Source organism: Zingiber officinale, chromosome 2A (assembly GCF_018446385.1).
Source record: "Zingiber officinale cultivar Zhangliang chromosome 2A, Zo_v1.1, whole genome shotgun sequence".
Taxonomy (NCBI): Eukaryota; Viridiplantae; Streptophyta; class Magnoliopsida; order Zingiberales; family Zingiberaceae; genus Zingiber; species Zingiber officinale.
In genome coordinates, this window is record NC_055988.1 from 169,210,393 (window position 1) to 169,353,908 (window position 143,516).

Genomic DNA, 143,516 nt, shown 5'->3' on the forward strand with positions numbered 1-143,516 from the left:
TAATTAAGGATATCTTACTTAATTAACCTGTGTAAATGTGTGTAATAAATATACTGAAAATTATATTACTCTTATTCTCTCTAAGTTTTTATCGGTCAAAAAAAGTTGTCCCATAGCGAGCAATGTTATTTATCGAAACTTTGGCACAATATATGACATTCCCATGTTGGAACGCTCGTTCCGACCATTCCAACTAATCCTAAATATAATTGAATGATTTATTTTCATTTTATCAAAAGCTCAAGTTGATTAAGGATGAAATCAATACGTTTATATTTATAATACAGTTCAATTAGTTGGACAAACATCAATCAGCTGAATTCAACTAACCCAAACTCAACTATTGACCTATGAGATATCCTATTGAATAAAAATAAGGCATTCTATCCCAAACTCTTGAGTTATTTTGTTATTATCAAGGCCTCTTCAACTCGTTTGTATGAGTTAATAATCTGTATTTTTTCATGAGTTCTCATCTTTCCATTCCCTGACTTTTGGTTGAAACAACAACAATAAAATAGAAACTGAAGGAAATTAAAGGAAGGAAAAAAAAGCGGAGGAAATCAATTCCTAATACAATCTTTGTATTCATAGGTTTTTCCTCTTCTTTTGAGGTAGGTAAACGGCAAAGTGGAGCAATGTAAGCTTGGAGATTATGCTCTCTTGTTGCTTTAAAAATCCATCCAAGTAAATACAACATTAGTGGCAAATCTACATGATGGTATAAAATATCTCAGTCAAACATTGCATATATTATAATGTCCATCAAAATTAATCAAACTAATTTGATATTATTATTATTCTTAGTCGAGAAGAAAATTGCACACCATACCCTTCTGCTATTGATTTATCTTAGGACTTAATACTCTGTTATTTTATTATTATAAAGATCTATAACCTTTTATTTCTATTCAGTGTTTACACACACAACTAAATCTATGATTTATAATTTTCAAAATGGATTAATACTTTTAAATTTCATTTTTTTTTGTCATGAGGCATAATAATGAATCAGCTATTGATATCTAGAGGGTTAATCTTAGATCAAATTGTACTTTAGTTATAGATGTTTGTTCATGGGTACGAGATGTGCTACTTAGCCGTTTGTGGTTTGTTGATTAAGGAGATAAACTCTATTGATGCAAATAGGACATAAACCTTTCAAAAATTAATTGGCCAAATGAAAAAAATCTGATTCATGGTCAAAATTTTAATTTTAATTTTTTTTGCTTTTAGGATGGAGCACTTGTTATTTTTATTTATTTTACTGTTTAATTATACTGAGTCTATTTGCTTGCCATGCACAAAAATGGAATTGTCATAGAACCTGTAAAAAAGGCCCCTTTAATATCAATGGTCAACTAAGGCACACAAATAGACTAAGTTCGGTTAAGAAGATCACTACTCACCATGCATATCTGGAAGCAACTTCTATTATATCATGTATAAATCAATGCAACGAGACCTAGACAGTAGAATACGCAACATGTTGCACTCAGTGCTCATGTTTACTCCGTAGATAATTTGAAGCTAATTCATTTGTTATTCAGAAAAAGAGCGTCTCTACAACATATCGTCGAGTAAGTCATTTGCGCAATCTATTTAATGGCCTCAACGTGACAAAGCTTAGCCAGAAGGCCATGCGAATCTCCACTCGGAAACCACATCAACAAGAAAGTAATAGGCCTTAAATGAATCACACACTTGCAAGGCAACCATTGATCCCTCTCTCCATATGAACTCAGCAACGAAAGGTGGAATTTGCTGATTCGTGAAGTAAGCGTTGCTGCGGCTGAACCACCGTGAAACAGCAGTGACAATGATGATCAATACAACCAAAAAGAAATGCAGGGTTGTCGATGGGAACTCCATGATGCTTTGGTTCGCAATTGACTTGAGAGCTCTGTTGTCCGTTTCAAGTAAACGAAGGCATCCTCCTCAAAATCATGGAGATAAAAGAAGGGTAGGGGGAATACATGTAGGCTAGGGAAGTGAGCACATTGCTGCATTCGAACAGCCATGAAACAACCGCGATGATGATCAAAATTGTGAGAAGGAAGGCAGAGTTGAAAGTCGAAGTTCGATTCTGCTATGTTTCGCAACCGCGACCCAGAGGGAGTTCTGTTGTCGATTCTGCTTCAAAGGAGGAGGGAGGGATTAATCACGTCCACGGGTTTTAGTCCCACATCTTGGAGTGGAATAGGGAGAGAGAAGACAGATGGCTATAAGATTGGAGCTGTGTGCTACGTTGAATCATACTTACCTGGACGGGGTCGACGGGCGATCAAGAAAGCTCGTGGCCTAGATCAACGGTTTCCATTGCACATCGGAAGGGCGTTGGTTTACCATCTCCCCAAGTGGGAGAGTGGACGTCATAATTTGTGACAGAGGGGGTACGCGCGTGCGCGGCCCCTGCCAATAAAAATAAACATTTAGCTTAATTAATATTATCTAATTACAGTATGGTTGAATTTTGCCTCTTGGGCGAACTGCTCGTTGATTAAACGCAGAATTTAAAAGCAGAGAGATGCAATTATCTCTAGTGTTAAAACTGTCATGAATCAGTTATGGTTTGGCTGGTGGATTGTGTATAGTTGTCTGTAGATATTTAAATTAAATATTTAATAAGCGAATCAATTAAATGATTGTGGTCGTAAATATAATGAATGATTTAATAAATAAATCAATTGAATGAATGAATAAATTAAATATTTAATAAATGAATTAATTGAATGAGTGTGGTCTCAAATGTGGATGGAGGATTGTGTTGGGTTGTTAATAAACATTTGATGAAGGGTGGTAATATCTCATGCGTTAGTCATTAGATTATCTAGAGGAGGTTCAGTAAACATTTGATGAATGAATCAATTAAAGGAGGATTGGGGCGTAGCTCTATGACAAGGATAACTTTAAGCGGTTCTATGTGAAATTAGATTTAATAAGATGAAATGAGAGATAAGGTAGCCACGTGGATAATGACGTACTGGCAAAGGATAAAACAGAACTACAACATACTAGTGATTATCATATTATTCCAGGTAGGTGACTTAGTTTGGAAAAAAATCAAGTCGATCGACAACGTCAGCAAACTGGAGGTCCCGTGAGGAGGACCCTATAAAGTGATTCATAAGCTCAGCTCAGGGTCTTTTTATCAATGAGATGAAAAGGAAAGGAACTTAGAATTGCTCTAGAGCACGAACCATCTACAACCCTATCGGGCTGGGTAGTAAGTCCCTGAACAAACTTATGTAACTTGTAAAATGTCCATTCTATGAATGTAGGAAGTTTTGAATGAAAGTAATTCAAGTGCCAAACTTAGCTCTCATACCAAGTGTCAAAAACTCATATGTTGAGCAGTCATATTATAAGTGAGCATAGCCATCACGTTAAGTATCAAAGACTCACGCGCCGAGTGGTCGTGTTATAAGTGAGTTTTGCCCTTACACTAAGTGTCAAAGACTCTTTGACTCGAGCGGGCAAGTTATAAGCCAGCGTTATTCTCGTGCCTAAAGATAAACAGCCACGGGATCCAGACCGGATGCGTCAAAGACTCTCAACCTGATTAGGTGAGTTATAAGCGAGAGTTGCTCTCGTGCCTAAAGATTAACAACTACAGGGTCTAGACTAGGCGCGTCAAAGACTCTCGACCCGATCAAGCAAGTTATGAACTGTTGGATCGAAAAGCGCGAGAGGGAGGTGGATAGCGCTCGTGGTTTTCACTTATCGTTTCGAAAAATCAACGAGTAAATGCAGCGGAAATATAAAACAAACACAGAAAGACACCAAGTGTTTTTACTTGGTTCAGAGCCTTGAGTGACTCCTATTCCAAGGCCCACGCTCGTTGAGTGTTTACTTTGAGCAACAACTATAATCTCGCAAAAGGTTATAAATGAATATTACAATTAATCTGTATTTAAAATTATACCGACACAAGCAAATCGTAAAACTGAAGTTTCTGGTCATCGGTGTCTTATTGTAACTCAGCCGAATTGTCTCGTTAGTAGTGCGCTGAAGAAAGATTGTTTAGAAGGTGTTGTCTCAAGCTGCTGGTCGAGACTGGCTGATATAAGTCGTTAAGGGCGCCTCCGAAGGCCCGGATCCACAACGTGGATAAGATCCGCAACTCCCGCAGCTTATCCTCTTGAGGGCATCTCCAATGCCCTTGAGGGTGCCTCCAAGGCCGTCTGAGGTGCTTCCAGCTCCTTTGGTGGGCGCCTCCAGCTCCGCTGCGTAGACTCCTCAGCCTTTACACCCGAGGCGCCTCCAAGCTCCATGGAGGGTGCCTCGGGTATTGTTCATCTAAGGTAAAACTTGCGCTTTTGTCCCTGCAAGATATGTTAGTTCCCGTAAGATATGTTAGTCCCCAAAATACCAAGCATACCCTGCAACACAAAGTTAACATATAATAATAACATAAACATAAATGTCTGATAGTCGCCGGACTATCCGGTTCTGACTTCGGATTTTCGTCCGAAAATCCTAGGTCGAACTGACGCCTACTATTCCCTCAGCGGGGAACGTGTCCTCACTTACTCCACTCAGGAAAGTAAACCTGTTGTTAGTTCGATCCTCCAGATCGACTGGGCTTTTGCTCAGCGTCCGAGTCTTCAAGTCTTTCCGTTGGACGTCCACTCCACGACCCGCCCAGACTTTACACCCGATCCGCGACACCATGATTTTCACCTAGAATTTCTGACTCTAGGACTTTTGCCCAAAGACATCGACCCGCCAAGGGTTTCCACCTAGGGTTACCATCCCCTAGGACCTGGGGTTACCACCTCCTAGGACCTAGGGTTTTCCCTTTGCCTAACCACAATTAGGACTTTTCTTCACCTAGAGTTGCCACCCCTTAGGACATAGGGTTATCACCCCCTAGGATTTTCCACCCGCCTAACCGCAGCTAGGACTTTTTGCCTAAGGACACTTAGGACTTTCCTGCAATCTCATTCAAACACATTAGATCACAAGACAACCTAACTTTGAACCCTTTGACATAATCAAAACACAAGTTTGATCGTCGGATGGATCTCGCACCAACAATCTCTCCCTTTTTGATTATGACAACACGGTTCAAAGTTAAGTAAAAATATAACAAACAATAAATAAAGAAATTTAAACATGAGCATCAATGTAACGAAACTTATGCTATGCTCCTTTTATTTTGTTTAAATTCTTAATTTCTTAACTTTGACTATTCTCTCCCCCTTTGATATAAATCAAAAAGAATACTAAGAAGAGTGAACAAAAAAAATTATTCTATTTAACTTTAAGCTCCCCTTGAAGAGTAATTTTTAGCGAAATTTGGCTTTGAAAATACTTAACTTTTTCAATAAAATTTAGATGAACTTAAGTTTTGAAATTTTCATAGCGTTAAAATAATTTTTGAAGAGATGCTTAGCTAAATTGAAAATACTTTAATTTTTTCAACAAAATTTAATCTCTTTTTTTTTTTAAAAAAATAACTTAGTTAAATTTTTAGCTTTGAAAACACTTGGATTTTATCAAAGACTTAGCTAATTGTTTTGAAAATAATTGTTTTGTCAAGTATTTAGCCTTTTAAATTTTTTTTTGAAAAAAAACTTAGCTTTAAAAAGACTTTGAGAACTTTAAAACTTAGTTTGAAGAAAATTTTAAAAAAAACTTAAAATATTTTATCAAATACTTAGTTTAAAAAATTTTATATATTAAAAACAACTTTAACCCCTAAAAAAAATTTAACTTGACTCCTTTCACTCCCCTTTGATTAATGCCTTAAATATTTTGAGGATCCTAGAGTCCAAGTATGTAAATAAAAATAAAAAGAATAAAAGCTATTACTTTCCTAATTTTCCATCTCACCTATTCTAGGTTATTAAGCATGTTCAGCTTATGAGTGTGTGTGAGACGGAGTTAACTTTATTTAATTTTATTAATATTTGAAATTGAGATAAGTTTGAATTTTCAGTGAGTTTGAATTTCAAATGAATAAATATTTAAAATTTTGAAAATTAATTCAGTTTGAAGTTATAACTTGAAAATATGATTTAAAAATTAATTATCATTAAGATTTTGAATCAAATATAATTTGAAAATTAATTATCACATGATTTAAAAATTAATTAAGATTTTAAGAATTTAATAATTAATAATTTGAAATTTAATTATGATTTGAAAATTATAATTTTGTAAATAATGATTTTAAAAAAAATTAATACTTTGATTGAAATTAATTAGCCTTTTGAAATTAATTATGATTTGAACCTTAATAATAATTAACTTTTTGAAAATAATTTTAAAACATAATTTCATTATGATTTAAACATTTTGAAATTAATTTTTCAAAGTTAATTTAATTGAATTAATTTGGAACTACTTTAAACGTAGGTCCATCTCACCATTTTCTAAGTTATCAATTAGGGAACCTTAATAATTTTGTGAGATGGTTAACTTTAATTTTTAATTAAATTCTATCTAAGGATTGATTTACATTTGGGTTAGGCTCAAATTTTAAAATAAACTAATTAAATATTTATTCCAAAGGTCGGCTTCCAGGCTGTGGCAAGGCACTAGGCCTTCTTAGATATGGAATCATCCACCACTTCTAGACAAAGCCTTTCAAAGAAATTGAATATTTAATTTCCTTATTTTAACTCCTAGGTCTAACTAGTCAAGTGTAAATCATGCCTAGGTCCTTAACTAGCCTAATTTAAGCATGTATCATGTAAACGGTAAAGCAATCACCAAACAAATCTATCTATTGATAAAAATAGTTTTTTTATTGGCTCCCCCTGGATCATGTTGGTGAAGCAGGGTCGACAAGAAGGGAGGGGTGAATTGCCTGTAAAATAAGAATTACCCTCCTCGTACTTTCAATACTAAAATAGCAACAATAAAATACATTGCAGAAGCTTCTACTGTCAAGTTAGGGATTTGCACGCCCTGTTAAGGATGGTTTCAGAGATACTTTCCTGACATATCTTTTCATAGGACAGTTAGAAAAATATGTCTGTGCCTTAAGAAGCGTGCACGTCGCCTACTAGAGCACTATATAAAGGGGGGTCTATGCGCCGGTGGAGATATGTGATAGATGTTATTTGTGCTTGTGCTCTCATCGCTACTACATTGCTCTGCCATCTTTCTACTATTCTAGTGACTAACTTGAGCATCAGATGGCCAACACCGGGGACCTCTTCCCTCGTCCGGCACTGACGTTATTTGTGTTACAGAGCGAAACAGAGTCTCTATGCGGTCAATCAAGAAATCACATCCCAGCGAGCCGTTTTCACCGTTTTCAGATAGGATCGACTATGATTGAAATTTGAGATCCCGGCCAACCATAAACTAGTTATCCCGAGTGCCATCAACCAACCAAATAACCAAAGGGGAGGATGCTAGAAGTTTCCTGAATCAACTGACATATCAATTTGTGTCAAATGAAAAGATTGAGACTACCACACTTCTTTTAAAGTTGGTGTCCATATGGTATAATTGCAAATGAAATATAAAGGAGTACATTATGGAGATCTCTAATGTTGTCGTAAATCTAAAATCACTAAAACTTGAAATGCCCGAGAGTATATTAGCGCATTTTATCATGATGTCTCTACATGCACGGTTCATTCCTTTTAAGATTTCTTAAAATATCCAAAAGGAAAAGTAGGTGTTAAATGAATTTATTGCTCAATCTGTACAAGAGGAAGAGAGACTAAGGTAAGAGACATTTAAAAGTGCTCACCTGATATCCACCTAGCAGAGTTTGATGTGGCAAAATACAATTCGCTCGCCCCCAGCGCCTCGGCCAACCCGTTCCTAAGCTAACACGTAGGAAGTAAATCACGGATGACTATTAGCCATTAGTGCAATGGCCAAGGCATTGGGTAAAGCATACTCAGACGCACCGAGTTTTGACCCCAGGACGTAATGTGACAACACCTCATGCCTTAATCATCGCACTGCCCTGAGGGGACCACCTATTAGAGTTTGAGTAATAATAGAAAGAGGACCAATAACAAGACTAAGAGTAAATGAACTACAGATTTGGGGCTCATGGGAATAAAGAGCAAAAGAAGCAAGATAAGGAATCTTTTTGTTTCTTCTGCAAGAAGAAGGGATACATGAATAAGGATTATCCCAAATACATAAACTAATATGATAAGGAAAGTAAACTTTTTAACTTTATTAGTTCAAAAGTCAACTTAGTGATTGTGTCTTTTGATACTTGATAGATAAATATCGGTGCTACTACTCACATAAGTATCTCTATGTAGGATTATTTTAGAAACTCACTACCACTTGATGGTGAAAGATACATCTATATAGAAAATGACAGGAAAGTTAAAATAGAGTTCATATGTATTTTTAGGTTTTATTTAGGAACTAATATATGTCTAGATTTGGATAATACATTCTATGTATCATCTTGTATATGAAACTTAATTTCTACTTCCTATTTGGACAAATCTGGTTATTCTTATTTATTTGAAAATGAAATTTTTTACTATTCTTCTTAATTCAGTGTTGGTTGACAATCGTTCCTTGATTGATAAGCTATATAAATCAAACACCTTAACTCCTACTATTGATAACAAAATTATGCATAGCATAGGTACAAAATGCAATTTGACCGACGAGAATTCTCTATATTGTAACATAGGCATTTAGAACATATATCTAAACAACGCCTAGAAAGATTAATGTCACATGAAATTCTCGAATCCCTTGACATGTCAGACTTTGACATTTGCATAGAATGTGTTAAAGGGAAAACGACTTAAAAGAGGAATAAGGGTGCAAGCTGATATAGTGACGTCTTACAATTGATACATACGAACATGTGGATCATTCCCTTAAACATCTTGGAATGGACACACTTATTTCATTAGTTTCATAGACGACTATTCATGATACGACTATTTATATATTATTCATGAGAAGTCATAATCTTTGGACATGTTCAAGATTTTCAAAGTCAAAGTTGAAAATCAACTAGGCAAGAAAAATTAAGATCGTTAGATCTTATCGTGGTGGAGAATACTATGGTCGGTATGACGAATTAGGTGAATAACGTCCAAGACCATTTGCGAACTACCTAAAAGAGTGTGGGATCATCCCTCATTATATCATACCTGGTACTTCCAGTCATGATGATGTAGCTAAGAGGAAATCGTACCCTAAAGATATGGTGAGAAGTATGATGACTCACTTTTCTACCAGAGTCTTTATAGGGTGAGACACTTAAGACTGTAGTTTATTTACTTAACAGAGTACTCAGTAAAGCAGTGACTAAAACCTCATACGTGATGTGAATGAGTGGGAAGCCTAACATTAAACATTTACACGTCTGAGGTTCTTCAGTTGAGGCTAGATGTTATAGGCCTAATGAAAAGAAATTTGACCCAAGAATAGTGAACTACCATTTAGTGGGATACCTTGATAAGTCTAAGGAATATAAATTTTATGACCCAAGTATAGGTCCTTTTTCAAGATAAAAAATATCAAGTTTATTGAGGATAATGGGAACCCTAAGGTTAGATACATATCTTTTGAGGAAAGTATTGTCGATCCTCCAATGGTCACTACAAGTGCAATGAGTAGTGGTGTGACATTCATACCCCATATTATAGATATTGCACATTTTATGGGAGTAGTGAACTAAGATATACCTGTATTATCTCTAATGAAATTGGAGGAATCTTCCACTCAGGTAGAGTTTTTGCCTTATATTGACAAACAAGTAATTCAACCACCTCAACAACAAGTGCCTTTAAGGTGATTCATGAGAGAACAGAGATCCACGATTATCCGTGATTTTATTTATCTCCAAGAACATGATTTTGATATAGAATTAGAAAGTGATCTTACATCTTTCCAAGAAGTCAAACAATACTCTAATCCTAAGATATGGATCGAAGCCATGAAGAATGAGTTGAAGTCTATAACAGATAATGATGATTGAAAACTTATCGAATTATCTAAAGGTATGAAATTTGTTGGTTGCAAATGGATATCTAAAATTAAACAGAATTTGAAGAGAAATGTTGAGAAGTATAAGACTCCCCTTGAATACTCAAAGTACATAGTATGTAAATTAAAAAGTTTATTTATAGTTTAAATTAAGTGTCCCATCAATGTTATCAAAAATTTAATCAGGCGGCCACTTCATTTGATTTTAAGGAGAACCATGTGGATCAATGCATATATGTCAAATTCAGTGAGAGTAAATTTGTTATACTTGTCCTATATGCACATTACATATTGCAGGCAAGCAATAATCAAGGTATATTGTAAGAAACCAAGTCATTTCAATCAGGTAATTTTGAAATAAAAGATCTTGATGAAACATCATTCGTCTTAGGTATATAGATATGTTATGATCGTTCAAAAGATATTCTTAGACGTTAACAAAAGTTCTACATTGAAAAGATGCTCATACAGAATAACATGTAAAATTGTGCACCTGGAGACACACTTGTGTTTAAAGGTGACAAATTCAGTTTGCAGTAGCGTCCACAATTTAAACTTGATATAAAGGAGATATAATAATTCTTTTATGTGTCATCTGTGAGAAGTCTCATGTATGCATAGGTTTGTACGCGTCCGAAGATTGTGTACCTAGTGGGGATCTTAGGCAGATACTTAAATAACTTAGGATCGGTGCATTAGAGAGTGATAAAAAAGAGTGATGAAGTATTTACAAAAAATAAAAGGATATATGCTTATGCATCAGAGGTCTGATCACTTAGAAGTAATTGGATATTCAAACTCTGACTTTATTGGATGCTTGGACAGCAGGAGGTCCACTTCAAGATATATTTTCATATTTGCTGGAGGGGCTATATCAAGAAAAAGTGTTAAACAAATGTTTATAGTCGCTTCTACGATGGAGACAGAGTTGATAGTTTGTTATAAAGCATCTAATCACGTGATTTGGCTGTGAAATTTCATCACAACGTTAGAGATTGTTAACAGTATCGACAGGCCATTGAAGATCAACTGTGATAATAAAATCGTAGAACTTTATACCAAGAACAATCACATTTCATCGAAGTTAAAAACATCGGCATCAAGTTTTTGACGGTTAATGAAAGAGTTCAAAGTTGTCAAGTGATGATAGAGCATGTTAGCATAGATTCTATGTTGACAAATCCACTCACCAAGGGCTTGGTGTCTAAGATGTTTTATATGCATATTATGGATATGAGAGTCCTTCTTATGGAAGAAATATTCATCTAATGAGATTATGTATTTATTATAGTATTCTATATTTGTTAATAAACACATGTGTTTTGTTTTATTTTAGGGTACACATTTAAGTTCAAAACATTCATGTGTATTTTACTTAACAATTTAAAATAAAGTCATCATGATTTACTAATGTTGCTCGACATATAGTGCTTGTAAATATGATATAGTCCCTATAGAGGTGCTCAGTTAGCTAGAGGGTGACAGATTGCTACAATGAGACAAAGATCAATTCCTGACGGGCTCATGTCCTAGGGAAAAACTCCTCCCACCCCTTAGTCACTTGACAATTGACTATAAGTTGATCCCATAATTTACCTCCCTTCACACAACCTGAGGACGAACTATGAGGAGTGTCTGAGATAAATGTAATCACCTTTTACCTTTTTTGCTACAATTATAAATATGATATAGATTTCTGTTGGAATCATAAAATTTAGATCATGATTTACTACTACAGTTTAGCATAAAATGTTTACAAATATGATCAGGACCCTTTAGATCATTAATTGGAGCAATTAAAAATTGACATGTATAGATCATATTACATGTAATTTTCATACTACACATTTACATCTTGATCTATGTAATTAATAACATTGGTATTATAATTATATAGGGCTAGTTACAGTCATATTCTAGTAACTATAAACTTTTAAATCATATACTAACGAAATAAATGGACCAGATTATTTTACAAAGGTTTTCTATACCCATAAAATTTGAAATGTTGTTGATGTCAACTAAGGTTTACTTGTATGTTGTATACAAATCACATATAACTCAAGTGAGATTGTTTGATTTAATATATATTTGTGGGGCTTACACGTTATTTGTAAACATTCAGATTTGTGTCATTAATAAAATCAAAAATGTTAAGTGCTCTAACTAATATGGAGGATTTGAGTTATTAAATGTAGAGGTTTATACGTGTAGAACCTGCTAATCTGAACCGTTATCATTAATGGGATGATAACCGATTAGGTCATATATATAGGGTAGGTTTCCGTTGGATTAAGTATTCTGACAGATCTCTTCGTTCATTAGTGAACAAATTACGACGTTGTCAACCTAACTCCTCCAGAAGACTAACCCCTTGCTCTCCCTCTTCTTTTGCGGGATTCTCGGATTCGTGGACGACACAAAAAGACGATGGCTTTTCCACTGCAATCAGGTCCACCGTCTTAGCTTTGCATTTATTTTTTTCTGCTATAGAACTTGATGTAACTAGTTCCTTGTTATTTTGTTTTCCTTTATAAGAGTCCATACATGGTCTAGAATTCATGTGGTCTAGGAAAATTTAATCCCAACATCACTACATTAGGTAACCAAGTGGAAAATTGGATTTCCTTAACATGTACACTTCCACCAATTTCTTAACCTCCTCTATAATAATTTGATCTTTTTGTGTGTCAACATATCACTTCTTTTGTTTGACTAGACTAACTCCTGGAGCTATGTTGAGGCGATGCTTGATTAAAGTCAGGGCAATTCCCGCAAGATCATGGATATCTCCAGCAAACACGTCTACTTTTTTCTTTAAGCAAGCTACTAGATCTTCTTTTAACTCATGCTCCAGTCCTTAGGTCATCAGAGTGACCTTATCCCCCTCCAATTGCGCTTGTTCCAATTTTTCTTTTGCGTCTTCCAAGGATCTTGCCTCATGTAGAAAATGAACCCTAAGATCTTCTATTTACTGCCCAGCCTCCTTTTGGGCTTAAACACTTTTCATTACTTGGGCTTGCTTTTGACTAGCTCGGACCATCTCCATATAGCATCCTCGTGCCGCTTGTTGATCCCCCCATACCTCACTAATCTCATATTCGAGAGACTATTGTCATTAAAGTAACCAAGGTCGAAATAACATTGTGCGAGGATGAGGCATCAACCACTATGAACTGAGGCATGTGGGTTCTCCTTGTTGTTTCTTCACCGAGGGACAAAAGTAATATTATATGTTCCATTGGTTGAACAATATGCTCTGCAAACTTGAATAGCATAGTAGCTTCTCCCGATACATTAGCTTGAAAGTTGTTGGAGTAACACATTAACTGAAGTTCTCGAATCCACAAGGACTCAGGCCACTTCATAGTTAGCGATTTTCACTTGGATAACTAGGCGCCATTGTGAGGAAACAACACACCCTCTAAATTGTCAACGCCAAATATAATGGAGGGTAAAAACTGAGACACTGCATTATTCCCAATCATCATACTCTCCACCCGACAATGGGTCTTCCATACCGATCGAACTTCCCATTAGTGGCCCCTCCGACAATCACATTGATGACTCCCTATGTAGGGGGTGGCTTGAGGACACTCCATGTTACTCTGATCCATCTGCCATAAAGTCGACAATGACTGAGAGCCCCGCCCACGCCCACGCCCATAAGTTTATCTTGTCGAGGTATATTAGACAGGTTGATGGGGCCCGACTGGGCCACTCACCTGAAGCTTCATGATTCCAAGAGTGATCGGAGTTAGGATACTTCACTTGAATTCTTTCTATCTCCCACTCTAGGCCTTGATAGCTGTGGGTGGTATGGCCATACTCCATGTGATGAGAAAAGCTACACTCTGATGCTGGGTTTTAAGGTTCGTCGTCGTATCCAAATGCATGCTTCAACACTTGATGGTCTTCATAAATTTGTAATACCCTTAGATAACATGGACCTTAGGGCTCCTCCTATAGTCATGGTACCCGGATAGCGTAGTCAGGTCAAGTCCAACTGCATCATTTAGAATGTGGCCACTCAGGGATTCACTACTCAAGACGTACCTTCCCCATGGTGGGATCCGATCCCCGCAACCTTCTACTCCTGCCTCAATTGTTGCACCTCTTCCACATGAATATACTTCTCGGCTCGCCACAACGACTCATCATTCTCCGCTTTTTTACTAGGGATTGGAAGAATTTCCCTTTCTTCGAGCCTTGTGAAAAGGCGTTGATCAATATCTTCGGGGTAGTGGAGGGTACCTCTAGGGCTACTTTAGTGAACCATTGAATATATGCCCGCAAAGCCACCACTGGATGCTGCTTCAAATTAAATAGACTGAGGGACCTTTATTGATATGTTTTGCATATGACAAAATGGTGGGAGAAAATAGAACATAACTCAAATGAACCCAAAGAACGAGGCCTAAGGATATTAAACAACTAATGTGCTTGGCCTTCTAGGGTGGTCACAAAAACTTGATACTTGATGGTGTCTGAATACAGAAGTAGAAAGGTGGCATTCTAAAACTAACAGAGATGCTCCTTATGGGTCTATGGAGACATCATATTCGTCAATTTATAGAGAATGAAAAGTGAAGGGGGTAGCTTCTCTACTAAAATATTTTCCGTAATGGAGTGAGTTTCCTCCTTGATCTAATCGAGAAGACCTTTCCTCCTCATGCCTATTTGGGAGTAACTAGGCATTGATAGGGAAGAGCTGCTCAGAGGATTATGCCTTGCATCATTTCCAAACCCCGATGGCAGTCTCCGGTCCTTTGCAACGACAAGATGATCTCCTGGGCAGCTTTAGTGTTGGAGCACAAATTATTTGTCCTAGTTGATTATTGTCCAAAGGGGGTCCCTCCTCGCCTCTGGAGTAGAGGCATGGAGTAATCTAATGTTTGTTTTCATTCAAGGCCGACTCAAGTATATTTAGGGCCCTAGGCGAAAAAATTAGGCCTTTAATGTTGTTTTAAAAAAAAAATTCCTCATCTTTTTTCATTTAAACATGGGACTCATATTGGTGTGTTTAAATTTTTTAAAACAAATTAAAATATTAGTTTTAAAAAAAATAAAATTTTATATATAATTTAATTTTCTGACTTTTTGATATGTAAAATTATTAATTAAAATTTTATATTCAAGTTTTGATAATAATTTTTTCAAGAGGATAATAAATGTACAATTCACTTACTCGAAATAATCATATTTAGAATTATTTAAAAATAAAGAAAGATAGAAGTACGTCTAATTACTAAAATAAAAGACGGAGAAACAACCCTTACAAAAAGGAAGAAAATTGAGAAAATAAGAACAATGAAATTGGATAACAATAAAAAAAAAATTCATGCTCCGTGAAGCGCAAAAAGTAAATAAATAAATAAAAACACATACAAAATGACAACTCAATATAATCCCTAGAAAATGAATATTATAGCTCTCAGGGCGTAGGGCAGACGATGGGCGCATGGTATCTCTGGCGTAATGGCCAGGGGTCGATTCTCAGGAACTGACGACCTGGGGTTTACCCCGCCATGCGCCTATGACCTGTATACCTGCATGAACCTCCCTCCATATCCGTGGGACCGGCACTAGGGGGCCGCTAAGGTAGCGGATCTACCTTTTTAGAAAATGAATATTATAGTAAGACCAAACCAACTAAATGAGCCTTTTTAGGCACCGAACAAAAGAAAAATAATCATTTTTTTTTTAGATAAACTAGAGCAATTATAAATGATAGAATGGAGACAAAAGGAAAATTAAAAATTTTATGACTATAAATATATCTAAATAAAAACTAAATTTAATGCCTATTAAGGAAGCGAAAGGGTAGATATATCTAACTCGCTATTACTAAAAAATAATAAAATTCTCCATTTCGATCAAACACAATATGGACAAATACATCAACATTTAACCTTAATCAAGGAAGGAGCATAGTAACAACAACCATATCAACGTGACAGCGTTAGGTGTTATTTCTCTTCCCCAATCTAAATGAGTGAGAAAAATATAGAGAGGGAGAGTTGGAAAAGGGAAGAGGGGGAGCTAAAAAAAAAATTTGCATTTTTATTTTACATTGTATTGATCAAAATTTCTAATTCATGTTCCCGATGCGTCAACAACAAAGGAGAAATGTGACAAGAGAAAGATAGGATTAGATCTTATAAAATAATATACATAATTAAAAATAAATTCAAATTGTACCCATGCATAAAATAAAGTCTCTCCTCATATATTTATTCACATCCTCAATGTATATAAATTAATATAAATCAACCATCATAGCTTGAAATTCTCAATATGAAACTAAAGTCTCATTCACAATGAAATCTCTTTTCTCTTCCACTTCTTCTCCATGTACTTCTATTCAACAAATTTATTGTTTTTAAATACTTTGATTAATTTATTTTTTCAACTTTGTTTTTTTCATTAAACACTTTGATTAATTTATTTTAGATTCATAAGGAAGCAATAAATTTGCGCATTGCTGAAATCATTTTTGTATCATAGACTAGAGTCTAGAGTGGAGTAAGTAAAGATTTTCTTTCGATTAATAAAAAGAATTTGAATAATTTATTTCTTTTTAAAAAAATGCATTTTATTATATTTTTTTAAAAATGTGCACATTGATATTTATTTTTTGAATTTAGCAAACGTGAACTTTAATTTGGTAAAATATAAATTTTTAAAAGTAAATTTCTTATAAAAAAAAGTTCTATAAATATTAAAAAATTAAAACCTGAAATTACTAATATAAAGCATGTATCGAAGGTTTCGAGAATCCAAAGTTTCATCCCAATTAATCTCTTTTCATTTTTAGATAAAAAAAAATTTGAAGGTTTTAAAAATCGCTGTCTTTTGGAGATAAGTACCCGCTCATGAGTTATTCGAAGCTCGATTCGATAAAAACTCATTTAAGCTCGTTTAATAAAGCTCGTTAAGATTAACAAATCAAGCTCAAGCTTCATAATATTCGACTCGTTAACTCATGAACATATTCGTTAAACTCATAAATCAACTTTTAAATAAAAATAATAATAATTTTGATATTGAATTTATAGATTTTACATTCTACTTATAAAAAACATAAACAAATATTCGACTCGTTAACTCATGAACATATTCGTTAAACTCATAAATCAACTTTTAAATAAAAATAATAATAATTTTGATATTGAATTTATAGATTTTATATTTTACTTATGAAAAACATAAACAAATATATTAAATTTATTTATTAGAATAAAATTATAAATTTTAACAAAAATATTATAATTTTTTTTAAATATATAATTAAATTTTTAATGAATATTTAAATTTATAATTTATATTTATTAAACTCGTTTAGACTCGATAAAAAACTCATGAGCCATAAATATATTCATTAAATAAAACTCGAACTTGATTATAAATGAGTCAAACTCAAATATCAAAAAATTCTACTCGACTCGATTACATCCCTAAATGCAAAAATTGAGTTGCGTCAGCCGTTTTTTTTTTTAGTAAAACCGTACTGTTTTAGTTAAACAAAATTTTAAAAAAACTTTAATGGAACAATATCGATCCACTAAAGAATACAAAAATGATTACTCCACTCTAGTTTAGATAAAAAATGATTTTAACACTGCACAAACTTATTACTTCCTTGAATCTAAAATAAATTGATCAAAGTGTTTACATCTTGCAGTTGTAAAATTTTGGCTATTGAATTCCACATAACCTTTTGACTCTTTGAAAAAAAACTAAGATTCTAACATAAAAGATAATGATAAAAAACGAATACGCTCGCCCCCAACATCCCTGTCAATTCATTCCAGGGCCAACACGAAAGAGGTAAATCACAGACGACTACTAGCCTTTAGAATAATGACTAGCATATAAGAAAGATATTTATCTCAACTTTGTCAAGATTTAAACCCCAGACCTCATGATGATAACATCTCATGCGCTAATCATTAGACTCATCCGAGAAAACAAGATTCTAACATAAAAGATGGCTAATCATTAGACTCATCCGAGAAGACAATATTCTAACATAAAAGATGCACTTGAGACTTGATGTTCAAATGTCTATAATAATGAACTGATTGTTAGGTTGATATTCGTATTTAAAACAATAAATTGACAAAAGAATATTTAATGAAAACAACTAGGTTGAAATTATTTATTGATTAATTTTTAAAGAAACCTTAATAACCATTACTCAACACAGTATGAATCGCTAGTTCTATGATAGTATGAAAACAAATAACACACCCTAATTATAACAAGATCACATGTAGAACATACAAATCAGCAGCGCTATAATACTAGAAAAGGAAAAAAAAAAGATTGGAAACTGCAAGCTACTACAAAATCCAACTGAAAGGAGGAAAGATGAGTGATACTAATACAAGATTAAGTATAATAATTACTAGTGCTAATAACAAGATGGCAAACCCTATGCAACTGCAAAACCCGATTACACAAGCAAAAAAACAATGATCCAGTGACTGATACTAACATAAACATGTCAACCAAACTTCATGTGGATGATGCCACAGCAAGGATGGATATGTGCAAGCTACAAGATCAAAACAGAATCTTCAATGCCTCTACAGCAGTGATGAACACTGATACTTATGTTCCTCGGAAGCTTACTGCACCAGTGAAAAGTTTAGTTTCATGGCCTCTGCTACAATTTTTTTTGCACCCTTTCACCAATTCCTAGCATCTGTGGATTGTCTAACATTGGAATTTATCTCCTTCTGTAACATTATAACGGATCTTTTACAAAACTATTTGATGCATTGAACAAGTGTTTACAACCAATGAACAGCTATTATTAGGAGCTCTAATTTGGTAGGAGGCATTAATAAAATAATGGAAGCACACATCAAAATATTCAATTTTATGGACATCAATTTGAGCACATGAATCCTCCAGTTAATGACTGAAAACAGACATTAGAGAACTCACCTTACAAGATTTCAAAAGTGCTGAAAGAAATGATCTGAAAATTTCAATTGACTTGCGAAGTGAAGTTCTTTCCCAATCTGTTATATAAAAGAGAGGGAAAAAAAGAGGATTTAGACATAAATGCAATTACAATCACGCCTTGTGATTTTGTCAGGAATAGCAGCTTTCAAGCACAAAAAAGGCAATAGAGAAGTCATGAATAAATGCATTTGATTATTAGTAGACACGAACCTTCTTCAGACTCAGATCTCTTATTACTCATGTTAAGCTCTTCAATAAGCTGCAATGTCACAACAATTTAATATATTGTATTAGAGAATGAAAAACTCATTTTAAGAGCTATAAACCAAAACACATTCGCACATACAAAGGGTGGCAGATCATGCCAGCAGGACTACTCAATTTTTTATTATCTTTTTTACAAAAAAACATGAAAAAAATACAATAGTGGAAGGACCACCTCTGTGGAGATCAGCTGTACGAGAAAAAGTCAAGTGAAATTTTGAATAAGGTAAACTTGAGCGCCAACAGTGTGATCATGAGCCCTAAATGCAAGAGTTGATAGCAGCATTGGTATTTGATTAAAAGCTAAGTCAAATGTGGCTTGACTCCTCAGCATTTTTAGTTATGTAAGAATAATAAAAATCATGTTTGATTGTCCTACTGATATATTTAACTCTCTGGCTAAAGATAATCATAGACAAAACTAAAGTGGATGTGTTCATCATAGACAAAACTAAAAAGATGATGGCAGTATTTGCCGTCTTGTACAAAGATTATTAATTTTGCACAAAACCCCCATGAAATGCCATTGAATTCATTAGTCAAAAGAAATTGTATGCAAATGCATATAGAAGCTACCTGAGAAAGTGTTGGCACGGTGGTAGGATCAAAATCATCACAATCATTAGGATCAATAGGCACACATATACGCCCTATGAAAACACAAATATTAAACATACAACGTGCATGTAATGTCCACAATAAATACCACTGGTACAAAGAAAATAAAATTAGAAAAAGAATTAAAAAATGCCTCTGGAAGTATGGAAAAGAAGTTCCATCCAAACCTGTCTTAGGATGCACACAGAAGGGTGCTTTTAGCAGATGGTTCATGTGTTTTGATACCTGACAAGTGACAACCATAAATATATATTAAAAAAAGGCAAAGATAAATGTGAAACACAAAATATAGAGTTCGAACAAACATACCTCCATGTCAAGCCTAGGAAATGTGTATGTAAAAATAATCTCCTCCACACACCGTCGTAGCCCCTGAACCTGAAGCACATAGATGGATCACATCCAAACAGCTGAAGTTAATTTTGAGCCCTAAAAAGAAGTTACAAAGGCCTTATAATATTTTCTAGACAAATGGCATTCTTGGTGAACTAGGTTCCCTTTGGAAACAAGATATGAGAAGAATTAATAAACAGAAACTTACGGTACCTTGAACTTTATAAGAAAATACAATTTTTCCTAAATAGAATGGTGATAAGAAAAGAACAATCAACCATTGATTTATCTTCAAAGAATTGAAACTCACATACCCATATTCCTTCCATATGTATATATATATATATATATATATATATATATATGTGTGTGTGTGTGTGTGTGTGTGTGTGTGTGTGTATTTCTAAAGTTCCTTTTAAATACTCATCCGCCCTTAGTTTCACATGTAGATACTCATATAGGAAGCATTGGCTTCTGTCTGAAAGACTTCAGTCCACCCACTTGGGATTATTATTTAAACATGAATGACTCATTTGCCTATATATAGTCGGTGTTATATGAACCTTGAATTTTCTTCTCCTGTATTATCAACATGAGTTTAAAAAAGTGTCCCTTTTTTGTATTATTGTTTTCATATTTGACTTTTGAAAAGAACAAAAAAAAATGCATTAATAACCAAACTGACAGTTATTTGGTTGGTTTTGCCATAAACTTTATAATGCTAAATCGAAAGTTAAAATAGATCAAGTAACCAATTTATGATACACTTAACAAAAAATAAGGAAAACTTTGACCTTGTGCTTCCCAGATTGTAGCACATGCTTTAACTGTTCCCAACGAGAAACATTAACATCTTCCTTTGAAATGGAAGATCTTCTATTTCCTTGCCATTTGTCAAGAAGCTCAGAAGCAATAGCTGGGAAGAAAAACAATATCAGAACAAAAATAAATAAATACAGTTCATATATAATTGTGCAATATCCCGACTCCTAGACAAGGGGCATGCCCATTTGTTACTCACAATCATCAGGTATGATTTGGAGAATCTTCTGAAATCGGTCTTCAGACGCAAATAATTTCTGGCTAAGAAGCATCTTCTTTTCAAAAGAATCCTTCAAAACCTCTGTATAAGATCGTCTAAACAAAGAACATTCTCGCAAATAAATTTAAGAGGAACCAATCACAGACATAAATGTACAGTTATCCAAATCAACATACGCAAGAAAAGGATGAAGAACTGCTCCAGTTAAATTCACTTTCTTAGCATTATTTTCACCACCCTGAACCAGTGAATTATCATAAATACGGAATTGCATATTACAAAATAAATGCATACCATAAATGTAACATCATACAACAGATGACCTTATTAACATGGAAGTATTCAGCAATTGATGCTCGTTGCTCATCTCTAAGCCTTGAAAGTTTTGTTTGAAAAAAAAGTAATTAGCAACTAAATTGAATTTAAAGAAAATTTTTAACAGATGCATACAGTAAAATTTCCCTTACCTTCTTGCTCTTCCATCACAAACCCAACAATGGACACCACGGCGACCACTATATACCCATAGGATGTGATTGAAACCAAAATCCTCTGCAAAAATTTGGCATAAATCATCATAGAAGATTCAATAGCAAGATATTTAGCAGCTTGTGACTGACGAGCAATCTTGTGATCCAATAATTCAGACCTCTAAGACTCATGTCTAAAACCTTGATAGCAACATTCATTAAAGGCCAGCAATCCAAGCATACATCAGCTCCTGAGCAACAGTACCGGACATCATCATAATCTGACATGTCCTGTTGGGATAGGCAATCATGCACATTAGGTAGTTGATTTAGCAAAGCAGTATATGTACATAAAATAGAATATGCACATTGCCTGAATCTTATGGGCTTACAATGTCAAAAACAAGCTCCCTTTCAATTGGCGAAAATACATTATTCCCACCTTGTGCATATGCACGTCTTTTTGCAGGCTACAGAAAACAATATACAACAGTAAGTGAACTATAAATTACTAATATACCAAGCTTATATTTATTTCTAGGAGTTTGGTTTATACATCAACAGTATACACAGGTCCAATATCAATCTTAAAAGGACACTTCTTTCTAATTGAACTCTCCATCTCGACAACATTATTAAATGACAGGAATCGAAGATATATATCATTCTCCAAAGTAAATGAAAATTCTCTCCGGCCAAAGTAGGACTGATCACAAGCCGGATGTTTTCCATCTGCAAAGAGAACATGAAACATGTTTAGACAAGAATGAACTACCTGGATTTATGTTCATAATTAGGGTCACATACCATTTCCATAAGATAGCCATCTATATATATCAACACAAGGAAAAAGCTTTCCTGACACCAAATGAAAGATGCACGTTATCACTTGAATAAATGTATATGATGAAATTTATAAGGGAAATGAATCAAGTTTGTATAAAGAGTTAAGGCAGAATGTACAGCAATTGAGCGATAGGAAACAACTGTATTAGATACATTGAAAAAAACATTTTGTCCAGTTATCAAATTATAAGTGTTTAATATAATAACGAATCATAATGATTATATATGTTGAAAGAGTAAATGTATACCATGAAATTTATAAGGAAAATGAATCAAGTTTGTATAAAGAGTCAAGGCAGAATGTACACCAATTGAAGGATAGGAAACAACTGTATTAGATACATTGAAAAAACATTTTGTCCAGTTATCAAATTATAAGAGTTTAATATAACAATGAATCATAATAATTATATATGTTGAAAGAGAAATCTATAGAAACATAATTACACCCAAAAAAATGACAGTGCAAAACAAATATAAAATTTTGATTGTCAATGAAATCATACTATGTTATATCAACTGCATTAATTCACAACCAAGGTTGGGAGAAATTGAGGTCACAATATCAAGCCAATGCCACTTTCAAGTTTTCCTAAAATTTGTGTCACCACACAAATGTCGGTGGAACTGAAAAGATGGCAAGTTCTTTGAGTCACCCTACGACTAAATCCTTTGAAAACAAATAATATTATATCACATAAATTTTTTCACTTTGGCCACCTTAAATATCTAATATACTGATACTCACAATATGCATTCCTCTTTAGCAACACCCAACTCGCCTTGTCTCCACTGCCATCACACACAAAACCATGTTATCCATAAAGTGTTCTATGGGTATTGAATTTACTTCCATTCCAACTAAACAAAGAAATGAACACTTCAAAATAATTTTCTATTCTTATAAGTAAACAATATATTAGAATGGAAGCCTTGGCACAATGGTTAAGTTGCTTCCATGTGACCTTGTGATCATAAGTTTGAGTCTTGCAATGTAAGGTAAGACTACATACAATAGATCCGATGCGATCTGATCCTTCCCCAACTCTCCGCATTGGGAGAGTTTCGTACACTAGATTGCTCTTTATAAGGTAAACAATATATTAGAAATATTAACACTTCTCCAACCATATACTTTTCATATTTTTTATACCTTATGTTATACACACGAAGTGCAAGTATCTAGGCAACACAACTATGGAGCCAAATATCAAATACAATTGTTTCTAAGTGAGGACACACAAAAAAGGGTCCAAAATCAAGACTTGATTTCAGGAATACACAAATCTACTATACCACATAAATCTAAAATATAGCTGAAATTAATCTATTAGCTTAAATAACATGGCTTAAGTTAATATTTTTCTAGTAAAATATATTTCAAGTCATAAATTGTAAGATATTAAGATGTGTGAGCTATAATATCAAGAATATGATCAATAAATTACTTATCAATTAATTAGGTATTAATTAATCAATTAGGTATCAATTTATCAATTAACAGTATATTGAATATGTTACTAGCAATATATCCTAATTCTACTATAAACTTATCTCCATCCCTTGCATAGTGGCATTAGACCTTTTTCCTCTCCCTCTTGCCTAGGGCCACACCATTTTGATGCTAGCCTTCCCAAATGATGCAAGCTACAGGCAAAGCTTGGCAAGATGTGAGTTTCCTCCTATGCCTCTTCTTTCCCTTGTTAGATTTTTAACTCTTGTCTTGCCAACCAATTATCAACCTTCTCCATGCAATATAAGTAGCATGCAAAGCCCAAGGGGAGGCAGGCTTTCTCATCTGCTTCTTCTGCTTAGATGATTGCAGGCCTTTTAACTCATTTTTCTTATACTCGTATCATTGTCATGTGATGTCATGCACATATGGGTTCAGGAAGGAGAAAAGACAAATCAAAGTAAGGGATTCTACAACTTCTACCCAAACCACTTTCTCTCCTCACATGTGAAAAAAAAAGAACCTCAATGCTACAACTATGATGGAGAACTAAGGTGGCATTTGATTTAGGGATTTGGGAATGAGGAAATGGATTCATTCCCAAACCTTGTGTTTGACTAATAGGAATGGAATCAAGATTGTGAAATGAAACCCAAAAACTTAAGTATTGATAAAACTCACCTCTTCCCTTGGGTTTTGATAGGAATGGGAATGAAAATTAAATTGTGGACAAAAATATTCTTAAAATGCTTGTTCAATTTTTCTTTCATTTCACTTTCTCTCCCATTACATACTCTCTCCTCATTTTTTCATCACACTTTCTCTCTCTCCTCAATCTCTCCTACTATACTCTCTCTCCTCATTTTCTCTCATCACACTTTCCCTCTCTTCATTCTCTCCCATGACATTCTCCTCATTTTCTCTCATCACACTTTCCCTCTCTTCATTTTTTCCATCACACTTTCCCTCTCTTCATTTTTTCCATCACACTTTCTCTCTCAGCATACTTTCACTCTCATCATACTCTCTCTCTCCTCATTTTCTCTCATCACACTTTCCCTCTCTTCATTTTTTCCCATTACACTTTCTCTCTCAGCATACTTTTTCTCTCCTCAATCTCTCCTATCACGCTCTCTCTTCTCATTTTTCTATCACTACACTTTCTCTCTTTTCATTTTTTCCCATCAAACTTTCTCTCTTATCACGCTTTCTCTCTAATCATATTTTTCTCTTACATCTAATTTTTTCTCTTATTTTCCACTAAGCGCAAAAAAGAAAATTTAAATTTATTTCGATTGAAAATATTCAACTAACCAAACATCATTTTTAAGAATGATACTCAAGCTCATACCCATTCTCATTCCATAATACTATGATACTCATTCCCATTCCGATTTCTAGGAGTGAACCAAACACTACCTAAGATGCCACAGACATCTCTATTAAAGACTAACTTTAAAACCTGAAAAATTAAAACAAGCATGTTGCCACATAAAAAAATTACATTGAGGCAAAGAAAGAAAGAGAAAAAGACATTGAATAGCCTGAAATTTATTTCCATATAAACTTTTGTGCAGAATATGAAACCATAAGTATAAATACAAATAGAGCAAATAAGAGAGGTATCTTTCTAAGTTAGAAGGACAACAGTCGAGATAACTTACCATAATAGACTTTTAGATAGTCCTCAGAAAATCCATCTGGAACATTTTTTTGCAGCCGATCTGAATCATGCTGATCAATTTGCATCTTATCTTCTACCAAATTTTCATCTTTACTCATGGTAACAAGCAAGCTGCTGAGAGTAATATAGACAGTTAATAATTAAGCAATGCAACAAATTTTAAATACAACAAATGGAAAATGTTAAATATTTGCTTCAATGTATTGGGAGGCTCAATTGAAATAGTAAGTAGTAAAGTCATCATTCTCATTCTCCAATAATCAAGGACCATGAAGGCATGCTCTATATAGAAATATCCACTATCAAGTTCTTACATGACTGAAAGCGTTTGTGAACATGAGTACAAAAATATCACTCAAACTACATGAGTACAATATGAAAAAAAACAAATAAACTGAGGAAATCTTTGAATTGGTAAACGGACACAATGTCCTTAGGGCAATCCTCCCCGCAAAATCCAATTCCAAACACACTAGAGATCTAAACACCCTCTTCTCCAGGCCTTAAAGTGGCAAGAGAAAGGAAGTCAAGTAGAAAATTTTTGGTAAGGAAAGTAACATAATACTGCAATACATATGATGAATGATAACTGCAATGGCATCTGACTAGCTGACTAGTAACTAATAATACTACAATAAAATGAGCAAGGTTGAACTCATTCATAAGTGGTGTCCATGCACTCTCTTATACTGTAATAATGAGTAGCACAACGTGCATACTCCACATGAGTGTGACTACAAACAGTATCTCGAGTCCTCCCTCACCAAACAATGAATGCATGATTCAGGAGAGAAAAATATTAAAACCAGCATACCAAAGTGCACCGGCACCAAAGGAAAAAAATAAATAAAGAAAGAAAACGAACCAGTACAGATGAAAAAGAAATTATACAAAAAAAAAAAAAAGAAGAAGAAGAGAGGAGAGGAAGAGGTTACTGGTACGATCACGCTGGCTGCTACGGGCGACGAGTGGTCTCTGGTCACGGGTTATGGTCGGCGTGTAAGTTTTGTGGCCCACGTGCCACAATATAGTTAGATATTAATTATATTGTTTAATATCTAATTTATGGTTTAAATATATCATGTCTATATGATAAGGCTTCTCCATTAAAAAGGTCTCTATTTGAAAAGGTGCCTATACACACGTTGATAGAACGTGTAGTTATCTAAAGATCAGTTATTAGAAACGGTCCTCTCTCTCCATATAAGGGAAAAACACAGAGATCATTATCTATCGCAAAAAGAAAACTCTGTGAATCAAGATAAAGGAAAGAGAGAGAAATCGCTTCTATTTGTTCTTCTACTCTTCTACGAATAGAAATCTATGACTACTCAAGGTTAGTAATTCAATTTTATCAGATTTAAATAGGAGTGTGATTATCATGAAGTTTCAAGATCCATGATTAAATCCATCAAGTTTTGTTATGAATTTTAATAAGAGTTTACATGTGGTATCAGAGCATGGTTTAAGAACTCATGATTTTCCATTCTTTGTGTTATAATTCATGAACCCTAAATTTCAATTAAGTATACGTTCTGTTGCCATAACTTTTTTTGTCTTCATATTTATATATGTCGTATATATGTATTGACCAAAGTTGCTCACAATTTCTGTTAACTCAAGTAGTAGTAATGGTGCATGATGATGTTCGTTCTGTACAACTATTATATTCTAAATTGTGACTTTATGAAACTGATGATGATGACATAATATATTCTGTTGCTATATAATTTGAATTTATTTTATGTTGGTTTGTTAATCATATATATTCAAACTTTAATTACCTGTAAGTACGTGATGCTTGGAAATGACTTATAGTCATAGGTAATTGAAAATTCATAACTACAAGACATTTAAAGGTCACCCAAAGGTGGATCATTCTGCTCTTATAGTTTATGAATATAAAATGTGGTAATTAACATATTATGTTTGATTTTTGTATGTCTTCTTAAATATTTTGATTATCAAATTATAGTGAACCATTAAGCATCATGATGTTTATATACTGTTGGATCATCCAAAGGTGACCATCAGTACACATTAATATTTATTAGTGCTGTTGGATCATCCAAAGGTGAACATCAGTACACATTAACATTTATTAGTGTTGTTGGATCATCCAAAGGTGAACATCAGTACACATTAACATTTATTAGTGCTGAATCTGTAATTAACAAGTGATTATTATATTATTCTTGCAGTACCTATTCCTGTTTCACTTCAATCGCATGCTTCGTCTATTTCAATGTTTAATGGTCTCAACTTCTCTGATTGGTGTGAACAAATTCAATTTCACCTTGGTGTTATGGGTCTTGATTTGTCACTTCGAGTTGAGAAACCTGCTGCTATTACTGATACTAGCAGCGATGATGAAAAGAACATTAATGATGCTTGGGAAAAATCGAATAGACTAAGCCTAATGTTTATGCGAATGAGTGTGGCAAACAATATTAAGTCTGCTCTTCCTCATACTGAAAGTGCTAAGGAATTTATGAAATTTGTGGGAGAGCGTTCCCAGACTACTGATAAGTCTCTTGCTGGGACTTTAATGGCTACTTTAACCACCATGAAGTTTGATGGTTCTCGTAGCATGCATGAGCATGTTATTGAAATGACGAACATTGCAGCAAGACTTAAATCCTTGGGGATGAATGTCGATGAGAATTTCCTTGTTCAATTTGTCATCAACTCATTACCGACGGAATATGGTCCATTCCAAATGAACTATAATACCATGAAAGACAAATGGAATGTGAATGAACTTCACAGTATATTAGTTCAGGAGGAAATAAGACTGAAGAATCAAGGAACTCATTCTATTCATCTCGTAACCAACCAAGGAGCTGGAAGGAAAGCTGGAAGAAAGAATGTAAAGGGCAAACAAAGGCTACATAAAGTGAATGAGTTATCTGCCCGAGTCAAAGAAAAGGAACACAACAATCTTAAGTGTCGTTTTTGTGGAAAACAAGGGCACTTTCAGAAAGATTGCCTGAAACGTACGGCATGGTTCGAAAAGAAAGGTGCGTCTCATACCTTCGTATGTTTTGAATCAAATTTAGTTGAAGTTCCTAATAACACATGGTGACTTGATTCTGGCTGTACCACTCATATTTCAAATTTGATGCAGGGATTCCTTACGACCCGAATCACAAAACCAAATGAAAAATATGTCTATATGGGAAATCGAGTCAAAGCTCCAGTTGAAGCCATTGGAACTTACCATTTAATTCTAGATACTGGACATCATTTATATTTGTTTGAAACTCTTTATGTACCTTCTGTTTCTCGTAATTTAGTTTCCTTATCAAGACTAGATTCTGTTGGATATTGTTTTAAATTTGGAAATGGTTGTTTCAGTTTGTTCAAACAAAATCTTCTCATTGGTTCTGGTATTATTAATGATGGTTTATATAGATTTAGGCTTGATAACCTTTTTGCTGAGACTCTTTTAACCTTGCATCATAATGTTGGAACTAAACGTGGTTTAGTAAATGAAAGGTCTGCTAACTTGTGGCATAAACGTTTGGGGCATATCTCCAAAGAAAGATTAGAAAGATTGATAAAGAATGAAATCCTACCATAATTGGATTTTACAGATCTCAACATTTGTGTGGATTGTATTAAAGGAAAACAAACAAAACACACAAAGAAAGGAGCCACAAGAAGCACACAACTCCTTGAGATAATACACGCCGATATTTGTGGACCTTTTGATATTTTATCTATAGGAAAGGATAAATATTTCATTACCTTCATTGATGACTTTTCACGTTATGGTTATGTCTATCTAATACATGAAAAATCTCAGTCAGTAAATGCCTTAGAGGTATTTGTCAATGAGGTTGAAAGACAATTAGATAGAAAAGTGAAAATTATTCGATCTGATAGAGGTGGTGAATATTATGGAAGATATGATGATTCAAGACAATGCCCAGGACCGTTTGCTAAATTCCTTGAGAAACGTGGCATTTGTGCTCAGTACACTATGCCAGGTACACCACAACAAAATGGTGTAGCGGAAAGATGTAATCGTACTCTATTAGATATGGTTAGGAGTATGATGAGTAACTCATCATTACCAATATCTTTGTGGATGTATGCACTAAAAACGGCTGCATATTTATTGAATAGGGTTCCTAGTAAAGCAGTTCCTAAAACTCCTTTTGAACTATGGACTGGTAGGAAACCTAGTTTAAGGCACCTGCATGTTTGGGGTTGCCCGGCAGAAATAAGAGTTTACAATCCACATGAAAAGAAACTAGATTCAAGAACAATCAGCGGTTTCTTCATTGGTTATCCAGAAAAATCTAAAGGGTATCAATTTTACTGTCCTAACCATAGTACAAGAATTGTTGAAGCTGGAAATGCTAGGTTTATTGAAAATGGTGACATTAGTGGGAGTAAAGAGCCACGTAAAGTGGATATTGAAGAATTAAGGATGGAATTTCCTTTACCTAGAACCTTTTCTCATATTGTTGTTCCTACAATTGTTGAACCATTAAACAACTCACAAGAACAACATATAAATGACCAAACTCCTATAAATGAACATATCATCAATGAACCTAATATGGAAGATACAGATTTAAATAGGAGTGTGATTATCATGAAGTTTCAAGATCCATGATTAAATCCATCAAGTTTTGTTATGAATTTTAATAAGAGTTTACATGTGGTATCAGAGCTTTCTTTTTGCGATAGATAATGATCTCTGTGTTTTTCCCTTATATGGAGAGAGAGGACCGTTTCTAATAACTGATCTTTAGATAACTACACGTTCTATCAACGTGTGTATAGGCACCTTTTCAAATAGAGACCTTTTCAAATGGAGAAGCCTTATCATATAGACATGATATATTTAAACCATAAATTAGATATTAAACAATATAATTAATATCTAACTATATTGTGGCACGTGGGCCACAAAACTTACATTCTCCCACTTGGCCCATGTGAAGAAAACTATGGTTTAAACAATAGCTTAATGATCAGAGCATAAAGATAAACGTATCCAATCATTGGTCACATCACAGTCATAGTTATGTATGTACACTAATATGAGTCATGGCGGTTCTACATCATCAATTCGACATAGTTCCTTCCATGTACCACAATATTATTGTTCTACTTAATATAACTCATAAACGAAAAACAATGATGATTCACATTAGTGTCTGTGTTTAGTCAACTTCATGTATATACTTATAACAAGCATCATGTTATTTGATATCAGAAACAATACATTAATGAGTTCACATTAAAATGTCAAATATAAAATATTCATTTACATTCTTTTAATAATGTTCATTCGTTCGACATGTTGAATAAATGTCTTTGGGGGCAACCCTTTTGTCAATGGATCTGTAATCATGAGATTTGTACTAATATGCTCAATTAACATCTTTTGTTTCCGAACTTCTTCTTTAACAGCAAGATACTTTAATTCCATGTGTTTTGCACCTTTAGAATACTTGTCGTTTCTTGAAAAGAAGACTGCTGCTGAATTATCACAATAAATTTTCAACGGCTTGGCAATACTGTCGACTATTCCAAGTCCTGAAATAAAGTTTCGCAGCCAATTTCCTTGAATTGTGGCTTCAAAACATGCCACAAATTCAGCTTTCATAGTGGATGTAGCAATTATAGACTGTTTTGCACTTTTCCACGAGATTGCTCCTCCAGCTAAAAGGAATAAATAGCCAGATGTGGACTTTCTTGTATCAATGCATCCAGCGAAATCTGAATCTGAATATCCAATCACTTCTAGATGATTCGATTTCTGATAAGTAAGCATATGATCTTTGGTTCCTTGCAAGTACCTTAGTACTTTCTTTGCTGCTTTCCAATGTTCTAATCCTGGATTACTCTGATATCGACCAAGCATTCCAACAGCAAAACTAATGTCTGGCCTTGTGCAAGTTTGTGCATACATCAAGCTCCCAACAATTGATGCATAAGGAATATCATTCATTTGTTTGCGTTCCAATTCATTCTTTGGACATTGCATAAGACGAAATTTATCACCTTTCTAAATTGGAACTATACTTGATGAGCATTTTTCCATCTTAAATCTCTCAAGAACTTTGTTAATGTATGTTTTCTGAGACAACCCCAGCATTTCTTGTGATCTATCCCGAAATATTTCTATTCCAGTCACATAGGTTGCTTCACCCATATCTTTCATTTCAAAATTATTGAAAAGAAATTTCTTAGTTTCATATAATAAACCAAGATTATTTGTTGCAAGCAAGATATCATCAACATACAGAATTAGAAAAATGAACTTGCTCCCACTGACTTTTAGATATATACACTGATCAACAGTACTTTCCTTAAATCCAAAAGAAGTGATGGTATCATTGAACTTAAAATACTATTGGCGAGAAGCTTGTTTAAGTCCGTATATTGACTTCTTCAGTTTACACACCATGTGTTCTTTTCCTTCTATGGAAGAACCTTCAGGTTGATCCATATATATTTCTTCTTCTAAATTCCCATTCAGAAAAGCAGTTTTCACATCCATTTGGTGAAGCTCTAAGTTATAATGAGCCACCAAGGCCATTATAATTCTAAAGGAATCCTTCTTAGAGACAGGTGAAAATGTCTCTTTGTAATCAATGCCATTTTTTTGAGTAAATCCTTTGGCAACAAGTCTGGCCTTGTACCTTTCGATATTTCCATTAGAGTCATATTTGGTCTTAAAGACCCATTTACATCCAACCTTTTTACGACCTTTTGGTAATTCAACAAGATCCCAAACTTCATTATGAGCCATTGATTCCAATTCTTCTTTCATGGATTAGTGCCTTTTATGGCTTGTGAAAAAGAAACCGGATCTTCATGGATTCCTATATCGAATTCATGTTCTTGAAGATAAACCACATAATCATTAGAAATAGCAGGCCTCCTTTGTCTTTCAGACCTTCTTAACACTATTTCATGTGTTTCATCCATATTAGGTTCATTGATGATATGTTCATTTATAGGAGTTTGGTCATTTATATGTTGTTCTTGTGAGTTGTTTAATGGTTCAACAATTGTAGGAACAACAATATGAGAAAAGGTTCTAGGTAAAGGAAATTCCATCCTTAATTCTTCAATATCCACTTTACGTGGCTCTTTACTCTCACTAATGTCACCATTTTCAATAAACCTAACATTTCCAGCTTTCCGGGATAAAAACGGGGCTCCGGGAAAGCTGTTTAGGCTACCCTGTTGTAATGAGGAAAAGATTTATTTTCTTTTCCTTTTTCTTTTCTTCTTCTCTTATTCTTTCCCCGCGAGCCGTGCGTGCCCTATTTCCCCGACCCCGAGCGGTTCCCCTTTCTTCCTCTCTTCTCACTCGGCGACATCTTCTTCTCATTTCTTCGTTCCTCTTCTCGGCCCCGTTTACTTCCTCTCCTCTCTGCGCCTTCTCCACCCGACAGCACCGCCGGGTGCTCTTTCTCCTCGCCGCGTGGTAGCCGGAAATACAGTAGGAGTGGATACTGTCGGTGCAGCTGAGGTAGGTACCTCTAAGGGAGCCATCAGGGTCTGAGAGCCCGAAGCGCCCGCAGCCTGCTGAGTCTGTCCCTGGCTGACATGCTCATCAACAGAAGGCATCTCTGGCGTATCCAGAGATCCCGCGGTCCTCGTACGTGGTCGTCCAGCACCACGTCTCGCAGCAATACGCGTAGATCGCCTCATATCTGTTAAATTATATTACAGATATTACTACTAGTATAACCAATTTCCAAAATAACATCATACCGAATGGCTGTCTGGAGATGTTCCGTCGCTGTCCAGTCCCCAAATTGACCCCGGAATTCCGTACACGAAAATCACCGGAAATCCATAATAAAATCCGAAACGGAAGTCCAAACATATACGTAATAGAAAATTCGTGCAACCAAAATAACTACCCAGTTTGACTCGCAAACTAGGGCTAGCACAATATATCCAGAATACTAAAAGCATGTATCAAACCCTGCTCTGATACCAATAAATTGATATCAGATAAATCTCGAAAATCCAACACACGGAAACCAAACAAGTATCGCCAAACTTTGGCGCTCTGATACCAAATAAATTAGTATCAAGTTATCCCAAATATCCAAAATACGAAAACAACGATCGTAAAACTTAAGCTCTGATACCAAATAAATTGTCACGCCCCGGAGGAGTCCCTGTCCGAAGAAATTTCGACAGTACCTCCACTGTACGGCGGACAATCTGAAACTTTCTACAATCACTATATACCTCAGCCACATGCGGCTGGAATAATAACATGTAAATAAATCATCACCGCGCAGTTTATATAAATATAAGCAAACCAAAGCAGTAATACCATGACTCAAAATCAACTCTACTCAACTACACTCATAAAGCTCAAATCCGATGAACTCACCTCTTCTGCCGTCCAGGCAGGTATGTAGTAGAACAAATCCAAATCATACCAAAAATCCATCAAACGATAAGAATCCATACAATATCCATAAGTAAAACAATACAAGACTAAAAACAAAGTCTGATAGAGAAACTAAGATAAAATAACAACTCAAGACCAGCAGAGGACTAGCACTACGTGCTGATGGGGACTAGCGACTGGAACTGCTCCGGACAGCCTCAACCTAAAAATATAACAACAATAGAGGCGGGGTGAGTCCAACACTCAGCATGTACAACTGATATGCAAAATAAAGTAAATAACAGACAACACTAATCATGCGTACAGTCTCCTGAATACGAGAAAGATAAATGCAACTAAAACAAAAATAGGAGAAAACTGTACTAACCAGGATCAAGGTAAAAAGATAACTAGGTCGTCAGACCGAGAGTGTCATAACCCTGTATGCATGTCAATCATATGCATCCAAATAAATGCAGCAAGTAAATGCAGCAAACACAAACAATAAATGCATCATGCATATGATGCCAATGACATGGTCACCCCTGACACCAGTTAGTCATCTCACACACAATGGTGAGTCCGAGTGAGTAGGGCTGTGACAACCGTGCACTCTAACATCACTGCCCCTGATGAGTGACCAAGTGGACGGGATGCTGTCGGAGTACACACATACTCCTACCCCGAAATAATAAATGGGGGAGCGCAATGCTCTCATCTCCCGGTACACGATGACGGGGAGGACTCTCTGCCGACTACCACGCTGAGTCACACTACCCATGAGCGGACCAACGGAGCCAAACAAAGTCCAACTGTCTGCCGGCTACAACGCTGCTACACTAAACCAACGGAGCCAAACAGAGCGGAACTGTCTGCCGGCTACCACGCTGAGTCACCAAACCAACGAAGCCAAACAGCAGAACTGCCACACACCTGTCTGATATACCACTAACCCATGAGTGGTGGTGTGTACAGATACATGTAACTGGCGATGTGCTCACAATAATGGAGCAGACAATCGCACAGCATGCAATCATGCAAGATGATGCATGACACTAAACATGGCAATATCACGAATAGCATAGCATGCTCTATACATAAGTATAAGATGTGTACTACAAGATAACGAATCAAATAGAAGGTACACAAACAGATAGGGTATCAAATAAACCCTAGATTCTGAACATAATATATCATATGGTTGGGTCACTACCTAAAGCATGTATGATCAGGTAAATAATAACATGCAGTGCATAATAAGTAAACAAGCAAACATGTAACAGATCATGTAGTGACCAACCGAAACAAATGGAAAACACAATCATGCTATATGTTAAACACATTATTATGCATATCAAAAGACATAAGTCAAAGTACCCGCCTCCAATAGAAAAAGTCCAATCGGTCCAAATCCGACATCGAGATACTCGTCTCGCGTCAAAGTCCTATGTATTAAACATAAGGTCTAGTCTAACTAATTCTATCATACCAAAATTAGCCAAATTAAATTCTAATCCAATTTTAAGAAGTTATAAATTGGATCCAACTAATCCACCCAACACAATTAACAAACCTTAATTAAATAAAAATCAATTGGTCAACTAGGGTTAGTTCCTTAACCCTAATCATTTCTTATCGCCCCAATAACCCTATCCTTTTTATAGCTAGAATTAAATCTAGTTCGTATTCAAAATTACCTCCTCCACTTACCTAATTCTGAAGCCTCAACCGGTAACGTTGCTGCCGGAACAGAGGTAGTTGCTGGAACCCAAGCAATAACCTGCGGTTCACTGTCTATATCAAAATAGAACTTAAGAAATCATCACACTAATGATAACATAATTCTAGATCAATCTGTGCACCTCACCTTCAATCACAGCGCCTGGAAATCAGGTACTCCACAGCACAAAATCCTGGTAGAACAAACCCTCAGTGCTGGAATCAAAGGAATCAAAAAGAAGATCAAGACTAGGGCTCGGCAGAACCTGGTGGCCGGTGAAGGTGGGTCGGCGTCGGCAGAGAGGCTCAGTAGTGGTGAATCAGCAGAGGCGATACCTAGGGCACGCGGTGGCCGGCGCTAGTGCTGTGCCCGCACGTTGCCGGCGCTTGGACAGGGAGGAGGAAGGAGTGTCGGCACTGGAAAGGCGGCCGGCTGTCGACTGTGGTGGCGGCGGCGCGTCGCTTGGCGAGGAAAAAGAGCACCCGGCGGTGCTGTCGGTTGGAGAAGGCGCAGAGAGGAGAGGAAGTAAACGGGGCCGAGAAGAGGAACGAAGAAATGAGAAGAAGATGTCGCCGAGTGAGAAGAGAGGAAGAAAGGGAACCGCTCGGGGTCGGGGAAATAGGGCACGCACGGCTCGCGGGGAAAGAATAAGAGAAGAAGAACAGTACAAGGAAAGGAAAATAAATCTTTTCCTCATTAAAATAGGGTAGCTTAAACAGATTTTCCTGGAGTCTCGTTTTTATCCCCATGAACTTGTCCATACGGTCTCCGAAAAATTCCCTAAAAATTTCTAAAAATTCCAAAAAATTCCCTTATTAATATTCGCCCATTTTCGGTATTTTACATTCTCCCCCACTAATAAAAATTTGACCCCCAAATTTCGTTATCTACCATCAGCAAGTACTAACAATAGACAGGAAGTATAAATGTTGAACGGTAAACTGAATCACATACCTCAAGTAAAAAGATGGGGATAACGAGTTCGGATCGTATCCTCAAGCTCCCAAGTAGCCTCTTCGTCTGAATGATGTTGTCATCCGACCTTAACCAGCCGGATAGTCTTGTTCCGCAACTGACGCTCTTTCTGGTCCAGAATCCGTACCGGAACCTCCTCATATGTAATGTCAGGTTGAACTGGAACTGGAATATCTGCCAGCACATGTGTTGGGTCGGGCACGTATCTCCGCAGCATAGATACGTGGAATACATCGTGGACGTCTGCCAGGGACGGTGGTAGTGCTAACCGGTAAGCTACCGCTCCGATCCTCTCCAAGATCTCGAAAGGGCCAATATACCGCGAAGCTAGCTTACCTCTGAGGCCAAATCTCTTCACCCCTTTCGTGGGTGAAACTCGCAGAAATACATGGTCGCCAACAGAGAACTCTAGTGGTCTGCGTCTCCGATCAGCATAACTCTTCTGGCGGTTCTGCGCCTCTGACATCCTCCGTCTGATAGTACGGACCAACTCTGCATCCTGCTGAACTCTATGAGATCCCAACAACTGGGCCTCTCCAACCTCATCCCAGAGGACGGGTGTCCGACAAGGTCTACCATACAACGCCTCAAACGGTGCCATCTAGATAGCCGAATGAAAACTGTTGTTGTAAGCAAACTCTACTAACGGCAGATGGTCCTCCCAACTGCCTCCAAAATCCATAACACATGACCTCAGCAGGTCCTCTAAAATCTGAATGGTCCACTCTGACTGTCAATCTGTCTGTGGATGAAAGGCTGTACTGAACCGGAGCTGTGTGCCCAAGGCCTGCTGCAGACTCTGCCAGAAACGTAACGTAAACCATGGATCTCTATCCGAAATGATACTCAACGGAACACCATGTAATCTGATGATCTCTCCTGCCGGAGAGGATTAGCGCCCGGAAATCAAGTACTCCATAGCACAAAATCCTGGTAGAACAAACCCTCAGTACTGGAATCAAAGGAATCAAGAAGAAGATCAATACTAGGGCTCGGCAGAACCTGGTGGCCGGTGAAGGTGGGTCGGCGTCGGCAGAGAGGCTCAGTAGTGGTGAATCAGCAGAGGCGATACCTAGGGCACGCGGTGGCCGGCGCTAGGGCTGTGCCCGCACGTTGCCGGCGCTTGGACAGGGAGGAGGAAGGAGTGTCCACACTGGAAAGGCGGTCGGCTGTCGACTGTGGTGGTGGCGGCACGTCGCTCGGCGAGGAGAAAGAGCACCCGACGGTGCTATCGGGTGGAGAAGGCACAGAGAGGAGAGGAAGTAAATGGGGCCAAGAAGAGGAACGAAGAAATGAGAAGAAGATGTCGTCGAGTGAGAAGAGAGGAAGAAAGGGGAACCGCTCGGGGTCGGGGAAATAGGGCACGCACGCCTCGTGGGGAAAGAATAAGAGAAGAAGAAAAGAAAAAAGAAAAGAAAATAAATCTTTTTCTCATTAAAACAGGGTAGCCTAAACAGGCTTTCCCGGAGCCCCGCTTTTATCCCCGTGAACTCGTTCATACGGTCTCCGAAAAATTCCCGAAAAATTTCTAAAAATTCTAAAAAATTCCCTTATTTTAATAAGGGAATTTTGATGATGTAGAACTGCCATGACTCGTATTAGTGTACATACATAATTATGACTGTGATGTAACCAATGATTGGATACGTTTATCTTTATGCTCTGATCATTAAGCTATCGTTTAAACCATAGTTTTCTTCACATGGGCCAAGTGGGAGAATGTAAGTTTTGTGGCCCACGTGCCACAATATAGTTAGATATTAATTATATTGTTTAATATCTAATTTATGGTTTAAATATATCATGTCTATATGATAAGACTTCTCAATTTGAAAAGGTCTCTATTTGAAAAGGTGTCTATACACACGTTGATAGAATGTGTAGTTATCTAAAAATCAATTATTAGAAATGGTCCTCTCTCTCCATATAAGGGAAAAACACAAAGATCATTATCTATCGCAAAAAGAAAACTCTGTGAATCAAGATAAAGGAAAGAGAGAGAAATCGCTTCTATTTGTTCTTCTACTCTTCTACGAATAGAAATCTATGACTACTCAAGGTTAGTAATTCAATTTTATCAGATTTAAATAGGAGTGTGATTATCATGAAGTTTCAAGATCCATGATTAAATCCATCAAGTTTTGTTATGAATTTTAATAAGAGTTTACACGGCGGCGGTGAGCGGTCGCGGTGGGCACAGATGGCCGGTGGCCGCGGGCGACGATTGCGGGCGTGAAAACTTCGGCCAAAACAAAAACCTAGTCCAAATGTAGAAAGAATATAAAAGGATGGCTTCACAGCCATAGAAAGAGAGGATAATTCCATCCAACTGGCAATACTAAAACCTAATCCAAATCTACAGCCAATGTACATCTTCATACTAAACAAAACAAAAGCAAACCAGTCAAGGAAACCTGGAGGTTGCGGCTCGGTCACTGCCGTCTGCGCGAAAGGGAGAGACGAGATGCGAGAGAAACCCGATATCACTTACGCTAAGAGAAGAAGGAACTCGGTGGCCTGCTCCTGTAACACATCAGAAGAGGAAGGATCGGAAGACGGTTCTGTCAAAGGTAGAGGGGCGGCGAAGGGCCGGCACGGCGGCGGTGCTGAGGCGAAATCGCGAAAGAGCGGGGCAAATGCTTTCACGCGCGGGAAGAGAAACGAGGGAAGATTGTCAAGCGGAAGAGCGGGAGAAAAAGGTTTCACGCGCGGGAAGAGAAACGAGGGAGGATTGTGCGAGAAGCTTCCAGGGTTTGAAGTGACCGACAACCTAAAAACAATCAGCTGAACCAAATAAATTGAACCGGTTCAAATTGATTCAGTTAAAATTCCTCTAAATTGAATCCTAATTTAATCCGATCCGAATTGAAAAGCAATACATTTACTAAACATGTATACGTGAAAGTATCACATAATTAACAAAATGTCATTTCAAAATAAAATATAATATAAATGATGAATAGAGTCAGTATACGAATATGAAAATAAATTTAGATAGTAGAGGATGTATGATGGAATAAATTGTAAATCATAAATTTTTATGAGATTCGACCCCTAATTGTAATATTAAAAATATTATACGTTTATTATCTGTGCTACGTTCTACAGGTGAGTAAAGCTTACCAAAAAATTCAATAAGTACAGAGATAGACTAATGATAGATTAAAAAAATAAAATTAATAAATATAAATAAAAAATATGCATTGACACTGTAATTAGCTATTAAATACATAACCAATTTTAATTAAAGAAATAAAATTTTAAAATGTAATTTATAGTAATTAAATTTTATTAATAATTTATCGTTTGTTTGCCTCCCTCAAATCCAGCCCAGATCCGAGAAAGCCACCTACATATACATATATATATATGTATGGAAAGTAATAATTACATATGTAAAATATATAGGATCATTACTCCAATAGGACGTATTATTTATTTATTAGCCAATGTAATTTCCGGTTCAAAAATTTTTGATATTGCATGATAATTAAATGTAACAACATTAATAAATAACATGATATTTAATAATTTAAAGTGGTTGAATTTAAAAAACAAAAAAAGTTAGAGGGCGTTTGATTAACATTTTTCATGTTATTTTCTATTTTCATTTTATGAGAAAATGAAAAATATGTTTACTTGACATTTTTGACGTTTATTTTTAAAAAAAAAAATTCTAAGAAAATAAAGAAACACAGAAAAATCATTTTTTGAAAAATGAGAAAATATGATTTTCTAAAAAATGAAATGAAAATATAAATAAATCAAACGTACCCTTAATTATTTAGTACATGAAATGCCACCTGTATATGTCGTAATCTAACTAATAGTTTAACAAATTATCCTGGATGAATTACAAAACTTATACATAAATTAAAAGAGGAAAGTATATAAAATGTGTATAATGTTAGCACTCAACTCAAGAGATGAATGCTCTGGCAGCATTGAGAACATACTCAACCAATTCAATTTCCTTTTGGTACTTGATGCATTCATCCAAACCCTGTTCAATATTATCAGGAGAAATAAGGTTAGTTAAGAGGGAGTAAAGATACTCCAACCTGTTTGAAATAATTACTCTGGAAAAGAATTCCGTAAAATTGTTTTGAAAATATATTTCTTTTGTACCTTAGAATGTGGTTGCCAAGGCTTTAGGTTGAAGACCTACATTCGTTAAAGGTTTTGGGGATTGATGCTGAAGGTCTTTATATATATCTTTCTAAAGGTCCTTATTTTCGTTCCAGACATCTTTTATAATCTGTCCCAAATTATATGAAAAGAGATAAACTACGGAGTTAATAGATTGCCAAGCGACTAGGAGGTGGGAAGAGTTTTTCCCCGAGGACATGTGCCCACCGAGATTTGATTCATGGCCCATTATAATAAATATGTCACCCTCTCACCAACTAGACATCCCCGTGGGGACTATATATATATATATATATACATAAAAAGAACATTCTTCTCTTCTCATAATTTTATCTATTTACACCTTTATCTTCTCTTCAACTTAAAATTTCTGATTTCCTCCACTGTAAACTGACTTCTGCTAAAATGTTTAATTTTATCATTTTACCGATTTGTTATCTTCTCAAAATGGATCTTATCTACTATCTTCCCCTATCTTTTCTATCTATTTAATGGTGATAGTATACACGACACCTATGATTTTTTTTTTTTTTAACTTCGATACCCATTTGGTACATCCAAATTGATATCTCTGAATTCTTGCTACTTTGCCCACAATCTTCCCATTGCTAGCCATACTTCAATATTATAAGTAATAACAAATTAAACTTTTAAAAATAGATAAGTGAAACTTCAATAATGATATGCACAATAAAATTAAAATATATATAAAAAATTAAGTTAAATATGTATATGCAATCCAAACCCATCCCTGGCATTTAACCGAGCATCTTACTAAATCCCATCAAATACACATTCAATGTATCTTAACCAAAATACACAGGTGGGATAGTCACGGATACCCAAAAAAATCCTAATTTTCTATCTTCTCTAGTAAACAGGATTCAAGAATTTGCAAATATCATACTTTAGAAAAGGTATTCTTACATACCTTCTGGATCTCAAGAGGAATTGGTGAAGTCTGGCTCCACAGCTTCCAGCGGGCGAGGCTGCCACCCACTCTGCTATTGGTATCTTGAGCCTTGCTGCTGCCTGTGAGTTCCAAAGAGGATATGCGCTCTTCAAGGCTCTGCCTTGCAGACCCAAACCAGTTGAGAGCATCGAAGGAGCTTTCTTGTGCCGACACCTGAAAAGATACAACATCAGCATTGAGTTAATGAGTAATCATACTAGTAACAATGAAGCAAACTAAGGTGGACTGGAGACTATGATTTGGTATACCATTTGCAAGAATTGAACTGCAGAGAAACAGGAGAAAAATAAGATGGAAAAAAAGACACTGCATTACTTTGTACAAGCATTGAAATATCATTCCAAGCCATGATTTTGATCACTGATATGATGCTGGTGCTATACCTAGAGTGCGAACACAATGCCAGAGGCACCAAGGAGAAGGAAGAGGAGATGAGAAAAGAAATCTGGAGGAGGACAAAGGGAGAAGAGGAAGTAATCACACATGCAAAACAAGATCCTCATCTTGGAACTCTTGTTTGGAAGCCTCCGTAGCCTCATCACAGATGATCACGAAAGCTCATTGTAGAAGCCAAACCTTGTGATTCCTGACAAAGGCTCCATCACGCTGGCTCGTGGAAGCTTGGTTGTGGAAGCTTAGCCTTCTTTCATGTGCCGTTCAATGGGCGGAATTATAAATTTTACCCATGCCAACGATGGAATGATTTTCAAAACCATGCTTGTAAAAACAAGACATTTCCAGAACCCTGCTCCATGATTTGTATATGTATATATAAAAGTAACATACCTTGAGAGCAAAAGCAACCCCCATGAAGAGGCTATCATGCATGTACAGAGTATTTTCAGAATCATGGTCCGACAGCAGGTTGTCCTTGTAACGCACTTGGGCGCTCACCAAATTTACTATGATCGAAGGAACTATCTGAGACAAATCTTTGGCATGATCTTCTGTGCCAAACGGATGTTCCTACACATTAAAAATTCACAGAAATCAGATGTATAATCTGAAGTCACATTGAAAATAGACTCAAAGTAATGAAGCAAGTAATTAGATTTAGAGGACATTTGATCAAAGAAAGAGATGAAATGCAAAGAAACAAGAAGAATGCACAACAGCACTTTGTGCAGAAATATTAATTACCTTGACAAATCTGTTTATGAAATCAGAAAAAGATTCCATTCTTGCGACAGGTTCATATTTCTCTGCAATTGCCTTATCCATCACTCTTCCAGCTTCAAGAATTTCATCAGCTAAACCAAGTTTCTGGTAACTCTCCTCAAAGCTCATATCAAGTGTGGGTCTACAGTTGAAAATCACTGACTGAAGTTGAAAATATATAAAAACAAAAAAAGGAAATAGACACTCGTTCAAAGTCCAAGTGCAAACCGAGAAATGTTGCAAATATGACGAGAACTGCCCGCTAGAAGAATTCTCACTAGTCCCAAAGCATTTCCAATCTGACTCATGATAACATTGAGAGGTTCAAGGAAGCTTGCCTCATGATCTTGCTTTAAAAAGGGAAGTCTGCTTACTATTTCCTTGTTGTTCTACAAGATAATTTCAACAACAACAACAAAAAAGAATAAGGAGAAAATAATGCACAGGAATATCAAGTTCCATGCAAAGCTTAGACTGGGTTTTTACTGGGGAGACTTAGGAAGAAATTGAGGCAAAGCTTAGACCATGTAACCCAGCATGAAGATGGCCAAAATCAAGAGAACCCAACAGTAGATAATATGGCACAAATACAACAATTGAAATAACTAGAACAGTATACTCATATGAGAACAAACTCAATATAGTATGCATCTGGCCTGCTGAGATAGGAAGTGCTAGCTCCAGAGTGTTAAATCCAGAATGAAATTTCATTTTGTACTCGAAAATTCCCAAATTGTTCCAGAACAGCTAAAAGGATATTTTTTAACCAGAAAGAATTCACTTCAGATTTATATGAGTATTTTTATTAAACTAGTAAACGATCAATGTCATATAGGCCAGGGTCAGAACTCTTGTTTGTCTCTGCACACGTACCTCCTCTCTCTCCGATTACTAGATGTGCATGATATTTTCGATTTTGAACTTTCCAAAGGAGGTAAAGGCAACAAGTGGTTTTAGTATGGGACAGCTAAAAGCTCTGCTTCTCTTTGTTCTTGCGAGATGAATATGATTTGCATATCCTACAACTATTGGGAGAATGTATAACTGGATTTCAACAAATTTTGAGCGGTTTGTCAAAATCGCTCCAAAATAACAAAATAGAAAATTTCATCTATGATGGATTCTTCACTGGGACGAAGAGGTATTTTTCTTGCTGGATAACTGTCAAACAGTTAAGATACTAGAACAATATTTTCTTTCTTGATTCTTGAAATAACATAGTATAGTCCCCTAGCAAGGAGAAATAACCTGATCAGTCTATTTATACAGACTTCTAAAGTTGGAATTATGACAATGAAGCAAATCCTCACCTTTGGAGAACAACCCAATATCTATAATGTGCTAACTTAGAGTAGTTTGATTAAAAATCTTTTACACAAAATTCTAGAATGAGGAAAAATTCCTCTTTGTAGTAGGCCTTTGAATACTTTTAAATTCAAATAACTTTACTTGATCATAGCTGAGTAAACAACTCTTCAGTTCTTGGTAAGCAAGATGGAGAGCATATGTTGTGATTGGCATAGAAAACATGTTGAGATAAAAAATCATATTGTAGTTCGATGCCATTAAAATTTGTTAAAATCTGCAGTTTTTCCTCTCTGGTCTACTTGTGGAATATCCTTATTGAAATTACAGGATTTACACAATATTCACCTGAGAAAATTCATGCATATAGCCAGGCATCTGACAATTAAATATTAAAGAAAAAGATCTCTGGTAACAACTACTTAAATAATTAATGAAATGTAGGGAATAAACTGATTATTATCACTGCATCTCAAACACATAGGAAGTATCAGACAAATAAAGTATTGCAGGAGATTAAGTACTAATGAGATAAAGGGAAAAGCAATAAATCTATGATACAGTCTTAAAAGGAATACCTTCAAGATGTAGTCATTTGACGAGTCTGTCCTACATTTATTTTTAAGCAACGGAGACAAATTTGTAAACATTTGTTCCAAAAATTTCTGTATTGAATCTGAAGCCTTGTATATTACTTGTAGACCATGAATAGAAACTGAATGTGTAATGTCCTCCACACCAATCAGTCGCAAGTTCTTCCTGTTTTTACCTTTTGGAATTTTATCAATGAAAACCTGTATGATACAGAAATGGACTATAGATAGACTTATCTAGAATGTTGCCCATAAAGATAACAAAGGTAGTCACATATCAAGATTTAATCCGGATATGAATTTTTATTTGGGAGAAAACAAAAAATAATGAACCCATAGTTCCTTTTACACATCTTATCTCTTTCTAACAAAAAAAAGGATTACAAGTGATAAAAGCATCAAGCAAAAAAGTAATAGTTATGCAAAAAAAAAAGGAATCTTGACAGATTAAGGCTACTTTTTCGTGAAATTATTTTCTAGACTTTCATATGTTTAGTGCAATAGAAAATCACAGTCAATAGAAAATGTTCTTCTAGTTAGCTAAAAATTTTGTTTTACTGACCGACATTATCAACATTGTTTTAGTAAAATGGCTTCCTCTGTGAAAGAGTGGAAGTCATGTTCTCCACTTATCTACGAGCCTTTCACTCTAGCAATAAACAATTTTTCTTCCTCCACGCTCCGCCTTTGTTCGTCAATGTTGATGGGGCCACTAGCTAGTTGGTCAGACGAGCAATTGGCCCGGGCTCAATTGAGACAAAACTCTATCAAGTCGAGCTCAACGATCTGGGCGTGTTGGTGCAATATCCCCTGGTCAGGTTGACCAGGTTGACTAAGCTTGAGTTGGCTCAAGCTTGAGTCTTGATTTGGGTTTCGATGTTTGACAATATATGGAAATTGCAGGTGCAATCGTCTAGTTGGAGAGATTGTTGGTGCAATTCCCCACTAGTCAAATTGACCAAGTTGACAAAAAGAAGAGTCAAGTAGATCAAGGTTGACCGGGTACTTGACTGGGAAAGTCCTAACTGGAGGTTAGGTAGTTGGGAAAATAAGTCAGGTGAAAGTCTGATGAGTGAAGCCAGGCAGTTGAAAATCCTAGTGAGTGAAACTAGGTGAAAGTCCTTGTGAGTGAAGCCAGGCAGATGAAAGTCCTAATAAATGAAGTCAGACAGTGGGAAAGTCCTAGTGAGTGAAGCTAGGTGAAAGTCCTGGTGAGGCAGTAGGAAAATCCTAGTGAGTGAAGCTAGGTGAAAATCCTAGTGAGTGAAGTCAGGTGAAAGCCCTAGTGAGTGAAGCTAGGCAGAAGAAAATCCTAGTGAGTGAAGTCAGGTGAAAGTCCTAGTGAGTGAAGCTAAGCAGAAGGAAAGACCTGATGAGTAAAGTCAAGCATGAGGAAATCCAGGGAGGTCAAGGTTGACCGGACACCTGGTGTTGAGAAGTCCAAGTAGGTCAAAGGATTGACCGGATACTTGCAACAAGGAAATCTAAATGGGTCAAAGATGACCGGACATCTAGTGGAAGGAAGTCCAAGTGGATCATGGAGGACCGAACACTTGGCATGAGACGGTGAGTCCAAGTGGGTCAAGGTTGACCAGACACTTGGCACGAGGAGAAAAGTCTAAGTGGGTCAAAGGATTGATCAGACACTTGGTGAAAAAGTCCCAACAGGTCAAAGTTCTCCGGATGCTAGGCATGAGGAATTCCAACAGGTCACGGTTGACCGGATGTTGGATTTAGGGACCCTAGACTTGAGTTAGGCAAGTTAGGGTTGGTCAATTTAATCAGATGATCAAATTGGACCAAGCCCAATTGATCAGCCGATTGGGAGAGTGCTGCGATAAACAGCAGCCCAATCAATCGTCCGATCGATTGAGAAACATTATCACGAGCACAGAAGGGGCCCCAATCGATCAGTCGATAGATTGGGCACCATCAATCGATCAGTCGATCAATTAGGGTTGGATTTCTCGCACGGACGCGAGAAAGCTGAATCGATCGGTCGATCGATTCAGGCTTTTCCAGCGAGAGCACAGAGCCGCTCTGAATCAATCGATTCAAGCCTCCCCAATCGATTGGTCAATCGATTGGGATATGACTATTGCGCGGGTAGCGAGCGATAGACGGCCAAGATGGAGCGGATCTGACTTGGCAATCGATTGGAAGTAAGCTCAATCGATTGGGAGCCTTAGAAGTGTAGAGTATAAAGCCATGGCGAGCTTTCTTCTCCGCAGTGCTTACACGATTCTTCTCTACTACTCACTGTCGGAGTGAGGGCTTGGAAGAGAAGTATTGTTGCACTTTCCAAAGGGTCCAGAGGCGTCTTCATCAATAAGAGATCAAGCAAGAAGAGATTTTTCATTTGTATTCTGGTATTTTCTTTTTGCATGTGTTGTATCTTGTTGTGTGAGTGTTGTACGAGGTTTCTCCACCTCCAGTAGTTACCAAGAAAGAGTATTTTCTTAGTGGAGTGTCTGTCGTGTGTGGATCCTTGGATTAATTACTTCTTCTTGAGGTGGATACCAAGTAAATCCTTTATGTTAACATTGGAGAGGTTGCTTCGAGTTTTATTCCGCTGCAAATCATCACGAAGCAAGCCCACGAAGCACGACAAGCTATTCACCCCCCGCCTTAGCTACAATCGACCCTAACTGGGTGAATCCATTGGGTCGAGCTAGTTAACCTGAGTGGACCTATTGATCAGCTGGGTGGACCAAGAGGTCGATTGGTTGGCTGGCCACTGTGATAGGTCGGGTGCGTCAAATGCTCCGATCAAAACAATAAAGCCAATCAGCTAGATTGGTTACACATGATGGGAGGTATGGTTTGGATGATTAGGCCTATTGGAGCAACATCTTAGGCAAATTAACAGAGACGATCAAGATGATTACAACGATCGAGTTGGTCAAGACGATTAAACTATTTGAGATGATCAAGACAATTGGGTCAATCGAGTCAAGATGATAAGCCCAAGCAAATCGATCAACCTAACCGCATTGAATTGGTCATTTCATATAGCAAGCTCAAACTAAGCTGATCCACTTAGTCAGGCCAAAGTGACTAGTCCATCAAGTCTAGCCAACCTGAGAAAACGAAAATATTTTCATATGTGCGCACCGAATACCAGAATATTTTCCAAATATTTTAGTAACTCATCCAAACAACAAAAATTAATCTATTTTCCCTAAAAATATTTTTCCTAGAAAATATTTTTCACAAAAAAATTGCTTTCTAATAAGCATACGGAGCCCAAGGTTCTGCAATTGTTATAGTTCTAGCAATACAAGGGCATAAACAAATTAAAGTTCGGCCTACAAAATTTTGGACTCTCTTCCATGTTCTTCCTAAAGGGAGTAATAAATTTGCTAGAAGATTCATAACCAAAGAATAAATTAGATACTAAAGTAATTAAAGAGTATAGTATAGTTGTTTGCCTAACCACTTATCCCAAGCTTTATGCTGTGCCGAAAGTGGACAATCTTTATATTTATATTCTTAATACTTCTCCATATAGTTGTGTGGGTGGGCAACGTGAAAGGTTTTGCCTAAACCAACTATATAAACTAAAGAGAATTTTTTTTTTGACAAACACAACATTTGAACTCAAGATCTCTTGCTCTAACCACACAGTTACAAAAGTAACCAATCTTCATAGTTACATTCTTAATAAGGTATAAGTCCTTTATAGATGCTAATCCATCTAATTCCTTATCAAAGGCTTCCTGTCGCATCACATCATGATCTAACACAAATGTTGCCAATCAGCATTGTCTAATATTAACTACAAACCCAAGACCAAAAAAATCAACTTAATCAATAGTCATGCAAAGGATCAGGTGGAAACACTTCATCACGAATATTCATCACAAGACCCTGTAGTTGATATAGTATCTACTGCCAAAAAAAAAAAATTCAGTTACAAGAGAACAATACCAATTTGTTACCTGCTTAATTATGTTATAAGTGTAGTTCTTGGTGAAGGCACAGAGATCTTGGACTGTCTCATTGATACCAATGTCGTGAACCATAGAATTTCCAACAAAATAGACATCATCCAACATCAAACCATACTTTAGCTCAGCTAGAAGCTGCATTTCTAGGTATATCTGTGGCAACAGAAGATATAAATCATAAGCAAGAACTACCAGATACACAAAAAGCATTCTTGAATTGGCTATTAGATGGAATCAAATGTGATTTAAGCCCAACCTTTCTGTCATATGTTGGCATAGTTGAGTGATTGTAGAAGGCAGAATTCAAATAGTTCTCAACATGTGAACTTATATCAATGAACTTGAAAGAAAGATGCAATGGTTTGATTGCCAAGTACCATGCAAGATTGCGCACACCAGTCTGATGAAAAAAAATGCCATGGAATTACTATCAGGAAGATAATTAAAGATAATAAACCCTGAAACAATGCATGCTACCTTGGTTGGGTTTACAACCACAGATCCCTTAAAATAAGTTGAATGAACATGAAGACGGAGATCATTTTCAATATCTCTACAAAGAGGGATAATTATTTCCTGTTTCAGAAAAACGTCTTAGGAACAGAGTATCACTGAGAAAGAAAATGCAAAGAGCAAAAAATGGCCAAATTAAATAGTTACAGAAGTGAAGATGCATTATTTTCCCACAAAAATGTTATCAGGCCCACATTTTTCACACCATATTCAATTTCATTCTGATATGCTTCCAGAGTGTGCTTTCCAACTTGCCCAAGCTTAAGAAGCTTCAGTCCATCTGAAAATGCATCAATAAGGTACCTGCTAAGGAGAATTGTCATCACAAAACTTGGCATAAAATTATCTCTCATATGCCAAATTGAATGTCGTGTAAAGACTATCGAGAAGCCTTACTGTAACCATGAAAACCTTCCTACTTCCACATAAACCATTGAAAACAAACTTCCCATCATCTCCCTTCTCCAATACAAGAAGCTAGAATCAACAACAGCAGAACTGATAGCCTGGAAGCCTACCAGTGTCCATAACTTTGAAGTCAACTTTCTAACCCTTGTAAAGTCAATATTCAAGTAGCCCTGCAATGTTAAATTTAGTTTCTTACATAAAAAATAAAATGAGAAAATCACTGGAAACTAAATATATGATGGAAAGAAAATGAAATACTGAGTAACGATAGACAGTCTAAATATTAATTAATACCCAAAGTATTCTCCTCCTTTAAACCTTGAAAATTTAGAAGACTATGGGAAGACAATGCTCAAGATTAAGGAGATAAAACTCTCCAAAGATCAAAAAATAACTGAAAACAGAATTACTCAACTACAGAAAGAATAAAAAAAACAGTAAGTGCATTAGTGAATTTGCTAACAGTTTAATTGGAAATCAGGAGAAGGGTGTCTGTTCTAAACGTCAAAGAACACGACTATATGGCGGAACTTGAATTTTAAGTTGTAACTATATAGTAAACACTCACAATGCTTTGAAGAACATCCAAGATGTTCAAGAAAATTAGCTGTCTCTTGTGGCTACCTCCTCCTTGAAGCATTTGCAACAGCATATGCACCTGTGACATATTATTAGCTAAGATCTACAATAAGCTATTTGAGAAATTAATTCATAAACAAAAAGAAACCAGTAAAACTTCAGAGAGAGAGAGAGAGAGAGTCAACAATTGTTCAATTAGCTAGGATCAAATCCAAAGAGAGAGAATGGATACATATTTGAAACTATATCTCATAGATGATACTAACCAAAGATAGAGAATCTGTAAGCCGGGTATCTGTCTCTTTTCTACCTGAATAAAAGAACCAGACAAACCAGAAAATCTGTCACAAACGGTCAATGCACAAGCATTGAAGCAGCAAATTCATCACTGAAACAAAATCATAATCCATAAAAAGCATTCGAACATTGGAGTCCATTGACAATAGAATTGGTAAAAAGAGCACAAAACACACTAATATTGTCGCTGTTTTAATAATAATGAAGCAGCATAAATGTAAAATGTCCTACGTGTTAATGAACTAAAAATGCCCAACTGGTTTATTTGGCTCCTTTTATCCACTTCAATTTGTAGCATATCCTGTCAATTTAGATTTAGAGACAATCAGGTGTTACTGCTATTAAACTTCTACCACAAAGCATCTTGGAAAAGCATTGATATACCTTAGAAGGCAATATAATCTGCTCAAGATCTGCTTGAATAATATTTATGGTATGTGGGAGACTTTTAATCATATCAGACCCTTTGGTCTGGAAGGTTTGCTCCAAAACCTATTGTGTGTATATTAGTTGTAAATGCACCAAAATAGTGGCATATTATATAAATTCACACCTTCAATGAAATGATCATATGACAAAGAGACTTGAGCTTCTCCCTCTTGATTGGAACCTACATTAACAATATCTCAAGGATATTAGCAATATTATTGCTAGATGAAAAAATAAATATGACAAGTTAAGACAGTACTCAGTTGATTATGAACAAGGATTTGATGTAGTTACCTCAAGTAATGCATGCAAGTCGAGTATTGACTGAATAAGCAACTGTAGTCTATATGCCACAACTAATCCCTACATCAAATGAACAAACCAATGAAGACACTGCTAATAAGAACAACAAACAGTAGCACTTGCATCAATAAAGAATCAAAATGACCAAGGTATATGGTTGAGATTTGGCTCTAAATTCTAATGGCAAAAAGTAACTGCAACCTCTTCAGGTGACTATGTCATAGAATTGAAAATAGTTACTCCATAAAGAGCATCATGCAGAACGCAGTTCTATTAATTGGGGATGCTACCATCAGAAAATAAAATAGAATCATAATTAGATGTGCAATGCCTAGATCTAGAAACTGTGTAGAACTTTGAAATTGAGTCTGTAAAGAACCCAACTCCAATGAGTTAGCTCGGATATCCATCTATGTAACAATTGAATTTAGGAGAACTGCTATTCATCTTCATATTTTGACATTGCTGCCAATGGACACAAATCACAAGATGCTTCAAGAAAAACGAATCAACTGCCCTATTCTAATGGATGGAGAAGATGTGACATAATTTAATTAGGTGAAAGTGACTCATACAGCATTGCATATTAGTTGAAATTTTGCCTTCAGGAAAACAATCGTACAAAAATGTGTTGAAATCTGGAGAAACATGGATCATATTGATGAAATGGTAGAGGAGTCATGGTTGGATTATCTCATATGATATTTTAGCATGATCATTCTTTCTAAATGTTTTTTCTAGGAAAAAAATGTGTTAATTTTTTTTTCCTCCATGTAACTGTTTAATCTTATATACCATTTTATCTTAGAATGGACTTGCATCCATAATATACAGGGAGAAAAGAGATGTCCAAAAGATTAACAGCAAGTCTAGTGGGAATACTGCATAGTATAGCTGAATAACCTATTAACAGGTTAAGGAATATCAAAAGTTTCTGGAACCTGAATAGTCTTTTTCTGATGTATCCTTAACCATCCTTCACTCAACAATTCCGCCTATCAAAAAAAAGGAAAAGAAAATTAAAAAGAGATGAGAACAAGAACTTCCAAATTGACGTGGAATTAAAAAAATCAAAGAAAAAAAGAGAAATTTAGGTACCACTGGATGAACAGTTGAATGAAAAGATGCTACCCAACAAGAAAGTGTGTCTTTGATAGTTTGCCAGTCCCTGTTTGACTAGAGGGAATTCTTATCAGACAGAATAGTAAATAGGCAGATTTTAAGATGAGATAATTTTTCAAAATGTGAAGATAAACAGGACAGGCCAATTCATCAAATATACAGAACCATAATAAATACCATATATGAATAAAAAAATTGGAGATTAATAGATTGCTGATTGTTATTCTGGAAAGTCCACTTTAAAATTTCTGTTGATAGGAAGAATTTGTGGAAAGGAAAATTTTTTTGCTAAGTCTTGAGTACTCCAAATCATGATGCAAGTTGCGACTATATTTTTGTCCAACGAGAATACAGTCTCGACTAGATGTAAATCCATGTCAATGCCTCCTTAAGGATGATTGTTTTTTTGTCATAATGTTGCTATAGGACTCATCGTGTTTTTTGTCATAATGTTGCTATAGGGCCCAACTTCTCCAATTCCATACTTCCAATGTATGAAATACTTTTTCCCTCTTTTGATGACAGAAACAAACTCATAACCCTGATCCATTCTGCATTTCAGAAAACAAAGCTTAAATAATAATCACCATACAGAAATCAAAATGATGAAAAAGAAAATGGTATCTAAGGGTGCCAATCTGATATTTGTAAAGATAAAAAGTTTCTATTCTTGGAATTAGAATTTTAAGTCATAAATGAATCATTTATGTGAACGACCTTTCGCAATTTAACTGCCCTTTGAAATGGAAGTTTATTATTTGTGGGTTCCAAAACTTTTTAGAGGGTGCAAACCCTGCTGGAATCACATTATTGGTCACTCAAACTCAGTGGAACTGCCCCAAAGCTTTAAATTTGCCTTTTCTAAATCAATGGATATAGGACTCAAGCACTCAAACCAGCTTCAAAAGGAAAGTATACAGATAGACAAACTTCATTACATCTATGTATATATAGCAGAATTATAGTTCACAACATCTTTCAGCATATAATAATTTTCTCATGTGTACTAACACAAAAGTGAATGGAGACAGACTTTAAAACATACCTTGAATGGATATCATTTAAGCGCTTAAGGTAATTGTTAATCATTAGATTACGGTCCCTTATGGCTTCTCTCAAAAACAGCCAAGAGGATAATGATGAAGGAGATTGTTCTTTCAGAACATCAACTAGCATAATTCTCTTGCCTCTAATATACAAAAGCGGGGACAGATGAAGCATATCCAGCAGCATCTTAACTAGTTTCTTCTCAGGAATAACATCTGACATAACAAGTTAGGATAATTACTATAACAGACTACAGAAAAATTGCCTTGACTACTGAACAAATGAGGATCACATCTTTCGTTCAGAAAAGAAGAATGTCCTTCTCATATAAATTTTAAAGGAGCTACAAAATTTACCATAAGATTGTATATCAGTGATGACACTAACTAATATGGAGAATAATCAGGAAAAAACAAAGCGCCTAGAAGGTGAACTTTATACACTACAAGAAAAAATGTCCATTCAGGAATTGTTGACAATAACCATTGCAGGTTAAGAAATAAAATTAAGGGAACATAAAAATGCCACAGGTTAAGAATTTGTTAACATTGAAGCACGTACTTAAACTGTTAATCTATGATATCAGAAAATAATTTGTTCCTGAGTCCAAAATGAATTGGGAAATGACGAGGGTACTAGGATTAGTCATAAACAGTAGAAATGACCAAGAAGCATCTAGGCACTGTTTATTATAGTTAGGCCTTCCTAACAACAGAAATTCTGAACTTTACATAGAGAGTATGATACCAAACCTTGCTGACATGAAATGAAATCAATCACAACGTGAAACTAACTAGACAAATGGATATAACACTCTAATGGTCAACTGAAGATTTATTTGCCCCTGGCTGTGGTGTAGCTCCAGGACGCCCATCCAGTCTCCCAAGCACCCATGGTTTGATTCCCAGCTATGGCAACATTTTCCTCTAATGGGATGACAAATCTGGGATGTTAGGTTGTTGGGCCGGTCACTATGAGCGCTTCCGGATTTATCCTAATGGCCAGTGGGAAACTTCCGTGGGCCAGGCGGCCCGAAGGGTTGAATACCTATTACCTAGTGCTAGTGCTAGCTAAAAAAACTGAAGATATTGTAAACAGCAATGAGAAATTTCATGATATATTCATAAAGCAGAACCAAATATTTAGGACATGAAATTCGCTAAAAGTTTATGATGGCGAAATGCAATATTTTATTTAGATCATTTGTTAATCATTGAAACAGATTTCTGTTCTATGTGACAAATAATCCAGGATAAGTTATGTGAAAACCACTCAGACACATTATAAGAAATAACTAAAGGATGTTCAGTTGTACCAGAGACATGTGTGGAAAATATAAACAGAGCCATATGCTGCAATATCTTCAATCGATCAACTGGGAGTTCCTTCCAAGTATCTAACATAGTTATGACAGGAAAAGGTGAAAAAGGAAAAATGATAAGTGACTCAAAGCTCCTTGACTAGAAAACGGAAATCAGGTTGATTACCAAGTCTTAGAAGGATATCTACTAAACCATCATGGATGCAAGAAAAACATCCGTCGATGAATTTCTTATTGCCCTTTACCTGTTGCATTATTCCCAGCCAAGATGATTCCTTGTACACTAACCACTTGAGAAGAAATCTTATTAGGCCCATGCCAAAGTTTAGAATAGAAAAATTTACAATAAACTATTAGGCCCATGCTAGATAGGTCCTCAATCAAAGGTGCAGCAATAAGTACAAGAACCTTGATCATTAATTGGTAAAACAAAACATATTGCACTTACCTTGAAGAAATTAACTTCTAGAAGCTTCTCAAAATGGACAACAACTTGGTCTAATAAGTCTATGTCCTCAACAGTTATATCAAAAGTGTCAATCTCTAGTTTCACCTTACTAAGCATCCTACAAAACCAAAGGAGAAAACATGAGAAAGAAGACACTAGAGATATTCTGGAACATATTTTACAGGAGACATTAGTTGTGCTAAGATGACATATGTAGGTCAACACCATAACACCACCACTCCACTAGCATATCACCATCAAAACCAGTATTTCAAACCTTGCACAATAAAGCCTAATTGTTAAGTGAGAGGGTGAGGCAAATGAAACACTTTTATGTCCCTAAGATAGCAAGTCATTCCAAATCACCTTTCATACCCCATTGATCATCTTTGTGAACCCTCGTCATCATCCTCTGGGTTAAGATCTTCCCATATGTGCAACGTTTAGTAGCTGCTAACATTTGAAAATCCTCCCTTACTTCTATCAGAAAAAATTCTATCCCATCATGTTGACAGTCAGATTCTAACTATAATAGGAATTATACATGGTAAGTTGAGAGGATTCTTCAAAGGCAAACCCATACTGAAGAAGGGTAAGTGAAAGGGTCTGAATGTCAATAAGACTTCCTCTTGAAAATTCTTTTCTGTTCTCATTGTCTTATATCATAAACAAATCTAAACATTCAACAATAGCAGTAGCAAGTCATTGTATCCCAACTAAATATTAACTCTCTAGGAGATAACAACAGATAGAGAAAATCCAAATGCAAAGTTCTAAAAATTACTATAATGCGGTTGCATTTCTCCATATGCAGGAAAAGACATCATTATTTGTGATTATGTTAACTGTAGCTAGCATCTAAATTTAATGTTTGGCACCCAATTAAGTCTTACATTGAGAGTTGTGGGTTAACAAAAAAGTTTTATAAGGATCTACTATTATTGTAGGCTTAAGAATTTGAGGTAGTCTTACAAGTTGGGTAAATTCCCTTGACTAGGGAGATTGCGACAATCAATATTAAAGCAGACCTAATCCTAAAAATGGTGAGATGTTAAAGAGAACTACTAGCATGGTGGTGTAGCCACCATTAGGCCTCACATGCCATCAATTAAAATCAATTTTGGGCTATGAGTTGGGCTTTAAGTTTTGACAAGGATATCAAATCTTACATGGAGGAGATTAAGACACACCAGTTTAGTCGCGCATAGCAAGTTGTGAAAAGTTATATATGGTATGAATGAGCTACTATCGCTTAAACATCTTATTCCAGAAGTTGAACCTGACAAGTTAATAGGTCAGTTGTTGCATTTAAGTGGGTTGCAACATAGTGGGTCAACTAAGGATTTGAGCATCACCAACCGCATACAGCACAATGCTTAAATAAGAGGAAAAGCATGGAAAGACTACTCAGTTTTGCATATTTTCAAATTTAAGAGGCTCATTTTTATTCATTGTGATTGTCGATGTCTAATGGAACCACAAATCTCCAGATAGTACTACTATCTTCATCGTTATCAAGTTGTGTTTCTATGGTTGGCTTCATAAACTAACCTTCTTCTGAGCACTTTGCAAATTCATGTCACAAATAATACTTGAATCAACCAGCTACTACTGTTACAGTAGAAGAAATTGCCTAACCTTGAGAAAGAAGACAAGTAGTTCTTTATGTGTTCATTCTGCTTTATGATCTCGTCCAAGACAAGAAACACTGCCAGGCCTTCCCCAAGCGCTTCAAAAGCTGTCCTCAACATCAGATTTTTAATCGAATTTAATGGCCGGACGTTCTTGTCTCCAATAGAGTAAACTGAATTGAGCTGCTGTAGTAAGTTTCCCAAAAGCTCCGCCATCCTGATCGTGGTCTCGTACAATTCGATGAACAGCGACAGCGATTCTCCAAACGCCTTCTGAGGCTCACCTTCGAGAAGCACCTCCTGCGGGCTTGATCGATGACCGAACAACTGCAACTGCCTGAACAATCGTTTCGATGCCTAATCGAGAAATTGGAGTGTCAAATCACGCGTTCAAAGAGGACAAGAGAAATCTAATCGCCTTCCTCACCAAATTGCTGAGATTGGAGATTTCGATGCAGTCGTACGAGAAGACGCTGATGAACTTGGAGAGGGAAACGTTGTCGGATCGGAGGATCGTGGAGAGCTGGGAGTGCTCTATGGGACAGACGAAGAGGCGTATCGGATCGGTGGTGGTCGGTGCGAAGGAAGGGATGGAAAAGGGGTCTCCAGCGAGGTCTCTGAGCAAGTCGTGACTCCGGGTGCGCCATTCGTCGACTGCTCGGCGTAGCTTCTCCTGCTGCTCTAAGAGCCCTGGAGGAAACAGAAACAAGCCGTGTAAATAGCAGAAAGTTATCTAAAGAAGAAGAACGATAGATCAAGTAGCGAGCGAGGAGGAGGGAGGAAGAGGAAGCAGCTCACGCGACGCCATGCCCGACGGGGAGCGACGCACGGAGGCGGCGGGGCCGATCCTGATAGAAACAGTGTGCGTTGCTCTTCCGAATTTAGCAATTTCACAAAATGATATTCGAATAATTTCAACAATATTTAATAAGCATATCATTTTATATTTATTTATATATTATTATTATTTAAAATGGTATAAATCAAATCAACGTCCATAATTTACAAAATAGTACATCCGTTTTCAATTTAAATCAAATGGCATCCCCTTTACTAATTTTATCCTAAGATATTATTTGACCCAACATTATTATTGCAACTACCTATCACTATTATACTATATCGAAGCTACCACGTAATTATTACAATATATAAAAGCTATCAACTAGCTACTATAATATATTTAAGGTAAATTTAAGAATTTAAAGTTTACACTATATAGAACTTACTAGGTAACTACTATAATATATAGAAATTTTTCAATAGCTACTATAACATATAGAAATTATTCAATTATTGTTATAACATATTTAGAGTGAGTTTAGAATTTAGGATTTACATCGAACTGCTATAATATATATGATGTGGTGATGATGAAAGAGCTCACCTCGTTATCACGGTGGAGGTCAAAGTCAAGACGGTCAACACGTAGATAGTATAAGTCGATCGGACGAAACACGCCTCGACGGGGGAGAAGGCTCTGATCTGTCGTCGCCTTCGACATGGTGAGCAATCAAACAACTGACACTCAAGGGAGAACGGCGTACAGAAGCCGAGCCGAGTGGCTACCCCCGCTCGACCAGACATCAGAGCTTAACATCGATAGAGTTCAACTTCGGCCGAGCGACTACCCCGCTCGGCCTGACAGAAGGTCTCGACAATGGCAGAGTGGAACTTCGGTCAAGTAGACAAGAGTATCAATGCCAACCGGACGGGGCACCAGAGCGGTGAATAGCCAGCCGAGCGGCCAACCCGTTCGGCCTAGCGGTACAGTACATTGATATCCATCAACATCCTTTTGGAAGTTGATGCCGCCGACACCGGGCATGGACTGCCAGAAGATCGTACAGCGGAAGCTTCCACTGTCACTTCAAAGATATGCTCGACCCGTTAAAGTATTGTGTCAGTGACACTTTATTGACAAGTCTTTTTAGGGAAAACTCTGAAAAGCGTGTTCGCCTTAGGAAGTGTGCACACGTGCTACCGGAGCTCTATAAAGGGGGTTCAAGCATCAATAGAGGTATGCGATATTCACTATTTGCGCTACAGTCTTCTTGTTGCTCCGCTTTCCACTTCATCGTCGATGGCTAATTTGAACGTCGGAAGACCAACGTCGAGGACCCCTTCCCTGGTTCAACACTGACGTAGTTTGTGTTGCAGGTCCGAACGGAGTTCACGAGAGGTTAGCGTGAGCGCCACATCCCCAGCCTTCTGTCTCTTCGACTTTCGGACGGGATTATATTTGGCATCGTCTGTGGGAACGTCACCTGATTCCGAGCCTAGAAGATGAACGACGCTGGACGACTCACCACCGTGACACTCACTCAGAAGGAGCTTGAGATGCTCGTTCAAGCCCGAGCGGCAAAAATGATCGAGCAATAACAACAGGCGCTAACCGATCAGCCAATGCCACAGCCTGCAACATCGGCATCCGGTAGGCGAGCGGGGCAGGAAGATCGAGCGGAGCAAATCTCTGTATGGGGGCAAAACAGAAGGCCAACCGATACACAGGGGGAGGCGTCGCCCGCGCCGATTCCCTTTTATCGCACCCTGTTCCAAACCCCCTCAGAAATAACCCAAGCGCATCAAGAGCGGGGATCATCTTCGGATGATGCTCCCTTTTGAGATGCACGAAAGGGTAAGGCGCCCCGGAGCAACACGTCGCCCGAACGGATCAACCAGTAGTTCTCAGAGGAGATCTTACAAGACCCTCTGCCCCGACACTATACCTTGCTGGCGATCGAGATGTACAACGGATTGACCGATCCAGATGATCATTTGGATCAGCTCGACAATGAGGCCACGCTGCACCAGTATACTGACGGAGTAAAGTGCAGAGTCTTTCTCACTACGCTCTCCGGATCGACGTAGCGTTGGTTTCGAAGACTACCGGACGGCTTAATACGAAGCTTCAAAGACTTCCGAACCGCGTTCTAACATTATTTCGCCAGCAATCGACGCTACCAGAAGACGAGCGTCAGCCTCTTTGCCATAAAGCAAGGGCCCAGGGAAGCGCTCCGAGCGTACATCCAGCGTTTCAACCAAGTAGCCACGGACATCCCCTCGGTCTCATCCGAGATAATGATGAACGCCTTCACCCAAGGACTCGTCGAGGGAGATTGTTTTCGATCGTTCATCAGGAAGTCACCCAAGGACTTCGACCACATGTTCAAGAAGGCCAACGAGTATATAAACGTGGAAGAAGCCCAAGTGGCCAGAAGAAAAGAGGCGTCGGCCGAATCCTTGGCACCCACCGAGCGCCGACCATCGAGCAGCCATCAGCCACCCAAAGGGCCGAGGGCCGAAGGAACGAGGCCACACCGGGAGATCAAGACACATGCCATGCAGCATATGGCTTCTGATTGGCCGAAGACAACAAAAGGCAAGTTGTTGACGCCAATGTTCTGTTCTTTCCATCACTCGGCGACCCACAACATGCACGACTGTCGTGGCCTGAAATCAATCAGTCGACCGCCCCCCGAGAGAATACCGCCGCCGATCTCCTTCTCCCGAACGATGACAGAGGCATCGATCGACCAGGTAGCGAGAGGAAGAAAGAAGGGAACCCAAGCGGCATCACTAACATCAGCGTAGGGATGACACTGATCCCTACCGAGCCCCGGCCGAGTGAAATAGACCATCCGCTTGGGAAGAAGAAAACAGGAATAATGTTTTCCAAGGAGAGATAGGTATGATCGCCAGAGGACCAACCAGCGGCGACTCCAACAGAGCCAGGAAGTCGTACGCTCAGCGGTTGGAGATCCACGCCTTGAGATGCAACAAAGAGAAGGCCGAAGGCCCCAAATCAGTTTCGGCCCCAGCAACTTGGAGTGAGCGGAGATCCCTCATAACGATGCGCTAATCATCCGGGTGATAATCGCTAACTACACTATTCAACGGACTTTTATTGACACAGGGAGTTCGATGAACATCATCTTCAAGAAGACGTTCGATCAGTTACAAATTGATCAAAGCGAGTTGCTGCCCATGACGACCCCTCTCTACAGGTTCACGGGCAATGAAGTGTTGTCGCTCGGACAAGCTCGACTGGCCATCTCGCTCGGAGAGAAGCCACTGAGGAGAACCATGACCAACAACTTCATCGTGGTGGATGCGTCGTCGACCTATAACGTCATTTTAAGCCGACTGACCCTCAACGAGTTCCGAGCGGTAGTATCTACTTACTGCCAGAAAATCAAGTTCCCGGTAGACGACCGGATGGGCAAAGTCAAGGGTGATCAGCTGGTCGCTCGGCGATGCTACGTTGAGATACTCAAGTCTGAGGCTAGGAGCGCTCGGAAGGCTCCGCGACTGGAGGTAAACACGATCATTGAAAAAACCCCTACCTTGGTATATAAAGAAAAAGAGGAGGTTCAGATCCACTCAAGCTGAGTGGAAGCAACAACCTTCATCATCGCCGACCTAGAGGAGGAGAAGAAGGCAGAGCTGGTCGCCTGCCTTAAACAAAATCATGACGTGTTCGTCTGGTCGACCCATGAACTTCCTGATATGTCCTTGAGCGTGACTCAGCATGAGCTTCATGTCCGACCGGACGCTCGGCCAGTGAAGTAGAGAAAAAGGGACTTCAGCGCGGAGCAAATTGTGATCATTTGGGCGAAGATAGAGAAACTGCTGGAGGCTGACCATATTAGGGAAGTTCAATTCCCGAGCTGGCTAGCAAATGTTGTGTTAGTCTCTAAGTCGGGCAATAAATGACATGTCTGCATCGACTTCCGTGATTTGGACAAGGCCTGCCCAAAGGACTTCTATCTGCTACCCACGATAGACCAAATGGTGGACTTGATGGCAGACTGTGAGCTGTTCTGCATGCCCGACGCGTATCAAGGGTACCACCAAGTGCCACTCACCCGGGAGACTAAGAAAAGGTCAGCTTCATTACAGTAGATGGAACATACTACTACAACGTCATGCCGTTCGGACTTAAGAATATTAGAGCCACCTATTAGAGGCTGATGAACAAGGTGTTTCGACGGCAGATTGGTCGTAATATGGAGGTATACGTCGACAACATACTGATTAAATCCCTTCGAGCTATTGGCCTATGTGCAGATATCAACAAGACTTGCCGGACGCTGAGGACTTATGGGATAAAACTAAACCCTGGCAAGTGTCTGTTCAGCGCGAAGAGTAGCCACTTCCCGGGCTATATAGTCACCGAGTGAGGCATTGAAGTCAATCCGAACAAGGTCAAAGCTTTACAAGACACGCTTCCGCCTCGAAACTTGAAGGAAGATCAAAGGCTGACCGATCGAATCACGGCGCTATCCAGGTTCATATCCAAGTCATCCGATCGGAGCTTGTCGTTCTTCAGAGTGCTTCGCTGAGCGATAAAATTCCAATGGGACGCCGAGTTCGACCGAGCGCTAGAAGAGTTGAAGGAATATCTAAACTCTTTATCTGTACTAGCCAAGCCAGTTGTTGGTGAGCCACTTTGAATTTATCTATCGTCCAATGAACATGTCGTTGGATCGGCTTTGGTTAAGCAGAACGGTCAAGAGCAGCAGCCTGTATATTTTTTTAGCCATATATTGAAGGATGTCGAATCTCGCTACACCGGTCTCGAAAAACTAGCATATGCTTTGATTCTCGCCGCTCGGAGGCTTTGTTTGTACTTCTTAGCGTATACAATCATCGTGCTAACCAACAGTGCCCTGGGATGAGTCCTTCTCAACTCGGAAGCATCAGGAAGGCTAATCAAATGGACGACCGAACTAAGCGAGTTTGACATTCAATATTAACTCTGAGCGGCAATCAAGGCTCAGGCCTTGGAAAATTTTATCATAAAGGTCCAGAGTGTCGAGCTGGAGGCAACACGAAAGATATATGTTGACGGCTCATCCACTCGGCAAGGCAGCGAAGTCGGCATACTGCTTATCTCACAACGGGAAGACCAGATGCAGCTCTCCGTTCGGCTGGACTACCGAACCACTAATAATGAAGCCAGATATGAAGCATTGATAGTCGACCTGCAGGCAGCTTGGCATGTGGGAGCAATTAAAGTCCTCATCCACTCGGACTCCTAGCTTGCCACCCAGTAGCTATCCGGGGTATTCAAGATAAGCAACACTCGGCTAAGGCTTTATGCAGAGGCTTTCGAGAAGCTAAAGGCCAACTTCCAAGATGTCATTATATAGAAGATCCCCCGATCGGAGAACCAGGCGGCGGATGAGTTAGTGAAACTAGCTAGTTCGTTGACGTCGATCGTCATAGGGCAACCGATCGAACAAATCTCGCTTGTGATGCATATTGACCGAATGGAAGGAATAACCTTTCTGAACGCCGACATAGTTTTTGTGTTCGAGAGCTACACCGACCGATCCGGAAGGAGCTTGCTTGTTGAAGAAGAGAGTCGGACGGTTCACCTTGGTAGGGGACTAGCTTTACAAGAGAGTCTTCTCCATGTCCCTCCTCAAGTGCGTCGGATCAGAAGACATTGAGTACATTCTGCGGGAGGTGCATCAAGGCTCTTGAGGAGGGCATCCGGGCGACCGTGCATTAGCCTGAAAGAAACTCCTAGTCGGATATTTTTGGCCGACCCTCCAAAAGGATACCGCTCGGACAGTGGCCATAGGGATGTAAATGAACCAAACGGTTCGCGAGCTATTCAGAGCTCGATTCGGTAAAAAGCTCGTTCGAGTTCATTCGTTAAAAAGTTATTCGGAGCTCATTCGATAAAAAGTTATTCGGAGCTCATTTTTTGGCTCGATTTAAGGCTCGTTTTTTTGGCTCGCGAGCCTATAAACGAACATGTTCACGAGCTCACGAGCTGAATATCCTTAAGCTCGAGCTCGGCTCGATAAAATTGTCGAGCTTGAGCTTGGCTCGATAAGATAAACGAACAAACTCGAATGAGCTTTTTACCGAATCGAACTCCGAATATCCCGCGAACCGTTTGGTTCATTTACATCCATATATATAGGACACCCCCAGCAGCAGCTTCTGGATGCCGTATTTCTGACTAGCCAACATTGAGGCTGCATTGGGGTAGTCCGATCGGTTCTTATACTTTTTCAGGGGAGGCTGAGGCGCCACTTCGAGCCACTAATGAGTCGGGAAGTCTGACCGCTTGGAAAGGTGCACAACAAAGAAATATTCTCTCCAATGCTTATTGGAGGACGACATTTTGTCGAAGAAAATCAAACCCACTTGGGCTTGGAAAAGGAAAGTCCCCGGCTCGGACAGTTTTGGATAATAAAAATAGTGGAAGACCAGAGGAGTAAGGGAAATGTCGTGCAGGCGGGCGGAAGGAAGAACCAACATCCCGCACAACAGCCGAAAGGAGTTTGACACTAGTTGGTGAAGGAAGATGCGGAAATATTTACAAATGACAGGGAAGAAGGGATGAATAGGGAACCGCAGATCGGTGATAAAATAATCTCGAAAGAAAGTGATACAGCCGGGCGATGGAGAATTCGGCCGATCAGAAGGAGATGGAAGAAAGACTTGGTAACGAGGAGGAAACTTGAATGCGGCTATCAAACTCTCAGCGTCGTTAGCATCAAACCGGGACTCGGTAGAAGTGTACCAGAGCCCCGAAATGTTGGCTGGAGCTTGCGATGAACTTGCCATTGCAAAACAAGAAAGAAAGAGAAGAAATAGTGGCGGAATGGTCGCCGGAGTACTAAGACACCGAAAAACTCAAGAACAAGGAAGAACATATGCTGGAAGACGGAAAAACAAGAGGAGAGGGGGGAGGAAAGTTTACTGGAAAGGTCGCCGAAGGAGCAAAGAAGAAGGATGTCGTCGGAGCACAGGAGCGTGGCCGAAGAACGCACAGACGAAGTGTGCAAATGCGGCAACGCACACGGGCTTATAAGCCGGGGGGTTGACTGACCGGAGTCGTCCGATCTAGGTCATGAAAACCCAGGCCAAGATCTCACCGTTGAATTTGAACCGCCAAACGTCACATCACAACGGATATTCACCTATCACGTCAGACGTACAACGACAGTGGGTAGGACACATGGCGCATCATCACGAGTCATCATTTAATGACGGCATGGGAGCGCGCTAAGTCTTAATACACAGAGATTTGCATAATTTCCTAGAAATCTAGGTGACGTAAGCCTGGCTCGCGCTCGCCCATTGTGCTGATCAAATTGAGGGAGCATACCTACAGCCGAACGACAAGCTGATAATAGATCGATCAACAAGGAGCAGTCTTATCCCTATCAGATGCCAAGCTGATGTCGATGGCCTATCGGAAGGAAATCTGCTCAGACAATTGTCCATTCAGTCGGACTTACAACCTCCTTCGACTAGACTTGAGGGGAAGACTTATGATGCGGTGATGATGAAGGGTCCCACCCCGCTGCCACGGTGGAGATCAAAGTCAAGGCGATCAATGCGTAGATGACATGGCCGGTCGGGCGAAGCATGCCCCGACCAGGAAGAAGGCTTCGATCCATCGTCGCCTTCGACACGGGGAGCAATCAAACAACCGACGCTCAAGGGAGAATGACGTGCAGAAGTTGAGCCAAGCGGCTACCCCGCTCGGCCAGACAGCAGAGCCTGACATCGACAGAGTTCAACTTCAGCTGAGCTGCTACCCCGCTTGGCTTGACAGAAGGTCTCGATAGTGGCAGAATGAAACTTCGGTCAAACAGACAAGAGTATCGATGTTCTTGCCGACCAGATGGGGCACCAGAGCAGCAAATAGCCAGACAAGCGGCCAACCTGTTCGACCTAGCAGTATAGTACATTGATATCCATCAACATCCTTTTGGGAGTTGGTGCGGTCGACATTGGGCATGATTGCTAGAAGATCGTACGATGGAAGCTTCCACTGTCACTTCAGAGATATGCTCGACCCGTTAAAGTATTATGTCAGGGACACTTTCTTGACAAGTATTTTCAGGGGAAGCTTTGAGAAGCGTGCTTGCCTTGGGAAGTGTGCATGCACGTTGCCGGAGCTCTATATAATAGGGGGTTCAAGCATCGAGGGAGGTATGCGACATTCACTGTTTGCACTATAGTCTTCTTGTTGCTCCGCTTTTCACTTCATCATCGGTGACTGACTTGAGCGTCGGAGGGGATCAATATAAAAACTACTTAACTTGATTAAAATTATTTAAATTTCATCAAAATCATTTCCCTGAGTCATCCTAAATATGTTATAGCAACTACTATATAGCTTCTACATATTATAGTAGCTACTCGGTAGCTTCTATATAATGTAAATCCTAAATCTTAAATCCTAAACTCACTATAAACACGTTGTGACAATTATTCGGTGTCTTCTACACGCAAACCTTAAATTTTAAATTCTAAACTCACTTTAAATATATTGTAACAATTACTAGATAACTTCTACACATTTTAACAACTATCAGTAGCTTCTACAAGAGCGCTGGATCAATTTTCAGTAGGTGTATGTCATTGGAAAAAAAAACTCCTCCCACCTCTTAATCAACTTAACATATATTTATAAGATGACTCTATAATTTATCTCCCTTTATATAACTTAAATAAGAATTATGAGAAACATTAAATTATCTTTTACTATAATACAAAAGTGTTGGATCCATAGATATTTTCAGAATAAAATTAATATTATAGGACCCATTTGATTATTTTTGAAAAAGTGATTTGTCTAAATTGGGATGTTTTTTTTATTTTTGCCCATTTAAAATTAGTTATTAATTTTTTAAAAAAATGCTATAATAAAATTTCTCTCTATTTTAAAATTGAAGCATCCGTGTGCTTTCTCACTATTTATTACTACATGTTCGATGCAATTAATGCTCCTAATTACTGATCTCCATATGCCTTTTAATTACGATCCAAAATAACATTAAATTAGAACCTTCTGCCAAGCTTCCAATTGTTTAGTAATGATGATAATTAAAATAAATAAAAAATAGTGTATTTTACCCCTTTTCATGCTCGGCTGCATGTTTCCAATTATCATAAAACAATATATAATTGAAATATTATTTGACAGTTAAATAGTTAATGTCATGGGGCTCCATCACTTGGCCACTTCGCTCGATCGTGCGTCGCGTTGGGGCTCAATCTTGCCCCTCGGTTTTCATTAAATATTTTTTAATTACATTATGGTTTCATTAATTACGATAAGTAATGCTGGTCTTGACCTGTTACCCGCTGTAATGACGCTGTTAGCGGCATTGGTTTGGTTTTAATCAGCTGATTATTTTTTTAGTGTTTGAAAAAAAAAACAAACAATAAATAAATAGTACGTTCAGTCAATACGACAGCAACACGCCGCCGACCGCCGGTTTCACTGGTTCATTTGGACCCCTCAAAATTCAATAATTTGCAAATTATTCCCTAGAGTTTTAATAGGAATGTAAGCTAGCTAAGTGTTTTCAGAAGGAGAATATTCGAATGTAAATTATAAAATTTTCAAACTGATGAGGAGTAAATTAATAAGTGCGAAACTTGTCGGAGTAAAATGACGGGACAATAAACTCTGAGGAGCAAAGTGAAATATTTTCATCTTTTAAAATGGAGAAGCAGAGAGCGGAAGAAGAGTGCGACAAGAAGCGGAAGGACTCCGAGTCGGTGAAGAACAACTGAACAAGGGCGGCGGATTCTTCCAACTCTTGCGTTCGTCGTCTTCTACGCTTTGTCCTTCTCGATCACGAGTTGGAAATAAAGCTGTTCAATTCGAGCCTTCAAAGGTAGGACGAACCAGAGGATTCAGCTTCGAAGAGAATTAGGGCAATGGAGTGGCCTGCATACTTGGATGAGTACCAGAAGCTCGTCATCAGAATGAACACTCCCAGGTAACACCGATCGTTGTTTTCTCTATGATTTCTGACAAAAGATTTGTTTTTTATATCGAGTTTTGTCGATCGATGCAGAGTTGTGATCGACAATGCTGTCTGCGCGACCGCCACTCTCGTCAAGGTACGGAATTAGAGATTTCCGCTTTTTTGAATTCTAGGGTTTGTTCAATTGTTCCTCTATTCGTGGTTTAAGCCATTTACTGTGTTGATTCGACAGGTGGATAGCGCGTCGAGGGAGCATGGCGTTCTCCTGGAAGCCGTTCAGGTGCTGAACGACCTCGATTTGACGGTCAGGAAGGCGTACATGTCCTCCGACGGACGGTGGTTCATGGACGTCTTCCATGTCACCGACCAGTTCGGCCACAAGCTCAATGATGAAAGCGTCATCTCCTACCTCGAGCAGGTAAGAAAAGTTTGTTTTTTGTGATTTAAAGAAACAAACTTTTCGATTTTGTGTTGAATTGGGCGTCAAATTGCAGTCTCTGGACGCCGGAAACCCGGAGACGAACAGAGATCGCGGCTGCGTGGGCCTGACGGCGCTGGAGCTAACGGGGCCAGACCGCCCGGGCCTCCTCTCTGAGGTCTTCGCCGTGCTTGCCGAGCTCGAGTGCGACGTGGCGGGGGCGACTGTGTGGACGCACCGAGGCCGCATCGCCTGCCTCATTTTCGTCAAAGACGAGCTCACCGGCGCGCCCATCGCCGACGTGCACCGCGCCAGACGCATCGAGTCCCGCCTCCGCCAGGTCCTCAACGCCGACGGCGCCTCCTGCAGCGCTGCAGTCGCCACCGCATTCTTCTCCCACGTCGACCGCCGGCTCCACCAACTCATGCTCGCCGACCTCGACTACGACCACACCTCGCCGGCGTCGACGCCTTCCGCCGTCTGGGTCCAGAACTGGGCCGAGCGAGGCTACTCCATCGTCAACGTGCAGTGCCGCGACCGGCCGAAGCTGCTCTTCGACATGGTTTGCACGTTAACGGACATGGATTTCGTTGTCTGCCACGGCACCGTCGATACTGCAGGCGACCAAACTCAACAGGTTCGATCGATCTAAAAATCTCACAGAAACAACATCAAAGTTTTCATCTTTCTCCATCTCCTCGCCTAATTTGATCTCTATCCAATCATCACTTCCAGGAATTTTACATAAAGCACAAAGATGGCAGCACCATCCGTTCGGAAGCAGAGAAGCAACGAGTGATCCAATGCTTGCAAGCAGCCATCGAGAGAAGAGCATCAGAGGTAACTAAGGATATTTTGAAAATCACTCATAAATGGTTAAGAAACTCAATTTTTGTTGTTAGAACTCAAGAAGTCATCTCCAATTCCTTTCAACAGAGCACAAGATTGGAGCTTTGCATCAAGGACCGGCCGAGATTGCTGTCAGAGGTGACAAGGACCTTCCGTGAGAACGGGCTTCTGGTGATACGCGCAGAGGTGTCGACAAAGGGCGACATGGCTGCCGACGTGTTCTACGTGACCGGTGCAGCCGGGCAGCCAGCGGATCAGCGGGCGATCGAAGCCGTGAGGGAAAGGATTGGGTCGGAATGGCTGAGGGTGAAGGAGGAGCAGTTCCCGCGGTTCCGCCACGAGGAGTCGTCATCGTCGAGCAAGAGGGGAGACGACGCCATGGGCGCCGGTGTTGGGCTATTCAATTTAGGGAGCTTCGTGATGAGGAACCTTCACAACTTGGGATTGATCAAGTCGTAGATAGCCATTGCTGCTGATCCCAGTTGGAGAAAAGATGGGGAAATGGAATTGTGAGCTCTTCACAGAGGCCATGAAAAACTAGAACTCACAAGAGGAAGAAAAGGAAGAACAGAGACAAGGAATTGAGAGAGACAGAGGATTGAGTAATGATCCAATCGAAGTGATTTCCTTAATAAAAGATTGGGGAAATGATGGATTTGAAAGGCCATGTATAAGCATTGTAAACTAGCCAAATTTATTCAAAAAGGGAAAAAAAGAGTCAAGTTCTTCTTTACCTGCTCAAAACTTCAAGACTTATATTTTCACTCTAGCAATTGAATGAAGATGATAAGAATTGGCAACATCATTCAACTTTGGCATGGTGTCTATTGTTAAAGTGATGCTGAGCAATTTAAAAGTCGACATAAATAAGATCAAATAGCACAAAGTTCGGTCTATAAAATGGTCTACTAATTTAAAGAGACAAGGCATGAACAAGGTTAGTCGAGCATTGTAAACTAACCTTAAAATAAGCCTTTAAAAAACGCCTTAAAAGAAAAAAGATGATGTTTGCTAGGTTTGAGAATTGAAGGTGTCTTATGCTTTAGACAACAAATACGCCAAATTACATCTTTAATTAATGAGGGCAAATGATAATCAACAAGAGCATCTTGTTAAGGTGATGCGTCCAAAATGCTACTTTTCTCCTCCAATAAAAGCCAAATTTTGTCCCATACCAAAAGTGTTTTTTTGGATGCATTTGATTCATATGATTCTCCAACTAAAGCCGGCTAACTTGAAGGTAAACCAAAACTCCACCATTAATTAATTAATTAGACTTAAGCTTAGAAAAGATAAATCTGTAATTTTGGAGGTAATTAACTAATTATTATCTTGAAAGTGATGGAGGTAGAACCATGTGAAGAACTCCATCCAATTGATTATAATTAAGTTGTAAACAAGTCAAACAAAGCTACATTTTGTATTGTTCAATCTTATTAGATAAGCCAACTCAGCTAAGTCAAGTCAAGTTCAAAAAATGAACCAAGCCATTAAAATAATTATTCAAGCTTAGCTTGAATTCTTTTTTTATAAACTTGAGTTAGATTCATTTAGATGTTGTTTAACTGTTAATTCGTGTTTATTTTCATTGTTTGAAATTTTTATATTTTAAAACTTATTTGATTGGTCAGATAACTTTATATTTCAAGTTTGTTTGTTCATTTTGAGAGTTTTTTTTTGTCTATCTACAAGTTTAATAAGAACTTTATTAATGAACATACTTTATAAACTTTATTTATCGTAGAAAATCTACCTGTAAACTTTATTTATGAACATTATTAATGAACAATTCACAATCTTTGTTCATTAATATTAATGAGTTTGTTTATTTAGTTTAACAACAATCAACATCACCGATTCACCGGGAACTGGGTGGTCAGACCTAAGGCAGCACAGTCAAGCAGCCAAGACACTAGCAGGCAACTTGGGTAGGCTGGTCAGCTGCACGGGCTTGCGGCTCAGGCAGCCTAGACAATTAGATAAATTGGCCAGGTCAAATCGATCAACTGCTTGGCATAAAGAAGTAGAGTATTCATGCTCGACCCATCGATACTGCAATTATCTTATAGTTATCTGATAGTAAAATGCATTGCCTGATAATCTACATTCACCTCTGTTTATAATTTCTAATGTATCAGTTTGATGCTTCTTCTATAGAAATTTTAGACATTTAGTTCCTCTTAATACAACCATGATATTGCTGGTATCTTGATTTTGAATCTATAGAACGAATTGAAAGGATCCTTATATATGATTCTTCGAAAGGAAACTTGATGAAATCCTAGACAGAGAGGTGAAGATGGAAGCTAATGCAAAATGATTCAAAAACTTAGGGAACTTATCAGGAGTTGTTTAAACCTAAAGGGGAAGAAAGACCTACAATGAAGGGAGTTAAAGCAACACGCATGGGAAGAAGAACAATTCATCCATGTCGAGAAAAGGGAGAGTTTGCTCAGTGAAACCTCAAATGTTTATGGAGTAGAATTCACAACATTTTTATAGTTTAGAGATGATGAGCCTATAATCAATTGAAGACATGGTGGTGCAAATTAAACCAGTCAGCTTCGTTCATGCATTGGTACTTGGGTGACAAAGTTGTCTCATTAGCAAGGATTGATTCCCATGGAATTCATTCCCCTAAGGATTAAATGTCCTCTCACATAATAGGTTGTTCGGTATATGATTTATCTCCCTTCATCTAGCTATGGGGTCGGTGATGAGGGATGCTCAGGGGGAGCGAAATCACATTTTTTACTTTACTGAAAAAGTAGCAACATGTCAAGTGCATTTGCGTGTCTTTTGTGCACGGTAGATATGTGCTGTGAAGAGGGAATTGTTGCCTATGATGTAACAAATCTGTGTTATTTGGCAATTCTGAAGATCCTAAAAGTCAAGTACTAATTTCTCATTGTGATTACTAAGTTGGAATTCTGAATCATTTCTTGTTTGTCAACATTGGGAGTAGGGGTCAAATATGAGTTAAGGTTTATTTTATGGATTGGGCTTTAATTTAGAATTGATATGGGATATAGTTTATTTTATTTTCTAGTTTACTCTTTAGAATATGGTCAAGACCATTATAGTGAATTCTCTTGTTTTTTTTTTGTAAAATTTTCTCTTTATTCTTCAATCACCATGGCCAACTTTAGTGTGGAAGAGGGTGAATTAGGATTCATTTATGGAAGAAAGGGACGGAAAAGGAAAAAAAGAAAAATTCCAATGAAAAGGAGAAAGAAATGATAGCTCTTAAACTTGGTCAGCCATGAGCTCCATGTGAAGTGTCTATGGTCTTGCGAGCAAGTCGTGAGCTCAAAACAAAGCGGCCACCACAAGATGGTGAGTACTGCCGTCAATTTGGATTGATCTATTGGTCGTCCTATCAAATAATTTAAATGAGTTGGATAAAAATTTTATCAACCAATTTAAAAGTGAATCTAAACGGACCAGTCCGCACGGGGTTGTGAGTTTAGGCGGATCAGCTTGTGGTGGGCTCGGATTGATCCGCGGATTGAGAAAAATATTTTTTTTCCAAAACTTAAAACTAATGTGGAAAACTCAGTAAACTCGTTGATTACCCACCTAATCCGCAATCTAAACTTAAAAATTTCAATCTATTCTATATATTTTTTAAAGTATATTCATGGACTCAACTCGTGGATTAGGGATTTTCTAATCTACTAAGATGGAGGACCGGCCCGGCCCAACCAAACCCGCATCGCCAGCTGATGGATTTTTGATAGGCAAAACCATCTGACAGCTCTAAATGGCACCTTAATGTGAACATGGGTTGGGCCGTAACAAGAGACAAAGGATGTACCCATGAGGCCATGAGAGGAGAGGAAAGAAGGTTCTTCCATCCAACTTTAGGTGAGGAAAAAAATCTAGCAAAAATCAATCTATAGATGGACTAGAAATTCATCCTTTTCCTAATTTTATATCTAGTAAAAGAAAAAAATATCGAATTTAGCCCCAAGTAAACAGAATCTATCTTCTCTACTCTTAAACATTAATTATTTTATAACTCACCAAAAGAATAAAAACAGAAAAAAAAAAATACATGAAAAAAAATTTGCAAACTCAACGATGCGGAGAAACAGGTATATATATAACTCGGTGACTTGGAAGTAGAGATACTTTGTTTTCTTCACTCCACTTCCACATGTAGATGGAAGCTAATTCGAGCTGAAATAGAGGCGCTTCACCGGAAGGCGTGGGAGAAGCAGTGTGGGTGGAGGAGCGGCAGATCGTCAGCCGAAGGTAGCCACCGGCCAATGCTGCAGCAGCGATAGGAATCAGAGGGAGGAGTTGTGGAGGAGCAGAGTTTTGCCAATTCGTTGATGTCACAGTTGGCGAAGCCGAAAGAGGAGGAGGAGGTGGTGGATATGAGGTGGAGGAGGTGTTCAAAGAGAACTTCGTCGCAGGGGAGAGAGAGCGGGCCTGGGCGACCGCTGGAGGGAGAGCCGTACTCCTCCTCCGCCTGCCGGAGCAGCTGCCGGAAGATCGGATGGTTGAGACTCGTCGCGCGGACGACAAACCGCCGGGAGCTGATCCCCACGCACACTGCAACGTGCCCAGCCGGTACATCTGCCGCCGTCGCCGTCCGCAGCAACCACCGGCGCAGCATCTGCTGGAGGCGCACCACCAAGCGGAGCTTGCCACATTTTCCCATATCCCTCCTATTTTTTCTTAATTAGCAAATCCTCTATCCTTAATCGTAAACAGGTGTCACTTTGTTTGAGAACAAAAGGAAGAGAGACGAGAGAAAAGGAGGCTTTTATAAAGATGGCCCTACGAGAATGCCCCTACAATTAGGAGAATTATCAGATTAATTAACTTTAAAAAGTAGTGAGAGGAAAGAAAAAAAAACAAGAAGACAGTTTCACTGATCTCAGCATCATCTCAAATATCAGATAATTCTCACAATGAAAGTTTAACTCTTCCCTACTTAATATTGAAGAACAAATAAGCTAATAAAAGTGTGGATTGGTATTTAATAAGTTAGCACAATTAGAAGCATCACAAGTTAACAGAGAGATTGGATCATCATGGATGGCATTGCCATTATGATAATACGACTCTCTGAGTCTGAAGTTTCTACTAAAAGCAAAGCTAAAACAGCTAATTTTATTCACAAATTAAATCTTGTGGAAAAGAAATGGAAACGAGGAGCCAGTGGTTTTGGAGCTGCCCACTGATTCATGGTAGCAAAAGGTAACATGGGAAAACAAACATGTTGGAGAAATTTGAGCTCGAATTATATAATTTATCATGTATTGAATTCAGCAGCTACATGTCAATAAAGATCATTCACTATGCCTTAATATATATCAAACAAATCACGTCACATAATTTATATATACAGATGCCCAATAATTGAACATTTATGGGTACTTAAACAATTTAATCTGATTCAAATAGCCAATTAGTGGATATTTAAATGTATTTGGATAGTTAATCAAACACGGATTATAGGTGTTTTGTACAGATTATTGGTGTTCTCTGTATCATTGTCAACTTGTTCACCGTCTTTTCTTTGAACTTTTGTCAAATCATCGACTTTTCTTCACTTCAGTTAATATTTTTTTTTATGACTAAATGCCAAGAAAGTGCTTGTTCTTCCATACCCTGCCAAGGCTTCAGATTCTTTCTGTAACCTAATCTTTTCATGTGATTGGACATTTTGCTGCCCTGTTATTAATATATTCAGTACAAATGAAATAAATCACTCCATTTTTTATTAATTAATTACTTCCTTTGTGGACTAGCATCAGAATTTTCATTTGTGCATTGAAATTATATATTCCACTTTCTTAATCTTGTTCCCCTGTGAAATATTTTGAGGAGACAAGGCATAGACAAATGCTTAATTACCACTTGAAGTTGGCGAGCAAAATATTAATAAAAAAACAAGGAATTACATGGGGGTAAAGTCTTCTCACAGTGAGTTGATAAGCCTACATCATTTTAGATTAATTATTTTTTCAATAATTGAAATAAATGATGAACAAATGAAGAACTAATGACTTAACCATTTGTTTTCCTTTGGGTTCATTCTAAGTCTTCCGATAATTTTCTATAGATTCAAATTGTTTGACTTAACCATTTGTTTGCCTTTGAGTTGAATGGATGCTGTAGCACGAAAATAAAGTCAGGTAGACAAAATATTACTTGCAGTAATATTTCATTATTGAGACTATGTTATAACTATTATTTACAACATTAATTGAAATTAAACATAGAAATAAAAATCAATCATTAAATTCCATACCATGATGAGGCAAAGAAAAAAAATCCTTAATTTTACTATATCCTATAAACCAAACATCGCCACAAAGAGTGTTTAAGAAGTTTACAACAAGAAAAGCCAACATGCGCAAATATAGGCCTAAATACAACTTTGGGTCATGCTGGGTCCAAATAGAAGATTACACCCTTGACCAAAGATAGCAGCCACAGAGGCACAGAAAGCTATCATGAATTCTTTGTATTTTAGCTTTTTTTATTGATGTTTTTTTTTAAAAAAAAAACAGTGTCTTTCTACAAAAGCACGCTGGGAGTATTAAGTACAGTTTAAGCATGCTTGTTGGGTCTGATGCTTTTAGGAGACATCACCATAAATGAATGGATGTCTGATAAGTTATATTCAAATAGTCATTGTCCAAGTAATAAGGTTCTGAGCCTAGTTTAAATTGACTTAAAACTATAAGTACCATAGATAACCATATATGTTACCTATTTGAGTATCCATTGGTCCCCATGGATTTGAATGCACATTTATCATGTAAAGTGGGTACTTAAACAGACTCAAATAGCTAATATTCATTTATCCATGGACTTGTTTCAGTGTTGGTCTATGCAAGGCCCGCGAGCTGACAACTCTATGCCTAACTCAGCCTACCGCCATGGGCCGTAAGCTTAACCCAACCCGAACCAGGCCTAGTGGAGAGACTAGGCCCGCAGTCCAATTGACACTTTTAAGTAGAAGTACCCTAAACGACCAGTTCAAACAAAAAAATTCACGACAAGGGTGCAGCTACCACCAATTGGATTTAAGTTGCTTCTACAAGAGGAAAGTGCAAAACAATGCTACTCGCAGACTTTTCCATGCTAACCGCCAAAAAGATAGGAAGGGTTTTTCTTTAGATAATACACAAATTCAGAGTCATTTAGCGGGCCCACACTCTTTTTTGATAATGTATAGAGCCAACAAATTTAACCCCAAGCATGAGTTAAACAAACCACCGTTTACTGAATAATTGATACATGAAAGTCTACTTTCACCTTAATTAGTAACCTTTGGCCAGAGCCAAGTTTTTAGAAAGAAGTACCTTCTGGAGGCTGCACTAATCTGCGGTTGTGTGATGTTGCCATTTCTTTTTTGAGGTGTGTTAGAACATACTCCATTGTGTAATCACGTTGCCAGTTCCCCAGAACCAAAAATTTCTTTGGATCTACCTGGAATAATCACACCAAAACCTAGCATTAGTCTCCAAAAAACAATGGTAGTAATTCTCCTAAAATCTTTAAACTCATCTTCAACTCATGATATTACCACTCCTGTGTCAGGATTAACACAAGTCATGTTGATGCGTGAATGGAACCGAACACTCGGTGGCTTCTCGGGATAGTCCTTGTCACAGAACAACTTCAACTGATAGATGCGACCCTCATGGACTGTCTGCAAGAGCGTATTGGTGCAAAATTCGATCATCTACAATTTCAGATTTGGTGTAGTGAAACAGAAATTGTCCATCTCATACATTAAGGGGGCCAATTATTGTGCCAGTCCAAGAGCGCATGTAAATGTCATCTCCATCATCCATGCCATAACTTACAGTACCATCTCCTATTCCCTTTTCCCCTCTCTCGAGCTCTTCGAGCAATCTAAAGTTCCGAGGAACTGCACAATGATGCCATAACAAACAACGCTATTCAGATGAAGTGTCATCCTGATACAAATGATTCATTAAAAATGAACAAAATACATGAAAATAAAATGGTTTGGTAGTTCCTGAAGAATATCCTTCTACAGTTGAATATTCAATTAGATGGTAAAAAGACCAGAAAATACCAAAATAGAAGATGTTAACTAACAAACAAGTCTCCATGTATTAAAATAAAGAAAAAAGAAAAAAAGTACAGAATACCAAACTCGGATTAGCAGCAAATTATAGGCAATAATTCACTAAAGTGAAGCTAATGTCATTGCTATTCGCCTCCTTCGCATTGCCTGGCATTCATTATGCAAAGAACACAGGAACCCGAGGAAGGGGCGATTTGCCGGAGTTGCAAATGAGCGGGACCAAGATATGGGATATGAACAGTAGACAGATTAAAAGTAAAATCAAAGATGTTGGAGTAATTAAGCAAACAAGTCTCGTAATGGACACATGAAAAATGCACGCCGCTCTTTAGTAACTGGTTCTTAGATTTTACAAATAGCAATTATGAATATATGAATCCAACCAGGACCACTGAAATAAGCTTGCATATAGACAAACCAAAACAAGACCTGCAAAAACGGTAGTTTAATAGGGCTTCAAAGTATACCCGTTTGTATCAGAAGCATAACTAACAATTTGAATCTCGAGATACAAATTCAGGTGGGATCTTCCGAAATACTGTTCAGTGGAGAGCAAATTAAATTGGAGAAGGGGAGAATGCAAGTAAATTGTATCCTAACCATGATTCTGATATCAAAAGGCTGCGTATATAAAATAATATATTGTTCGTTCTTCAATCGCACCTACCTTGTACACTCATCGTGGAAATTAATCTTCAAGATGAGAGACGGAGAAGCGTGTAAGAATAACCGCAAAACACGATAGCATATCGAGGACGAGCCACCAACAGCCTAGCATCGCTGATTATAATTGGAATCTAAAAACAACTAGAAATTGGTAAAGCTCCATCAATTACCATCCAGAACTGCATCGAGTTATCGCGATTACCAAAGGCAAAAGCATCAATTTGTGATATTCTCAACACTCCCGAAGGGAAAAAAAATCGCCTCAACATATAGATGCATATAAATTTAGGTTGGAAGAAAGAAGAGGAAAGGGGGGAAGGCGGGGGTGGAATCTCTCACCGACAACGCCGGATCCACCGGAGCTGCCGAGAGTCATTGATGATACGTCCGCCGATCGCTGACTTCCTCGAGCTCGTTCGCCTCCACCACCGACAGCAGCCGAGGAAATCTGGAGACCAGGAAAGGGAATTTGGTAACGCCAACTCGATTCGACAAAATGTGGTATTTAAAAAAGGAAAGCTATGCCTGGCATCTTGTTCGAGACGAACCGGCAAATTTTGCTAAAACGGGTGCACATTTCATTTGATCCAAGAAGACCGGTTCATCCAGACCGGAATCTGAACTGGTCTTTCTCATCCATGGACTCCGGTCACTAGATTTTTTTTGAGAAAAAATCATTTTCAACCCTATAGTTTTCTGAATTTCTTTAGATGCCCCTGTCGTTTGAGATTCATCATTTTACTCTTTGTAATTTCAATTATTAACAAATGCCCTTAATTATCAACCTTTGTGTCTTAGAAATCAGCTGATTTACAAAATAGCTTATATTATATATATTTATAAATATATTTTTTTGCCTTATATAGTTTTATATCGGCTTTTTATCCAACCATGTAAGTAAATTTTTAAAATTATCAAATAGGTAATTTTAAAATTATCAAATTATGTGTCCATTTCTATTTTACCCCTAACAATTGATTATTTTTTGAATTAGTCAAATCGATTTTCCTATATACTGAAATATTAAAATTTTGAACAAATCAGTTGATTGATTTTTTTTTATCAAAGTCGTTTTTAAATAAAATTGGTTGATAGACCAAATGATCTCAGATTGATATAAAATTAGTTTCTATATGTTTGACTAACTCTCCTGATTATATTATTCATGCACTCAAATATAAATTTGACTCAATATATTAAGAGCAATAATTTTTTGAATATACATATATTTAAAATTTTTTAATTCATATTAAAAAATTATTGTTCTTAATATATTGAGTCAAATTGATGTTTGAGGTCATGGATATAATTAGAAGAGATAGAGAAACATATAAGAAATAGTTTCATATCAATTCGAGATCATTTTGGTCCATCAGTCAATTTTACCTAATATCAGCTAATGAACCATTAGACCTCAGATTGACATAAACCAATTCCTATAAATTCGTCCACCTCTCCTGATTATTATATTCATGCCCTCAAATGTTAATTTTATCTAATATATTTAGAGTAATGATTTTTTTAACATGAAAATATTTAAAAAATTTATTTTATGTTCAAGAAATCATTGCTCTCAATATATTAAGTCAAATTAGTATTTGAGAGTATGGATATAATCAGGAGAAGCAGACAAATACATAGGAACTAGTTTCATGTTAATATGAAGTCATTTAGTCCATCAACCCATTTTACTTAAAAATGACAGATGGACCAAATGACCTCAAATTGACATAAAACTAGTTCCTATGTGTTCGTCTACCTCTCCTGATTATATCCATACTATCAAATATTAATTTGACATAATATATTGAAAATAATGAATTTTTAAACATAAATTAAAATTTTTAAACATATTCGTGTTAAAAAAATCATTGTTTTTAACATATTGGGTCAAATTGGTATTTGAGAGCATGTATATTAAAAAAAAAGATACACAAATACATAAGATTTAGTTTCGTGCCAATCCGAACTCATTTGGCCTATCAGCCGATTTTGATATATTGGGTTAAATTGGTATTTGAGGTCATGTATATAATCTAAAGAAATAAACGAATATATAAAAACTAGTTTCATGTCAATTTGAGATTATTTGTTCCATTGGCTAATTTTGTCCAAAATCATATTAATGGACCAAATGATCTCAGATTGATATATGTATTCATCTACCTCTTTTAATTATATACATGCCCTCAAATAATAATTTGACCAAATATTTTAAGAGTAATAATTTTTTAAATAAGAATTGAATTTTTCAAACATATTCATATTCAAAAAATTATTACCCTTAGTATAATAAGTCAAATTGACTTTTGAGAATATGAATTTAATATTTGAACACATAGGAACTAGTTTTATATCAATCTGAGATCGTTTGATCCATCAATCAATTAACTTTGATAAAAAAATAAATAAATCACTCAATTGATTTAAAAAATCAATTGATTGAATTGCCAAAAATTTTAACTTTTCGCCATAGAAAAAAAATAATTTTACTGATAAAAAAATTAGTTGACTGATTGATAGAGGTAAAATGAAAAATGAGTACATATTTGATAATTTTAAAATTACCTTATATGATTTTGATAATTTTGAAATCTTACCTACGTTCTTCCATAAAAAGTTTTATATTGTATATATTTTTATTTTCTCCAACTTTAAACTAATTTGCAAATCAGCTTGTACTAATGTCAAGTTTTAGGATGCAAGTTTATTTATATTATAAATCCTTATTAAAACTCTCGTTGAAGTTAAAAAAACTTAACAAAGCTTACAAGTTCTTAAATTTTAGTCACAAGCCAATATATAACACAACTTAGGCTATATTTAGTTGGGTGTAATGTAATCTACTTTGTAATGTAATCAAATTTGTAATGTGATGTAATGTAATCTTGATTACATTACTACGTTTGGTAATGTAATGTATATAATCTTTGATTACAAAGATGATTACATTCTTTTGTTTGGTGTTCATTATTTTTTATAAGGAATGTAATTCATATTATTATAAAATGACAAAAATATCATGTGACCTCTATCGACGCTGCCGCTGCCACCGTCGGTCGCCGCAGCAGACCACCGTCTTCGCCAATTGGCGGCGATGGGCGACGACAGGCGGGCGACGACCAACGGGCAACGGTGGCGGAGGCGGACGACTATCGGCGACCGACGATCAACGGCCGACAATTGGCAGCGGCGGTGGCGACCAATTACCGGCGACGACCGGCGATCGGCGGCGGCCGGCGGCGGTCGACAACAGACTAGGGATATATTCGGCATTTAAACTTTGGTGAAACAATGACCTCGTAATGTAATCGGATTACATAGTATTTGCTTTGTAATCCAGATTATAAATCTTCATTACCTTTTGTAATCTAGATTACATTACATTACAAGTTTTAAATCAAACCAAACAAGATAATCGACTTTGTAATATAATTTGGATTACATTACAGCGTAGCCTTATGACCGTCTAGAATTTCAAATGACTAAGTATGTAATGGTAAAGTATTTAAGAGAAAATAAAACATTGAGATGAATATTTTAGATGTGGAGGTTACAATAGATAAATTAAAATGGAAGATAATTTATTACTAGTAGAGTAAAAGGTGAAATTGTTATCTTAGTATTTTATTCAGACAATTTCACAATCTCAATAATTTATAAGGATATTTATCCTAGCATAGTAACCATTTGTATAGGGAGGTTGGGGGTATTTGCTTTAGTATAGTAACCTAGGGAGATCAGGCATCCAGTGGCATCCAGTGAGCCTTTGTGTTGGGAATTGATCACTCTAAGACCTTTGTATATAACATGATCGCAAAAGACCTCGAATATGTACATATGATGCTATTTAAAGAGGTAGTATATATTAATGTTCAAATCAATACTATAGCTGTAACTACTCTAACTGTACTTACTAAGATCATTCATACCAATTTCTTTATCTAAAATATATAATTTATGATTTAAAAATTACTTTATTAAATTTAGATATCTATTTTTTACTACCAAGGGCGGAACTAGGTACAACTCTACTCGAACTATAGCCCGGATGTTCGACGGTGACGAGAAGAGAAAAACATCTATTTTACTGTAAAAAAGGGAAAAACGGAAGAGAAAGCGGAGGCTAGCCCAGGCATTGACGTCAGCATCGACGTTAGCGTGACCCACAGCCTGGGTAGATCATCCGAACTGGCTCCGCCATTATTTACTACACCATATATTAACTTCCTTATTTTTTCTCTCTTCTCTATAATGTTTAGGATTAAAATTCATTCTCTAAATTTAGAGAATACTATTAATAAATACAAAATTTAAGGAATGTATAGGATAGATGATACAAAGATTTTTTAATTACTTTGTCTAAAATTTAAGATAAAATTTTTTGGATAAAATAATTAATATGGGCACCTTAAGATTAATTTCAAATATGAACATATGAATTATAAAAAAAAAATAGATTCATAAGACAATCCACGTTACAATCCTCATTCAAAATCTAAATTTAACATAAAAAAATTATTTTATTAAATTTAATACTAATTTTTCACTATACCTATAAACTTTTCTATAATTTATCATATTTTTTTATTATTTAAGGAAGGAGAGAGTTCTGAAGGGGATTTTAAATAATCAGGCGTCCGCATCCAAATCCCGATTCTTCTCCGCCCTATCCATGACCCGCTTATCTGCTCCTTGGAGAAGCACAACAAATACCATGAGCCGGTTGCCCCCGTCTCCTCTAACGCTCTCCGTTGCTCTGTTCTCCACCACCAGCAGCAATGTCTCCAGCGACGTCCTCTGTCTCCGTCCACGGACCTGGACAAGCCCTAAGCTCACGGTGGTGATCGGGGGACGACGAGGCGGGACGGTCCGGTGTATGGCGAACCAGCGTCGGGTCAAGATGGTGGCCAAGCAGATCCAGAGGGAGCTGTCGGATATGTTGATCACCGACAAGGTTCTCCAGTATGCCGTCCTCCCGGAAGCCTCCCTCGGTGCCGACCGCTACCTCTCCTCCCTCACTACTATTAGCGGCGTCGAGGTCTCCAGCGACCTCCAGGTGATTCATTTGTTTTGACGGTGCGATTACTAATTTTTTGGTTTTGGGAATTGTGATGCTTATTAGGCTAAATCTAATTCAATATTAAGTTTTTAGGTTGTTAAGGTGTATGTGTCTGTCTTTGGTGATGATCGAGGAAAAGAGGTTGCTATTGCTGGACTGAAGTCGAAGGTCAAGTATGTGCGTAGTGAGCTGGGGAGGCGGATGAAGTTGCGCCTAACTCCTGAAATACGTTTCATTGAAGATGAGTCGCTAGAAAGAGGAAGCAGAGTAAGCTTATTATATCGTCACATTGTGACCACCTCATTGTTTTCCATGTCTGCGTTTAGGTTAGCTGATGTAAATATTGGCAAATTGATAAAGAGCTAACAGATCAACATATCATGTTAGAGAAAATAGAATTGGCAAATAAAACTTTTAACAATGTTTTGATGTGTTATGCTTGTGTTGCTTGCATTTTGCGCAAGATAGTTCTTGATCGTGAGTTGACCTTTAATTCAATGGTTTATCATTAGTTTCTTTAACGTGTTACTTCTATCCATCTTTGGTCGATGCCCTTGATTGGATTGGTTTGTAAATGATGTTGAAAGAGTTGAACAGATGTAAAAGAGCAATGCCTAGCTCCATAGATATTGGGACCAATTCATGTTAAAAAGTAGACTAATGAGTGATTATGTCTATCTGCTACTCTGTTATCTGTTTAACATTGTTTGCTACTACGCTGAAGAAGATTATGCACCATTGCTAATTTTGTACATCTTGGCCTTTACTTCAAAAATCATTATTTCTGGATGTAATTATATGTATAAGAAGCATACCCAAAGATCAATCTGTACACACAATGAAGAGGATCAAACCTTGGTATCTTTGGTATCCAAATGAAGTGTTCCTGAATAAAGGTTTTCAAGCTGTGCTGGTAGAATTTAAGATAGCATCTCAGGCACCATGCTGGTTGATCTCCTATTCCTTGAAAAATATCAATCAGTCTGACAATAATGTTTGAACTCATACTCTGATTGCCTTTGTTATTTGGATAAGAGTAGTGGATTGCAACATGGTATGGATCTAGGTTCCAACACTTTATCTCATTAAAATTTACAAGTTGTCAATGTGGGTGCAATGTTCACTCTGAATGTCACTGTTGGTAACTGGTTTTCAGTTTTGATGAGCCTGGGGTTCATAGATGGGGATTCCAAGTATGACTTTTTGGTAGTTTGTGTCCTACTAAGTTTGAACCTTTTCCTAGATATGATATTACTAACACATCTTGGATGCCTAAGATGGCTGATCAATCATCCAATACATATCTCATAAAATCTTCCTCATGCAATTAGTCAAATATTAAATCACATATAGATCTATAGTCATAGCATGTTATACCTATATCTCATACATCGACAATTTAACAACTCATAGAAATTTTAAATTTATAAGATATATAATTGTGGTTATTCTTTAACTGAAGATAGAGAAATCTATAGATCAATAGCTAAGAAACTAAACAAACTATTAGTAGGTGATAGAAGTACTATAGGCTAAACTAGTAAGACATCTATGTAAAGTGTACTTTTGAAATATCATAACTTAAACTATACTCTCGCTATGTTCAGTATGGTTGTCATCACTATTGTTATGCCTTCCAGGCCTTGGTGCATTTATCTTGTTTGCCCCTCAATCTGGAAGAACCTTCAGCCAAAATGATCATTGTGTGTGACAGACCTTTTAGCTTCAAAATATATATTGGATGGCACTGAATTTCAAATTTACTTCTGGTTTGATATTAGATCCCCTCTGTGCCAGTTTAAGTGTTTTATATTTTGTCTATGTGAACTTAAATGTTTGAATTCCTCCTTGCCTTTTTTTAGTTATTGGAGTCTAGAATGAAATCATAATGTTAGTAACATTATTTACATGTTGTTGAATCATCTTCTTTCTTGACCTATTGAATTTGTATGACTCGTAATTATTTGAGATGAAGATTGCCTTAGGAATTACTTCTTTGCCTAGCTGAAATATTGTGATTGATTCTTAAGCACTGTATCTGCTGTATGCTTCGTGTTTCTGTTGTTCTGGAAGATTAGTTGTCACATTTGTAAGTGTTAGACAACATGCATTTATCTTCTTGGAAGGGAGATGCCTCATTACCTGTATTGGACTTGGAGAGAAGGAACATAAATTTAGCACAACATGTGATGGCTTTCATTTCTTCATTTATTGAAAAAGTTAATGTGCCCTAAAAATTCTTGTACTAATGTGTTTTTTCATAATAATGAATCAACCATACAAAAGAATTAGTTCAGCCTGGAATTGATTAAACTTTCTCCCGTAGGTGATAGCCATATTGGACAGGTTAAAGGAAGAGAAGAGCACCAGAGATCAAGATGCCAAACAATTTGAACCTCCAAATTCTTCTGAAGAAGACGGAGAAGGTGATATGGATAATGAAGATGAAGACATCATTTATGTAAATTAAAACAAATTGTTGAAGCTGTGGTATCTGCAGGGTAAGTTCTTAAGATCTTCCCAAAATAAATAAAGAAAATATGAAAGGTCACTGTACAACCTTCCTAGCGAGTTAAATTTGTTTACAAGCTCCTGATTTCTAGTTAGTGTTTTAGTCTTTCAGATACTATTTGTTCAAAGTATTTTATGCACTCAATTTTAAACTTAGCAAGCATGATTTTTGATAGCAATCATCATCCATCTTTGGTTTACTTCTCTCACTTCCTCTTTCAAATTATATTCATGAGGTCAAACTACGAGTTATAAAATTGATTGTGGCTCAGTTTCGACCTTAATTTTTCCACTATGATAAAAGAAAAAAGAACAGGGAAATCGGGTCTCTTGAATGGATGTTAACTCATTTATGTAAGTGTGAATCTGGTTACTTTCTCTCAACAACTTTCAAAACCAGAGCATTTAATTGTTGCAGGCGATGCCAATCAAATGTGCCAGGATGGAACATGTTCTCTAGTGACTATTTGCGTATGTAAACCTAACTTGGTACATTTGTAGCTTGTAATTTATTGATAAATCTATTGATGGTAAAACCCCAACCACAAAAAAGGGAGGAAAAAAAATGAACTACTTGATTTCATCATCATCCCCGAGTAGGTCACCTACTTGGATTTTCATTCGGCGTTGTACTATAACTTACTGACAGAGCAGCATGGAAATTGGAGATTCTTTGCGCTTCAGGTACCAACTACCGTGTCTGAACTACTAAAGTGAGGGTGTTGCAGTTTTGCAGTGTGAATTCATTAGGCTTTATTGTCCCATGCTTTTCATCTATTTATTTTGTGTCTAGGATATTTCATACCCATAACTAAATATTTGTCTGTAATATGAAAAAAAAAATCCATATCATCTGCAATCAATCAATCTCAATCTGTATTGACTTGTTCTATCCCTACAAATAGAAGTCTCAATTAAGATTCCTCACTTTTGTTATTTGTCTGTATGACTTATGGAATCATGTATTTGTGTTTGCTATCTTGTCCTAAGTTTTTGTTCAAGGCAGCAGCCTATTTGTTCCAGCATTTTCTTTAGTGCGGTTGTCACTATTGTCTCTTGTAAACATTTTTTGTTGGCTTTACACTATCTGTGTTGATAAGGAACACACCATTTTCGTGACATTCTGCACATTGAATGACTTCACTGCACAGTTCGAGAGACTGTGACTTCTGCATTCAATCATATGCTTGTGTTTGCTAGCCTGGCATGAATTCTCTATTACACTCTTTGTCTTAGCCTACCAGATTCGAACTGGTACATTTATGATGTTTTATTATCAGCAGACACTTATTAAATGCACATGAAACGCTACTGTTGACATTTTTGTATGAACCAGGAACTTTCCCATCAAGGAACAGAGACTCATAAATGCTAATGAAGGTAAGCGCAAATCTACATTCGTGTAAATTTAACATCAAATTAAATGAGGTTCACTCAATGGTGATGAGGAGTCTTGTTCAGGTTAAATTGATTCACGTAAAGGTTCATTAAATTGGGGTCAATTTGCACGAGCTCGATCTCATCTAAACCTCAATTCTATTGCATTGTTTTTCTGCTCAACCTACCCTAACCATGTTCTCAATTCAATTCTATTGCATTCTTTTTCTGCTTTACCAAGGCACTTCGATCACCTGGGCTGATTAAAGACCCAAGCATGAAAAATATTGAGCCATCCCATTGGGCTTTGTATTGATGAAACATGAGATCCTTCTTGTCCTCGTCTCATGCGACTTTGCTCTTTTTCTGTCCCAAGCAACATGGCTTAGGCTGTCACTGCCTTCCCCACCCAACCTCACACAACATGAAATCATAACAATCAATACCTTGTATGGCTTGTAGTGATCGACATCCTCATCTCTGGTACGACCCTTCAAAACCACAAACCATATCAAATATTGTTCTTTCTTTCGTGTAAAATATCTAGTTCATCTCAAATAAATTTCACGGGAAATTGTTACGTGCAGGGAAAATCAGTTTTTTTCCCCCGGAACACGGCTGTGATTTTTGTCAAGCAGGTAAATTCTTATGATAAATACGTCAGCTGCAGGACCGTAGGGTTCATCAAGGATTGCTAGTGGGGCGTCACGTTGCATGGAGTAAATCTACGATTATCTCGTATCTGAGAGGATGAGATCCTCTGTCTTCAAAATATTGTATCCCCATGTCTCAGAATCGATCGGATGGCCTAAATCACATCTCAAGAATACAGTGTATATTATAAAAATATCATAGCCGTCTGATCGACTCTGGGACATGAGAATACAATATTTTTTAAGGACAGAGGATCTCATCTCGTATCTGGGACATCGAGAATGCGCAATACGGTATATATAATTATAATAACAGTCTGTCGGAACGGCTAAAATTGACGACGGCAAACCGGCACAGACAGCTAAGTAACACTGTCCCAGTCCTCCGTTATCCGGCCCGCTGCGGTATCTTACGTCTTCATCAGTTAATCACGGCCTCAGCTTCAAGTCCCGAGACTCCCAACGGCCGTACTGTAGAGGAGCGCCCCACTCCGGTGTGTTTACCGCCCGGTACCTGCAAAGTTCAGGTCGTTACCCACTCTGCACCACCACGTGAAACCGAGGTACCAACTCGTGGATCCCACGAATTGGGTGAACTAAAGCAGGCGGAGAACTTTTTGGGTCGCGCAAATTAGGTAAAACAAAGCGGACGCCAGCTGCGGGATTTAATCGGATTGGATGCGGCGGTTTTCGGCGGATTTTAAATTAAAACTGATCGAACTAATTTAGCAGAAGCAGCTGCTTTTGCTGCGACCGAACTCTCTGACTGTGCGAGACCAAGCGAGCGAAGAAGCACCGAATCGTGAGGAGGAGGAGACGGAGACGAAAGGCGGAAGCGATGGGGAAGCCGGCGAGCTCATGCTTGAAGATCATGGGTTGCGGTGGAGGCGGTGCTGACGCCGTCGACAATGGCGATCTCTTGCCGGAAGAGGTAAACTTCGTGTTAGTTTTTAACATCTTCCATTGTGATTGGGGATCTCCGATCCGTATTGTTGGAGTTGAGAGTGGGAGGAGTGTTGGTTCGTGGGGGATCTTGCCGGAAGCTGACGTCTTGGATCAGATCCGTTGCACAGGATCTCGCAAATACCATTTACCGACCGAATTGGTCATTATTGACCTGCATTTTAGGTCATTCCGTTCACGCTTCTCGTTTTATTTTTCAGTTTGCATTTTGATTCTTACATGTGGATGTTCTGTGGTCATTTTGGAAAATTGGCTACTTAACAGCTGCTAGAAAAGAGACTGTTTTTTAGTTAGAGTGATCCTTATTCCATTAATCTCTTCCCTTCAACAGCGTGTGCTATTAAAATTCTGGTATACCTGTCTTAATATATCTGTAAGCAGTCTTAAACCTGATGAATTGGACAGTTATACTTGCATGGTGGACCTGTTTAGTTGTTGGAACTTTCGTGTTGTTTAATTTTGTTGACCTTGAAGTTTTCTTTGTCATTGTTGTTTCAAATCCCGATTACAATCTAATGATTCGTGGCAGGCCCAGGCTACAACTTCATCAGACAATCGTAGGTGGAGTTTCCGAAGGAGATCATCTAAGCATCGTGTTCTAAGCAACACAGTGGTCTCAGAACCTATATCTGTTTGCTCCAGTAAGGAAAGTCAAGAACTTCCTACGGCTAACCTCCAATCTGCTTTCCCAGAAGTAGTCCAGGAACAAGAAAAGCCAATTAAAACTTCTCTATTACCATCAGAGATATCAAATACAGAAGCTCCTCTATCCCTTTCTAGTGGAAGTATATCTCCAGTTGGTCCAGCTCTCAGTGAATCTATTGCAATTATATTTCAGGCGGTTATAAGGGGAAATTTGGTACATCCTTCACTTATTTCTGAGCCTACATTATTCTAGAAATTACACCTAGCTTCTCTTAATTTTCACGATAAATTTAGGCCAGGGAAGAGGTACATAAACTCAAATGCATTGTCAAGTTGCAAGCAATTGTACGTGGATACCTGGTGAGGAGGCAAGCTATTGGAACTTTGCAGTGTATCCAGGCCATCATCAGAATGCAAGCACTTGTAAGGGCTCGCCATACTCGCCAACTATTTGGGAAGTCAAGGCCAAATGATACTAGGAAGTTCCTGGTAGGTATCAGATATCTATCAAGTTTTATTGATGTTACTATGTTAGTGAAATCTTTATGGATACTGGAACAACCAAAATGCTTCAAATACTTGTAAACTTTGTGCAAGTTGATTTCATTTCTCAATTTGATGAGCACAATTATTGCGTTAGGATGGCTATTTTCTTACTTAGAACTCAATAGCAAGATAAAATCTGGTTTGAACACATGGCCTTTCAATGCTGTGCAATGCTTTAGTGTTGTCTATTTCTCGTGAACTTTGGCTGTCCTTGCATTGTCAACTGAGCCATAGCTGTCTGTGACAAATATTCCTTTTCCTAATACTGTAATGCAGTTCATAAAGTTTGGAATTGTTACTAGTATGTTGTAACAACATACTCACGCTTTGAGCTTTAATTGGAATAATCTTGTCATGCTGATTTTATCTTAGGGGAAGGGAGATTCTTTCAATAAACCAGGCAGATCAGCCATCAATAAATTACTTACTAATGGCCTTGCTCATCAGGTAATGGTTGTGGTTTTTTTCACTTCTTCATATAGTGGATACATTTCTTAGTCCAATCTTCTATAAATGACTTGCATCTTTTAATTCTTCAAGCTTTTGGAGACTACACCAAGGAAGAAAACAATCCACATCAAATGTGATCCATCAGAGTCTGATTCAGTTTGGAAGTGGTTGAAGAGATGGACGGCTATAGCTTCATCAGCAAACCAACAACCTGTGAAAAGCTTCGGCATTGGCCATCAGGTGCTAGAAGGGAAAACTAATGTTGCAGAGGGTATACCAAAAAAAGCATTTTCTAATGCAGCTTTGTCAGTTTTGTCTGAACCAGTGTTGCCTCCAACCAAATTGATGATGGCAGATGATGATGAACAATATTTAATGATTGGAGATGCGGATGGCCTTCAATGTCAGACATCTGTAAATTCACAATCTAATTCGTTCAACTTTGGCGAGGCAGAAAAATTGCAACCTGGAAATGATATTTTGGACACTACCGTTCAAGACTACGCTAAGCCTAAGGTTGTTAATGATGAGAGGTTGGATTGCATAGATGATACTAAACAAGCGCAGCCAAATAAAAATTCTGGATTAACAGGTGAAAAATCACCTGTTAGGAAAGACTGCTTCAACCATGATACTGAAAAGGCATCCCCTGAAATGCTGGAGGATGGCGGGAAGAAAATTGCTGCTAGTTCAAGAAAACCATGCAACCCAGCATTTGTTGCAGCTCAGTCAAAGCTCGAACAGTTGAGTTCAAAGTCAACTGTTGGTCGACCTGTTAGTTCTGCTTATCAAAATGCTTCATCAAAATCAAAATCAGAGAACCAGAACATTCACACAAGTTCTTTTACAGAAAACCATGAAGCAGTTTCAGCTAAAACTTCGATAATGTACGATTCAAGGCTTCAAACTGCAGCATCAGAGTGTGGCACTGAGATATCTATCACCTCCACTCTTGATTCACCAGACAGATCTGACATGGAAGGTGGGGAAATTGTTCTCGAGATCAGCACTTTGGAGAATAAGAATTATGGCATTGTTGAGGAGAATGCTCTTGAACTTCCCAGTTTGAGTGGTAATGGTAGACCTGAGGATGGAGATGACAATGTGGCAAATTCAAATGTTTCCATCAACTTAACACAGTCTGGTCACAAGTCGACTGAGCCAACTTCATCAAGTGCGATGACTCATCAGGAAGTTACAACAGAACAAGGTAGATCACTTGAAGGAACTCCAGTAAACTATGAATCAGCAGCTGATGCACATGGAACCCCATCTAGTGATATCTCTGTAAATGCCAGAAAGAAAAAAAAGGATGATAACATGTCTACTTATAGGCAAAGGTTACAATTGGTTGGAAAAAATCTATCATCTAGTCCAATTAATGGTTCAGGCGTACAAATTAGTGTAGAAAATTTAGTGAAGGATCCAAAAATTCCAAAGAGGCGTAACTCTTTTGGGATGGCAAAGACTGATCATGTTGAACAAGAACCTAGGCTTAGTAGTAGCAATTCGCTTCCAAGTTATATGCAAGCCACTGCATCTGCAAGGGCTAAAGCATATGTCAGTACATCTCAGAAGTCCAGCCCTGATCAGCAAGATAATCATCCTAAAAAGCGACATTCCTTGCCTGTTGAAAATGGAAAGCAGAGTTCATCCCCACGCATGCAAAGATCGGCATCACAAGCCCAGCCGAATGGCAAGGCCAACGGCGTTCATTCTCCACATACTTCTGCAGGTAAGCTGCTACTTCTATGAACACTGGTGTTGACACTGCAGATCCTAATGCATATTCTTCTTAAGTGCCAATGCATGTGGTTTCCTCCTAAAATATCAGTAAATTTTGTCATATTTGCAGTAAGCAGACCTTCTTGATGAAGATCACATTTATATCATTTATATAATAACCTTGACTGAACTACTCGTTGGATCAGAAAAACCAAAAATAGAACCTCTCCATTTCAAGTTTAGTTCATGATTCAACCACGTGAAAAAAGTCAAAAATTAATCTGACTGGGGTTTTCATAGAACGCTAAGAACTGGTTAGTTTTTAGAAAACTAGGTTAATTTTATTCTATGGCTTCAAATGTCAAATTTGCTGAATGACATAATTGAGTTAGGAAAATTATTATTATCAGTTTTTAACATATAATAAATACATCCAAAGCAACTTACAAAACTTTGACTTAAATTTAGTTGCAAGTTGGTACATGTATAATTTTTATCTTGAATGATTGTGAGAAATATGCAACTAGAGATATTATATCTGGGATGGTCTAACCAATTAGCTTGTTTGAGGTGACATCTGAGACAATCTACAATTTGGGCTGGTTCAACCAGTGAATTGTTGTCCTGATCTCGGCCAGTCTTATTTCCAGTCCAATTCTTATGGCTCTTCACCAAATCCTCTTCTTGAACACACTTTTATTTTCTGACATGACGAAGTTGTATATTTTTCAGAGAGAAGATGGCAAAGATGATAAACACAATGAGAGAGACTTGATCAAGATGCAGCCCTGGAACTTTGGCTTTGCCAATTAAATGTCTATTCAAGTGTTTTATGATATTATGATCATCTCATATTGCGTAGAATAAGGAGCTTCTACCAGAGAGTTCGTATAATATATCTCAAAGTTGTGTGTTTTGATAATATTATTGGTGTGTTGTGTAAGGATGGAGGATGTTGAGATTTGTTATATTGTAAGTTTTACGAATTTATTTTTATTTTAATCTGATATGCAAGCTTTTGGAATTTATTCCATTTGAAGTTGCTTATTTATTTTGTTTGCAATTTAGAACCCTGATCATCCGTTAGGTTAGCGGAGTTGCTATTTTATCTTCCTTTTTTTTCAATGAACTGTAAACATTTCTGTTCTATTTCTAAATTTAGAATTTAGTATGTATTAAATTATTATTTCTAAATCATTTTAGCTATTTCATTTTTATTTTATTTCATTATTTAAGGAATATGTGCACGATGGACACAGTTAGATGAAAAAAAGAATCCATGGTAATTTCCACACAAATTGTTTCACCAAATATTAATATCCAAATCCAACAAACAATTTCGTTGCCAATTGTGCTTCCTCTGGTGTCACTGGGCAAATCCGGCTTAGAAGCAATTCCATAAAATCATAGAGAGAATGGTTTTGAATAAACATCGAACATTTCGTTGGAAGTGAGTTGTGGCTCCTGCAAATTTGACATGAAAATGATCAGCTTTAGGGATTCTTGTCTGATGAATGAATATGTCAAGAACAGGAAGAAATGGACCTCCTTCATGGAAGAACAAAGTTAAGAAACTGAACAAAACTTGGATACACATCTCCTTTATCAGAAGATCAGGCTATAAACGTGAATAAAACTTAGGTGTAGACCCTTTCACGGAGCTTCTGTGACGGTTATGCACGATTAACAACATTTGCATCAAATTTAAAGAAATGCTAACTATAGGTAGAAAACTTAGACGTAGATCCCTCGTTGTGAAGAACAGGCTAAGAACATGTACAAAACTTTGGTGCAGACTTCTTCACGGATCCTCTATAAAGGGTGTGCACTTAAATGATGGCGAATATCAAGTATGAAGAAAGAGTGCACTTAGTATGAAACTGAACGCATGATGATACACCTTTTTCACAGAGTTCCATGAGACACGTAAGTTTTGTTCCAAGAGCAATGTTTTTAAAACCAGGCCGACATGTGAACCGGTAGTCTCTTTGTTTTCAAGTTCAGCAAGAAATATATAATGATCTGATATGATCGGTTTGCCTTCTGATTCCCAGGTTTATAGTTCCAAAAACACTGGAAGAGAAGAGAAAAAAAGTACCTGTCTGAGTGTGCCAGGCATACTACCTCCAGTCAGCAACATAGTGATGAGTGAGGTAACAGGGCCTGAAGAAAGTGAATCACCAGAGCCCCTAATGGTGGATCGCATGGAAGCCAGTATAGTTCCATATGTAGCCCCTTGTCCTCGCTCAATGGCCTGGATGAAGCAATAAGTCATGGCACCTGTTGAAGTAATCCCTGATAAAGCCTGCATTAGAACCATTTGATGAACTATCATCAATATTAAAAGATAAACTAGAGAGGAAAAGAGTTACTGGATTTTCAATTAGAACCGCATTAAAACTTCAGAACTCAACTTGGTGTAATTTAGACTGGTTAAGGAAAAAAATATGTTCTTTGATGCACTATACTACCAGCTAAATGACAAGGATAAACAAGTGAGCACTATTTTCCTTCCAACACTCGCTCAAGGCATTTATAGATAAATATAAAATATGATTTAGTTTAAAACATATCTAATATTATGCTTATGTTTTAGATAGAACTAGTAATGTTTATTATTTTTTTTGGTTAAATATATGTAACTCCGCTCATGACGAATTAACCCGTCATGGCCGGTCCCAAGCCCGGATAAAGGAGGGTTGTGTTAGGTTGCCAACTAGCATAAACTATGACAAATGTTCAATCTATAAATACATGTAAATATGCTTTATGGAAATCAATGCTATACAATGTTTTCTTTTGCATAAATTCTTCATAAACAACATGCTATAAACAACTAAATTGTTGGAGTCATATCATTGCTACTCAGGAGTAGATCTCTATTGACAATAATCTCCATCATGTATTTTTTAGTTCTAATTAATTCAATTTGTCTTGCTAGGAACCATCAGTTAGGTTTGAACCTGCCTAGACCATCTTAATTACTTGATTTCGTCATAATCCATTTTATATTATACCATGCCTAATTGCTGACTAGTAATATCACTTTTCTTTCTATTTCTTGGTAATAAATAAGTTCACTTATTCATCTAGACATTCTTAGCATCTGGTTGTTACCTTCTTACTCCTAAATGTCTTAACTGTTTTAACTGAATAATGAAGATTACAAAAGGAAACTCCAATCACTATAAGATGGTACACAACAGGCTTACAATCATCAGAAACGTTATAGTTAAAATAATCAATCTGGTTCTGGAACTAAACTCTCCTTAAAGTTAAGGACGGAATAGATTTTCTATCACTGAAGCAAACACTATTTAGATATTGTAGCTGTTTATTCACACTGCATGCAATAAAAGTTACCGTAGTGTCTGCAGAGGTCTGATCATCATCACAACCACTGAATGAAATGGCTTCTCCGCCACTTGTACCTTTCCAAGCACCATTTCGAGGTCGATGATCTTCCCATGCATAAACTCCACTCCTAGATCACAAAAGACAATTAGCTTTATATATTCTGAAACACGAAGTGTAGATACTCAAAAAACATCTAGGTTGTTACCATAGTTATCATAGTGATCTGAGTCTAAAACCATGTGCAAAAGAAAAGAAAAACATGAAAAGAAACTCTCTCTGGTATTAATGGACCAGCAAATTGATTAAATAAGTTCAAGCTGACGAAGTATAGAGATTAAATATTAAGAATATGAATTTGCAAGTTGGTTCTTTTTCTAAGAGCTCAAATTTTTGAAATAAACAATCAACCAATTAACTTCCATAATCTCTCTAAGCAGGAAGTCCCTCGACCCAAAGACATGATTAGTCTAGATTTAAGGGAAAATAGATTGGGAATCTCTTTTCTTTTGATTCTCATAAAGCCCGTGTTATCAGATTCTGAGGTACTCATGGGAAGAAGGACATGGTGTTTTTAAAAATTTATCACATCGATAAAGACAAAATGAGTAACTAAAATAAGAAGCTAAAATAATGGAAGAAAGAAAAGCCCCAATTGGACTATTATAAGTTGAGTTATATACTTCTAGTAAGTTATTACTTATCCATCACCCACGTAGCATAGAAGCTAAAAGACAATTTAAAGTCAAAGGAATGCTCTCTAGAGCAAAGGTTCAATCATGAGAGTAGTTCTATATTACTGACCTGTTCATTCTGCAAAGATAAGGTAGATCTAGCATAGTGCCACTGTGACAAGCATCTATAATAGCATGAAGCCTAACTCCAGAAGGTAGTGGCCTAACTAGTGCCTCATTAATATCGTTATCAACGATCATTCCATTTTTCTGAAAGTCTAGAGGACAAAGAGTCTCATCGTAGCCATCTGCTTCTTCCCCTCTGTAATCTCTTTGTTGGGAACCATGGCCAGAGTAGTGAAATACCAAAGAGTCTCCAGGTTGACAACCTTTGACAAGCCAATACATTGCCATCATTATGTTGTGTTTAATTGGAATCTTGTATGGATCTCTTTCTTCCTCTGCAAAGGGTATCAATTTAGATTTGTCAAAGAAGTATGCTGCAACTTGGTATCTCTTATAGTCAAGTTTAAAACCAAACTGACTGAAAGATAACCTAGAAATTTTGTACTGAACACATTTTCAAAAATAATGTTTTAAAGAAAAAAAAGGAAGGTGGCAACTTCCTAAGAAACTATTTGTTGTTTTCAGGTTGCTTACATATTGAGGCCTATTACTTTCTTTTGAACTCAAATATCCTGGAAAAGATTTTAAGATTTTAGTTTGCATCTTGAAGTCTCCACTTGTTTTTCAGGATAAACCTTAACCTATAGTCAGTCTGGACCTGCAATATTTTGGTTTCAAATTGACCCCTTTCTGCAAGACTGATTAATTTTTAGGCAAAAATAGCCTTGTTTATAGATTAGTGGAATTTGAATAATATTTTCATCCATGGGGAAATTGTCCAAATTTAATTTCTAAAATAATTTTGAAGAGAAAGGCCAAAATGAGATCAATTTTCTACTTAAAAAGGAAAATTGACCGCACTTAAAATTTAGCGGTTATATTGAGAAAAATTAAAAGCGTTGTGGTACAAATGGAAATGTTCCTAGTATCATGAATGTTCATCCAAAAGTATCAGTAAACTAGTTTATTAGTCATATGTTCATCCAAAAGTATGGGGCAGAATACAACCATCTTTCAAAAGACACTAAGATAGACTTGGCTACTTTTAGTTTCCCATGATATAATAAAGACTATAACTTATATAAGGAAAGAATCCCAATCAACATAATATAGAACATTTAAAATCTTCACCTGTTCTAAACAAGAGAATATCCATAAAAAAATTGCAAGAATTCATTGCTAGCATACCAAAAAAAACACTGAATCTCATAGATAAACATCTTAGAATCTGCCCAATGTTTCACTATCATTAAATTGATCATGGTTACAAATCACATAATGCAGAGGTAACTAGAAAATATTTGAAATAACAAAAGTACAGATTACTGAGAGTTTGGCATTTTTATCTGGACAAGTTCACCCATTGGTACTGACATACTCATAAAGTTTATAATCATGATACGATTGTTGTCAAATTTGTCCAGCTCTCACAGCATTGTGAGCATAAGCCAAATCATACACAACTCAAGTTCATAGATATTAACATATTGTGATCTTTTGTATGGTAATCACGCAATTTGGTAGTGAACTTCCAATATCAAGGAAAATCCCTAACTTTCCAACGACAAAAAAAATAAAAAATAAAAAAATCGCACCTTGAACTCCTACCTGTCAACATAATTATGTTGGACTCCTGGAAGCCGAATCGATTGATAAGGAGGTACTTCATACACTTGGCGTCATTGATGCACCCCTTCAGCTCGTGCCTTGTGTTCCGATACGTGATTCCGCAAATCACCGCCTTCTTCCGCCCACCCGGTCTCTGCGGCGGCGACGGCGTACTCCAGGAAGGGGGCGGCGGGTAAATCGGAGGGGGGCCGGGACCGGGGGGCGGTTGGAAGGGAGGAGCCGAAGGAATCATCGGGGAGCTCCTAGAATCGGCTACGTTGGTGACGGCCCGGCAGACGGCGCAGCGGATCGAGGAAGCCCCCGGGGGGAGCTGCAGCTGGGTGCGGCAGTGGGAGCAGTCAATCAGCATCATCGCCCGGTAGGGAGGGAACATGGCGACGGCTTGGCTGGAGAACACGCAGGCGGGGAACGATCGCCGGCGGAGGAGAAGGATAAGAAGGAAGGAACGAGGAAGACCGAAGAAGAAGTGCGAGAGGAAGAGCCGGAAGGAACGCGTGAAGCAGTTGAAATTGTCTCCCGAGTTTTTTTTTATCTTTTAGGCCAATTCGATTTTTTTTTAAAAAAAATGGGGGCAAAAGGAGGAACGAATAAATTGTGGGCCATATTATTTGCACTAATAGAAGATTGACACGTAGAAATAACTGGAGGGTAAACGTACACTTCGACACGTGGCCGGATGTCATTGGGCGAAATCATTTTTTCTTAATTTGACCGCGGTTGAGGACTTACAGCTGTCAAGTGTCGGTTAACGGGTCGCCGCCGCTGCTGAGCATAAATTGGACTGTATTTGCGGGTCAAACCCGATAAGGACTCGCGGGCTTCAACGACTGCGACACCCGCACAATCCGAGAGCCAAAACCGAAACCGAGGTGAGCTTGCGGCGGACGATGGGGAGAAGCCGTGGCTGTGGAGTCGATGCCCGCAGCGCCACCGTCGCCGTTCAAGCCACCAACGACGACGCTGCCGCCAGCAAACTGTGCCTGCTCTTCCTTCCTTCTTCTCACTACTCTTTTATTATGTCATTATTGTGAGCTCTGTATAATTGCAGATATTGTTTCTCTCTCCTTCATCAGTATATGGCATAATTGGCTTGATTTATTTTCTCGGACGGTTCTAATGGTTAGCCTATGAAGTATTGTCATCATGAGATAAATACCTCTTTTATATGTCAGTCACTATTTCAAAGATTAGTAATCGTCCATGATTTACCTTCGTGTTGACCCTGAGACGGATTGACAAGGATATTAAAGACATTGAGGGTAAATTTATTCATTTTTTACTATCATAATTGACTTGGTTCGAATCCGATTCAAAACTACACGTGCTTGATGATTGATATAATTATTAATTTAAATATTAACAAAAATAAAAAGTATGCTAATAATAACTTTTTAAAAATATAGAACAAAAGTATTTGAATTTAATATATTCAAAAGCATATAGTGAACGTATTATTAAAATTGTATTTTTTAAATTTTCTTTCAATCAAACTCATGAATTAGTATATTGTTATCAATTTTTTAAATCAATTTTCATTATAGATGATCATAGAATTTACTAAAAACTTTTCTTCTATCTTATCATGAAAAATTGTGTTAATGAGTTTCATACCCGAAAATGCTTGAAATAAAAACATCTAGTTAAAACAAAATAAATCAACATATTAATTAAATAAATATATTAGATTTAATATATACGTAAATGATATAATATAATATTTAAACTATAATAAATAAGAAAAAAAAATCATCCATCAATTGAATTGTAAATTCTTGATTTATTTGTTTAACTAATTTCGACATGATTCAAAAATAGTTGATAAATGGCTAACAACATTAAAATTATAGTGATCCAATTATATTTTCAAGTTGTACAAATTTTGTACATCGAAATCAAGAGAATAGAATTACCCAGCAAGTCGATAGATATTGATCCGGCGGCAAGACCAGGGCACCCCCTTTGGCAGAAGTCAGCGTCACGTGGAGGTCAAAGATCAAATGGCCGATCGGAAAAGGGGGACTGACCGGCCGAACGGGGTCTAAGCGGAAGCAAAGGCAACCCGACGGGAAGTCGGGTCTCCGACGCTCATGGTGAACAGAGTCGCCTGGCCGAGCGGGTAGCCCGCTCGGCCGAGGCTTGAAGCATCGATACTGTAAAGGAACCGTTTGAGCCCAGCACCCGGTCGGACCGATACCTACGTCCGGTCGGATCGATGCTTGCCGAGCGGATGGATACTCGGCTAGGGGGAAAAAGAAGACAAAGGCAGAGGGAACATTGGGGAACATCTTTCTCTGACAGCGGGCATATTCGACGACCAGGCCATACGCAGAATCATACAATGGAAGGTTCTGCTGTCCCATTGGAGAGGTGATCAGACTGTAGCAGTATGGTGTCAGACATGTTCCTCTGACAAGCCCATACTACGGTATGGGAAACGACACGTGTACACCTCGGTAAGTGTGCATAAGCCTCCTCACAGCTCTATATAAGAGCCCTCATACTTCGACGAAGGTACGCGATCACGCACTCTCGCATCTTCGGAGCCACTTCATAATTTCCTCTTGCCTGACTTGAGCGTCGGAGGATCGTCGCCGGGAACCCCTTCCCGGCCCGACTTCCTTGCAGGTTCGCCGGAGATCCCTACGACCGGCCGGAGATCCACGTCATCAGTTCGGAGAGCGCCACGTGCCCAGCGTCCGTTGATTCAGCGTTCGGACATGATCAAATTGGCGCCGTCTGTGGGAACGCACCTGCATCCGACCGCATACGGTGATGCTCTCCACGGAGGAGCTCTACACTCTGATCGAGGCAAGAGCAGCTAAGCTTGTGGAACAACAAAAGCAGAAGGCGCAAGCCGAGCGGATTGAGCAACAAGCGACGTCCGCGTCAGGAGGCCGAGCGGAAGCACCACCGACCACGGTTCCATTCCATCGGGCCCTATTTCGTATGCCTCCTGAAGCCGCAACAGTTAATTGTGATCGAGGATCTTCGTCCGACGAGGCGCCTCTGCGAGATTAACAGAAAAGGCAAGGTCCCCCGAACGGACGCCTCCCCCGAGCGGATCAACTGGCAATTTTCAGAGGCCATCCTGCGGGACCCTCTACCAAAGCACTATGTGCCCCCGGCAATCGGTGAGTACAACGGAACCACCGACCCGGATGATCATCTGGGTAAGTTCGACAACACAGCTACCCTACATCAATACACAGATGGAGTAAAGTGCCGGGTGTTTCTTACCACCCTATCGGGATCGGCGCAACGGTGGTTTTGGAGGCTGCCGGACGGATCCATTACAAGTTTCAAGGAGTTCCGCACGGCCTTCCTCCACTATTTTGCAAGCAGTCGGCGTTACCAGAAGACTAGTGTCAGCTTATTCGCCATCAAGCAAGAGCCCAGGGAGTCGCTCAGAGCATACATCCAACGATTCAACCGAGTGGCCATGGATATTCCAACGACCACCTCAGAAACGATGATGAATGCATTCACGCAAGGCCTCGTGGACGGTGATTTCTTCCGGTCACTCATTCGGAAGCCGCCTCGAGACTACGATCATATGTTACACCGGGCTAACGAGTACATTAATGTGGAGGAAGCCCAGGCGGCCCGAAGAAAAGAAGTGTCAACTGAGCGGCTAGCCCCTGTCGAGCGGAAGCCTGTCAATCGCTAGGAGCTGCCTAGAGGACCGAGGGCCGAAGTAGTCCGCCCTCACCATGCAAGGTCCCAAGCAGTCCAAGAGGTAGCTGCCGAGCGGCCCAAACCTAAGAAGAAGGTATGGACCCCTATGTTTTGCTCATTCCACCGGACTGACACTCATAACACAAGAGATTGCCGGAGCCTTCCCCTGATCGCCCACCCCGCTCCTCAGAGTAACCGTCGTCGCTCACCATCATCCGACAGGCGACAGCAACACCATGAAGCCGATCGGCGTATATCCGACAGGCGACAACGATAGTCGCCCGAGCGGCATCATCCTTAGAGGCACGAGGACTATCCCCGGGTGTCTAGGGAGCGGCCTAGGCCGTCCGCTCGGGAAGAAGAAAATAGAAGCAACACGTCCCGCGGCGAAATCAACATCATCACTGGCAGGCCGACCGGAGGTGATTCCAACAGAGCACGGAAGGCAAGTGTCAGGCAGCTCCAGATCCATGCGGTCGGCTGCAGTCAAGAGCGGGCGAGCGGGCCCGAAATCAGCTTCGGGCCCAGGGACTTGGAGGGAGTCGAAGTGCCGCATGACGATGCCCTCCTCATCAAAGCGGTAATAGCTAACTATACTATTCACCGCGTTTTCATCGATACAGGAAGCTCGGTCAATATTATATTCAAAAAGGCCTTCGACCAACTGCAAATTGATCGAGTCGAGCTGCTGCCCATGACAACCCCCCTCTACGGGTTTACGGGCAATGAAGTTCTGCCGGTCGGACAAGTCCGACTAGCTATTTCGCTGGGAGAGGAGCCGCTCAGAAGGACGCGGACTGCCAACTTCGTCGTGGTCGACTCTCCCTCTGCATACAATGTCATCTTGGGGCGACCGACGCTCAGCGAGTTCCGAGCGGCCGTCTCCACCTTCCACCAGAAAGTCAAGTTCCCGGTGGAAGATAAAGTGGGAGAAGTACGAGGAGACCAACTGGCGGCTCGGCGATGCTACGTCGAGATGGTCTTAGCTGAAGCCAATTCCTCTCGGAAGACGCCGCGTATCGAGGTGAACGCCATTACTGAAAAACCACCATCTTTGGTTTATGAAGAAAAAGAGGAAGTGCAGATTCACCCGACCCGATCGGAGGCCACCACATTTATTGCGGCCGATCTGGAGGCAAGCCAGAAAGAGGAGGTGATCAAATGTCTCCAGACAAACTGTGATGTCTTCGTTTGGTCGACGCACGAGTTGCCGGGAATCTCGCCAAGTATCGCGTAGCATGAGCTCCACGTCCGACCGGACGCTCGGCCGGTGAAGCAAAGAAAGAGGGACTTCAGCGCCGAACAAAATACCATCATCCGAGCGGAGGTCGAGAAGCTCCTGGAGGCCGGCCACATACGCGAGGTCCAGTTCCCGAGCTGGCTGGCGAACGTGGTACTAGTCTCGAAGCCGGGCAACAAGTGGAGGGTTTGCATCGATTTCCGGGATCTCAACAAAGCATGTCCAAAGGATTTTTATCCTCTGCCCCGGATCGATCAACCGGTGGACTCCACAGCCGGCTGCGAGTTAATATGCATGCTGGACGCTTATCAGGGCTACCATCAGGTGCCGCTCGCCCGAGAGGATCAAGAAAAGGTTAGCTTCGTCACGGCCAACGACACCTACTGCTACAATGTAATGCCATTCGGATTGAAGAACGCAGGAGCAACTTACCAGCGCTTGATGAACAAAGTATTCAAGAAGCATATCGGACGCAATTTAGAAGTGTACGTGGATGATATTCTCATCAAGTCCGTCCGAGCGACCGATCTTTTTACTGACATGGAGGAAACCTTCCGAACGCTGAGGAAGTATGGAGTCAAGCTCAACCCTCAGAAATGTCTGTTCGGAGCAAAAGGCGGGCATTTTTTGGGCTATATAGTGACCGAGCGGGACATAGAAGCAAATCCCAGCAAGGTCAAAGCGCTGCAAGATATGCCGCCCCCAAGAAATCTAAGGGAAGTACAGCGCCTGACCGATCGGATAACTGCGTTGTCCAGATTCATCTCCAAGACTGCCGACCGGAGCCTCCCTTTTTTCAAGATCCTACGCAAAACTACTAAGTTCCATTGGGACGAGGAATGCGATCGGGCGTTTGAAGAACTAAAGACATATCTGAGCTCTTTGCCCGTGCTAGCCAAGCCAGCTGTAGGTGAGCCGCTCTGTATTTATTTATCTTCAACCGAGCAGACAGTAGGCTCGACATTAGTGAGGACGAGCGGAGAAGAACAACCAGTGTACTTCTTGAGCCATATTTTAAAAGACGCTGAATCTCGCTACACTAGGCTCGAGAAGCTGGCTTTTGCTTTGGTCCTCGCCGGCGACTTCGTCCTTATTTCTTGGCACATACAATCATCGTCCGGACAAATAGCCCATTGGGAAGAGTACTGTTGAACCCAGAAGCGTCTGGACGGCTCATCAAATGGACAATGGAGTTGAGCGAATTTGACATTCAGTATCACCCCGTTCGGCGATAAAGGCGCAGTCCTTGGCAGATTTTGTCACCGAAGTGCAAAAGCCAGAGTCCGAAGCTATGTGGAAAATATTTGTGGACGGATCGTCCATTCGGCTCGGGAGCGGGATTGACGTGCTATTACTCTCTCCCCAAGAAGAAAGGATGCACCTATCCGTCCGGCTGGACTACAAAGCCACCAATAATGAAGCGGAGTATGAGGCGCTCCTAGCCGGCTTGCAAGCTGCCCGGCATGTTGGGGCCGGTCGGGTGATGCTCCATTCCGACTCTCAGCTGGCTGCCCAACAGCTCTCGGGCACTTTTGAGATTAACAACGCTCGGCTCAAACTCTACGCTGAAGCCTTCGAAAAGCTCAAGGCCAACTTCAGAGAAGTCATTATCCAGAAGATACCTCGAGCGGAAAACCAAGCGGCAGATGAGTTAGCCAAACTCGCAAGTTCAATATCACCGGTCGTCATTCAGCAGCCAATTGAACAAGTATCTCTGGTGGCGCACGTCGACCGGATGCAGGGTCTCACGTTTCCGAGCGATTGGAGGACAACCATCATGGAGTTTCTGAGATCGGGGGCAACGCCATCCGATCGGGAAGAAGCCCAGCTATTAAGGAGGAGAGCCGGTCGGTTCACACTCGTTGGAGACCAACTCTACAAGAAAGCTTTCTCCCGCCCACTGTTGAAGTGTGTGAGCTCGGAGGATGCGGAGTACATCCTCCACGAAGTGCACCAAGGATCGTGCGGGGGACATCCGGGCGGCCGATCGTTGGCTAGGAAGATCCTGCTGGCCGGGTACTTCTGGCCAACACTGCAAGCAGACGCCGCTCGGACCGTCGCGACGTGCCTCTCCTGCCAGAGGTGCCACAACTTCTCCCACCGACCGACAGAGAAGATGAAAGCGTCTATGGTATCTTGTCCGTTCGATCAGTGGGGAATGGATATCGTGGGTCCATTCCCTATGGCGACCGCTCAGCGGAAGTTTCTACTCGTGGCGGTCGACTACTTCTCCAAATGGGCGGAGGCTGAGCCACTGGCCAAGATCACCGAGCAGATGGTCAAAAAGTTTATATGGCAGCATATAATCTGTCGGTTTGGCGTTCCTTGCCGACTCATATCTGATAACGGGCGACAGTTCGTCGGGAAGCAACTCGAAGACTGGTGCAAAAGTTATGGTATTGAACAGCACTTTACTTCCGTGGCGTATCCCCAAAGCAACGACCAAGCAGAAGTAACCAACAGAGAAATACTCAGAATTCTTCGGGCTCGACTTGACCACATAGGAGGAAGTTGGGTGGACGAGCTGCCAGGCGTCCTATGGGCTATCCGCACGACTCCAAAGGAAGGAACGGGCGTCACACCGTTCCATTTAGTGTACGGCGGCAAAGCGGTTATCCCGGTTGAAGTCGGCGTCGAGTCCGTCCGGATCCAGAATTATGATGATGATAACGTCGAGCGGAGGAACATGAAGCTGGACTTAATCGATGAAGAACGAGCCAAGGCGTCCGTCCGACTGATGGCGTACCGGCAGAGGATGAAGCAGAATTACAACCGGCGCGTGATCCCCAGAGCGTTCCAGGTCAGCGACCTAGTATGGAAGAAAGTAAAGTCGGTCGGGGACGTTGGCAAGCTGGAGGCTCCTTGGGCGGGTCCCTTCAAGGTCATCGAAAAGCTCCGCTCGGGTGCTTATTATTTGGAGGATGAAGACAGACGGCGGCTGGATCGACCATGGAGCGCAAATCATCTCCAGCCGTACCGGGCTGGGTGAGAGGTGCGCTGATGTAATTCATTTTGTGTATCTCTTGGTCGCCTGTGTTCTTTTAATGCAGGAAGCAAAATGATAAATGCATTTGGCAATCTTCGCCGAACGGTAGTGTTGAAATTAGCCTTAAAGGCCGTCGAGCTCCGACGTTAAAAATCGAGAGTCGCGCCGGCGACTATAAACCCTTCGGCCGGTAGTCCGTCGAGCTCCGACGTTAAAAATCGAGAGTCGCGCCGGCGACTATAAACCCTCCGGCCGGAAGACCGTCGAGCTCCGACGTTAAATATCGAGAGTCGGACCGGCAACTATAAACCCCCCGGCCGGAAGACCGTCGAGCTCCGACGTTAAAAATCAAGAGTCGCGCCGGCGACTATAAACCCTCCGGCCGGAAGACCGTCGAGCTCCGACGTTAAATATCGAGAGTCGGACCGGCAACTATAAACCCCCCGGCTGGAAGACCGTCGAGCTCCGACGTTAAAAATTGAGAGTCGCGCCGGCGACTATAAACCCTCCGGCCGGAAGACCGTCGAGCTCTGACGTTAAAAATCGAGAGTCGCGCCGGCGACTATAAACCCTCCGGCCGGAAGATCGTCGAGCTCCGACGTTAAATATCGAGAGTCGGACCGGCGATTATAAACCCTCCGGCCGGAAGACCGTCGAGCTCCGACGTTAAATATCGAGAGTCGCGCCGGCGACTATAAACCCTCTGGCCGGAAGACCGTCGAGCTCCGACGTTAAATATCGAGAGTCGCGCCGGCGACTATAAACCCTCCGGCCGGAAGAAGACAATAAAGAGATCGACTCTTAAGTCGTTTGGCCGATCGTCCAAGTAATCAAAAGTACTTCGTGAACATCTGGAGAAAATCCCGTTTGCGAAACAGGATATATTCCGCCGAGCGGACTAGCTACGCAAAATACTTCATAAAAACCCCTTTCGAACACAAGAAAGGTGGGATGAGAGGTGAATAACGGGGAGAAGCAAAGGAACATGAACGGTAGTTGGCGAGCCGAGAGGACAACACTCATATTGATTAGCAAAAGAAAAAGAAAAAGCAAATAAAAGGATTGCATTAAAGAAAGTAAGGCCGAGCGACCAAATTACAAAAATAGATAAGTGTTTGGCCGAGCGGCCGAGTTACATAAAAATTTCTACTCAAGGAAATCATAAAGGTCCTGGGGGATGGTGTCGAGAAGCGCCGCTTGATCTTGGGCCGGGATGAGGACGGAGTCGGCAAGATGACCCTTGGACTTCAAATAAGTTGTGGTGGCAGTCATAGCGAGCTCGAAGGCAGTGTACATCCGTTCGCAGACTTTCTCCGAGAACACTTCCGAAAGAATGTAATTCAGCCTCAGGGCTGCGACTCGGCCAGACTCAGCTTCTTGATACTCCTTGAAGGCCGCTTGGGAGGCTGCGAGGGACTCCTGCAGAGTTTTTAGCTCCTCCTTATGCTTATTTGCCTCCGCCGAGCGGGCCACCTTCTCGCCGGCCAGCTGGTCCATCAGCTCTTTAACTTTTTGCTCCAGACCTCGAGGTTCGACATTCTTCTTCTCCAGATCGGAGATAGCCGTCTTCTTCCGCTCGGTCGCCAGGCTTATTTTGCGATCCAGTGATTTGTTCTGGCGATCAAGTTCGGCCAGAGTGTGAGCCTGGTCGGCCGTCTTCTTCCGTTCAACCTCCAACAGATTTTGGGTCTTTTTGAGCTCCTTCTACAGCTCGGCATAAGATGAGCCTTGGGAAGGGGCGCCGCCCGAACTCCGTAACCTCTTGAGCTCCTCGTCCACCATCGCCAGACGATTGGAGACAACAATCTCCTCCACCAATCTCTGACAAAATAAAGATTGTTAATAGCCGATCGGAAAGAATGCGTAAAGGACTTGGAGAAAATAAACTTACCCCCGCGGCCTACTGCATGTGGCTGTTGGCCAGATTGCTGAGGGGGATCATTGCGACTCGCGCCCGAGCATCGGCCCACATCTCGGCTAAGGGCCCCTTCATTGTGATCATGTGCTCGGGCGCGGTTGGCCGATCGGCCTCGGACATTAATTCCTCAGTGGGGAGGTGCAAAGAGACCCGGATGGTTCGGCGCCGACCGGGGGTCATCTGGGCAGAAGCCGGGGAAGGATCGGAGGCCGGCGCAGACATCTAGGACAAAATTGCTGAACGTTGAACTTGGCGGGCAGCGGGCGGAAGGACGCTGACTGGAACGGCCTCGAGGGGGTCCGCGAGCGCGTCCAATTGTGACGGGGTCCGATCGGACGAGATGGCCTCCACCGCTGGGGCTTTGCCGCGGGAATCAGCGGTGGTCCGCTCGGAAGGCTGGACCGCAGAAGTTGCCGATCGAAGGGGTGTCTCCACTCGGCGCCTCTTTTGTCGAAGAGGGCGCTCTTCCTCCTGAGCGGAGCCTTCCTCCCGGACGGAAGGCTCTCGACTAGCAGTTGCGCCACCCGCTGGCTCCGGGAGAGAAGCCTCAGCGGCCGACTCCCCAGCATTTGTGTCGCTCTCCCCTTCATTAGAGCCGACCGACTGAATGCCAAGCGTCTCCATCTCTTTGGCCGCCGCGGCCTCGAGCGCCGCCGCCTTCCTCTTCAAAATTCCAGCCATCATCGACTCCATGACAATGTTCGCTGCAAAGGAAAAAGGAGAAAATTAGTTAGAAATCAAGGCAAATGTACAAGCAAGATTCTTACCAAAGCCGTTCGGGAGGGGGGTCCTGATCGGACTCAGGCCGAATATGTACATCACCCCTTTTGGCAGGAACTTATTGATGTCAAACCTCAGACCGATTATCATGTTGGCAGCGTGAAGATAGTCCGGTCGGGTCTTGAATCTTCTTAGTTCAGGGGAGGTTGGTGGTCCGATCTGCCACTGCGTTCGGAAGGGGGCCCGCTCGGGCATCCGAAGGTAGAAGTAGAATTCTTTCCAATGCTTATTGGAAGAGGGCAGTTTATTGAAGAAAACTAAACCGGGCCAAGCCTGGAATATATATGTGCCCAGCTCGGACTGTTTAGGGTAATAAAAAAAGTAGAAAACCTTCGGTCGGAGGGGGATATTGTGAATTTTAAACAGGACGACAACGCCGCATAAAAGGCGGAAAGTATTGGGGACTAGGCTTCCGAGCGGAATGCCAAAAAAGTTACAAACTTCAACGATGAAGGGATGAATGGGAAATTGCAGACCGGCTGTGAACTGATTGCGGAAAACACAAAAAGCTCCGTGCGGCGGTTTGTGTGGCCGAGCGGAGGGAGAGGGTAAGATAATTTCGAAGTCGGATGGGATGTCAAAATTATCCATCAAAATATCGGCATCGCGCCAATCGAAGCGCGACTCCATGGTGGTATACCATGGGCCGAGAGTTTGGTCTTGAGGCTGAGAGCAACTAGCCATTGTCCGAGCGGACGAAACCAAAAAGGGGCAAAGAAAGGCAGAGGATAGAAGAAAGAAGATGTCAAACGAAATAGTGCCCCGAGGACCAAAACTCGGGAAAAGAAAGGCAAAGAAAACACAAGAATCAAAGATAGAACAGAAAAAGAGCCTTACAAAGAAGAAGGAGGATCGATGAAGAACAAGGGATCGCCGGAAAAAGAGAACCGAAGCTGTCGGAGCACTGAAACGCCGAAGGAAGCTTCTGGGCATGCGAGAGCAGAAATGCGACGAAGGCAGAGAAGGCGAAGGATTTATTGGGCTGAACCCGAGCGGCCTCCACCGTCGGATTCAGGTCGCGAGAACCGGAGCACGCATCGCGCCATCCATTTCGAACCAAGGCGGTCCCATCGAAGGTAACGCCGCCGCCGTACGCTGACGGCATCAGGGGTGCCACGTGACATTCCATCACGGAAGAGCATTTAATAAGCGCCTTATCGAGGCACAGAGCGTGTGCTCGCCCTTAATGACGGAGATTGACGCAAATTCCGAGGAGATCCGAGAGAGGGTGGCGTTGACTGAGGCCGTACTTATCTCCACACCGGCCGAGCGGATGATAGTTTCTTGGAAGCGCCGCTCGGCACAACGGCCGCCCAGTCAGTCGGACTAATCGCCTCCTTCGACTAGACTTGAAGGGGAGGCAAGTGATCTGACGGTAAGACCAGGGGACCCCCTTTGGCGGAAGTCAGCGCCACGTGGAGGTCAAAGATCAAATGGCCGATAGGAAAAGGGGGACCGACTCGCCGAACGGGGTCTAAGCGGAAGCAAAGGCATCCCGACGGGGAGTCGGGTCTCCGACGCTCATGGTGAACAGAGTCGCCTGGCCGAGCGGGTAGCCCGCTCGGCCGAGGCTTGAAGCATCGATACTGTAAAGGAACCGTTTGAGCCCAGCACCCGGTCGGACCGATACCTACGTCCGGTCGGATCGATGCTTGCCGAGCGGATGGATACTCGGCTAGGGGGAAAAAGAAGACAAAGGCAGAGGGAACATTGGGGAACATCTTTCTCTGACAGCAGGCATGTTCGACGACCAGGCCATACACAGAATCGTACAATGGAAGGTTCTGCTGTCCCATCGGAGAGGTGATCAGACTGTAGTAGTATGGTGTCAGGCATGTTCCTCTGACAAGCCCATAATACGGTATGAGAAACGACACGTGTACACCTCGGTAAGTGTGCACAAGCCTCCCCACAACTCTATATAAGAGCCCTCATACTTCGACGAAGGTACGCGATCACGCACTCTCGCATCTTCGGAGCCACTTCATAATTTCCTCTTGCCTGACTTGAGCGTCGGAGGGTCGTCGCCGGGAACCCCTTCCCGGCCCGACTTCCTTGCAGGTTCGCCGGAGATCCACATCATCAGTTCGGAGAGCGCCACGTGCCTAGTATCCGTTGATTCAGCGTTCGGACAGGATCAGATATAATCAACGTTAAGAAGCTTAAAGTTTTTTTTCAAGTTCCAAAGTACAACTAAGCTTAAGAAATTCAACTATCTCATCCTTGAATTTATTATTAAGTTGTTCAATTTGAAAATCTATTGTAGCAATAAATACACCAAATCGATAATGGTGTTCAACTATAATTGAATCATTTTGTTGACAAGAATGAACTACATCAAATTTATAATGAACTTCTATGTGAAGTATCTTAATGTCATACTTGACACAAACTTCTTTCACATAACTAAGTTGAAAAATTAATCCTTCTTCTCTCAAAATATAAAACAAAATTTTAATAGTTGAAACATAGTCCATTGCATTTAAAATATCTAGAGATTCCTATTGGAATACTCGACAAAACAGATTTATTATCCTCATTATCTTTTGCATCAAGTGTAATATGAATATAAAATAAAAAACTTTATTACAATAAACAAACCACTAGCTTCACCATTAATAGAGTTAGAAGACTCATCATCCACCATGTTTTTTAACACGGTAATAATAGATCTATATATATCAATCATGTTACAAATTGAGTAAAATATTAGAACTCCAATGAGTCTTTCTAGATTGTAGTAAATTTTCAATTTGATTGCATCTTCTATCCGTATCACATTCACTAGTAGTTATTATATACACAACTTCAATTCTTTGAGCAGAATATAAATCAGCATGACGTTTAGGAGATGCGTCAATGAAATTACAAATGAAATTAAATTTTGAAAAGAATATCCAAATGGATACCTCTTTATCAGCCGTTGTAGTTAATGCTAGTTGAAATCGATGAGTGAAATAATGTACATAATATACAAATGAACAATCTTTCAAGAAAAGAGTATGTAATTCATTATAAGAGTCACACATATTGCTGGCATTATCATATCTTTGTGTCCGCATGGTGTGGATATGCAAGTCATAGCAACTAAATGCATCAAATATTTCTTTTTTAAGTGTTGCACTAGTTGTATCAGTTACATGTACAATGACAAAGAACCGCTCTCATAAAAGGTATCAATATCCATAAATATAAATACAATAATCATCTACTCCTTGTTAGATGTATCTCTTGCTTTATCAACTAAAATACAAAATTTTGCGTCCCCAATTTCTTTATGAATGTTATTTCTCACTTGGTTGGTAAGAATATTCAAGACATCTTTCTAAATATTTGGTGAAATATACTTTGTATTTTTTGGAGCTTTCTCTAAGATGATGTCTTTAATACTCTCATTCATTTTCCCCATAAATTTTATTATCTCGATAAAATTTTTGCAATTATTAGAAGATGAAGATTCATCACACCCTCTAAATGCACATGTTTATAAAGTGAGTCATTGAATACTTTTAATAGTTAGTGTCAATCTGCTCTTCTAATTTTCTACTAAAGATTGTGTGCATTTATCACCTTCTCAATATGCCGATACATTCATCAAATTATCGAGATATTCCGCAACATTGCTTGTTAGTGCTGGAAGTATTAGAATCGAACCAATATTTTGATATTGTCAAAGGTTCAAAGTTAAATCTTGTTGTGATTTAATGTGTTGACTAAGTATAAAGGCTAAAAGACTTAATGAGTCTGGAGGACCAGACATTAGGCTAAAGTCCAGTTAGGTCAAGATGACCAGATAACTGACAAGAAGCCCAGATAAGTAAGAAAGGACCAGATATCTAACAGGAATAGTCCAGTCGGGTCAACAAGATTAGCTGACTGGCTAAAGTCAAGATGGATATCTGGCAGGAAGTCCTAGTGAATCAAAAGATCATACGTCAAGAAGACAAGTCTGCAAATGGTAAGTGGAGGTAAGAAACTAGAGAGAGGGTTCAGTGAGGACGAGTCCCAGTGGGATTGTAACTAGTGGGACTACATGCATTGATCCAATTTAGGTCTAACATAGAAATCTAAGTTGAGACAAAGACTAAATCATAGTCTTGAGTAGACAGGATCTAATTCACAAACATATAATTGTTTATGCATTTGTGTTAACTTTGTTTTGTAGGTAGTTTTATTATTGAACTAATATGTTTCGCATGAGCTTGAAGTGAAAAGTTAAGCTGAAATAAACAGTACTCCAGGCACCTCAGTTTGTTGGAGGCGTCTCGGGTGACTGTGTTGGATCGAGCGCTCGTGTGTTGTTGTTGGTCTGTCAGAGATGATCGGATGACTCGGAAGAGCAGCTTGGTGGCATATAGACTTCTATGAAGCAGCAGTAGGAAGCTGAAGCAGTCGAAAAATTGATCGGACTTGTAGAAGCTTGTGTAGTAGTTGTTGTTGATGGCTTGGGCGAAACATCTTTATAAAGAGTGTGGAAGACACCTTCCATAGCCTTGAAGATACCTCCAATATTAGAAATTTGATCTCGAACAACCCGGTCTTTATCTGCGACGAAGTTTGAATTTTATCCTGTGGAAGACACCTTCTATGAACAATACGAATGTACCTTCCATACCATGGAAGGCGCCTCGGGCACTGTTCACCCGAGGCCTTTTGTGTTTCTTTTTTCCCTGCAAAACATGCTAGTCCAACAATACAAAGTATAACCTACAAGATAAGGTTTAGCATAATCATAGTAAGAGGTAGTAATTAGATCTTGTCTCCCCGAGACTAGGATCTAGTTAAGGTCTCAATTTAGGTTTCTTAAATGGACCTAAATTGGACCAATGCCTACTATCCCTTCGAACAAGGACACGTTCTCACTTAGTCGCTCTCCTCCAATAACTTATCTCTACTTACCAGGTGTAGAGATATCTTCCAGAATCACACATCCGGACTTCGGGAATCAAACATCCTGACCTACCGAAATCTCACATCCAGTTTTCAAGAATTGCACATCCCAACCTGTAACGACCCACCTTCTGGGTACTGGCTGTAAGGCCGGTCGCTACAGTTTCTGTTGTCTATATGCTGTGCGAAAAACTGGGTTTATTAAAATTTTGCTAATCTAATTGCTGGGCACGCTGTAACTAAATGTTCTACATGTACCTAATAATTGTACACATGCTAGGGGAGGTATTTACCACTGATACCGGACTTCTGATCGGTCCACGGACCGGTCCACTGACACTGGCACGGGGAAGAACCTTTGGATCGGTCGACTGATCGATCCATGATTCACTAGAGTTTCTGTACGCACCTGGATCGGTCTGCCGACCGATCCAGGACCTCACTGATCGGTCGGACTGACCGATCCAGTGGCTCACTGATCGGTCAGCTGACCGATCAGTGGTGTGCTGTTCGCGATCCAACTATCGGGATTCTTTCTGTTCGCGGCTGGATCGATCTGCCGAACGATCCAGCTGCGAACAGAGAGTTAGGACTGCCGAAACCAGCTCCCTGATCGGTCTACCGACCGATCCGAGACCCCCTGATCGATCTGCTGACCGATCAGGGGTTTCTGATTTCGTATCAGAAACTCTGATATCAGCACTGATGCATGCCAAAATCATTATACAACACTATAAAAGCTAAATGAACATTCTACTAAGTAATGGCTAACATACTAAACATGATGTGAGATATGATTCATTACTTCATGACAAGTAACCACGCTAAGTGCAGAAAAACAACTAACAATGTTCTGATAGATAACTCTCTAAAGTTGTAAGGCAGTTAACTTGCTAAATATTCTAAAACATAAGATAAACTTGCTAGATCCCTCAGATCTTTATTCCAGGTTCCTCCCACACACATCTTGATCTGCATTGCCCTCCAGCCTCCACTAGTCCACTTTTCTTTTACCTGTATCTGCAGTATAAGAAAAGTAGCATCTGTAAGCTAAAAAGCTTAGTAAGAAACCATCTACCTCACAAAAACATGCATACGATGCAGATATGATTTTCAAAGCATGCTATTTGAAATATACTGACTAGGCTAAACATGGCATGGCATGTGATCATACAAGCATAGCAATCAAGAACTGAACATAAGCTATCATACTTGCGAAAATAGAGCTGAGCATGAAAACTGAAACTGAACACAAATCATGGAACTGAACTAAACTGATCATGATCTGTACTAAACTAACTGAGCTGGTACTGAAACTAAGCTGAACTCACATAACTGATTGTGAATTTGAAAAGCTATACATATAATAAGTGAAAATACTAAACATGCTGCTGATTGGCCCTGGCAACTGTACTTACTATGCGCGCATCCCTATCCAAACCCGGGATTGCAAGTTCCGAATCTAGTAGGGTTTACTAGGTTAGCTAAACCTAGGGACGACTATGGGAGTCCAGCCCAGTGGATATCTAATCCAGTACAGTGCCACTGCTGAAAGTAAAATACTGAATGCTATATACTTATTTTGCTGAATCTAGGTTATCTGAACCTAGAACTAGGTTGTCTGAACCTAGAGGCGACTGTGGGAGCCTACCCATTGGACTGTAGTCCTACATAAGTTGAAATAAACTAACTTGCTGTTTTAAATGCTTCTAGTGCATTTAATAAGTTCTTTAAACTGTCTATTACTGAGCTAGACATTTAATCGAGCCCCTAGGATGCTCTAACTCTTCTCCCCCATTAGGGAGACCACCTCTAGGCACCCGACAACGTCTAACCTCCTATCTGAAGAGGGAAGACGTGCCCGGCCTATCTAGAGGTGCTCAACTAAATTCCTAATATGCGAAGAGAGTTAAATACACCCTAGATATCGATAAAAATCCGCATACATCCTAACTAAAGCATAAAACTCAAACGGAAGCTATTATACTGCAGGTGAGGGGTTTCTTACCTTGTGTGCTAGATTTCTTACAAATCTAATCGCTAGAAATTCCGGTGGAGACGACTTCTCGACGATTCACTCGCGTCCACGTGCTCTACTCGCGGAGGGGAACGTCCTTGTGCTGAAATCATCACCGAAAAGTGACCTTGGGGCCCTAGGGAGAGAACCCTAGGTCTTCTTGGTGTGGCGCCGAGAGAAGGAGGAAGAGAAGAGAGGTGTTCGGCGTGAGGGTTTGGAGAAAGAAAGTGGCGTGAGGTTTTGTGAGGAGAGGGCTGCCGAACCAAATTAAACCAAACCCAACTTAAGTTCTTAATTTATATTAAGTGGATTATTGAACCCAACTCTAATATAAATATAATTGGTTCCTCTTTCTTTCAGCACGGCCCTGCTGGGTTCACCGGTTACTAAGGCTAACTAAAGGTTTAGCGGACCCGAGAGGTCCCGGGTTCGATTCCCGCTTAAACCATTTTGCTTATCTAATTACTTTTGCTACTTCCGCTACTCAGAAAATTCCGAAAAAATATCTAAAAATTCCAGAAAAATCATAGAATAATTCTAATGCAAGTTTGAGAATTTTCGGGCGTTACACAACCCTTGCTAGAATCCCTCTTTGGACTTCAACCCGTCAAGAATCAAACATCCTGACTTGCCGGAATTGCACATCCAGTCTTCAACCAATCAGGAATTGAACATCCTGACTGGGGTTAGTTAACCCTGTACACTCGATAATAATGTTAGACCACGACAATATCTAACTTAACTCACTTGTCATTTATCAAAACCTTAAGTTAGATCGTTAGTGCAAAATTGCACCAACAGACTGGAGGCATCACGGGTGAATAGAGGCACCTCGAAGAGGAAGCACTGATGGTGCCTCAGTGGAACAAAGATACCCTGGACTAATAAGCTGCAAGGATAGATGTCAACGCATCAAAGGCGCTAGGGAACACTAGAGGTGCCCGGAAGATAATAAATGCCAACTTTATCGGATCAGATCATCATGTATGTGTAAGTACCCAAGATAATACCTCGGAATAGTTTTGATGTGGCCGACCGAGTTAAGTTAGATTATGTTGTGTCTGATCCTTATGTCTAAGTGTGCATGAAATTAGAAACACAAGAAGTCAAGTAAAAGACGTAGCTAGCGAGAAGGATGACACAGAAAGAGAGTTGACAGCTCAGTGTATCTAAGGGACGAGGTGCTGTGGAAGATTACATCAGTGAACGAGAAGGATGCACAAGGCGCTTCTAAGGGACGAGAAGCTGGAGTGGAAGACTGCTCGAGAAGAAGCTGAAGTTGGGTTCGGGTGAGCTCAATTCTGGATGACCGGAGCATCACCTAAGCGATCAGAGCAGAAGTCGGGCAAGTCAACACGAAGTTGACTTATCCAGGCGTTTGGACTTGGTCCAGACACCTGAACTAGCTTGGTATAGCGCAGACGACTCTTTAGATCGTTACAACGATGATAACTATCGGAGTCCACGTTAACACCAATCCAAGTTCCCTAACTGATCCAGGTGCTTAGACAAGGATAAAATATTATCATCAAGTCGTTGAAGAGCCATTGCGAAGTAGATAAGATGCACCACTGTGGTGCCCAGAGCTGCCACATCAGCCAATAGATAAATTCAACTAATAGGCTATAAATAGATCTTTGGTCCTAGGAATTCAGAACAAGACTTGTAAACGAATTATGCGCTTTCATCTCTTTAGTTTGTAATTTCTTTATTGAGCTTTCAATATTTGTAAGAGGTTTCTCTGCCTTCCAAGAAGGAGATCTCTAGTGCTTTCACTTCCTTGGATTAGCAACCTCTCCGGTTGCAAATCAAGTAAAACATTCTTACCTCTTCTTTATTCTATGCTTTTATTACTAACTAATTAACGTGTTTGTCTTTGCTAAATAGAAAGCAAAAGAAAGTGTGTTTTTAATTGTAGGGCTATTCACCCCCCTTTTCTAGCCAACCTTAAGGGACTAACAAGTGGTATCAGATCGAGGTTGCTTCAGAAGGACTAACTGTCTTCTAAAGCACAAATGGCCAGAATGTGTTGGTTGCTACTTGGAAAACCCAATGGCTCCACTGTACAAAAATTTTGTACGTGATCTGAACCTTTCCTAGCTACTATGTGTTCTTTTAAGTTAAACTTGTATCTCCTGCGGAACTTAACACGTTTGATTCCAAGTTTAACTTATATGTTCTTTTAGGTTTAGATTTGGATCTCCTGCGGAACTTAACACGTTTGATCCAAATCACCTAGGTTATAAATTCAATTAAATATTAGTTTCCAAAATTGGCTTCCAGTACTGCATGGCGAGGCACTTGGCCTTCTTGGATATGGGAGCAACCACCACCGACAAGACAAAGCCTTTTAAGGAAAGTTAATATTTAATTTTCTTATATAACTCTAGGTTAACCAAAAGGAATAATCAAATCACAAGGAAAAAAGAAAAAGAACACAATATCGAAATTAAATTCGAAAAATAAGAATCGAATGCCTCTTGTATTTGGTATTTATATAAAGAAAAATTAACTAGTATGATGCGGAAATTAAATACTAGTTATACCTCTTCCTTGTCTGTTAAAAACCTCGAGATCTTCTTGTTGGTTAAACCTAGGAAAACGTACCGGTTCCACTGTACAAAAATTTTTGTACAAGTGTCGAACCTTTCCTTAAATAACCTATTATGTTCTTTAGAAGTTAAATAAGGAATCACAGACGGAACTTAACATCATTGATTCCAAGTTTAACTTATCTGTTCTTAATGGTTTAGATTTGAATCGCAAGCGGAACTTAACACTATTGATTCAAATCTACCTAAATTATTAATTCCATAAATATTAATTTTCAAAATTGGCTTCCAGGACTGCATGGCGAGGCACATGGCCTTCTTGGATATGGGAGCAACCACCACCGCCTAGGCAAAGCCTTTTAAGGAAAGCTAATATTTATTTCCTTAAATACCTTTAGGTTAACCAAAAAGAACAATCGAATCACAAATTCGAAAAAGAAGAAAACACAAAATCGAAAAATAAATTCGATAAACTAGATCTAATTGCCTCTTGTATTTAGAATTCATACAAAGAAAAATAACTAGTATGATGCGGAAGAAAAATACTAGTTATACCTTCTCTTTGTATGCTAATGACCTCGAGATCTTCTGCTGTATTCCTCGTCTCGCCTTGGACGTCGTGTGGGCGACGATCCTCCAAGATGAACACCATCCAAAAGAATCCTTCCTCTTCCTCTAGAATTCGGCCACCACCACCACAAAGAGAAGAGAGCAAAGGGAGAGGAAGAAAGGAGAGGGCCGGCCACACCAAGAGATCACCCAAGCAAAAGAATAAGAGTTTGTCTCATGAAGCCCCCTCACCCCTTCTTTTATATTATTTGCCCAAGGCAAATAAGGAAAAACCTTTTACAAAAAATAAAATCATCCAAGAGTTTTTCCTTTTTCTTTTTTATTTTTCCTTTTCTTTCCTCTTGATTGAATCAATCACCAATCAATGGTTATGATCAATCCTATTTGGTTTAGGATTGAATTTGGTTTAATCCTATTGGCCGACCCTTGCTTGGGCACCAAGCAAGGTGGCTGGCCACAATTAAAAGGAAAGGAAAAATCATTTTTAAAAATTTTACAAGAAGAAATCCTCTTATAAAATTTACAAGCTCTCTTTCCTAAAGTATGAGTTAAAAAAGGAAAGTTTCTAAAAAATTAAAACTATGTTTTAAAATTTAAAAACTCTCTTATAAAATTTTCTTTTTTAACATGGTGATAGAAAATTTAAATTTTAAAACTTCTTTTCCTTTTTTTTCTTAAACCTTAAGGATGGTTAAAAAAGGAAAGTTTTAAAATCTTTTAAACTCTCTATTTAAACATGTGGCCTAATTCAAATAAGGAAAGTTTTAAAAATTAAAATCTCTCTTTTAAAACTTATAGTTTTCTACAAAGAGAATATTTTAAAAATTCAAAAGAACCCTCCCTTTTTGAATTATTATGGCCGACCCCTACAAGCTTGGTCACCAAGCTATAGGGTCGGCCCCTTCAAGAGGATGTGGCCAGCCATTGCTTGGTCACCAAGCAATGGTCCGACCCCCTTCTTGGACACCAAGAAGAGCCTTACATTTGGATGGGCTTGAGGCTATAATGAGGCTACGACAGGGACCTAGAGGAGAAATTAGTTTTGGCCTTCCGATGAGCTTGAGTATCCCGTGTTCGCCCCAAACACACAACTCAAGTTCATCGATAATAACTCATTCCACTAGAGAGTTATTACCGCACTACCGCACCAATCCCAAATTACATTATGGGCTCCTTCTTATCATGAGTGTGTTAGTCTCCCTGTGTTTAAGATTACGAATGTCCACTAATTAAGTAAGTTACTGACAACTCAATTAATATCTAGCTCCAAGAGTAGTACCACTCAATTTTATTGTCATGTCCGACTAGGTCCACCTGCAGGGTTTAACATGACAATCCTTATGAGCTCCTCTTGGGGACATTCTCAACCTAGATAACTAGGACACAGATTCCTTCTATAATCAACAACACACACTATAAGTAATATCATTTCCCAACTTATCGGGCATATTGATTTATCGAGCTAAACCTCACCCTTTGATAAATCAAAGAAATAAATATTAAATATATGTGTTTGTTATTATATTAGGATTAAGAGAACACACTTCCATAATAACTAAGGTTTAGTTTTTTTACTAAGTCAGTACAAAAGAACATACCTAAATGATCCTACTCAATACACTTAAAGTGTATTAGTGTAATTTATTAGTCAAGATAAACTAATACTTAATTACACTACGACTATACTGATAGTTTGTTCCTTTTTATCTTAGTCGCGAGCAACTGTTTATAATTTATAGAGAACCGACAACATGATCTTCTGAGTGTGACACCACACTCCATGTTGTCTACTATATAAATTAATTGAACAATTACATTTAATAAATAAATGCAGATATTGACCAATGTGATTCTTTTATTTTAACAAATAAATGTTTACAAAAGCTAGACTTTTAGTATATACTCCAACAATCTCCCACTTATACTAAAAGACTAAGCTGCTATATCTGTTGCCTTACATCTGATTCTCATCCCCTCCACATGCCGATCAAAAGCTTTCGCCGGAAGGGCCTTTGTGAAAGGATCTGCTAGGTTATCTTCTGATGCAATCTTGGCGACGACAACTTCTCCTCGCTTGACGATATCTCGTATCAGGTGGTACTTGCACTCTATATGTTTACTTGCCTTATGGGCTCGTGGTTCCTTTGAGTTTGCAACTGCACCGCTATTATCACAATAAATTGTGATGATTTTGGGCAAACCAGGAATCACATCTAAGTCCATTAGAAAGTTCATGAGTCATACTGCTTCTTTAGCTGCCTCAGAGGCTGCTACATACTCAGCTTCCATGGTTGAGTCCGAAACACATTTCTGCTTAACACTCCTCCATGCAATGGCTCCACCTCCTAAAGTAAACACATAGCCTGATGTAGACTTACTGTTGTCCCTATCTGATTGGAAATCTGAATCCGTGTAACCCACAGGGAGCAAATCGTCTGCTTGGTAAACTAGCATATAATCTCTAGTCCTTCTCAGATACTTCAATATATGCTTTACCGCAGTCCAATGTCCTTGTCCAGGGTTACTCTGATATCTGCTGACCATGCCTACGACAAAACAGATATCAGGTCTCGTACACAGCATTGCATACATAAGACTTCCTACAGCTGAAGCATAAAGAACTGTCTTCATGTCCTCAATCTCCTTTGATGTATTCGGAGACATCTCTTTAGATAAGGCTACTCCATGCCTAAAAGGTAAGAAACCTTTCTTGGAGTTCTGCATGCTAAAACGAGCAAGGACTGTATCTATATATGAAGCTTGGGATAGACACAATATTCTTTTCTTGCGATCCCTTATAACTTTGATCCCAAGAATGTGTGCACATTCTCCTAAGTCCTTCATATCAAATTGTTTGGACAACCATACCCTTACGTCCGATAATACCTTGACATTGTTGCCAATTAACAAAATATCATCTATGTATAGTACAAGAAATACCACCACGTTTCCGTTACACTTCTTGTATACACAAGACTCATTCGGACACTGAATAAATCCATATGACTGGATTACTTCGTTAAACTGGATGTTCCAAGATCTTGAAGTTTGCTTCAATCCGTAAATGGACCGATTAAGCTTGCACACTAGATGCTCTTTGTCTTTTTCAATGAACCCTTCTGGTTGCTTCATATGGATGTTTTCTTCAAGACTTCCGTTAAGGAAAGCTGTCTTGACATCCATTTGCCAAATCTCATAATCCATATGAGCAGCAATGGATAAGAGTATCCGGATAGACTTAAGCATGACTACCGGTGAAAAAGTCTCCTCATAGTCGATTCCCTCTTTCTGAGTATACCCTTTTGCAACAAGCCTTGCTTTGAAGGTTTCTACCTTCCCATCTGTCCCTCTTTTCCTTTTGTAGATCCACTTGCATCCAACGGCTTTTACACCATCAGGTGGTTCTACAAGCTCCCAGACCTTATTAGAGTACATAGACTCTATTTCAGAATTCATTGCCTTTTGCCAAGATACTGCATCTATATCTTGGAGTGCTTCATCATATGTCCGGGGATCAGGTTCATGTTTACCTGGGATCAAGTCCGAAGACTCTCCCAAAAACATGAATCTCTCAGGTTACCTTACAACCCTCCCACTATGACGAAGCACTGATTGTGGTTGTGTATCATGTGCAACACGTGTTGCAGTTTCTTGTGGTACTTCATCTTGTACTGTTGGTACTGAAGTAGACGTGTCCTCTCTAATTTCTTCTAGAACTATTTCACTCATGGGCTTATGGTTCATTACATAATATTCTTCTAAAAATCGAGCATTGGTGCTAACAATGATCTTCTAAGTTTTAGGATTATAAAACAAACCACCTTTCGTTCCCTTAGGATATCCAACAAACAGACAAACTTCTGTACGTGATTCCAACTTGTCAGTATCTCCCTTTAGCACATGTGCTGGGCTACCCCATATCCGGATATGATTTAAACTAGGCTTACACCCATTCCATAATTCCATGGGAGTAGAAGGAACTGTTTTAACAAACCACCTTTCGTTCCCTTAGGATATCCAACAAACAGACAAACTTCTGTACGTGATTCCAACTTGTCAGTATCTCCCTTTAGCACATGTGCTGGACTACCCCATATCCGGATATGATTTAAACTAGGCTTACACCCATTCCATAATTCCATGGGAGTAGAAGGAACTGTTTTAGAAGGTACCATATTCAGAATGTACACTGCTGTTTCTAAGGCATATCCCCAAAACGAATTCGGTAATTCTGAATAACTCATCATTGATCTAACCATTTCCATAAGAGTCATATTCCTTCGTTCTGTCACACCATTCTGTTGGGGTGTACCAGGTGCAGATAATTGGGATTGAATCCTGACTTCTGATAAGTAATTCCTACGCTCTCCAAAGAGGTATTCACCACCACGGTCAGACCGTAGTGTCTTGATACTTTTACCAAGACGTTTAGGGTTTAGGATTTCTCCACATCAGCCCTATATTCTTTGAACTTGTCAAATTATTCAGACTTGCGGCGCATCAGGTAAATGTATTCGTATCTTGAATAATCGTCTATAAAGGAGACGAAGTATTCATAACCACCTCTTGCCTGGATAGACATAGGACCACACGAATCAGAATTGACCAATTCTAACGCATCTTTGGCTCTATACCCCTTGGCCTTGAAAGGTCTCTTAGTCATTTTACCTTCCAAGCAGGATTCACATGTTGGAAAATTTTTCAACTCTAATGAACCCAATAGTCCATCGGCTACAAGCCTTTGAATCCTACTTAAGTTAATATGTCCAAGCCTTAGATGCCAAAGATATGTTTGGTTCATTTCCGAAGGTTCTTTTCTCTTATTAGAGTTAGAAGATGTGTTATTAATTTCCATATTTTGCTTTGTGGGAGAAATTAGATTTAAAGTGTATAAATTGCCAACCAATGCACCAGAACATATAATCACCTTATTTCTCTTTATAACGACATTGTTACTAAAGGAAACTGAATATCTATCCATATACAGTTTAGAAACTGAAATTAAATTCTTTCTAAAACTGGGTACATAAAGATAATTTCTTAAAATCAAATTTCTATTCCTATCAAAAGATAAGTAGACGTCTCCCACTGCGACAGCCGCCACCTTAGTAGCATTGCCCATGTAGACGGTTATCTCTCCATCAAATAGTCGCCGGGTTTCCTGGAACCCCTGCAAAGAATTGCAGACATGATCAGTGGCTCCCGTATCTACACACCAGGTGCTGGTAGATAACACCGCTAAACATGTTTCAACTACTAGAGTATAAGATATACCTTTATTGTTCTGGTTCCTACGAGGACAGTCCGCTTTCCAATGTCCAGACTGCTTGCAGATGAAGCACTTGCCCTTTGGCTTCTTCATTCCAGCTTTCTGTCCTGTACTCTGAGGTTTATTCACCTTCTTTGCTGAAAAAACCTGTTTCTTCTTCTTCTTGCCTTTCGACTTAGAAGTAGAACCATTTTCAGCATAATGAATCTGAGAACTATGACGAAATATTCCTTCTGCTGCCTGTAGTTCTAACAAGCTCCCAGACCTTATTAGAATACATAGATTCTATTTCAGAATTCATTGTCTTTTGCAAAGATACTGCATCTATATCTTGGAGTGCTTCATCATATGTCCGGGGATCTGGTTCATGTTTGCCTGGGATCAAGTCCGAAGACTCACCCAAAAACATGAATCTCTCGGGCTGCCTTACAACCCTCCCACTACGACGAGACACCGTCTGTGGTTGTGTATCATGTGTGACACGTGTTGTAGTCTCTTGTGGTACTTCATTTTGTACTGTTGGTACTGAAGTAGACGTGTCCTCTCTAAGTTCTTCTAGAACAATTTTACTACTGGGCTTGTGATCCATTATATAGTCTTCTTCTAAAAACTGGGCATTGGTGCTAACAATGACCTTCTGGTCTTTAGGACTATAAAATAAACCGCCTTTCGTTCCTCTGGGATACCCCACAAACATACGAACTTCTGTACGAGATTTTAACTTATCAACATCTTGTTTCAGCACATGTGCTGGACTACCCCAAATCCGAATATGTCTTAGACTGGGCTTCCACCCATTCCATAATTATGTGGGAGTAGAAGATACTGATTTAGAAGGTACTAAGTTCAGAATGTGCGCTGCTGTTTCCAGAGCGTATCTCCAAAACGAATTTGGTAATTCTGAATAACTCATCATCGATCTAACCATCTCCATAAGAGTCCTATTCCTTCGTTCTGCCACACCATTCTGTTGGGGTGTACCAGGTGCGGATAATTGGGATTGAATCCCGGCCTCTGATAAGTAATTTCTAAACTCTCCTAACCCTCTGTTTGGGAGGAGGTGAGTAAAAGGGAGGGAAAGGTAAACATGGGTAGAATAAATTTTTACCCTTGTTTGAGAGAGAGTGAGCTATAAAGGGGAAGGAGAGAGAAGGGTAAAGCTTCCCCTTGCATGCTCGGGAATAAGAGAAATTCCTTACACCCCAAATTGGAGTGTAAGGAAGGGTAAGGAAAAATTATTACAATTATATCCTTATTTATTTTTTCACATGCAGATTTATTAAAAAAATAAGAGGATATTTTTATAAATTTGTATATTTAACCTTCATTCCATCCTTTTCCTCTCACATAAACTTTCCCTCCCTTCCAAACAAGGGCAAGATAAATATATTACTTTTCCTTCCTTTCCCTCCCTTCCCCTTCCATCCCCTTCCATTAATGAACCTTACCTCACCCCATCCAAACAGAGGCTAAGAGGTATTCGCCACCACAATCAGACCGTAGTGTCTTAATACTTTTACCTAGACGTTTCTCCACATCAGCCTTGTACTCTTTGAACTTATCAAAGCACTCAGACTTGCGGCGCATTAGGTAAATGTATCCATATCTTGAATGATTGTCTATAAAAGAGACAAAATATTCAAAGCCACCTCTAGCCTGGATAGACATAGGACCATACAAATCAGAATGAACCAATTCTAACGCTTATTTGGCTCTATACTCCTTGGCTTTAAAAGGTCTCTTGGTACATAAAGACAATTAAAGGAAACTGAATATCCATTCAAATACAGTTTAGAAACTGAAATTAAATTCTTTCTAAAACTGGGTACATAAAGACAATTCCTTAAAACCAATTTCCTATTCCTATCAAATGATAAGTAGACGTCTCCCACTGCAACAACCACCACCTTAGTAGCATTGCCCATGTAGACAGTTATCTCTCTATCAAATAGTCGCCGAGTTTCCTGGAACCCCTACAAAGAATTGCAGACATGATCAGTGGCTCCCGTATCTACACACCAGGTGCTGGTAGATAACACCGCTAAACATGTTTCAACTACTAGAGTATGAGATATACCTTTATTGTTCTGTTTCCTACGAGGACAGTCTGCCTTCCAATGTCCAGTCTGCTTGCAAATAAAGCACTTGCCCTTCGGCTTCTTTATTCCAGCTTTTTTTCCTGCACCTTGAGGTTTATTCACCTTCTTTGCTGAGCCATTTTGTTTCTTCTTCTTCTTGCCTTTCGGCTTAGAAGTAGAACCATTTTCAGCATAGTGAATTTGAGAATGTTGATGAAACAACCCTTCGGCTGCCTGAAGTTCTGTCAGAAGTTCCGCCAATGAGTGCGAAAATGCTCAAAACTTCTGAGCAGCGTTTGGAGGATGATATCGACCTGGGTTTCCCCATCAATTTCCCCTCCAAGAACTTGTATTTCGTTTAAGTAAGCCATCATCTTGAGAATATGATCCCTCACGGGAGTCCCCTCAGTCATGGTGGATGTCATCAGTTTTCTCATTGCCTCTTGCCTAGTAGCTCGATTCTGATGTTCGAAGAGTTCCTTGAGATTGTTCATTATATCATAGGCTGTTGGTAAGTCATAATGCTGATGTAGCAATACATTTGACATCGAGGCCAAGATGTAACACCGCGTCATCTCATCAGCTTTTACCCATTTACTATGATGCTGAATCTCCTCTGGGGTAGAATCATTGCTAGGTGTTTCTGGGCATTCCTCTGACAGTACAAACTTATAGCCCTCAGCAGTTAAAACAATGACCAGGTTTCTTTTCCAATCTATATAGTTGGGACCAGTAAGTCTGTTTTCTTTTAGAATAATAGCAAGTGGGTTGAAAGTCATCCTAAGAATCACAAAATAAATTTTGGTCAGAACTCTAAATTTAGAATAATATTGATTCCTCAAACAAAACTATTTTAAATTAACCAACACCTTAAAACACCGTGAATTTTGTATGCCACAATAGTGTGGACGTATACAAATTCAACATTTGTAAAAGGAGGGTATATCCCATTAATTTTATTATCTTGTTAACCTAACTTTTTGACAAATAAAATTAATAGTTGGTTTCCTTCGGTCACACAAATAATAGCAGTGATCGGGAGGATACTATTAGACGTGCCTAAGTGTATACCATTACTTGACACTAAGTCCATTAATAAGATTGTGCCCCTTCCGATGGGGAAGATCACACGCTCTTAATTAATTTCCTATAGTCATCCGAAATGGAAGTTTGATCTAGTGATCTGGAAACAAACTCATCCGATATGGAGGAAGGCACTCAGAGCCAACGCGCAAGTTTGTTTGCATCACTTACAAACTAGTAATGGAGACCATAGAATTCACTAAAATAAATTCCTCTCCCACTTAGTTATTTAAAGTGAGGAATTTTGATGATGCTAGCCTACTAAACATGTACACTAACATTCACACACAGCACAATACAAAAGCAATAAATAGAAAAACTAATTTTCAACTATTATGACTTTTATCTATTGTTGTCCTCCGTGTGTCGTCATCCCTAGCTGCTGCCATCTTTGGCCACCGCCACCGGGTCTAGTTGTCGCATCCATCTTGCTCCTTGTTCCGCTGCGCCACTCTGATCCCAAAATGTTCCACGCCTTGCAAGATTCGATCCGCGACATAAATAGAATTTTACATTTTTCGATCCTATATTCCTCGAAGGAATGTACATGTAAACTAGATCGAACATAAAATAAAATTTACATCCATCGATCCTATATTCCATAAAAGGAATGTACATGTGTCTAGATCAAAAAATAAAATCCTAATAAAACTAAATACAGCTCCTGCTGTATTTTATAATACAATCATGCACACATAATAAATGCCCTTGACATGTCCAAGGGTCCAATCACACACATAATAACTATAAGCCATAATAGTTGGATCTTGCATCCACAAAGTTAGCACATTCTACTATTAACCTACCTAAATTATGTATGACATGTGCATAATTAAACTAATACCAAATACACAGAGGCAAAACTCTAGCTCTGATACCAATTGTTGGTTGCTACTCGAAAAACCCAATGGCTCCACTGTACAAAAATTTTGTACGTGATCTGAACCTTTTCTAGCTACCATGTGTTCTTTTAAGTTAAACTTGTATCTCCTGCGGAACTTAACATGTTTGATTCCAAGTTTAACTTATATGTTATTTTAGGTTTAGATTTGGATATCCTGCAGAACTTAACACGTTTGATCCAAATCACCTAGGTTATAAATTCAATTAAATATTAGTTTCCAAAATTGGCTTCCAGTACTATATGGCGAGGCACTTGGCCTTCTTAGATATGGGAGCAATTACCACCGACAAGACAAAGTCTTTTAAGGAAAGTTAATATTTAATTTCCTTATATAACTCTAGGTTAACCAAAAGGAACAATCAAATCACAAGGAAAAAGAAAAAGAACACAACATCGAAATTAAATTCGAAAAACAAGAATCGAATGCCTCTTGTATTTGGTATTTATACAAAGAAAAATTAACTAGTATGATGCGGAAATTAAATACTAGTTATACCTCTTCCTTGTGCTAAAAACCTCGAGATCTTCTGCCGTATCCCTCGCCTTCTCTTAGACGTCGTGTGGCGACGATCCTCCAAGACGAACACCACCCGGAAAGCTTCTCCTCCTTCTCTAGAATTCGGCCACCACCACCACAAAGGAGCAAAAGAGAGCAAAAGGAAGAGAGGGAGAGGGGCCGGCCACTTGATGATCTCCAACAACACAATATCAATTGTTATATTTTTCAAGGCCTCCCCTTCCCCCCTTTTTATATTAGTTTCCCAACGGAAAATTATGGAAAGTGTTTTATAAAAAATTAGACTCATTCATATTTCCTTTTATTTTTTTTCTTTTTATTTCCTTTTAATTAATCAATCCTAGATTGATTTATTAATTAAACAACTATTTGTTGATGTTTAATTATTTGACCGACCCCTTGCTTGGGCACCAAGCAAGGTGGTCGACCACTTATTAAAAGGGAAAGAAAGAAATTTTTTTTATAAAATTTAAAAGAAGAAAACTTCTAACAAAATTTTACAAACTCTTTTTTTTTTTTTCTAATGTGGATATTAAAAGGAAAGTTTTAAAATTTAAAACCAAGTTTTAAAATTAAAAACATCTCTAATAATATTTATTTTTTTTTAAAAGAAAGTTTTATAAATTTTACAACTCTCTTTTAAAACCTTGTGGCCTAATTTAAATTAGAAAATTTTTATTAATTTTTAAAATCTCTCTTTTTACAAATTATAAATATCTGAGGAAATTTAAAAATTCAAAAACAACCTTCCTAATTTAAATATTGCAGTCGGCCCCTTTGCCCAAGGCAAGGGCCGACCACTTCTAGAGAATATGTGGCCGACCATTGCTTGGTCACCAAGCAATGAACCGACCCTTTCTTGGACACCAAGATAGACTTTTCTTTGGATGGACTTGAGGTTTTATTGAGGCTACAACAGGGACCTAGAGGAGAAATTGGTTTTGGCCTTCCGATGAGCTTGAGTATCCCGTGATCGCCCCGAACACACAACTCAAGTTCATCGATAATAACTCATTCCACTAGAGAGTTATTACCGCACCAATCCCAAATTACATTATGGGCTCCTTCTTATCATGAGTGTGTTAGTCTCCCTGTGTTTAAGATTACGAATGCCCACTAATTAAGTGAGTTACTGACAACTCATTTAATTAATATCTATCTCCAAGAGTAGTACCACTCAACTTTATTATCATGTTGGACTAGGTCCACCTGCAGGGTTTAACATGACAATCCTTATGAGCCCCTCTTGGGGACATTCTCAACCTAGATAACTAGGACACAGATTCCTTCTATAATCAACAACGCATACTATAAGTAATATCATTTCCCAACTTATCGGGCATATTGATTTATCGAGCTAAACCTCACCCTTTGATAAGTCAAAGAAATAAATATTAAATATACATGCTTGTTATTATATTAGGATTAAGAGCACGCACTTCCATAATAACTAAGGTCTAGTTCTTTTACTAAGTCAGTACAAAAAAAACTTACCTAAATGATCCTACTCAATACACTTAAAAGTGTATCAGTGTAATTTATTAGTCAAGATAAACTAATACTTAATTACACTACGTCTATTCTGATGGCTTGTTCCTTTCCATCTTAGTCGTGAGCAACTATTTATAATTTATAGAGAACCGACAACATGATCTTCTAAGTGTGACTCCACACTCCATGTTATTTACTATATAAATTAATTAAACAATTACATTTAACAAATAAATGTAAACATTTGACCAATGTGATTCTTTATTTCAAAATAAATGTATACAAAAGCTAAACTTTTAAGTATACACTCCAACAGAATGAACATTCATCCACCTATGTTTTAGTGGAATTTTACCAATTGGAAAAGAAAAATGGAGATATTTTTTAAAATTAACTTTGATATTTTATTAACTATCAAGTATGATTTTGTATCATCTAATGATCAGAACGGCGATGAAAAAGAAGAAAGTCACTAGACCAAGAAGGAGCAAGCATACTTTGTGGTCAACGACAAAGCAGAGTACTATCTGCTTAGTGTTCTGCCTCCCCAAAAAGTCAATAGGATAAGAGTTTATGAGTTAGCCAAAGAACTCTAGGAGAAGTTTCTAGAGTTACAGAAAGGAACCTCGGAGACTAAGCTAGCAAAACAGGATATGCTCTAGAATCAATTGACAAACCTTCGGATGGAAAAGGGAGAAACTGTGGCTCAACTACATGTGAAGATCAAGGCATTGATCACCACTTATAACAACCTCGGAGAAGTAGTAACAAATAGAGATTCAATAAGGTATGCTTTAAATGCGTTCCTGAAAACTCTCGAATGGACCTCGATAGTAGACGCCTACTACATTTTCAAGGACCTCGAGGTAAGTAGTTTAGAAAATTTATTTGTTTCCTTTGAATTACATGAATCTAGATGTGTATACATAAGAAAGGACAAGGAGCCAAACAACAATGTCGCCCTGAACACAAGAAAGGTTGAATCAGATTCTGACACGTCTCTCGATGAAGATGAAAAAGTTTGCGTGGTAAGAAAATTTTTAAAGTTTTTTAAAACTAACAAATTCAACAAGTCTCATGCTAATAAGCTTCCACGGAACAAGGGAAAAGTATGATGCTAAAACTGCGATGAGGAAGAACACATAAAAGAAAGTTTTTTGAAATTAAAAGGCAAAGATAAAGGATCAAACAACCCGAAACAAAGGAACCTCAAAACAACATGGGACGAGTTATCAGAAGAGTCCGAACTGAAGAAATATACTGGACTAACATTAATGGCGAGTCATCAAACAAAGAGTATCAATGAAGGGGGAGCTATATCAGAAGATAGCAGTAATGAAGAGAGAGAACCTAACTTCAAATAAGATATGATAAGTGAGGTATACTTTATACCTCCTGATCAGTTATATTCTGGTATAACCTTAATATCTAAATAAATATGCAAACTCAAGTCTAAGAATAATAAATTAAAATTTCTTATTGCATCGGACTCACCCTCAAGCGAACTTCTATAGCAAGAACAACATCGACATCGAGCTCCAATTCTCAATTGCGATTATTATCGGTAAAACAATATTATTAATTGTTATTATACTTGCATAAGAAAGTATAGTATATTACACTTTCTTATCCTTGTATCTGACCTCTATGCCCAAAGATTCTTTGAGAGAGAATTTTAATGGATTGTCCTATCGAAACGGTCCAAGGTATCATGAATTTTAGAATAGTAGTCATTGAGATTGTGAACCAAGTGAAAACAAAAGTGTTCTTACTTTTCACTAAATATACATGTTTTTTGAAAAAATTTGATCATTAAAATTTGATATATGAATAAAGGATGCTTTTACTTATCAATGTTTACTCAAAAAACGAGTTGAGAGTCTTTGTCCCTCGTTCTGAATAAATACAGTTAACTAATTGGAAATACCACAAATTTAATATAACATGATATAAAGCCATACACGTTGCTAATGTTCCTAATATCGATTATCGAGTAACAAAGAAAAGTAACCAAATATATAAATAAAAATAACTAAACTAATTAATAAACTTGTTAACAAATTTTATCAATTTACCAAGCTATCAATAAATAATAAATCAATTTAATACTCTAATCTATCTATCATCAAATTATTTTAGCAATTAACGGATAATCTTGTAATTAAACTTTTCTGTGTTATCGATTAATGAAATCTTAATTAACTAAATAATTAATTAATCAAAATAAATTTAATTAACCTATTAATTACCTATCTGTATTCAGTGGCAATTCCCGGTGGCTGGTGGTAGCACGGGTTAAGGCAACTATGGGTGGTTGATGTTGGTGTTCCGACGATGGTGGTCATAACCTATTCGCAACGATAGAATGGAGTCGATGTCCTTGCGGCAGGGAGAGAAATAATGATGAAACTCTTAATGGCGAGACCAATGAACATGATATGATGGTGGTCAGAGAGGAAGGACAATAGGACTGGGAACTAGGGCTATAGCGATGATCGTGTAGCTATCACGCACTGTTAGATAGAAGGAAGGTCACGGTTGTTGGCCTAGAATAGGATACGATAGCACACAACACCCAAGAACAAAACAAGAAGAATAGGACAAAATAGAAACTTCACTAATGAAAGGAAACCTTACAATGAGATTAGATACTACATGCCTCTCGACCCTTTATATAGCATCACAAATGCTATGAGCACGAACCATGAGATCCACAAAAATAGGATCTAGATGAGATCCACAAAAATAGGAAGACTAATTCTAGACTTTATCCCTTAAAGCTAGGAAAGTTTATCACTGCTAATGTAAAGAAAGAAAAAATACGTAGCTAAATAACATGTCTGGATTATACTCACATTACCCCTCCTAATCCTGACATGGTTCTAAGTCACGGGCGCCGAGTAGTTGTCGCATGACGGCTTCACTTCTGACAATGCTTTAGTTATTACATCGGCTCGTTGTTCTCCGGTATTAACGAACTCAACCACAATATGTCCATCTTTGGCACCACGGGCAGTCCATTTGTCCGTACCACGAACAAGTCCATCTGTCTGCGTTATCCATGGCTCTGTTTCTTTGGCTCTGCGCCAAAGTCTGCTTGCACACCAAGTGCTCGGCCCATGGCTCGATCTCTTCGGCACCACGAACAAGTCTCGTCTGTTCGTTCTCTTTGTGACACGGGCAAGTCCGTCTGCCCGCACATTCGTTGCCACAAACAAGTCTCGTCTGTCTGCTCCTTCGGCAACACGAGCAAGTCCATCTGCTCGCACAACGGACAAGTCCATCTGTCCGCCTTTGCTGCTTGGCATATGTTGCATACCTGCCACACCCGCTTTGCTGCCAAGTCTGCCTCCTGCAAACTTGGGCTTGGAACGTGCCCAGCGCATTGCCAATCCTCTGCTTGGTATAGCTTGCGCCCATGCCATACTTGTTGGTTTGCCAAGTCTTCCTCCTGTAAGACTTGGGCTTGGGCAGCCCTGCACTGCCGCTCTGCTTAGCATGCCTTGTGCGCATGCCCGACTTGGATGTATGCCAAGTCTGCCTCTTGCAGACTTGCACATGGACAGTACCCCGCGCACTACCGGTTCGCGGCTTTGCATGTGTCCTAGCCAGGTTGGGTCTTCTTGTCTTGCTAGGAGACACGCTTGCTTGAATATCTTCAAGGTTATCTTGTACAAGCGATTTTGTGTTCTCTTTATCAGCATCAAGAGCTTCCCGTTCCTATCAATCACCTTCATGGTATCTCCTTTCATATGCACTTCATTCTCAGCTTCTGTCAATTGACCAAGACTTATGATATTACTACAAAGTTTCGGAATGTAGTATACCTCGTGGAGAGCCTTCTGGTCGCCGTTCTTGCATTCGAACACAACCGTCCCCTTGCCCATGATCTCAATGGTTGATCCATCGCCAAACCTCACCCTCCCAGTGATGGTTTCATCTAGTTCTTGAAACTTCTCACGATGACCAGTCATGTGGTTGCTGGCACCATTGTCAAGGTACCAAACGTCTTTGTCTTCACCTTTCTTGACGCCCCGGTACACCTCCGGTAGCAACATCTCTTTACTGAGCAGAATGGTATCCTGCCGCTGAGATTCTTCGTGGAACATGGTCATCATTAGTGCTGGCTCTTCATCCGTGGCGCAAGTGAGGTGAGCCTCATCTCCACGACGCTTGCTGTAGCATTCAGACGCATAATGCCCCATTTTCTCACAATTGAAGCATTTTATGTGTCTCTTGCCACGAGTGCCACTGTTGTTGCCGCTAATGCCTCCTGCACTATCTTGGCTCGGCGTACCACGGCCACGACTGCGCCATTTGCCACGACTAGGGCTGCTGGATCCACGCCCCTTTCCTCCTGACGAAGTGTCCACGTTGCTCCCCTTCTGTCGCATTTGCCATTCGGCATGAGTTAATAGGAGCTCACCTTCAGTGCCGTTGGTGTTGCTGCATAGTCGTAGCGTTCGTTCTTCGTACGCCTTCAGTCGCCCTATAGCCTCCTCAAATGGTATAGACTCAAGGTCGTAGAACTGCTCAATGCCGGCAACAATAGGGAAGAATTTATCAGGGACAGAATCGAGCAATTTTTTTACCAACGAGGAATCTTCAAGTGTGGCTCCAAGGGTGGAGAATTTGCTGCTTAGGGCGCTGAGTTTGCCAGCAAACTCATCAATCGTCTCGGTCTCTTTCATCCGGAGGGCGTCAAACTCGCTCTTCAACGTTTGTACACGTGCCTTCTTCACCCGATCACTACCAAGATATCTCGTCTTCAGGCTGTCCCAGACATCTTTCGTCGTCTTCTTTGTTGCAATTTGGAGAAGGATGTCTTCGGGGACACACTGCAAGATGTATGCGCGTGCCTTTTTGTCCTTCTTTGCATCCACCTGGGCTCCTTCCGCTGGCTCCACCGCCTCCCAGACTCCCTGGGCATCAAGGATCGCCTCTGTCTTTATTGCCCACACAGTATAATTGTGAGGACTTAGCATCGGATAGGGAAATGACACTCCGCCGTTCTCCTTTACTGGGATGCTCGACATTTTATGTGGAATCGTGGATTCTTGGGTGTTCTATACTGACAAGGCTCTGATACCAAATGTTGGCCTAGAATAGGATACGATAGCACACAACACCCAAGAACAAAACAAGAAGAATAGGACAAAATAGAAACTTCACTAATGAAAGGAAACCTTACAATGAGATTAGATACTACATGCCTCTCGACCCTTTATATAGCATCACAAATGCTATAAGCACGAACCATGAGATCCACAAAAATAGGATCTAGATGAGATCCACAAAAATAGGAAGACTAATTCTAGACTTTATCCCTTAAAACTAGGAAAGTTTATCACTGCTAATGTAAAGAAAGAAAAAATACGTAGCTAAATAATATGTCTGAATTATACTCACAACGGTTATACTCATCGTCGAGTCTGGATCCTATGTGCTGAGGTATAAGGAATGTGGCACAGGTGCTGGCGTCGATTGCTCGCGTGACCTTTCACGAACAATGCATCGCATGTGGGGTTGGTGAACCGGCCGTACAACTAATTTCTCCATCACATTATCCACCACTATATCAAAAGCATCACGGAATCTCTCAAACCTGGCGGTCGGATCTCCATAAACCAGCCCCGCCAAAAAGATAGGTGGGGCTGGAACCCCCTAGCCAAGGGTGGCTCCGTTCGGTTCGAATCGAATGGATATTTTATCTCAACTAAATTCTAGAAGATAAACTTTGTCAGAGTGTTTAGCTACGAGGGATTCATAAATATTTGGGGGGAAAAAAATAAAACTAAAGAAAAATTGATTATTAATCTGATTCGATTTTATTTTATTGAAATATAAATTGAAAAAGACTGCCACCAAATAAAACAACCGAACAACGGCTGACTTCAGCTGTTATAAAGCCATAGTTGGACTGGCCCAACGGACCGTGGATTTAATAAACCGGTAATTAAATTCTTTGATGAACCGGTCGAGTCGGGAACCAGAACTAGTGGTGAAGACCCAGTTCGCGTTCGCTGTTGAAAACATTGCCTAACCGGTCAACACGACGACTTTCCATCTCATCGACATTTCTTATGCAGCAAGCAAAACCGGTGCCCTCCTTCGTCGTGTGGAACTGGAACAGGCACGGCGTCGTGATGGATGTGTGGCCGCTCTTCTTCCTCTCCCTCGGCTTATCCACTTTGCTCGCCTTCCTCCTCCGCCGTCTCCTCCCCGGTGGAGTATCTGATCGGGCCCTCCCTCCAGGCCCCCTGTCGGTTCCGATCATCGGCAATCTTCTCTGGTTGCGCCGCTCCCCTCGCAACATCGTCAACGTGCTCCGCCAGTGCCACGCACGATACGGCCCCATCTTCACGCTCCGCTTCGGATCCCGCCGCTCCATCTTCGTCGCCGATCGCCAAATCACCCACAAAGCTCTCATCGAGCTCGGCTCTACTTTTGCTGACCGCCCCTCGCCACTTCCTGTCACCCGGATTGTCACCGCTGGCCAGCTCTTGATCTCCTCAACCGCGTACGGCCCTCTCTGGCGCATACTCCGCCGCAACCTCACCGCCGAAATCCTCCACCCCACCCGCGTCAAGTCCTTCGCCGGAGGCCGCGCCTGGGTCCTCCGCGTCCTTCGTGAGCACCTCCTAGCCCAGGCGGCCGCTCAAGGCGGGGTCGTCGTTGCAAAAGAGAGCTTTCAGTTCGCCATGTTCTGCTTGCTGGTGTTCATGTGCTTCGGCGAGAAGCTTGGGGAGGAAACCGTGCGGGAGATCGCGCACACGCAGAGGAGCCTGCTGATTTACCGTAATAAACTCGCCGTGCTCCTCATCGCACCGAGAATCACGCAATACCTGTTCCGGAATCGGTTGAGAACGGCCATGGCGATGATGGAGAAGCAGAGGCAGCTGTTCTTTCCCCTGATCGATGCCCCAAGAAGTCAAAAACAGAGCAAGGAAAAAGAAGAGGAGCGATTCGTGTACTCCTACGTCGACTCGCTCCTCAACCTCGAACTCCCTGATGAAGAAGGCAGCCGAAAACTCTCCGACGAGGAGATTATAGGCCTGTGCTCGGAGTTCCTGAACGGTGGCACCGACACGACGGCGACGGCGCTGGAGTGGACCATGGCCAACCTTGTGAAGCACCGAGAAGTACAGGAAAAGCTGCGAGAGGAGATCGATAGCGTCGTTACGAAAGGGGAGGAGATCAAGGAGGAGGAGTTACAGAGGATGGTGTACTTGAAGGCGGTGATCCTGGAGGTGCTGCGCCTCCACCCACCTGGGCACGTCGTGCTGCCGCACGCGGTGACAGAGGACGTGAGTCTCTGCGGGTACATGATCCCCAAAGGCGGTGCGTCGGTCAATTTCTTGGTGGCGGAGATGGGCCGGGACGGGCGGGTGTGGGCGGAGCCGATGGAGTTCCGGCCCGAACGGTTCCTTCAAGGCGGCGAGGGAGAGTCGGTGGATCTTACCGGAAGCAGGGAGATCCGGATGATGCCGTTCGGGGCGGGGAGGCGGATCTGCCCCGGAATGGGGGTGGCAATGCTCCACCTGGAGTATCTGGTGGCGAATCTGGTGAGGGAGTTCGAGTGGAAGGCAGTGGAGGGGGACGAGATCGACCTGGCGGCGGAGAAGTTCGAGTTCACCGTCGTGATGAAGGATCCGCTGCGAGCGAGGATCCTCTCCAGGAAGATGACGGCGCAGGAGGTGTGACGTGATTAGTAAGGTATGCTTAAGGACATTCCTATTCCATTTATTTACGTCTTTTAAATCATATCATCATATTATAATAGCTTTTAATATTAAAAAAAATAAAAATAAGAGAAAATCCTTCAGATATTTCATCAATATTCTCCATTATATTGTTTTTTTTTTAAATTTTCGATATTAAACACAAGAATTTTCACATAAATCAATGTTTATGTGACTTCTACATTGAGACTAATGGAGGAATTCATATGAAAACATCTAGTAAAAAAAAACATGGTCAAAACCATAAAATTGAAAATTTGATCATTCTCCGGCTGATCCGCCAACTAATTTCTCCATCATATTATCCACGACTATATCAAAAGCATCACGGAATCTCTCAAACCTGGCGGTCGGATCTCCCTAAACCAGCCCTGGCATGATCTGATGCACAATATACCTCCTCATCTCCTCCCTCTCCTCCGCCGGCACCCTCCTTAACCTCTCCACCACGTCCACCTTCCCTTGCCTCACCTCCTCCTCGTAGATGAACACCGACCACCTCTGGTGGTCCTCCGGTAAGTGCCACGGGTACTGGTAGTACGCCGTGAAGGGGTTGAAGATCACTGGGATGCAGCCCGCCACCAGGCTGTCGAACACTGACTTCCTCGTCGGGCTGTCCCCCAGCGGCTGCAGGCAGAATTCTGATTCCATGAACAGACCCACCACCACCTCCGTCTTCATGCACTCGCCGCCGTTGCAGTTGAGGAAGCGACACTCAGTGGTGGCAGCGATGCATTGCTCTGTTGATTAAATGACTCAAAATTAATAATTGAATTGTGGATTGACGAGGTGGCTATGACTTGGTAGTAGTAGTTAAAGGAAAAAAGTTCATATTCAATATATTTATATTTGTGGAGTTAATGGGTTGTAATGAATTATGTAAGTGATTTATAAATAGGCTACTTATTTTATGATTTAATCGAAACGTGAAAGATTATTATGTTTCAGTTGTCCATCTTGTTCTCTTATCCTCTTCCCTATTTTCTCTAACATGCTTGATCAGTGCTGACTGTATACTCTCCTCTTTCCTGGTGGCGCCCGCGAAGTCGACGAGGTTGCGGCGGGGGAAGGCAAAGTGGCGGAGTTGCCAGGCGGACGATGCCGACGTTGTATTGAGGGTGGAAGTGGGTGGGGTGGGGCACCCCGACGTCGTTCGACTCCCACGATTGACGCTCGATCAGGAACTTGAAGGATTTTTTACATTTGGTCGAGCAGTAGGAAGTTACTATCCCCCAAATTGTAATTCGCTTTTTGTAATTTTGCAATTAACTAGTGATTGTTTAACGAAAGCACTCTCATGTATGGGTAATTACTAATGAAAGTACTTTTATGTACAAACATTGGAGTAAGAGTCGTCACAGATTCCGAATTAAGTAAAACTTGGATTTATTAGTATTGTTTCTTTCTGTCTTTATTCTGCTATGTTTATCTCTCGAAAGTTTTTAAACGAACGAAAAAGCCACGAGTGTTATTCACCATCCCTTTAGTGCAACAATCCTACAAAAACTAATCATGGACAACTATGCAACTTCCAACATTGTTGGTCTTGGCATAGTAGTGCTAAAGATGATATCAAGTAAAAAAAGTGACACTAATTGATGTGTTTCATATTCCCGGCATCCGAAAAAATTTAGTATCAGGGTTGATTTTTGTCAAAGTTAGTTTCAAGTTAGTGTTTGAGTCCAATAAATATGTATTGATAAAAAGTAGTCAATTTATAGGAGAATGATCTATTAAAATGAATGTAATAGTTATACACTATGACATCAATGACAATAAAATTATAAACTCTACTTATTTGATTGAAATTTATGATATGTTAGATTTATACATACAAACATTTATTGTTAATCCAACACATAAATATGAAATATTGTTAAATCTAAAATGACAAAATAACATTTCCATTAAGTGGAAAAAAAGTACAACCCCTTTAAAGTTAATTCATAATGACATATGTGACTTAAAATTTGTACAAATAAGAGGAAGTCACACTCAGTGGCGGCGGCGATGCATTGTTCTGATGATTAAATGACTCAAAATTAATAATTGAATTAGTAGATTGACGAGGTGACAATGAGTGGTAGTAGTATTTAAAGGAAAAAGTCCATATTCAATGTATTTATATTTGTGGAGTGGATGAATTGTGGAGTTAGTGGGTTGTAATGAGTTATGTAAGTAGCTTATAAATATATTACATGTTTTATGATTTAATCGAAGTGTGAAAGATTATTGTGTTTCACTTGTCTATTTTGTCCTCTTATCCTCCTCCTAATTTTCTCTAACATGCTAGATCAGTGCTGATTGGATGCTCTCCTCTTCCCTGGTGGCGCCCGCGAAGCCGACGAGATTGCTGCGGGGGAAGGTAGAGAGGCGGAGCTGCGAGGCGGTGATGTCGGCGTCGTCGTGAGGGTGGAAGTGGGTGAGGTGGGGCACCCTAACGTCGTTCAGCTCCCACGGTTGACGCTCGATCAGGAACTTGAAGGATTTTTGCATTTGGTCGAGCAACAGGAAGTTGTTGCCTTCCAAATTGTAATTCGTTTTTTGTAATTTTGCAATTAACTAGTGATTGTCTAACGAAAGCATTCTTATGTATAAATAATCACTAATGAAAGCACTTTCATGTACAGACCTTGGAGTAAGAGTCGCCACATGCTCCAAACTAAATAAAACTTGGATTTAGTAGCATTGTTTCTTTCTGTCTTTATTCCGCTGCGTTTGTCTCTCGAAAGTTTTTAAACGAACGAGAAAGCCACGAGTGCTATTCACTATCCCTCTGGCGTAACAATCCTACAAAAACTAATCATGGACAACTATGCAACTTCCAACATTGTTAGTCTTGGCAAAGTGATGCTAAAGATGAAATCAGGTAAAAAAAAAAAAGTGACACTAATTGATGTGTTTCATATTCCCGGCATCCGAAAGAATTTTGTATCAGGGTTGATTCTTGTCAAAGTTGGTTTCAAGTTAGTGTTTGAGTCTAATAAATATGTATTGATAAAAAATGATCAATTTATAGGCAGAGGATGCATGGAGAACGATCTATTAAAATGAATGTAATAGATGTACACTATGACATCAATGACAATAAAATTATAAACTCTACTTATTTGATTAAACGTTCTAATTTATGTTATGTTAGATTTAGACATACAAATTATAACACTTTACAATGGTAAATTTAAATTTGTTATCAACATTTAATGTTAATCCCATACATAAATATAAAATATTGTTAAAGCTAAAATAACAAAATAACATTTCCATTCAGTGGAAAAAAGTACAACACTTTTAGAGTTAATTCATAATAACATACGTGATTTAAAATTTATGCAAATAAGACGACACAAAAAATACTTTGTTATTTTTATTAATGATTGCACTAGATATTGTCATGTGTATATATTGAAAGACAACGATGAAGACTTAGAAGATTCAAAAATTATAAGAAGTGAGTTGAGAATCAAATTGGTCAACGAATTAAAATAATTCAAAGTGACTGAGGAGGAGAATACAATGGTTCATTTGATGAATTTTTCGCAAAATCTGGCATTATTAATGAAACAACAACATCTTACTCTCCTTAATCAAATGATATTGCCTAGTGTAAGAACCAAACTCTTAAAAAATGATGAATGCTATGTTGATAAGTTCAGATTTATCCCAAAATTTATAAGGGGAGGGTGTTGGTGCAATTGATCTCTAGGATTTCTATGTTTGACAACACACCCAAGTCTGGTCAATTTGACCAAGGATTAATCCAAATAGGACTTGATGTTTAGAAGAGAGTCTAGTCAGGACTAGATGACTACCAAGGAGAAGTCCTAACTGGAGGTTAGGCAAAGTGGAAGTCCCGGTGAGTGAAGCCAGACCCTAGTGAGTGAACCTAGGTAGTGGATGGAAGTCCTGGTGAGTGAAGTCGGACCCTAGTGAGTGAAGCTAGGTGGTGGAAGTCCTGGTGAGTAAAGTCGGACCCTAGTGAGTGAAGGTAGGTGGTGGAAGTCTTGGTGAGTAAGGCCGGACCTTAGTGAGTGAAGCTAGGTGGAGGAAGTCCTGATGAGTGAAGTCAGATAATGGAAGTCCTAGTAAGTGAAGCTAGGCAACCCTAGGGGTGTTAGAGTGTATACTAAAAACCTAGCTTTTTGTAAACATTTATTTTTGAAATAAAAAATCGCATTGGTCAAATGTATACATTTATATGCTAAGTGTAGTTGTTCAATTAATTTATATTGTAGATAACATGGTCTGTGGTGTCACACATAGAAGATTATGTTATCAATTCCTTATAAATTATAAACAGTAGCTCACGACTAAGATGGAAAGGAACAAATCATTGGAATAGTCGTAGTGTAATTTGATATTAGTTTATCTTAACTATAAAATTACACTAGTACACTCTGAGTATATTGAGCAGGACCATTTAAGGTAAGTTCTTTTTATACTGGCTGCATAAAAGAACAATACCTTTGTTATTGTGGAAATGTGTGCTCTTAATCCTGATATAATAATAAGCACATATATCTAGTATTTATTTCTTTGACTTATCAAAGGGTGCGATTTAGTTCGATAAATCAATAAGCCCGATAAGTTGGGAAATGATATTATTTATAGTGTGTGTTATTGAATATAGAAGGAAACCGTGTCCTAGTAATCAGGTTGATGGTGTCCCCAAGAGGAGCTCATAAGGATTGTCATGTAAACCCTGCAGGTGGACTTAGTCCGACATGACGATAAGGCTGAGTGGTTTTACTTTTGGAGTTAGATATTAATTAAGTGAGTTGTCAGTAACTCATTTAATTAGTGAACATTCTATATCTTAAACACAGGGAGACTAACACACTCATGATAATAAGGAGCCCAAAGTATAATTTGGGATTGGTGCGGTAGTTCAATAATAATTTTTTAGTGGTATGGATTATTATTGATGAAATTAAGTTGGGTGTTCGGGGCGAACACGGGAAACTTAATTTCATTGGGAGATCAAAACCAATTCCTCCTCTCGGTCCCTATCGTAGCCTCTTATTTATAAAGTATTGTACCCACTCATATCCACCTTCTTACCCACCTTAAGGTCGCCGGCCAAGCCTAGCTTGGAGCCCAAGCTAGGGCCAGCCAAACCAAGGTGAGTTGGTTCCATTAGGTGGTCGGCCCTAGCTTGAACCCAAGCTTAGAGTGGCCGACCACAATAAATTAAAAGGTTTTTATTTTTTAAAAATCTTTCTTATGTGGAAGTTATGGTTTTAAAAGAGAGTTTAAAATTTAAATATTTTCTTTTATAGTTTTCTATAAAAGATTAAGTGAAAGGTTTGATATCTTTCCTTATTTGTAGTTAAAAGGAAGATTTTAATTTTTGATAAAACTTTCCTTTTTTGTAACAATCCTCATGATTTAAAAAAGAGTTTTAAAATTAAAGCTTTCCTTTTATAGTTTCTACAAAAGATTAAGAAAAGATTTGATATCTTTCCTTATTTGTAGATTGAAAGGAAGATTTTAATTTTAGAGAAAACTTTCCTTTTTGTAAATCATCCACATGTTTTAATAGAGAGATTTTAATTTATAAAAGTTTCCTTTTATGACCAACCATGAAGGGAATTTTCAAAAGAGAAATTTTTATTTAAAAATTTTTGGAAACAAATTATGAAGTTTTAATTTTGTGTTTAAAACTTTCCTTTTTTGGAGGGATTAAGGTGGTCGGCCATATATAGTTTGAAAGAAAAATTTTATTAAACTTTCCTTTCATTGGCAAAGAGAATAAGGAAGTTTTAATAAAACTTTCCTTATTTGCCAAGACCAAGCAATATAAAAGAGAGGGTAGAGGTGTCTCACCTCATAACAATATCTCTTCTATTGGTTTCTCTCTTCCTTGGTTGTTGGTCGGCTCCTCTCTTCCTCTCCATCTCCTATTCTTCTTCCTTGGTCGGTGACATCTTCATCTCAAGGAGTTTTTGTTGGTGGCCGGATATTGTTAGAGAAAGAAGGAGAGATAGGAGACTTTGTTTCTAGCATCCCTTGGAGATTAGTGGTGGTGGCCGAACCTCATCTTTTCTTGGAGATCTTGTGGTGGCCGAAACTTGTTGGAGAAGAAGGAAGCTTGGGTGGTTCTTGTCTCGATAGATCATCGCCCACACGACGTTCGAGATAAGAAGAGGAATACGATAGAAGATCAAGAGGTTGTTGCTTACAAAGAAAGGTATAACTAGTAATTCTATTCCGCATCATACTAGTTTTCTTTGTATAGATTTTGAAATACCAAACACAAGAGGCATATGATTCTAGGTTTCGAATTTGTGATTCGAGTTTGTGTTCTTTTTTTTTTCTTTTTCGATCTTGTGATTCGATTGTTCTTATTGGTTAAACCTAGCGTTACTATAAGAAGATTTA

The 143,516-nt window shown here is 39.2% G+C and overlaps 10 protein-coding genes and 1 non-coding gene across 27 annotated transcripts; 5 read left to right on the plus strand and 6 right to left on the minus strand.

The window, feature by feature from the left end:
- The first annotated feature begins 2,255 nt into the window (after positions 1-2,255).
- Positions 2,256-2,416, plus strand: LOC122044500. The gene has a single exon (XR_006129574.1). It is a non-coding gene; the product is annotated as a U1 spliceosomal RNA (small nuclear RNA).
- A 15,885-nt stretch (positions 2,417-18,301) lies between these two features.
- On the minus strand, positions 18,302-37,788 carry LOC122043184 (DNA primase small subunit-like). 10 transcript variants are annotated; one of them, XM_042603678.1, is made up of 19 exons: positions 37,712-37,788; positions 35,882-35,927; positions 35,725-35,794; positions 25,609-25,739; positions 22,453-22,503; positions 22,202-22,377; positions 22,038-22,115; positions 21,825-21,936; positions 21,643-21,727; positions 21,499-21,550; positions 21,352-21,413; positions 21,155-21,270; positions 20,928-21,049; positions 20,110-20,178; positions 19,968-20,025; positions 19,759-19,832; positions 19,129-19,177; positions 18,898-18,974; positions 18,302-18,686 (listed from the first exon to the last, which is right to left on the minus strand). In XM_042603678.1, the coding sequence occupies exons 4-19, from the start codon at positions 25,724-25,726 to the stop codon at positions 18,636-18,638; spliced, it is 1,350 nt and encodes a 449-aa protein (XP_042459612.1). In that variant the 5' UTR covers positions 25,727-25,739; positions 35,725-35,794; positions 35,882-35,927; positions 37,712-37,788; the 3' UTR covers positions 18,302-18,635. The 10 variants fall into 10 exon arrangements, with proteins under 10 accessions (XP_042459612.1, XP_042459618.1, XP_042459619.1 ...); XM_042603684.1 differs by having other exon boundaries at positions 25,609-25,742; XM_042603685.1 differs by having other exon boundaries at positions 35,725-35,804.
- Positions 37,789-40,452: 2,664 nt separating this feature from the next.
- LOC122043187 (WASH complex subunit 4-like) lies at positions 40,453-57,845 on the minus strand. Of its 5 annotated transcripts, none has more exons than XM_042603690.1 (26): positions 57,734-57,845; positions 57,363-57,625; positions 56,943-57,292; positions 55,305-55,422; positions 55,023-55,146; positions 54,851-54,931; positions 53,534-53,750; positions 52,465-52,534; positions 52,308-52,361; positions 51,358-51,426; positions 51,188-51,244; positions 51,019-51,126; positions 50,866-50,935; positions 50,604-50,647; positions 50,327-50,416; positions 49,747-49,928; positions 49,545-49,653; positions 49,315-49,413; positions 49,094-49,237; positions 48,829-48,990; positions 44,873-45,088; positions 43,218-43,378; positions 42,972-43,131; positions 42,618-42,797; positions 41,790-41,984; positions 40,453-40,712 (listed from the first exon to the last, which is right to left on the minus strand). In XM_042603690.1, the coding sequence occupies exons 1-26, from the start codon at positions 57,741-57,743 to the stop codon at positions 40,629-40,631; spliced, it is 3,417 nt and encodes a 1,138-aa protein (XP_042459624.1). In that variant the 5' UTR covers positions 57,744-57,845; the 3' UTR covers positions 40,453-40,628. The 5 variants fall into 5 exon arrangements, with proteins under 5 accessions (XP_042459624.1, XP_042459623.1, XP_042459627.1 ...); XM_042603689.1 differs by having other exon boundaries at positions 49,545-49,656; XM_042603693.1 differs by lacking the exons at positions 55,305-55,422; positions 57,363-57,625; positions 57,734-57,845 and having other exon boundaries at positions 49,545-49,656; positions 55,023-55,139; positions 56,943-57,072.
- A 9,604-nt stretch (positions 57,846-67,449) lies between these two features.
- Positions 67,450-69,686, plus strand: LOC122043188 (ACT domain-containing protein ACR8-like). The gene is made up of 6 exons (XM_042603694.1): positions 67,450-67,704; positions 67,783-67,828; positions 67,925-68,110; positions 68,187-68,747; positions 68,846-68,950; positions 69,047-69,686. The coding sequence occupies exons 1-6, from the start codon at positions 67,643-67,645 to the stop codon at positions 69,416-69,418; spliced, it is 1,332 nt and encodes a 443-aa protein (XP_042459628.1). The 5' UTR covers positions 67,450-67,642; the 3' UTR covers positions 69,419-69,686.
- A 3,250-nt stretch (positions 69,687-72,936) lies between these two features.
- On the minus strand, positions 72,937-75,275 carry LOC122043189 (auxin-responsive protein SAUR50-like). The gene has a single exon (XM_042603695.1). It carries the CDS (start codon positions 73,626-73,628, stop codon positions 73,158-73,160), a length of 471 nt encoding a protein of 156 aa, XP_042459629.1. The 5' UTR covers positions 73,629-75,275; the 3' UTR covers positions 72,937-73,157.
- Positions 75,276-76,080: 805 nt separating this feature from the next.
- On the minus strand, positions 76,081-78,207 carry LOC122043191 (ubiquitin-conjugating enzyme E2 variant 1C-like). 3 transcript variants are annotated; one of them, XM_042603698.1, is made up of 5 exons: positions 78,048-78,179; positions 77,710-77,839; positions 76,720-76,859; positions 76,512-76,637; positions 76,081-76,414 (listed from the first exon to the last, which is right to left on the minus strand). In XM_042603698.1, the coding sequence occupies exons 2-5, from the start codon at positions 77,720-77,722 to the stop codon at positions 76,274-76,276; spliced, it is 420 nt and encodes a 139-aa protein (XP_042459632.1). In that variant the 5' UTR covers positions 77,723-77,839; positions 78,048-78,179; the 3' UTR covers positions 76,081-76,273. The 3 variants fall into 3 exon arrangements, with proteins under 3 accessions (XP_042459632.1, XP_042459631.1, XP_042459630.1); XM_042603697.1 differs by having other exon boundaries at positions 77,710-77,849; positions 78,048-78,175; XM_042603696.1 differs by lacking the exon at positions 77,710-77,839 and having other exon boundaries at positions 78,048-78,207.
- A 4,133-nt stretch (positions 78,208-82,340) lies between these two features.
- LOC122043192 (probable ribosome-binding factor A, chloroplastic) lies at positions 82,341-86,144 on the plus strand. Its single transcript, XM_042603700.1, has 4 exons — positions 82,341-82,767; positions 82,864-83,037; positions 85,097-85,271; positions 85,700-86,144. The coding sequence occupies exons 1-3, from the start codon at positions 82,384-82,386 to the stop codon at positions 85,238-85,240; spliced, it is 702 nt and encodes a 233-aa protein (XP_042459634.1). The 5' UTR covers positions 82,341-82,383; the 3' UTR covers positions 85,241-85,271; positions 85,700-86,144.
- Positions 86,145-88,022: 1,878 nt separating this feature from the next.
- Positions 88,023-92,668, plus strand: LOC122043193 (protein IQ-DOMAIN 32-like). The gene is made up of 6 exons (XM_042603701.1): positions 88,023-88,242; positions 88,804-89,133; positions 89,214-89,408; positions 89,838-89,912; positions 90,006-91,650; positions 92,373-92,668. Exons 1-6 carry the CDS (start codon positions 88,150-88,152, stop codon positions 92,390-92,392), a joined length of 2,358 nt encoding a protein of 785 aa, XP_042459635.1. The 5' UTR covers positions 88,023-88,149; the 3' UTR covers positions 92,393-92,668.
- Positions 92,669-92,904: 236 nt separating this feature from the next.
- On the minus strand, positions 92,905-97,950 carry LOC122043194 (metacaspase-1-like). The gene is made up of 5 exons (XM_042603702.1): positions 97,403-97,950; positions 95,799-96,129; positions 95,004-95,124; positions 93,739-93,945; positions 92,905-93,104 (listed from the first exon to the last, which is right to left on the minus strand). Exons 1-5 carry the CDS (start codon positions 97,794-97,796, stop codon positions 93,045-93,047), a joined length of 1,113 nt encoding a protein of 370 aa, XP_042459636.1. The 5' UTR covers positions 97,797-97,950; the 3' UTR covers positions 92,905-93,044.
- Positions 97,951-135,456: 37,506 nt separating this feature from the next.
- LOC122043195 (cytochrome P450 89A2-like) lies at positions 135,457-138,456 on the plus strand. 2 transcript variants are annotated; one of them, XM_042603704.1, is made up of 2 exons: positions 135,457-137,109; positions 138,139-138,456. In XM_042603704.1, the coding sequence occupies exon 1, from the start codon at positions 135,477-135,479 to the stop codon at positions 137,094-137,096; it is 1,620 nt and encodes a 539-aa protein (XP_042459638.1). In that variant the 5' UTR covers positions 135,457-135,476; the 3' UTR covers positions 137,097-137,109; positions 138,139-138,456. The 2 variants fall into 2 exon arrangements, with proteins under 2 accessions (XP_042459638.1, XP_042459637.1); XM_042603703.1 differs by having other exon boundaries at positions 138,182-138,455.
- Positions 137,496-139,631, minus strand: LOC122044238 (xyloglucan-specific galacturonosyltransferase 1-like). The gene is made up of 2 exons (XM_042604760.1): positions 139,448-139,631; positions 137,496-137,875 (listed from the first exon to the last, which is right to left on the minus strand). The coding sequence occupies exons 1-2, from the start codon at positions 139,629-139,631 to the stop codon at positions 137,496-137,498; spliced, it is 564 nt and encodes a 187-aa protein (XP_042460694.1).
- Between the last annotated feature and the right edge of the window lie 3,885 nt (positions 139,632-143,516).

What these genes read in the sequence shown, in the direction of transcription:
- LOC122043184 (XM_042603678.1), bottom strand. Translation starts at nt 25,726, where the DNA reads ATGAGTAAAGATGAAAATTTGGTAGAAGATAAGATGCAAATTGATCAG. An exon ending in GTTCTTCATCCTTTTCTTGC is followed by an intron (nt 21,271 to 21,351) that starts GTATGTTGATTT and finishes TTCTTTGTTTAG; the next exon opens with ACGATCTTATACAGAGGTTT. An exon ending in CCGTGCCAACACTTTCTCAG is followed by an intron (nt 19,178 to 19,758) that starts GTAGCTTCTATA and finishes GTGACATTGCAG; the next exon opens with CTTATTGAAGAGCTTAACAT.
- LOC122043187 (XM_042603689.1), bottom strand. An exon ending in ACTTGCATGCATTACTTGAG is followed by an intron (nt 51,245 to 51,357) that starts GTAACTACATCA and finishes TTGTTAATGTAG; the next exon opens with GTTCCAATCAAGAGGGAGAA. An exon ending in CATTTTTAGTTCATTAACAC is followed by an intron (nt 50,648 to 50,865) that starts GTAGGACATTTT and finishes TCTTTTATTCAG; the next exon opens with GTAGAAAAGAGACAGATACC.
- LOC122043188 (XM_042603694.1), top strand. Translation starts at nt 67,643, where the DNA reads ATGGAGTGGCCTGCATACTTGGATGAGTACCAGAAGCTCGTCATCAGA. An exon ending in TCATCTCCTACCTCGAGCAG is followed by an intron (nt 68,111 to 68,186) that starts GTAAGAAAAGTT and finishes GTCAAATTGCAG; the next exon opens with TCTCTGGACGCCGGAAACCC. An exon ending in CAGGCGACCAAACTCAACAG is followed by an intron (nt 68,748 to 68,845) that starts GTTCGATCGATC and finishes CATCACTTCCAG; the next exon opens with GAATTTTACATAAAGCACAA.
- LOC122043189 (XM_042603695.1), bottom strand. Translation starts at nt 73,628, where the DNA reads ATGGGAAAATGTGGCAAGCTCCGCTTGGTGGTGCGCCTCCAGCAGATG.
- LOC122043191 (XM_042603696.1), bottom strand. Translation starts at nt 78,084, where the DNA reads ATGACTCTCGGCAGCTCCGGTGGATCCGGCGTTGTCG. An exon ending in CAATAATTGGCCCCCTTAAT is followed by an intron (nt 76,638 to 76,719) that starts GTATGAGATGGA and finishes ACGCTCTTGCAG; the next exon opens with ACAGTCCATGAGGGTCGCAT. An exon ending in TTAATCCTGACACAGGAGTG is followed by an intron (nt 76,415 to 76,511) that starts GTAATATCATGA and finishes TGATTATTCCAG; the next exon opens with GTAGATCCAAAGAAATTTTT.
- LOC122043192 (XM_042603700.1), top strand. Translation starts at nt 82,384, where the DNA reads ATGACCCGCTTATCTGCTCCTTGGAGAAGCACAACAAATACCATGAGC. An exon ending in AGGTCTCCAGCGACCTCCAG is followed by an intron (nt 82,768 to 82,863) that starts GTGATTCATTTG and finishes TTAAGTTTTTAG; the next exon opens with GTTGTTAAGGTGTATGTGTC. An exon ending in CGCTAGAAAGAGGAAGCAGA is followed by an intron (nt 83,038 to 85,096) that starts GTAAGCTTATTA and finishes TTTCTCCCGTAG; the next exon opens with GTGATAGCCATATTGGACAG.
- LOC122043193 (XM_042603701.1), top strand. Translation starts at nt 88,150, where the DNA reads ATGGGGAAGCCGGCGAGCTCATGCTTGAAGATCATGGGTTGCGGTGGA. An exon ending in GCGATCTCTTGCCGGAAGAG is followed by an intron (nt 88,243 to 88,803) that starts GTAAACTTCGTG and finishes GATTCGTGGCAG; the next exon opens with GCCCAGGCTACAACTTCATC. An exon ending in TTCTCCACATACTTCTGCAG is followed by an intron (nt 91,651 to 92,372) that starts GTAAGCTGCTAC and finishes TATATTTTTCAG; the next exon opens with AGAGAAGATGGCAAAGATGA.
- LOC122043194 (XM_042603702.1), bottom strand. Translation starts at nt 97,796, where the DNA reads ATGTTCCCTCCCTACCGGGCGATGATGCTGATTGACTGCTCCCACTGC. An exon ending in TATCTTTGCAGAATGAACAG is followed by an intron (nt 95,125 to 95,798) that starts GTCAGTAATATA and finishes TTTGTGATCTAG; the next exon opens with GAGTGGAGTTTATGCATGGG. An exon ending in TGCCTGGCACACTCAGACAG is followed by an intron (nt 93,105 to 93,738) that starts GTACTTTTTTTC and finishes TCAAATTTGCAG; the next exon opens with GAGCCACAACTCACTTCCAA.
- LOC122043195 (XM_042603704.1), top strand. Translation starts at nt 135,477, where the DNA reads ATGCAGCAAGCAAAACCGGTGCCCTCCTTCGTCGTGTGGAACTGGAAC.
- LOC122044238 (XM_042604760.1), bottom strand. Translation starts at nt 139,631, where the DNA reads ATGCAAAAATCCTTCAAGTTCCTGATCGAGCGTCAACCGTGGGAGCTG. An exon ending in CGCCACCAGGGAAGAGGAGA is followed by an intron (nt 137,876 to 139,447) that starts GCATCCAATCAG and finishes TTTAATCAACAG; the next exon opens with AGCAATGCATCGCTGCCACC.